General features: G+C 46.3%; 6 protein-coding genes and 1 long non-coding RNA gene across 8 annotated transcripts; 4 read left to right on the top strand and 3 right to left on the bottom strand.

The window, feature by feature from the left end:
• Positions 1–16,938: 16,938 nt before the first annotated feature.
• Positions 16,939–53,285, bottom strand: LOC119406928 (uncharacterized). Of its 2 annotated transcripts, XM_037673720.2 has the most exons (5): positions 53,076–53,284; positions 21,541–21,614; positions 18,113–18,300; positions 17,711–17,763; positions 16,939–17,208 (listed from the first exon to the last, which is right to left on the bottom strand). In XM_037673720.2, the coding sequence occupies exons 1-5, from the start codon at positions 53,146–53,148 to the stop codon at positions 17,060–17,062; spliced, it is 537 nt and encodes a 178-aa protein (XP_037529648.1). In that variant the 5' UTR covers positions 53,149–53,284; the 3' UTR covers positions 16,939–17,059. The 2 variants fall into 2 exon arrangements, with proteins under 2 accessions (XP_037529648.1, XP_037529647.1); XM_037673719.2 differs by lacking the exon at positions 17,711–17,763 and having other exon boundaries at positions 53,076–53,285.
• Positions 34,600–38,432, top strand: LOC119406930 (uncharacterized). Its single transcript, XR_007417873.1, has 4 exons — positions 34,600–34,793; positions 34,871–35,070; positions 35,425–35,620; positions 37,681–38,432. It is a non-coding gene; the product is annotated as an uncharacterized LOC119406930 (long non-coding RNA).
• Positions 38,775–47,463, top strand: LOC125760331 (uncharacterized). Its single transcript, XM_049420255.1, has 6 exons — positions 38,775–39,028; positions 39,644–39,733; positions 40,455–40,634; positions 41,175–41,264; positions 41,535–42,344; positions 46,194–47,463. The coding sequence occupies exons 3-6, from the start codon at positions 40,543–40,545 to the stop codon at positions 46,219–46,221; spliced, it is 1,020 nt and encodes a 339-aa protein (XP_049276212.1). The 5' UTR covers positions 38,775–39,028; positions 39,644–39,733; positions 40,455–40,542; the 3' UTR covers positions 46,222–47,463.
• A 19,105-nt stretch (positions 53,286–72,390) lies between the features above and the next one.
• Positions 72,391–92,138, bottom strand: LOC119406925 (RING1 and YY1-binding protein A). The gene is made up of 4 exons (XM_037673717.2): positions 91,804–92,138; positions 86,418–86,546; positions 84,055–84,353; positions 72,391–74,640 (listed from the first exon to the last, which is right to left on the bottom strand). The coding sequence occupies exons 1-3, from the start codon at positions 91,827–91,829 to the stop codon at positions 84,062–84,064; spliced, it is 447 nt and encodes a 148-aa protein (XP_037529645.1). The 5' UTR covers positions 91,830–92,138; the 3' UTR covers positions 72,391–74,640; positions 84,055–84,061.
• Positions 92,139–94,606: 2,468 nt separating this feature from the next.
• On the top strand, positions 94,607–116,461 carry LOC119406924 (phenylalanine dehydrogenase). The gene is made up of 10 exons (XM_037673715.2): positions 94,607–95,169; positions 99,399–99,505; positions 101,192–101,313; positions 105,243–105,368; positions 107,301–107,393; positions 108,273–108,379; positions 110,956–111,051; positions 113,972–114,115; positions 114,800–114,889; positions 116,168–116,461. Exons 1-10 carry the CDS (start codon positions 94,786–94,788, stop codon positions 116,393–116,395), a joined length of 1,497 nt encoding a protein of 498 aa, XP_037529643.1. The 5' UTR covers positions 94,607–94,785; the 3' UTR covers positions 116,396–116,461.
• A 2,471-nt stretch (positions 116,462–118,932) lies between these two features.
• Positions 118,933–135,256, bottom strand: LOC119406923 (probable peroxisomal membrane protein PEX13). The gene is made up of 7 exons (XM_037673714.2): positions 134,948–135,256; positions 128,726–128,872; positions 126,275–126,497; positions 124,425–124,611; positions 122,441–122,617; positions 121,389–121,511; positions 118,933–119,155 (listed from the first exon to the last, which is right to left on the bottom strand). Exons 1-7 carry the CDS (start codon positions 135,031–135,033, stop codon positions 119,007–119,009), a joined length of 1,092 nt encoding a protein of 363 aa, XP_037529642.1. The 5' UTR covers positions 135,034–135,256; the 3' UTR covers positions 118,933–119,006.
• A 267-nt stretch (positions 135,257–135,523) lies between these two features.
• LOC119406922 (uncharacterized) lies at positions 135,524–142,592 on the top strand. The gene is made up of 4 exons (XM_037673713.2): positions 135,524–135,987; positions 136,410–136,679; positions 138,024–138,296; positions 142,334–142,592. Exons 1-4 carry the CDS (start codon positions 135,553–135,555, stop codon positions 142,583–142,585), a joined length of 1,230 nt encoding a protein of 409 aa, XP_037529641.1. The 5' UTR covers positions 135,524–135,552; the 3' UTR covers positions 142,586–142,592.
• The last annotated feature ends 271 nt before the right edge of the window (positions 142,593–142,863 follow it).

Here is a 142,863-nt window from a genome sequence, read left to right as displayed (position 1 = left end):
TTGTCCGTGACCGAAAAATCGAGAAAGATGCAGTTCAAATAAATCATAAAAATATTCGGTTCGAATGACAATCGAACCCAGGCCGTCTGATTGGAAAGTAGGTGTTCAACCACAGAGTCCCGCCGCTCCTTGAAACTGCGTCAAAAAAAAAACACGGTTGATCCCTCCGTCATAGGAATCGGAATAACACGAAAGTAAAGCGTGCCCTTACAGAAGTAACTGAATGCTTACTGTACATTGATATAAGAGAGCTTGCACAATGTATATTGATGTCTGGCAGCTAATGGCGCCGTTTAAAGTGTATGCACCCACTTTGATGATTGGTGGTACGTCTCCATCCCGACGACTAACGTCCATGTTAAATGATTAAACAAACCCTTGTGGTAGCTGTAGTAGTTAACGGTGAAAGCGTAATCAGAGAACGAGGTGTGATAGCCAGAAGAGCGTCGCATATTGGTCGCAGAACTTGGTCGCCATCCCGCGGCATGTTAAAATGTGATTGAACACCACGGCCGGACTACAGGCAAACGCAAAGCGCGTCGTGCCGCCCCGGTAGCCCGGCCGCGATTTTTCTCGGGGCGAGCGCGTGAGCATGGAACGTGCTGTTACCGCCAGTTGAGGCAGGCGTGCGTCGCAGAGCTATTTTTGGTTTCTATTAGCGTGATGCTGAGCGAGGCCGACGCTTTTACGACGCTTGGCCAAAGGTCGCCACCTCGCGGCGTGTTAAGGCATTGACAAAATTCAACTTTTATTGAAAACGCGCCGAATGGGACGGACGCGTAAACGCGTTGCAGGTGCTAGTCGCGGAGGCCACATCAATGACGAATTACTTTACCTTACCACTCCCAGATGTCAACACCACCCAGCCGATCGGGAGAGTGGTAGATATAAAAGGCGCGTTCGTAAGGCCTCCAGAGTCTGTGACAGTGGCGCAGTGGATAGCGTGCCCGGCATCTGTTGTTGCGGACCTAGCGGTCATGGGTTCGATGCCCGTTGACGGTACCTTTTTTTCTTTGCCATTTGATTGTGTATATTTTTTCGACGTCATTTCCGTGACGGAAATACGTCACTGAAGTCTTGGTGGACCCCGGCATAAAACACTTTCGTGTTAAAAAAAAAAAAAGAACACTATACGAATGTCATGTAGTGGGAGGAGTCTCCATAACGCATGTAATATTGCGTGGCAGAAGCGTAGAATCGCGCCAGGCGTCAGAACGTGTGAATTGCGCAACGAATAGGTGTTTTAAAGGCCCACCCATTAGAAAGCGCTCAGACATATTTAATCAGCGCCATCAGAAAAAGCATCAACAAAGTGAGCAGCTGCGTAGGTTCGCCTGTTGCCTTACGGACGCGTAGTGGGCCCTTCGCTAATTCGCAAAAGGAATAATTATGGCGTAGTGGGCACTAAACAACTGCACTTGCAGTAGGTATTCCAAGATACTTTGAAACGGCCAATGATACGCACACAGACGTTGGTTTTCTTACGGCGCGGTTGAGGGAGGGAAGTGGATTTAAAATAGCAAAAGAAGAGAAAAGAGAGCCCCGCAACTGTCTCTCACATGGGAGTACACCTCGGCAGTAGCTCTCAGGGGAGGGATAAGGTGGGATTAAAAGAATAATAGGAAGGAAAAGGGGTGATCCGGTCATAGAAGTTCAGGGACAGGGCCCCGATCGGCGAGGGGCCGACGACATCACGGAAAGGCGAACCTTAATCGCGGACGACGCAACCGTTGGTCATGAAATCCACGGAGCGAATCCGGCACGGTTGAGGCATCCACCGAGAACCGAAGCGAGGCTAGCAACTGAGAAGGCGATGCGCACGGGGCCCGATTGCGTAATCGCGTTCTACTCTTGAAGGCAAAGCTCAAGCGTCCTCCAAGTTTTTCATTAAGAAATGCATTTTCTCTCAGGCCTATTTCTTACTGCGCCCCCCGTGTGCTCCCCGTTTAAAGGAAACACCTACATACATTGAGAGGTGTTGTACGAGTTAAACTGCAACAAGACAAAAAGTTGGGCTAGTTGGTACAAGTGCATCGTTCAAGCAGCGCGAATAGACGTAGACAAGGTAGGGAAGAACACACAGCACGAGCGATCGTCCTGTGTCTTGGCTTTCTTGTCTACATCTATTCGCGCTGCTTGAACGATGATGTTGTAAGAGTTGTAGAGCAAGACGTATTTAATTTACAATTCCAACTTAAAACAACCTTGTCTTCGTTTCTGCTGCTTGCAGGATTCAGAATGGTTCACCTTTCGCCTGTCATGATGCTTATTCAGCGGACACTTCTTGTCCTCCTGCTGACTGCACCGCTCCTGTGTTACTACGCAATACTACGAACGAGATACATCAGCATGCCTGAGCTGAAGGGTCACTCCTGCCCGCTCCTCAACTCAAGAAACAACAGCAATACTACAAAGCTTATGCCACGGATCCTGCTGTGGACCTCGTACTTCGGTGATTGGTACAGTTCACTTGACGATACGAGGATCGGCGAAGTGCTAGTGGCTAACTGTACATCGAAGTGCGTCGTCACAAACGATCCGTGTCTCGTAGATGCTAGCGACGCCATCGTCTTCCATGTGCGCGACATAGAAATCGACAACCTTCCACAGAAGCGCTTCAACTGGCAGAAATGGGTCTTCTACTTGATGGAATCACCGCCACACACCAACTTCATAGACTTCAACTACACGTACTATATGTTTAGCTGGACCATGACGTACAGGAGAGACTCCGACATTTACGTTCCGTACGGTAGGGTTGTACCTCGCGACACCAATTCTACCCGCCCTAAGAGAGACTTGAAAGCCCTCTCGAAGTCCAAGAACAAGACTGCCGTTTGGATAGTGAGCAACTGCTTCACCGACAGTAGAAGGGAAGACTTCGTTGCTGAATTGAGGAAATACGTGGACGTTGACGTGTACGGTGACTGTGGAAACAACACGTGCCCGAGGAGGCTTGGCGATTCTTGTTACCGTGACTTCGAGCGGACGTATTTCTTCGTACTTGCTTTCGAGAACTCGATATGCGCGGATTACGTCACCGAGAAGTTGTTCGACGCACTTAGGCACTACATCGTACCAGTTGTGTTCGGCGGGGCAAATTACAGCGATATAGCGCCGCCTCATTCCTATATTGACGCGCTTTCCTTCAAGTCCCCCAAGCATCTGGCCGAGTACCTCATAAAGCTGTCGCATAATTATGCAGAGTACGCAGCTTACTTCAACTGGAAAGATAGTCAAGATATTGTCATGTGGGACGAGGGTTACTGCGAGCTTTGTACAAAACTGCACAACCGTGCTGAACTTCAGCGGACTTCGTTGTACGGCGATATAGGGTCGTGGTGGTTTGGCAGCGGAGGTCAATGCCGGAGTTGGAGTCCGGCACAGCTTACTCTTCCGGCCCGTGTAAGCTCGGAGAGGCGAGGGCGGTGGCGGCTTACGTACAGTCGCTGGCTACAGTGGCCAAATACCAGCAATACGACTAATCAAAGTGCTACGACACACCCATGATGGCGTAGAATTGAAGAAAGACATGACAGATGACTGCAGGGACCGTCTCAAATTGCGGTAAAGAGGGACCTCCGTTACATTAGATGTTTGATCGAGTTGATAGGGATTCATACCTGTAAATGAAGCGCACACGTTTACAAGTATGGATGTCCGTTAATCGTGTCGGTGAGAGCTGGTTGTATACATCCATGCATACATCCATACGTCCATGCATACAACCTTGGCATATTTGAATGCAAGTGAAGAGTCTGCAAAAAAAAGAAATTAACATACCAACAAGGCCCCACCGCTACCCTAGTTGAATAATGAGCTTTTCACCAATTGTCTTAGATGCGCAAGCGGGTCTACGCCGACTCAACGAAAAAACTGTTTGTCCGTCCTTGTGTCATGTAAGACGGATCGCTATAAGGAAGTGATGAATAAAACAAAAGAAACCTTCTTTACTGTGCAGGGCTTCGAACCTAGGGCCCCATTTTCCGGATCCGAGTGTCTTACCGATTGCAGCCTTTCCGTCTGGTCACCCGTTTATAGACGTTTTTTGGGGGAGTTTTATATATTTTGTATAAGTCTTCGTCGTTTCTTTGACTTTCCATCTTCTTTCCTCTTTATCTTCTACTTTCCTTTGTTCTATCTCTTCCCTTCACCCGAAAGAGTAGGCAAGCATTGTGCCCATCTAGGTGCCAGTTGTCAGCCTGCTCTTTCCCTCTTTACTCTGTGTCCTTGTGTATTTGTGTATGGAAATAAGAAAAAGTAATATTTCAGTGCAAAGAAGTCAGTTTCGTTTCAAAGGCGACTCAATGAATGAGATAGCAACAAATTGAAATGTCATAAGAAGCAAGGCTACCACGAGCAGCTAAATCCTTAAGCATCCGCCCTGACGTAACTTTACAGTTTTGTAGAGTTACGCCAGGTCGGATCCTTAAGAGTTAACTGCAAGTGCTAGCCTTACTTCGTATAACATTCTAATTCGTTGCTATGTCATTCATTGTAGCTTAAGGGAACATGGCCGCTTGAAAACAACCTGAATAAGAATAAGGCTCCCTGTTTACTGTGAGTGGAGGCCCTCGTCCAGGGCCTCACTGGGAACAGCGCCTCACCGGGCCTGGTCAAGGGTCGCGAATTGGCTTCCCAAGTCCAGCTTGGAGAGTCGCGCCTCCCACGACCAATTTACGAATCTGTCCTGAAATAAAGGCGAGACGGCGTCTTGGTGTACACTGGCATGCATTAAGGTATGAGCCGTCTCTCCATCGAGATTGTACGCGAGAGCGCCCGTTTTAAAAATGTTAGCAGGTCGTGCATGCCCGAACGACGAGGCAGACGAATATTTTCGAAAACTTTACATTCCTGAATTTCATGGTAACAGGTTTATTATTAGGACAAAAGGGAAAAAATAAATTGCGCAGTTTTATGCGCTATAGGAAACGTGCACTGAGCCGGTGGCGCCGAGGTGCAGGAGTGAACGAAAGCGACTGGCGTGCTCCGTGCAGCAGACCACCCATGAGCAGCGGAGCCGTGTGAGGTTGTTAGCGGTGCTTCGCAATGTCGCCGCCTGCTGTGGTAATGTCGCTTCGCAATGTCGCGTGCTGTGTCATAAACTGTACCAATAACTATAAGAACTACGCACCTGGAACAACGTTTTTCAGCTTTCCGCCGTGACCATGCTTCAAAACCCAGCGGGAACGCTAGATTAGTGCACGCCGCGTAAAGCAAGTGATCCCGCGGCCATGTTTATGAAGTAATAAATGCTGTAGCTATAGTTTACTCCACGCAAGTTAACTGATATTTTTACAGGGCTGACGGAACCGAATGGCAGCCGGCAAAGTGATCTCGAGTCTGCAGTCTACATTTCTTTGGCGGAAAGCCATCGACAGATCCAGCAATTCTCCCTCGTACGCTGCTGCTGTTTTTCCGCCGTACCGCGCGGTTCGTCGAGCGGCGCATATCGCAGACTGCGTAGTTCGTAAACAGGAACAGTAAGGAAGAAGCCCCGCATGCCTAGCAAAATGCGAGAATTTTGAAGCTTGATCCCCTTGTACTGCTGTTGGCCTGAATAGCACTGTGCGTGCAAGTGAAGCCGTGCCTCGCCGTTCTATTGTGCTACGTGACAGCTAAGATATGGCGTGCAAAGTTACTCAAACACTCGTGCAGCCCGAGCAACGTCTACAAACGGAGCTGAACTGCAGCACAGAAAACTTCGCGGAACTGCAATGCATTACTAAATGCAACACGTGCAGTTCGGCGATCGTGCGTATTACTTGCGCCCATCGCAAGGTGTTATCTAACACTTCTCAGACACAAATGACATCGTTTACTGAATAATAAGCAGGCAAAATGACCAGAAAGAATGCATACAAACAACAATAATGACGGCCTATGCTTCGAGGTTTACGCTGGCTGGCTACACAAATCACCCTTTCAAAACACTCTGTCGCACGTCCGTGCTTTCTGTGATATCGAAAACATGATGGATTCCGTATAATTTACGTCCTTCCTCTTCGTTTGAGGCCCTAACAGAATCCTGCACTGCTAGCTTTCTGAAAGCCTACCCGTTAAAATCAAATATGTCGCCTTTGCGCACACGCACTTGCCATACAACGCGGGCGTATAGGGAGCTTGCACGAACGGCGGCGACGCTATGCACTCTGGGTAGGCAGCCATTTTTTTGTCAGAGCCGACCGCGGAGTGCAGTGGCGCAGTCGTGTTTGCGAGCGTTGGCGTAGCTAGCAGGTGTGATCAAGAGCGAGCGCGACGCAAATTCAACTCCAAGAAGCGTCGTGCATGATGTCAGCTACACTGGAAGACTACACCCAACGCTGTGCCGAAAAGACCGCGAGCGGTACGAAGAAAAGACGAGACTCTACGGGCTGCACCCATTCACGCTCCGTCGGACGACTGTGTAAGCGATGTGGACTTGTGGCCGCGCGTCGACATCGCCGATATTCACGAATTTCTCGTTTTGATGACGAGGTTTATTACCGGGGAACAGCTGAAGTCGAGAAAGGCCCTCGATGGCCACAGTTACGAGTGACTGGGAGCCGTGGGCGAAGAAAGTCGCCGCCGACACCATGATCGTCGTCACTCAAGTAAGACGTGTTATTTGACTTTTTCGTAGGTGCTGATGTTTATTTCTCTGCGCTGACTTGCGTCGGCTTTACGACAAATCCGCATTAACCCCTACTCACCAAGAGCTTACGGGAAGGTGCCGTAAAATTTACGCTATACTTGGCGTAAATGAGAAAGCTCAGAGGAGCATCGAGGCAAGAACAAGGAAGCAAAACATGTGTGTAAAATGGTACGCTTATTGAACTGGTCGAATCACAGCATTAGCACCTATGAAAAAGTCAAATAATTAACACGTCTTACTTGAGTGACGACGACCACGGTGTCGGCGGCGACTTTCTTCGCCCACGGCTCCCAGCGACTCGTAAAGTGGCCCTCAAGGGCCTTTCTCGACTTCAGCTGTTCCCCGGTAATAAACCTCGTCCTCAAAACGAGAAATTCGTGAACATCGGAGATGTCCACGCGCGGCCACAAGTTCACATCGCTTACACAGTCGTCCGACGGAGCGTGTATGAGTGCAGCCCGCAGAGTCTCGTCTTTTCTTCCTACCGCTCGCGGTCTTTTTGGCACAACGTTGCGGTGTAGTCTTCCAGTGTAGCTGGCATCATGCACGACGCTCCTTGGAGTTGAATTAGCGTCGCGCTCGCTCTTGATCACACCTGCAAGCTACGCCAACGCTCGCAAACACGACTGCGCCACTGCACCCTGCGGTCGGCTCTGACAAAAAAAAATTACACCATCTCCCGCTAAAGGGGACCATGAGGCGATGCGAAGCCGGAGCACTTGCACGATCGCGTTCCGTTGGCGTTCGTTGGGCATGCTACCGACCTCGCGTCGTGGAACGCGAAGAGCGACGCTACGCGCGTCGTATCTTCCATCTAGCCTGGCCGTTAATTCTCGCAGGGCGAGCGGGGAACGCGGTCGACAGGCGGGCGAGAGGGGGGCAGCGTGGGAGAGGAGAGAGAAGCGGAGGGGACGCGCATGCGCTCGAGCTCATCGCGGCGTTGCGCAGGAGAGAATTTCGGCATGTCTAGCCCCCGTTTCAGAGGAAGAGTGGAAAGGGGGAGGGGAGAGGGGGATGGAGATGGAATGTGGAGAGGGAATGTGGAGAGGGGAAGGGGAGAAGAAAAGTGGAGAGGGGAAGGGGGAGGGAAAGTGGAGAGGGGATGTGAGAGGGTGAGTGGAGAGGAGGTGTGTGGAGAGGGTATGCGCATGCGCAGTAAGGGTGGTCACGCCGCACACCACCACCACCACCACCACCACCGGATTGAGCTCCGCCTTAAGATACTTCGCATCTAAAAAATGGCTGCCTACCCAGAGTGCATAGCGTCGCCGCCGTTCGTGCAAGCTCCCTATAGCAGACGGAGACGGTTCGTAGCACGCCAGTTGAAATTGAAGTGGCCACCATTGGCCACTCGTGGCGCTGGCGGCGCATTGGTACAGTGGACTGTTGCGCCACCTTGGACTGCTGCGACTGTTGGTGCTGCACATTTCCAGTATTAACGATATAAATACGCGGCACGCGTTAGCGATCCAGGCAGCACGCAACTTCCGACCGATGTATGTTTTACGGCGCCTGTGCGAGGCCCAATCACGGCCCAATGCTGCCAGCAGTGAGCCATTATCGGCAGAGCCTTTGATTTTCGCCGGCAATATTGGGCCAGTTTTGCCGCCCCTCGTCCAATATTGCGTTTTAACCGGCAATATTAGGCCAGGTTTGCCGCCGTCCAGCCGATCTTGGCTGAGCCATTGACTTTCGCCGGCGATGCTGCGCCAAGTTTGCCGCCTTTCAGCCTATATCGACTGAGCCAATGGCTTTCACCGGCAAATATTGGGCCAGTTTTGTCATTCCAAAGCCTATTTCAGCTGGGTCGCAGACGGTCGCTACTGTCTAAAAGCCGAACATCCAACTCAACTATTTAAAGGGCCCCTCAACAGTCCTCCATATGTTTTTTTTTTATTATTTCAAGTAAACACGCGCATCGGGATCAGAGTGCCGTCACGATCAGCAGTGCCACACGCGGCGGCGCTATGCGCCACGGGCGCGCCGCAAATTTCAAAAAATAATCCCGTGCTTCTATCCGTTCCTTTCCGTATCCCCAGAGTTGGTCGTGACGTCACCATAGATAGAGTCTGGTCATGTCACCAGCAGAAAGAACCTGTTTGACTGCACGCATGCAGGTACGTGCGCTCCTCCTCCCCGGAGGACAGACGAGTCAGCGAACGAAGCTTAATAAAACACGTTGATGGGCTAGTTGGTTCATAACAGGCAAAAGGTAATAATGCAACGCAAGGTGAAGAAAAAAAGAGTTACAGGAGCGGAGCTGTTCTCGTCCTCGTTTATTCTCTCTTCATCCGCAGCTTGCGTTGTAACTCTCGTCATTGCGTACTAACAGTCCAAGCCGCCACTCTTCTAAGGAAGGCAGCATAGCGAAGGAAAGAGCGAAATAAACGAGGGCCGCATACCGAGCATCAAACGCGTGTAACTCTGCTATTACTGAGCCATTTCGGAAAATTCTCGAAGCCGAATATTCGTTGTAGACTCGTGCACACGAGCAACACCACAAGTAAATTTCGACCTTTCGGTGGTTGAGGGGCTCTTCAAAAGTGGCCGTTAAAGAAATATATAGGATTAATTTAGAGTAATGATGCACTTGAGTTGCAGTACTTAAGTGTATTTTGCGGTAATAGGTTGCCTACTGTAAAATAACAAAATTAAGGCAGCTTCGCCATAGTGATGCCGAGCCTGAATGAAATGCGAAGATGGGCAGCCTTCGTTGTTTCGCTTAGGTTTTCTTTCTTTCCTCCTCCCTTTCTTTCTTTTTTTCTTTTCCAGTTTTATGCCTTTTTTTCTCTCTTCATATCTGATTCTATTTCCTATTTTTCCCTTTCTCTATTTCTCGCTTGCTTCCTTTCTTTTACGTGGTTTTGCCTGCGACGCCAAGCCACGACAACATACGACAGCCCGCGCCCCGAAAGTTCTCCGCACTTGATATCATCATCAAGGCGCTCGAAGAACAAGAGGACGAAGACTTCTCCTTGGCGCGAGCGCGCTCTCATACGCTACAGGTGGCTATATGCTACACGTGGTTCTGCCAGCGTTACGCCAAGCTACATGAGTCGACGACAGCATACGAAAGCCCGGGCGCCTAAAGTGCTCCGTACTTATAAGAAAGACTGGTGTCCTACAACGTACCCTTAAATAATCAGCGAAAGAACAAAATTAAATGAGTTGAGACCGACGAAATATGCTTTGAAAGTTTTTATAATTGTGAATTTGCGATTATCGGTTACAATAGAAAAAATATTAATAGCCAAATTGCCCACCACATCTTCTTGCAACGAGGCATGGCAGATAAACAGCGAATCAATTGAGATTGATGAAGCATTGTTTCGAAAGCCGTCACCGTCGCCGTCGGCGCCATGTTTCATGTAAAGTCCAAATCGATAATATCGCCACACGATAGTAAAAGCGCGCGGGCGCTGGGGTCGTACGCGGCTGAAGCAGAGGTGAAACGAGACGTCCATCTCCGTCGCACGAATGGTGCATGCGATAACATCGTCCCGCTTGCGAGGTCTGCTTATGATGACTCTTCAAGCAGAGAGAAAACACCCCCCGCCCATCTTTCGTCGGGCGAAGGAGCATGAAGGGGTGCCGGGAGGAAGCTGCGTCGCTCGAGCAGCAACTGCGAACAGGGGCGTAGCCAAGGGGGGGGGGGGGTTCAAACCCCCCCGAAATTTTTCAATTTTGCTTGCGTATATAGGCACGCACACATACAAACGCACGCACGAACATACATAGAGTATGGTTGAACCCCCCCCCCCCCGAAAAAAATTTCTGGCTACGCCCCTGACTGCGAACTTTTATCACGAGGACGCTGGCGCTACCTCGACAGACATCAGCAGACGGCTCGTATACCCATGTACGTGCTGTGCTCTCCCCGCTTAGTTCGCGTTGAGACGACAGTGAGCACGAAAACCGCTTCGCTCCCTGTAGCGGTCGTACTGTCTTACACCAACGTTGTGCAGAGTTGCGCGACATCAGATCCAAGATAGTTAGCTGCGAGCCTTAAGGTGAAGAAACAAGAGGTATACCGGAACGGAGGTGTTCTCTTGTTGTCTTCTTCGACCCCAGTTAGCGCTATAACTCGTCATTACGCATCAAATAGTCCAAGCCGTCCCTTCTCAAAGGAACGGACCGTGGCGAAGGAAAGAGTGAAAGAAACCAGGGCAGCATTTCCATGATCAAACGCGTGTAACTCTGCTATTGCGGCGCAATTTCGGAAAATTCTCGCGGCCGCGTGTTCTAGACTCGAGCACAACTGCAACACCTCAACCAAGTTTATACCTTTCGGTAGTTCAGGGGCCCTTTAAAAATGGCCGCTAACAACAAATAGAGGATAAAATGAGACCGATGATGTACTTGAGTTGCAGTTAGTGTATTTCGCGGTAATAGGTTGACTACCGTGCTCGACTACTTGAGACTCATGAGGTGTTCAATTGTACTGCATTTGAACATCTTGTGTGCGACTGTATAACATTTTGTGCCCTTCTTACAATTATTTTTATTGCATATTTCGTCTGCTAAGCGGGAAGGAGTCGCTGGTGTCGCCATAATGCACCAACCTCTCCTATTCATTATTTCAATAAAAGAAAACAGAAGAAAGGCCCTGTTCCACCGCGTACCGTTAAATGGCTCACAAAAGAACAAAATTAAGTCAATTGAGACGGATAAAATATGCTATCCAACATTTTATATCTGGAAATTTGCTATGATTGATTGGTTACAATAACAAAAATATTAATAGCCAAGTTGTGCACCACATCTTCTTGCAAAGAGACACGAAAGAAAAACAGTGAATCAATTGAGATTGATGAAGCATTGTTTCGAAATATTTCAATTCTGAATCTTCCGGCATCAAGTTGACTAACACATATACCAGAAAAAAAAGGTCAACGTTCTTTTTATTGAGCATCCCCTGAAACCTGTTCGATACTCTGGGATTGCAATGTATATATTTCTATATTTAAAGGTAGCGAATAAACAAAACTTCTTGAAGCTTTCGAAATTCGCACGTCGGGTGTTTCAGCCTAACGTACGGGCTATTTTTGCCGACAGTAAAGAACTGCCCGCCACGACGCCGTTAGATACACGATGTTGCGTTGGGCGAGTTAGAGAACTTGAAGTGAACGTCGCCGGTGGTCTCCCGTTTTCCTTGATTGTTGTCACGAATAGCTAGTTCTACAAGCTCAGACCCCAGCTATCCCCGGAACAAGTTCTTCTAGAGTACCCAACCTTGCCCTTCCCTGCGTTAACCTGCACTGCTCTGCCTTATTTCTCATAGGTTGTCTTCCCTTGCCTTACATAAAAGTGGTTGCTAACCGAGCACTCGAATATTCCATGGCACTGCCTCACGTGTGGTTTTCCCACGGGTCCCAGATGCGAATAGGCCCTCTGGTCATTGGTTAAACTCCAACTCCCCAACCCGAACAAAATATCAGGTTTATTGCACAAAGCTGCAGTCGCGAACGTTAGCGCTGGTACTATGGTTCGTTTCTGAATCCCACACACCCTTTCATATTTTTTGCGATCTTTACTGCCCTCCCTCGTATTACGTCAGCTAACGAAACAATCGCGGGAAGCTGTGCCGCTATCGCTTGACGTCCCCGCTCTTATGGCTTGGCATCACTAGTGCGAAGCTACCTTAATTATTTATTTTAGAGTACTGTTTATAGTAAAGTACTGCTTATAGAGTTACTATAAACAGTAGAGCTACTATAAACAGTAAGCAACTTCTGTGACTACACGTTTAACTTTCGTGTTATACCGATTCCTATGACAGAGGGATCAGCCATCTTTTGTATACTAGGCTTAACCTTTTATTTAACTAAGATCAATTATGCAACACTTTTAATATTCACTTTTGGCAACATTTTTAACAATCACTTTAGGGCCAAGGGCGTTTCGCAAGCTCGTAGAGCGCATTTGAAAATGACCGATCGCATTTTTTGTTGGCAACGTACATCCTGCATATCGATTTTTCGCGGTGTTTAATGGAAGCCCGCGACATATGACCACGTGATTGCCCTCGTGCGCTACCATGCTGCAGCGCTCTCAAACGTTGTTCGAGCGAAACAACTGGCACGTGGACCATGGCGAAATGAGCAGCCGCAGCTGTAGGCATCGGCTTCACAGCGTGTGAACATTTTTGATGGCCGCACACGGCAAGCAAATGTCATCGCCAATGAGAACCGCTGGCTGAAGGTCCGCGCCCCGGTTGTTTCGCTCGAAGCACGGTAGAGAGTGCTGCAGTACGGTAGCGCATCAGCGCAATTTTGCGGGTTTTTTTTTCATATTTCGTGGGCTTTCTTTAAAAGACTGAAAAAGATCCCACGGGGGATGTACTACGTCGCCACAAAAAAAAATTAATCGGTCGTTTTTGAATGTCCTATACGACGTGACGAAATGCACTTGGCCCTAAAGTGAATATTAAAAATGTTCCATAATTGACCTTAGTTAATTAACCCAATAAGCGCAAATAAAAATGCCGTAATGAGTGCCACATGACGGTAAACCCTATGTAGTCGGTTTCATTCAGTCGCGGTTAACCTTTTTTTATGTACCTAGTTCTAGTTACGTGAACCACCTGTATACCTATTCATTGATTGCTTATTCGGAACCGTTTTGTATTTGACTTAGATATATTCGTTTTCCTTTTTTAGGTCACTGTAAAGTTTTTCTTTTACTGTGACGAATAACCAGGTAGTACGAACTATTATTGCCAACAGCAGTGGTATCCAGCATCGTTTTGTGTCACTGCGGCACATCTGAGACGTTTCTGGGCAGCGCAACTTCTCGGAGAAGAAATGGTGAAAGATTTCACGCTATCGCGAATATGTTGCTAACGTTGCTATGCGTCGTGGCAGCTCTACACCTGTCGGGTGATCCGTTATTGCGAAAAAGGTGATGCCCTTACGGACAAGCTAAGACTGCACAGCTGTACTTGCGCCATCGTTCGGATACTTTCTTCTGACGTCCTTGTAAGTAGATGAACACCCGCCAGCTGGTCGGCAAGGAGAGCAGCGGCACCCATCAATTATGAAAGTGTCGAGCAAAAATCACTGACAGCGCAGCGTATAAGGAGCTATCATTTTAAGCAGCCAAACAAATCCCAATGGGTTGTTTGGGAATGAAACATGTATACTTTCAACAAGAAAGACAGGACTTTTGGGATACAATAAGATATGTGATTATAAAATCAATCAAAGCTGCTCGCAGTTAAGAAATTTTCAAGCAGTCATTTTTGCAGATAGGTGTTTGCTGTTTCATTATATAGATATATATTATAAAATTTGCAAATCGAAGTATCTTAAGATACAATTGGTAAATATCGTATCGGATACAATAATTTCTGAAGTATTTTGTATCTGTATCTCAAATACTTCTTGCCCGAGTATCTTGTATCGTATCGCGATACAATTTCAAAGTATCTTTGCCCAGCCCTGGATATTATCAATCCTTTTACATGCGTAGGCATCCGTAGAACTTTCCCACGAAATCTGTTCGTCTAACTTGGCGCCAGGTGTGCAGAGGCTCGAACCCTTTACCGTGCGAGCATGTAGGGCATCGAATCCTCGACCTCCGAAGCATGCAGGGACTCGAGCCTTCCAAGAATTGCCGGGTATCAGAGACGACGGAGGCCAGCAAGTGGCGCAATGCTTAAGCATACATGAGCAACTCCAGTGAAGTTTCCGTAACAACTTTCTTTTATTGCGATACAGGTTCAAGACGGGGTTGGAGATCCGAAACGACACCATACTTCAAAGGAAGACTAAATATAGCAAGATGTATTGATTGCCAATTTACGCTTTCTGTATACAAGTGCAAATTTCGTCCTGGAATGAGAACCAATAAAAAATCACAGGCTTCCCCCTTATGCATCCGCCTCAGTCGAGTCGAAGGTGAAATAAATCTTTTTCTTCTAAGTCGATGCATTCAATCTCCCGCGCCCCCCTCCGACAGCTTTCGGCAATTTGGTTTTGCAATGGCTCCAGGATCGGAGGCATTGTAAGCTTTCTGCACCTCACCTTGTTCTGCACTACCTCCGGGATCGGCCCGAATCTGACCATAGCATGCAATGACGTCATGACTTAATATGGTGACGTCATCACGTGATTATTTTTGGCACCACTCGTGTTGACGCCGCCGACGTGGGACGCCTGTCGACTTCCGCTATAGATAAGGCATCTAAGGCTTTTGCCTTAAAAACTAGTTTCTAGCAGTTGCTAGAGGGGTTCTCACATGCTTTCTCAAATACAACAAACTTTATTCAATCTAGCCCCGCCGTAGTTCAGAGCACAGGACATCTGCAGGCGTAACCTGAACAGTAGAAATCTGAGGCTCCGAATGCAGCTTCAGTTTAAAAAAAAAACGATCAACAAATAGGTGTATTTCTTTTGCATAGCAAAGTTGTGTAGAAGAAAGCACAATATGGCATCCAGTGTGTTGTAAGAAAATATTTTTTTTTTATTACAATACTGCCTGTCTATATTCAGACCTTAGGCAGGAGTGGGTACCAGTAAATACAAAAAGAAATGGTTACAATAAACACATACGAGGCATTGTGGCAATAATAACAAAACCTCTGTTAGCGAATACATGAAGAGAAATGCCACAACTGAACATCAATAAAAACATTCAATTAAAATAGGAAAAATATACACATACAACAAACTCATACAGCAAAGCAGCAACATATTTAAATAACTAGTGAAAACATGGATGCATAAACATATGGAAAAACTGCGTGTCAGGCAAAGACATTTGGAAAAAAGAGCGTCAGGGTTCATGTAAAACGCGTCAGAGCTGTTTCTTATGGATTGAAGGGCCTGTAGATAGGATGATAGCGACTGGCATTCCCCCACAGTTGAGGGGAGGGAATTCCAATTTGTTGCAGTTCTCGGGAAAAAAGAATACTGGAACATGTTGGTGTGACTAGAAAACTTATTTTTAGTATGATGGGACCGAGTAGGCCGCCGGTGAGCATCTTTTAGATATGTATCCTTTTTGATACCTAGCTGTCCATGGTAAAGGAGATAAAAGAGTTTCGTTCGCTCGCGGTATTACCTAATTGCTAATTTCTCGAGCTCATATATATATATATATATATATATATATATATATATATATATATATATATATATATATATATATATGTCTATAGGTGTGTGTGTGTGTGTGTGTGTGTGTGTGTGTTGTGTGTGTGTGTGTGTGTGTGTGTGTGTGTGTGTGTGTGTGTGTGTGTGTGTGTGTGTGTGTGTGTGTGTGTGTGTGTGTGTGTGTTATATATCGCGGGCAATGCATGCATACCGCTGGAATATTTGATTCTGGAAAGTTCCTAAACACACTTAGCTGAGAATCACACACCACATCAAGTCCGGGGGACACAAAAAACAGGAAATATAAAATGTCACGTCATTTATTAAAATCGCCTCGAAAGCTTTCAAGCGGCCATTCGTTCTTGAAGGCTTATTGTTATCACCTAAAAAGAATGCGTAAAACTTGGCGCGAACACCAAAAAGACAGTTTCCTCCGGGAATAAAACTTGAATCCATAGTGCTTTTTTAGAGCAAAAAACGACACCACAAGAAAGAAGACAGAACACAGCGCTGTGTTCTGTCTTCTTTCTTGTGGTGTTTTTTGCGCTAAAAAAGCACTATGAATTCTCACCAACTAGCCCGCCAACGCATTCTGCTGAATAAAACTTGAAAACTCACATTTCCTAGCTCTATTAGTATTATATAGTCATTTCCTATGTCATTTCGCTAAACAGCGCCGAAGGGTATTGGATGTGATAGCGCCTATGCTTTTTTTTTTGGTATGTCCTTGGTTTTATGCAATTATTTTCTTAAAAGCATGCATGCATGCACGCGGAGGATAGGCAAGACCATCATGCCTTGAATAATGGCCACCATGATAGTGGCGTACATGCTTCCCCGCAGAATAAATGTGAAGCGCAGACATTCAGCATACAAAGGGAAAAAACCGCGACGCCTCAGAAAAGCTCGAGAGATATAGAAAGGCTCGAACCAGGGTGCTCGCTGGGTTGCAACCGCCCAGTTCGCAGGCTGCCGGGAGGATTTTGCACGCGAGGTCGGTTTCCCACAGATGCCGATTCCATGCAACCAGTGTACGCGGTAGAGTAGCCAAGTCCCCAACCAACGGGGCCGATCCCGGTTCAAGAATTGCCGTCACCGTTGCCGTTCTCGAGGCCCTAAAGGCGCAGTGGTAGTGTACTCGCGATGTTTACACTTTGTACATGCACAAATAATGCTACGCCTCACCGTAATACACCGCAGCACACACTTCACTAAAATGCAACGTTACGCTGCGGTGAAAGTGCACGTAGTACAAAGGGGAAAGACTGTGTTTATGGCTTAAGTAACCGCGGATCGAGTAAGTGGGACGAAACCATCCTCGAAGCAACGGCTAGTCCACGGATTTCGCTTTCTGAGGCCAAATTGGAAAATGATTTGCCATGTCGGAACACTCTGGCGAGAAGCAGGTAGGTTTGAACAGAAAAGAGAAATCTGGCAGCTTGATTGTCGGTTGCCCGGATGTCCTTGGCGATGTGGTCGCTGTTGCAGGAAGGAACACAAAGGGAACGAATTATTGCAGTGCTTATTTCAGGCACAACTTCGAAGCCACTTGATCAACATTGCCACGCAGTCAGCACCTCCTAAGATAAGATCTGATACGTGCGCATGAGGTTTAGCGATTCACCGAATGCGTGGGGATATACAGCACTTACGAAAAAATACCACCCGATCCCTCTTTCACAGGAATCCTTCATAACGCCTAAGTCAAACAATTTATGCGAGGAATGAAAATGACCGTCATTTCGTCTTCTATTAATCATCCTTTGATGGAGAGATTAATGACAACAGAGTTCTGAAACAATAATTCATCGGTCTAAACTCAGTGAATATTTCGTTTTAGTGTCCCTTTTCCTCCATGTTAAGAGTGCGAAATGTCAGGAAAATAGCATCGGTGCAAAAAGAAGAGAAAAAAAAAAGAGTATGTGTTTGTTTTCTTATCTTCGCTACATAGGCGAATAATCTTAAAGCGGCAACAACTTACTTCCCCTCTGTGTATCTTTTGTCTTCTCTTGAGACCCACCGCCCTGCTCGGCCCTGGAAAAAGCACAGGTGTTAACATTTAATACCATATACTTATAGATTCATAATAATAACAACAACAATAATAATAATTTCGGGATCTTTATGTCCCAAAACCACGATGTGATGCGAGGTGGAGGGCTCCCGAAATTTAGCCAGCTGGTGTTCTTTAACCTGCACCGCAATCTAAGTGGTACACGGGCCTGCAGCATTTCGCCTCCGTCGAAATGCGGCCGCCGCGGCCGGGATTCGACCCCGCGACGTCCGGGTCAGCAGTAGAGCACCATAACCAATAGACCACCACGGCGAGTAACTTAAAGCAGGAAGCATAGGCAACGCGACCTTGTTGTACTCCCCCACTCACTTCTTAGTCGACTTCGTGAACGTGTTTTTCTTGCTTTGTACCCAGTTCCTGCAGGGCTTGCGGTCCCTGGGTGATATCCTCGTAGAGTCATTCCACTCAGGCCCTATGAATCCTGAGGGCGTCGGAGCAGCCTTGCACGCGGCATGCCTGTCTTCAGTCCGGCTGCCCGTAGGTCGGCTGTCTTGAAGCTGCGTAAGCCAGAAGAAAGAAATTAGGAGCCCTTCCCTTATAGGAAAAAGGGGGGCAAACGAAGCGTGGTGTGTACGTTCCTGAGCTTCTATCTATCTATCTATCTATCTATCTATCTATCTATCTATCTATCTATCTATCTATCTATCTATCTATCTATCTATCTATCTATCTATCTATCTATCTATCTATCTATCTATCTATCTATCTATCTATCTATCTATCTATCTATCTATCTATCTATCTATCTATCTATCTATCTATCTATCTATCTATCTATCTATCTATCTATCTATCTATCTATCTATCTGTCTGTCTATCTATCTCTCTCTCTCTCTCTATCATTCGGCAATTAATGCTCCCTCATATATGCCGGGAAATAATCGACCTTCCCCCACGTGCTTAGCAGTGCAACACTTCTGTTGCTACTGGCGACGACTGTCATGCGTGAAACAATGAAATTCAACAATTAAAGGCAACAGTGAGATGTGGCAATGTGAAGTCACAAGTGACCTCAATAAAAGATATTTCCAATCAGAAACGGCTGATCGCCGACAAGCCCACCATCGAGAGAACACGGTTATTGGGAAACGGCGCGTACAACTACGTATTTGATCGGCACAGCTTCGAGGGCCTCTGCTAACACGCGATTCAAATATTTTTTCACCGAGTGCCGCAGAAAACGCATTTCGCGCTAGAAACGGAAAAAAATCCGCTCGCTCTCTTCTCCTCCATGACGTCATCAACTGCGCAGCAAGCAAGCGCCACCGGTATTGGCTGATTTCGTGAACGAAGCTATAGCGGACGATCTCTGAGGGCACGTGCTCTCGTCGTGGGGGTACCGCGGCCGCCCACGGTGGGTCGCCACATGCCGGACCGCGCACGTCTGAGTAAGCAGTAGTGGCCAATGCGGAGCAAGAAATGGGAAGATGCTCAATGTGACGACGCACGGCGGTAACTGCGTGACGCATCAAATCCTTTCTTCCTATGCAGTTGCAGCACGCTCTTGACAAGAAATGTTGAGAACGCGTTCGCTTCGTACGATAACTCCGCTTACACTTGACGGATCTGAAAAAGAATTTTTCGGCAGGTGATTCTTGAGGCCAAAAATTAAGGCAACTTCGCACTAGGGGTGTCAAGCTTGAAGGAAGTGCGGAGCTGGGCAGCCTTCTATGTTTCTCTTCGGTTACCTCTTCATTTCCTACTATCTTTCTTTTTCCGTTTTCTTTCTGTCTTTTTTCTCTTTATTTCTATTTATTTCTTGCTCTTCCTATTTTTTTCCTTTTCTTTCTTTCTATTGCTCGCTTGCTTCCTCTTTTGTCTATTTTTATACGCGCTTTTGCCAGGCCCCTAAAGTCCTCCGCACTTATCAAGGTGCTCGAAGAACAAGAGGAAGAAGACTTCTCCTTGGCGCGAGCGCGCGCTCAGCGTATTACAGATGGCTATACTATTCGCGGTTTCGCCTGCGTTACGCCAAGCTACGACAGCATACGACGACAGCATACGACAGCCCGGCCAGCTAAAGTGCTTCGCACTTTAATAGTAAGTATAACAGTAACGTAACAGTACAGTAACGTAACAGTAACATAATAGTAGTATAACAATACTTTCAATAGTAAGTATAACAGCCTTGAAACGTGTTGTGGGACCCCTTCAAAGGGCCCCTTAACCACCCCGTGTTCAGAGACGTGAGAGCGATCTCTTTCTCGCACTCACTCACTGCCCTTCCTACAGGCGCCATCTCCTCCTCGCCACTTATTTCTTCATAAAACGCGTGGGTAATGCGAGTACTGAGCGTCGAGGATTTCGCAGTTTTGGGCTACACGCTGTTCTCTCCGCTTGCGCAGTCGAAAACGCACAAAGCGAAGTGAAACCAGTTGATCGCGCAGGATAGCCATGCGAGACAAGGCAGCACGGGCGTGCGACTGCATGTCAAAGCAGGTATAGGAGACAATTCACAACTGACCTCCCTCGTATATGGACCAATCGAGAGCTTATATTCTCATGACGACACGTTAACAGACCGCTGGCGTTGCGAATTGCGCCGAAAAGACGGCAAACGCCGAAGAGAATAACATGGTCGTTCGTATTTTCAGAGGTCGCTTGAGGGCCATTTAAGTAAGCAATGCAGAATGTCACAAGGACCCTTGACGACCACTGCTCACTTCAGCGCTCCTTCTCCAACTTTGCAGCATGGTTTTAATTTTCAACGCTTCGATTCAGCTACTAGAGCCACACGAGCATCTTCTGATTCCCGATGAACCTCAGCGCAACTACAGAGACGAGGACGATAAGAAATCTCATTTCCAGAATTGCCGCATAATCGGTAAAAGTTTGGACACACTTGTGAAATAACTGAGGCAGCAGCGATTGACTGCTGGGGGGAGCAACACTAACGGAAAAAAATAGTCATTTGACTACTTTCGGAGAGTCCTGACTTGCCACGTATATTACTCTACTTAAAGAGGCAAGTCAACTCTCTTTGTAGATTATACTACCTTATGAGAGTTGTGTGACCCACAAGAGAGGTAACGTGCCTCTTTAAAGAGAGTCATATACGTGGCAAGTCAGGACACTCCGAAGAGTCACACATGCTCTTTGTTTTCTTAGAGTGGATGCGTAAGCGTGGCATCAATGGCACTCACCAAGACAAGAGTTATAAGGTAACAAATTGGGAGAGTTGTAATGTACTCATGATGGTCAGCGCAAATATGGCGTACAAGAGTGTGTCGTCTTTCCTTTTTTTGTGCTGTGTTCTTCTTACGCTGACCATCATGAAGTAAGAGTTAAAACTATCTTAACAGAGCACGGATCAAATATGGCTTCATTTTGCTGATTTATGGGGTTTTCTGTGGGTTTTTTTTTTCATGTATTTTCGTCGCCGCCGCATAAATATGCGCGTTTCTGAAGAAAATAAACCGGTTACAAGTCAACGCCTAGTTCCTTCTTCCTATCGTCCTCGTCTCGATAGTTCCGCTGCGGTTCATGCGCGTCACCAACTAGCCCAAGTTTTCACGTTACTAATTTTCTGATTCAGCCCATCTTCGCCGACACAACGCCTCGGCTTTTTTTCATGTTTTATTTTTTCATGTCTATCGGTTACTATTCCGTGGTCTATCGGTTACGCCACCGACTGCAACGCCGGCACACGCAGGAACGGGCGCCGAAGAGTTGCGCTCTAAAACATTCATTACACCACTTCCAATATATCTTCCGCAAAAGTGATTGCTTAAACTTACAGTCCTGCAGCAGCTCGTTGTGTTGATTTTTTGCAGAGATAGCTTCCGTTCCATGCGACGGGCACAAGGTTTGCCTGCAAGGTAAAAAAGAAGAAAAAGACACGACTTTATCAACGTGATTTCGAACTTTTAGAAGCAACAGACGTGATGTGAAGTGACCTGGGTTTTACATGAATCAATTTGAGCGCCTCGGATTTTTTTTTTTTTTTCATGTGTGCACGTACCACGATTTTTGCACGAGAACTTTTGATTTCCACCAAGACTTCCACCACTGAAACGCCATCGCCACGTCAACGAAATTTCGGTAGCATATTCGAGATGCATTTTCCCTCCGCAGGTGTCCCCTTTCTTTGCCGGTCAAACAGCCAATTTTCGCGTTTGATGAGGCATCTAAGGCTTTTGCCTTTAAAACCGTCATTCAAAATAAAAACTTTGCCGCCTCTCAAGCGAATCATTATGTGCTGCGAAATAATGAAACGATTGAAAGCTCTTCACGGCCGAGCTTCGGGACCCTTTGCGGTGCACTCGTATCATGTCAGTTCGCACATCAGTGTGTGCATCTGCGCACATTTGTTTGCAGTGTGCAAGGAAAGAATCGACCAACTTTCACATCGTCTTTGAAATTACTTGAGAGGTGTCGCGGTAAAAGGCCTGCATAAATGCGATTGATGAGAAATATTCCATCCCAACGAGCCCCTGAACAAAAAGCGCGAACTTTTGTGCGTTCGCGTCGATCGATCTATTTCACATACATTCTCACACCTTGTGTTTAGGAGACGTGCAGGAGGTGTACGCGATTAGAAATGACGACCTTAAGTGCCTTAAACACAGATGGCCGTTTCGAGAGAAGGCCGGTCGTTGCTTGGCACAAATCCCACCGCACGTCGCAATTATTTTTTGTCAGCTGTCTTTTTGAAGTGCTAAAGCTTCACAGTCTTCTATAGACGGTTACAACCTAAGAATAGATGTAAGCTCCGCCCATAGCCGTCACTGCCCCACCAATCGTATTGGCTCATTTCCGTGACGTCAAGCACCTTTAGCGTACTTTAGGTAGGCGGTTTTCCCCGTACGGACACATGCTCGTGTCGCTGGTCCTAAATCAAATACTTAAACTTCCCGCCCAATTTCAGCAAAGATTTAGGCATCACTGCTCAGCCTAACGCAATGCTTTAGTAGGGACGACGAAAGTCTCTTAGTGTGCGTAGTATGTACACTAGCAGCGAACACACATGTTCGTAGGCGGAGGGGGGGGGGGCTGTTTTATTATTACGTTAGAGTAATGATAGTAATAATCGCTTCGTGGTCGCTGTGGTGGACCGTGATTGGTTCAGCGACCATTTTCAGCAAGACGAATATGTTCCTTTCGTCGAGCATTGTATTCACGCTGTTCTTCTGGTGTCTTTAATTTCCGTGGTCTACCCAGAATGAACAGAATGAGTTGCTAGACGGGTCTCCCTTTTGTGTATGAATGCGGGAAACGCACGCGTGGAGAAGGAAGTGACGTTTGACGTCATTCGAAGCCTTCGTGTGAAGTGCAAAGCAGCTGCAACCTAATCTTTACCGGGAATGCGTGGGAGGGTGTTCCCATTGTTCACAGGCGCCTTATCACCCAACATGCGGTTTTGATGCTTGTGGTTTTCTTTATTGAAACGAATACTGAGCTCTATGCTGTACGCTTGATTGCAAAGGAAGATATTCCGCTTGCCTTCATTAATTAAAGGGCCCCTAAACCACCCACAGGTCGAAATTTAGTTGCGGCATTCCAGTTGTGCAGGAGAGTCTACAGCGACCGCGTTCGTCGGCTCATCTTCCCACCTCTCCGAATGCCCTTCCTCGGCGTCCGAAGTGAAAACACAAGGAGGGCGCGTGTCTGCTAGCCAGTGTTGTAGGAGTTACTGAAAAAAAGTAACTAAATACGTTACTCGTTACACTAAAAAAAAAGGAACGCGTTACCGCCCTACGTTACCTACAAAAAAAAAATCACAGCATATCCACGGAGTGAATGATGATGAGTGGGCGAAGCGGCGGAGGTTCATCGGTAAACCGTGAATCTTTCATGAATTCTGCCCAGTACATCATCACCGACGTGAGATCGGGCGCGTTTATACTAAAGGTTCGATGAGAGTTATGACGACTTGCAGCTCACTTTAATTTTACATGTACGCTGTGAATTTTCATTGTTTAATCATGCACAGGAGAAATCGCACACACGCACTACCTTGGAGGTCAAAATCCAGTGCCTATATATACGGGGTGGTCAGTGAACGGTTGTGCAGCGCGAGCGGTCGATTTTTTCAATCAAGACGCTGCCGCGACGCTGCCTCGTGACGCTGCCTGCGTCGGCGCCGCTGCGCCGCGAGGCAAGATAGGGGGGGGGGGGGACCGTAGGAGAAGAGAAAGAGGGGGAAGCGTAGGAGAGGAGAGGGCGATACATACCACGTACTGTCGCAGCGCATTGTCTTTAGGGAGCCTTCATATGTGCACGCCCCCTCCGTTTTTAAGACTGGTTACACACTACTACGACGGGGACGAACGGGTGCCGCTATAAGGAGCTTCGCCCCTAAAACATCTGGCGTCTTTCGTTAAGCAGCTGGCGTCTTTTCGTTTTGCTTCAGAAACATCCGGCGTCTTTTCGTTTTGCTTTTAGAAAACATCTGGCGTCTTTCGTTGGTTTATTTCATCAATCAACGGCGTTTTGAACAAAATTTTTATTGTTTAATCACGCACATGAGAAATCTCACCAGGCACTACCTTGGAGGTAAACAATGGCTGCTAATGGGAATGAGAGAAGAAGTCGGCTTTTAGCTAACACTTACACTTCTACTTCTACTAACGTTTCCTACTGGAACATGCCAATGGCTGCTAATGGGGAATGAGAGACAGAAGAATTCGGCTTTTAGTTAACGCGCACGCTGCGAATTTTTTATTGTTCAACAACGCACAGGAGAAATCTCCCACCGGCACCACCTTGGAGGCCAAGATCTGGTACTAGCGTTAAGACTGGTTACGCACTACGACGGGGACGAACGGGTGCCGCTTTAAGGAGCTTCGCCCCTAAAAACGTAACGCGTTACCGTTACCGAAAAAAAGTAACGGACGTTACCTCTGCCGTTACTCCGCAATCATAAATTTCAATCGATGTGTGTCTGCTGCAGGAACCCACAATAACAATAATTGAAGTCTGAAATTTATGTTTCACATAAAACTTCTAACCCAAACAACAAATATACCCAAAATGCTGATTTAACGAGTATTACTTGCACAAATGTACCGGACCTTAGCAATGGTATAGCGGCTTAAAGTTGCCTTTAGAGTTACGTGTGATGGCTTCTGACTCTGACACATGGTGAAGCCATTTTTCTCAATGTGACATTATACAGAATATAAGATTCAATCATCAACGCTATTCGCAAAGAAAGCATCAATGAAATCTCAGGAAATTTACAATAATTCTGATGGTGTGCTTCTGCTAGCAAAATAAATGCGCGAATTTAGTAGCAGTAGACAACTCGGAAGGCAAAATAATAATAATAATAATAATAATAATAATAATAATAATAATAATAATAATAATAATAATAATAATAATATCTGGCGTTTAAGGGGAGATTAGGGGTGTGCGAATATTCGAAAGTTTCGAATATTCGTCGAATATTACATTCGAAATATTCGTATTCGATTCGAAAATCGTGTATTCGAAAAGTTTCGAATATTCGATAACTTCGAAAACTCGAAAAATTCGAATATGCGATTCGATTATCATGCATAAAATAACTCGTCTTCCACATTTCTGCTGCGTTCGTATCGCTACAAACGTTGCCGATAGGAGCGATAAACATCGTAAGTACACGGAGGCACGATATCTGCCTGCGACGAGCACCCCAATACGTATGATTTATTGCTGGTGCATCTCCGACGTGCAGCGCTGTTGGCGATCATGTAACCGTACATTTTCAATATTGTGCGGCCATAACGTGCCGCACTACCCCTCGCTCACTATGCGGGACCACTTCTGAAGGAAGACAGTGACCCACGTGACTGGTGGCGGACTGTAGGCACCTTCAGATATCCCAGTCTGGCAAAGCGTTGCCCCATGTAACTCCCTATACCAGCCACTTCTGTTCCAAGCGAGCGTGCCTTTTCAGTGTCAGGGGGGGGGGGGGTTGTCTCTGTTACAAGGGAGCGTCTGCTACCTGATCATGTGGAGCAACTCATATTTCTTCATGATAACATCTAGTCATTACTTTCATTGTGCGTGTTGTGATGTGCATTGTGGTAGTCTGGCCATTGTGTTCTGCATATAGCAGTGTATGTTGTGCTGCCAGTCAGGCTGTTAATGTTTGTTTTTTTTTTCAAATAGCTATATGTTAAATAAAATATCGTTATTGTGAAGGCATTTTTCCTATGATATTCGATATTCGATTCGATATTCGAAGGTGGATATTCGTATTCGATTCGTATTCGAAAAATTTGATATTCGCACACCCCTAGGGGAGATGCTACTCGAAGACACTTTTTCTTTAATATTCACCCTAGAGCAATGAAACTTGAGATGCTTATAGAACTTTTTATGTTGATTTCAAATATATAATTAGTTTTCTTGCAAGTTGCATACTTTTAGTTCTGCAACATGACAAAGTGAAAAACTTAAGCCTTTTGCCCCCCCTCTTTTCAGACCTAAACTTCAATAATTTTTTACAATTGATAGTTCATAATGTTTCAAATAAAGTGTGGAATGCAAGTAACTAATTAGGAAGTCCATACAAAATATGTACTAGACGAGAAAAATTTTAACGTGGGAAGTTCATATTTCTCCTACCCTAGTAAAAGTTTACATAACTTGTTTTTATTATATAATAAGAATATTGAAACTTAAACAAGATAATTGCATTTAACCTACTTTGGAAAAAAATTGGGAAAAATTTCATGCAGATCTGAGCACCAGAAGTACCCGAAAAAGGAGGGGCACATTGACAAAAATGGCAAAATTTGCGTTTTGAGAAAAACGATTTTTAAAGTCAAAATTGCATGTTTATTTATCAAAGATGTCATTGAATGCGACTAAATTTGTACACAAGAAAGAGCAATCCTCCTTGTAGTGGCCACTGCCATTAAAATGTGCCAGCACCATAGGTTTGGCCTTCACGGCTCTTTCGAGCTGACTCCTCGACAAGAGATTTTTTTCTCCAGCGAACGCCGACGAGCCCTTGCTTCTCCTGTTAGTTTTTGAGACATTTTTTTCTGGCGTGTGCTGTCCCGTGATGTGCCAAGAGCAACCAGATCATGAGGCGGGAGCACGCCAAGCTCTTCCAGAACACGTTCAAAACTGGAGTGCCCTCGATTAAACCAACATGTTCAGTGCTGTCATATCAGCAATCAACGAAGACTCGTCGTCCTGTGATTTTTTTTTCGTCTTCGAAGAGTCTAATCTTTTTCTGGGAGGCACTCACATATTCGAATGCCGCGGCAAATTCGTCGGACGCATCGGCGTCACTGCCACTACGCCTTGCGGCAGCAGACGCTCTTTTCGTGGTTTGAGTGTTTGGCTTTGATTTGCGCCGGCGTCCTCGAAATTTGTACGCCGCGTGAAACTTCACAGGCCGGTGACCGCGCTTCCTATGGCTTTCTTCATCCATAACGGATAAGCACTCGAGAAAAGCGTTGTTCAGCTGCGCTGCTCAACGAGACACGGATCCTGCAAGTAGGCTTCACAGCACACACAGGCGCGCAGCGGCCAATGGCGGCTCCCGATCCGTACCACGTGATTTAAAGCCAGTCGCGGCGCTCGAAAAAGGCGGCAAAAGCGTGCGTCTCTTTATTATTTCTTGCGCTGCAGCAGCGCGGGAAACCGTCGTTATTTGAACAGTGAGGCTCGGCTCTTCGCCTCATGCGGTCGACAATAGCGAGCGGCAGCGCATTATCGGCGGCAAGGTGCTCGAAGACGACACACTTTCGGCCTTTTGACAGCCACCTTGTGCTCTTTAGACGCAATTTTAAAGACTTTCCAGTTGAGTCTCGGCATTGATTTTTTTTTTCAGAACAGTAGAGGTACTAATCTTAACAAAACAGGTGAAAACAAAAAATCGATAATTTTTTAGAAAACTCGCGTTTTTCGACCCGCATCTCCCCTTAACGTCCCAAAACCACCATATGATTATGAGAGACGCCGTAGTGGAGGGCTCCGGATATTTCGACCACCTGGGGTTCTTTAACGTGCACCTATATCTAAGCACACGGGCCTCGAACATTTTCGCCTCCATCGAAAATGCAGCCGCCGCGGCCGGGATCCGATCCCGCGACCTTCGGGTCAGCAGTCGAGCGCCGTAACCACTAGGCCAACGCGGCGGGGCAAGGCAAAAGTCATGCGGTGCGGCTATTTTACTGTGTGCTTTATGTAGACGTATAAACGTTCGCTAATAATCTAACTACTTTAACTCCACAAATAATTTTTACTTATTAACTTTCAGTGATTAACTCAGTGGTCATTGAAGAAATCACACGCTTCTTTATTCATTCACCCAAGACGACTCCAAGGCGAAAGCCTTCTTCTAATGTTTTTTTTTTTTTCCTCATTCGATGTAATATGTCCTTCCCCGCCCCCTCTAAAGGCTTTCTGCAACGAACGTGGTTGTGCATTACCTCCAGGATCGGAGACGTTTCAAGCTTTTTGCGCATCACCTGGTCTCACAAGGCCTCCGTGATCGGCCCACCTTTGACTAAGTACCTGCCATGTGATGTCGTCGTTATGTGACGTCGAAGTGACGTCATGAAGGCGTCGTGGGGACGTCGGAAGTTTTGGCTGTGTCGTCATGATGACTTCATATGGTGACGCCATCACGTGATGATGATGACGTTTTTGCATCACTCGTGTTGACGCAGCGGATGCCGACGCTGACAGTCACTTTTCGCCTTTGACGAGGCATCTAAGGCTTTCGCCTTAATCTGCTTTGATTATCATGTTATAAATAACTTTCACGAATCAACTCGCTGCCTACACCTTGCTTTATCACCATATATGCGCGCAGTCGGGCTTTCACTCGCTTGTTATGGCTTTGGATACCCAATAGACGTCATATTTTTTGCTTCAGTTCTTTCACGCCGGTTTTTGCGTTCAAGGCCAAGTTCCATCGCATAAGACTTATAAGGCTTTCTATATAATTACCTTGTCTTCTTCATCGGCTTAATTCACAGTATATTTTAAATTGCTAGCGAAGCCACAGTCCACTAGTGTTTCAACGTGCAGAAGTACGCGAAAAGCTTAAGCCGCGAAGAGATAAAAACGGCCGGGATGCGGATGTATATACTTAATGGACGGCGAGCGCTTGACGCTATGGCACTCAGAAGCAAGACCGCCAAGTGCGCGATGGATGCGACATGCAAAAACGCTAGTGTATACTTGGGTACAGACGGTCAAAAATAATCCGGATGCATCACTTACGGCGAGCCTCATAATAGAGAGTTACAGAATAGGGTACGCAAGGCCTTGCGTTTGTCGCACTGTGCATGCGTCATTGGGTACGCACATAATGTTACGAAATAGCGTGTCGTACCCAACGAACGCTAACGCTACGAACCCTATTCGAAAACTGTCTAATGAGTTCGCAGTTGTCGCACGTAAAACCTCATCGTCTAATTACCTCTAAACGTGCTGCCGCGTCCGCGAGTTGCAAGTCATGCTCGTGGCGTAAGCGGCTGCCATAGCCCGCTGCGAATGCGACCACGGAAACGAGATGTTCCGTTGACGTGTCTTGTGCCGTTAAAACCAAAACGACGGCGACCGCGCTAACGCCATGGTTGACAAAGAACGCGAAATAATCTTCAGAGTTTGAAAGCTGCGCCCGTGTTTCTATTTTTAGACATCATCAGTCGCGCTGATCGCGTTGATAACGGCGTCGTGGCGGCGTGCGAGCGATACGCGCGAATAAAAAACGATGTCCGGCCTATCGATGCGTGCGGCAAGCAGCACGGCTTCCCGGTCAAGGAGCTAACATCCGGGACTCGGGACCGCCATTTTGCACCTTCCGCGGACCTCGCCGCGCGTCGCGTTTATTGAAGGAATTGAACTCTACGTCGTACGAGCAGGAGCCGCATACCTGCTTACGCAATGTCAAGGGGCTGTGTTTTACGGCGTTACAGGCTGCATAGCTAATCTGAAGGTCGTGGGATTGATTCCCGGCAGCGGTGGCCGCATTTCTATGGAAGCAAAATGATAGCGCGCTTTAAAGAATCCCAGGGGGTCGCAATCGCCTGGGCCATCCACTACGGCGTCTCTCATAATCATGTCGTGACTTTGGACGTAAAACACCAACAACTATTATTACGTTACACGCTAAATGGACATTGAAAACTACAATACGCTCCCATTCTTCGCCAGGCCGCAAGCGGGTGCCCTTGTAAAACGCGTTTATGTTTGAATGTTTAGAACGGGGCATCATAAACACACAAGAGTTAATTGAGAGTCAGGTGAAGTACGTCTCCAATATAAACCACGATATTGCAGTTTTATCGCGAAAGCTGCAATCGACGCAGGCCGTGAAAACGCCACGCCATTCGGAATGCAAATGCACGTAATGGACAGCAAGTCCTTGTCACTGGAAGAGTCCGAAGCCACATGGTAAGCCATGTTGAAGACAAGATGTGTTTGTCCGCCTCGGTGATACAGTGGTTACGGTGCTCGGCGGCTTACCTGATGGTCGCGGGCTCGATCCCAACCGCGGTGGTCGCATTTTCATGGAGGCGAAGTGCTATAGAGACCAGTGTACTTCGCGGTGACAGTACACATTAAAAGAACACCAGATGTTCGGAATTTCCGAAGCCATCCACTACGCGGCGTGCCTCATAATCATATTTTGGTTTGGCACCTAAAACCCCATATGTTAATATTACAACGACGTGTTCGCATATGTATATCCCTCCTAACATGTTCAATGGACCACAGAATTAACTTAAAATGTTGGTGTATTTCGGTAGAATGTTGAAATGATCTCGGCGAATTACTGAACTGGAAGAACTGAACACTGCGAGAAGCGTAACTGCGAATTGCTTGCTGGCTGCACAGCGTTGGGGTGATACGTATAGAACAACGCCATCAGCGTAAGATCTGCGTTTCCGAACCACAAAACAAGGAGATGAATGGATCAGCGTGCCGTCACCATCGTTACACCAAAATGAAATCTTGTACCCATATGCAACATGCCACACAACAGCACCATTTTATATTGCCTGTCCCTGTCTCTTTCATGTAGCTCATATATTTCGCCTATCAAAACTACAATGTAATTATGAGGCACGTTGTAGTTATAAGTACTATGGATTAATTCTGACTACCTAGGGTTCCTTGGCGAGCACCTATATCTAAGTACGTACACGAGTGTTCTTGCACTTGGCCCCCATCGAAATGTAGCCGCCGTTGCCGTGAATCGAGCCCGAGTCTAGGAGCTTAGTTACCCCAACTTTGTGTGTGTGTGTGTTTACTTAATTATTTCCTAGATAAGTGTCAACGTGACAACTCAGTAAAACTTGGTTGTTAGTCAACGCCTTGTATGTGACCTCCTGCCTTCGTCTCGGTCTTGGTTACTAGAGCTGTTCTTTTCTCCGAGTTAGCTAGTGTACTTAGATTTACGCTAACAAAACTGATCCGGGCGCAGCCACTTTCGGCGTGCCTCATAAGCGGATTGTAGACACTTAACAGAGCTTATAATTTAATCAATTCGGAATGTGTGGCAACACTCGTGGTCAGAGCGCCACCACGAATCTGAAGGCGGCCTTGCAGCAATACATTCGGCAATATATTCTCTCAGACATCACAAGCAGACCTTTCGCGCCCAAGTACCGAAAATAAAGGTAACGTTCAAATCACGCGTTAATGTATCCGTTTCGCGAATTTTTGAGTTTAATATCGATAAAACGAAGCCGACAGCGCTAACTACGCAGTTCCTGTCGAAGAACACGGGAGTAGCTTCTAGAACACGCCATGTTCGGCCGCAGCACGCAGACACGACTTTTTTTTTCCTTGAGTTTTTTTTTTTTTTTTCTACATCGCCCCAGTCGCGCTGATCGCTGTGATAACAGCGGCGTCGTGGCGGCGTGCGCCAGTGACGTATAGACAAGATTGACCAATGCGCGAATAAAGACAATATTCCAGGCATGTCTACGCATGCGCAAAGCATCATGGCATCGTGATTTTCGCCGACGGGGAGCGTCTTTCCGCGGTTTTGGGCCGCCATTTCGCTCCCTTCTTTCGACTATGGTGGTTGCTTTGTCTGTCTGCTGAGCGCTGCGTCGCATTGCTGTCGTACACGCGCATTGACAGGCTCCTCTTGACGACTTCGCGCCCGTGTTACCGTGCGTCTTCTACACGGACTCCGAAAGAACTGGCTTCAACCTCTGAACATTGAAAATGTGAGGAACATTTCGAAAAACTTCGTGCCTGAGAAGCCTTCTGACACCGCCGCAAGCAGTGTGCTCCGGTTGCTACCAGAGACTGCTCGCTGCTCGACATGTGCAAGAGCTACTGTCAACTTGCCACGGGCGTTTGTTTCGACCCTCAAGTTCCTCCCGCACGACAATTTTCGCCCTTCACGCCAGTTTCTGGAATACATGCGACGCTCGGCGAATACTCCGAACCTCGGCAAGTTCACGACGTTACCGTAGGCCTAACGCTAATTGCTCCCTCTGGGGAAGCCGGAGAAGCGAACTTACAAGTGGCAAGTCATGCCTGCCGTGGACCCATTTTTCGTTGTGCGCGTTCACCAACCGTCGGCGTCACCTGAACAAAGAGCTTTGATTCATGGTCGACACTTCTCTGAGGACCAGTGGAAACGTCCCTCGTCACGGAGTGCCTGGTCATCGGTCAACAAGATAGGGAGTCTCCGAGCTCGCGAGGGTGGTGCGCAGCTTAGGTAGTCTGTCAGTTGAGTTTCTCGAATTGGTACGCGCCAGGCGTCTTGGTTACGCTCGCAAAAAGTTACGTGAGATTAGTTGCGGCGTAAAATTAAGCCCGAATCTTTTCTGGGCGTGCTGCGGCCACGTATCGGGTGTTCGCCGTGACGGAATTTGAGAGGACGGAGCGCGTCGCTCAGTGGCGTAGCCAGGGGGTGGCACACAAGGCCCGTGCACCCTCCCTCCCCCCCTCCCCCCCGAATTTTTTCCCCATGGCTCAAACAGCACAAAATGTCACTTGACCACATGTGCCTGTCCGGCCCGCACTTCAGGTCAAGGCTGTGTCTCCCCGCCCCGAAAAAAAAATTGTGTACGCCCCATGGCGTCGCTGGTGTAGCGATGCATACAGCTTCAGACATAGCTCACATTTAGGCAGGTAGCTGACACTAGGCAGGTTAGCTTGATAGCCGTCCTCTTTCGATTTCGTCAGGGACATTGCCCGTTCCGAATAACTTTGCGACCTCGACCACTATTTCGGGATTAGGTACTTCGCGCGCGGTACGAGTTGAAGTGAGGCGTAGTTTTCTGTTAAGCGAAATGTGGTTTCGAGGAAGCAAACGGCATGCGGAATTAACCTCGTTAGCTCGATAGCTTTGTTAGCGCTGCGAAACTTCTTCGGGCTGCAGGTCAGCGCTTCCTGCTGCAGCCAATGTGAGTGGCCGTCAACCTTATTGCACTTCATGTGCGTGTGCGGGCAGTCTGTTTGCCCATTACTGTGTTACGCACCCCGCACACTTGGTTGGACGCGCCGCTCGCTTTGGTCGAGTTCTTGGAACACGGCCCACGTACGCAGGCGAGCCCTCTCACGGTGAGTATATATATATATACCAGTTGTTCCTACGTCCGTCTTAACTTCTAAAGACTGTTTGTTGAACGTTTCAGATGCCTTGTCACTGCGGGCTGCCATACATCGACATCTGACCACGGCAATCATCCGAGTACCAGCGCGTGAATCCATCGTTGCGGTGAGTTTCGTAGTAATATTGCAAGTGAGATGAGTGATATACCACGCTGGTGTCTAACCAGAGCCCCCAGATTTGGTGGCCGGCTGTTGCAGCCATATCGGGTCTTCTCCGTGACGGAATCGAAGACGACGGGATGTGGGTCGGGGGCGCGCCGCATATAGCTTCAGGCTTAGCGAACACGATAGGCAGGATATGACAGGTGTCTTCTTTCGATTTCGTCAGGGACATTGAACCCGTTCCGAATGAACTTGTGAAGCGACCACTATTTCGTGTCGAGTAGCCCGCGCGCGATAGTGCGCTCGAGCGAAATGTGCTTTCGCGGAAGCAAGCGGCGTCCGGAATTGCCTCGGCAGCTTAGGATTTAGCCGTGCAGGAGAACACACTGTTCACCCTACAGTGCGATTCCATTGCAGTTATTCCTTCTTTTCCTGGTTGCTATGTTTCTCATGATCCCTTTATTCACGATGCTGCTTACTATGCACTTTCGAGGTTTACTTGCAGGATTTTCTTCGAGTCCAGCCGACCTTCCAGGAGTCTATGGAGCGCAGAACACTATTCTCGAAATGGTGTGTAGGCGCGTATTTTTCCTTTCAATTGTTTAACAAGCCGCTTTTGCACCTCTTCAGATACACCAGGGCCTCCAGATGTCCCGTTCCTGAACGAGCTGTGCATCGAAGACTGTCCAGTCCGAGTCCAGTGGGACGTGGCGCTGAACACCACTCATCCTGTGGCCGTGTCCAGCAGCACTTCCACATTCAACCGCCGATACTCCTGTGAGAAGGAACTTCAATAAGCGCCCCACATTCGCACAACTCTTGCTTCAGCTGTGTTTACATGTGCTTAACAATTCCGCAACATGTCGTTGCAGCTTCCCCATGCCTGTCTCCCATTGCTACTCGTGACAAGGACATGTAGCTGGCTCCTGCAGACTGGTTCTAATGTATACGTTTCTGAGGTCCCTTGGGCTTCATACTTCACATGACGGAACTCACTGCCACCTTTGCACTGCTCACTGATGGCGCCATCGTGGGAGGGAGACTACACATTGGTGCTACCCGTGGAATTCTGTTGGTAGGGGTCACATTCGCGCAACTCTTGTTTCAGCAGTGTTTACACTTGCTTAACGATTCCATCACTTATCGTTGCAGCTCCCCGTGCTTGTCTTCCATTGCTACGGTGTGGCAAAGACATGGAGCTGGCTCCTGCAGACTGGTTCGAATGCCTACGTTCCTGAGGGCCCCTGGGCGTCATACGTCACATGACCGAACTCACTGCCACCTTTGCACTGCTTCGCTGATGGCGCCATCGAGGGAGACTGCGCATTGATGCTACTCGTGGAATTCTGTTGTAGGTGTCACATTCGCGCAACTCTTGCTCCAGCTGTGTTTACATGTGCTTAACGATTCCATCACTTGTCGTTCCAGCTCCCCGTGCTTGTCTTCCATTGCTACGGTGTGACAAAGACATGGAGCTGGCTCCTGCAGACTGGTTCGAATGCCTACGCTCCTGAGGGCCCCTGGGCGTCATACGTCACATGACCGAACTCACTGCCACCTTTGCACTGCTTCGCTGATGGCGCCATCGAGGGAGACTGCGCATTGGTGCTACTCGTGGAATTCTGTTGGTAGGGGTCACATTCGCGCAACTCTTGCTTCAGCTGTGTTTACATGTGCTTAACGATTCCATCACTTGTCGTTCCAGCTCCCCGTGCCTGTTTCCATTGCTACAGCGTGACAGACATGGAGCTGGCTCCTGCAGACTGGTTCGAATGCCTACTTTCCTGAGGGCTCCTGGGCGTCATACGTCACGTGACCGAACTCACTGCCACCTTTGCACTGCTTCGCTGATGGCGCCATCGAGGGAGACTGCGCATTGGTGCTACTCGTGGAATTCTGTTGGTAGGGGTCACATTTGCGCAACTCTTTTTTTTTCAGCAGTGTTTACATGTACTTAATCATTCCATCACTTGTCGTTGCAGCTTCCACGTGCCTGTCTTCCATCGCTACCTTTGACAAAGACATGGAGCTGGCTCCTGCAGACTGGTTCGAATGCCTACGTTCCTGAGGTCCCGAGGCATCACTCATCGTATGGCCGAACTTATATTGGCACCTTTGCACTCCTTCGCTGATTGCGTCATCCAGGGAGACGGGACGTTGCTACTACGTTTGCAGAAGGTAGGAAAAGGCTTCATTATTTGTATCGTCCTCCACCCTTGACAATCGAGCAACTTCGCCCTCCTTCTCGCCTTGGAGTCCACACACAGCAATCGATGTCAATGAAATACAAGTGCGAAGACTATCAGCTCCGTTTGTGCATATTTATTGTAAACACCTAGATTCCTCGACCTATGCTCTAATTGTCAAATATTGAACGTTGGTCGGAGTTTTGCGAGGCTGCCGGGCTAAAATTCTTTCATTCCATTTATTTTTCAATGTTAAGCATTCGTACGGAGGATTGTATCCTTAGTCTCAACTAGGTCCATCCGTCATAAACACGGTCCGAACGCAAAACCTGTTTGTGCACACAAATGCGTTGCATTTTTGTGTTTTTTTTCTCAATCTGTTTCGACAGAATTAGCATCACTCAGTACTGCTATTTAGCCATCCCGCCGAACTTCATTCCGTATATCGTTTATTACTTGCCTTTGTTTTGTTAGCGGAATTAAATCTGTGCTGCACTATCTGATTGCGTGTACGAATTTTATCTACAGTCGTGTGCAATATGAACTGGTACACCCAAATTGCTTTTTAAGCGTCATTAAACCACCTTTTGTGTAAGTTGATGCATGTGTTTATATGCGTGCGTGTATGCATAGAGATGCAAAATTTAAAAATTTTGGGTAGGAGTCACGAAAGCACTAAAAAATCTAACTGCAGAAAAAGCGCGAATAAGACACCCCCCACCCCCAAATAAAAAATTAACTGGGCAGCCTAACTAGTGGTACGAAGACTGAGGAAACAGCGGAGTTGGTGCCTATCCCTTCTCAATTCCCTCCTCCCTCAACTTCACTTCGTTTTCCCATCCCTTGGTATACTATATTATACATGGCTATGCTATGTCTCACCCTCTGCTTCTCATTTCTTTCCTCATCACTCATCCTCGCCCTCACTTGCCTTTCCCACCCCTTGCTATGCTTCTATGCTCATTTGCTGACATTGCGTGCCGTGGGATAGCTAGGCTGGGCTCCCCTTCTGTTAACGTGGCTGCTACTCGCTCAACCAGTTCATTCGGGACCACAACGGAGTTTCGCCAAGCTTCATCAGCTCCGCTGTTAAAAAAATAAATAAAACGACCAGATACTATAAAATCCTACGAACGACTCGCTGAAAAAAATCACAGCATATCCACGGAGTGAATGATGATGAGTAGGCGAAGCTGCGGTGGTTCATCGGTAAACCGTGAATTCTGCCCAGTACATCATCACCGACGTGAGACCGGGCGCGTTTATACTAAAGGTTCGATGAGAGTTATGACGACTTGCAGCTCACTTTATTTTTACATGTACGCTGTGAATTTTCATTGTTTAGAAAACCATTGCTTTAGAAAACATCTGGCGTCTTTTCGTTTTGCTTTTAGAAAACATCTGGCGTCTTTCTTTGGTTTATTTCATCAATCAACGGCGTTTTGAAAAATTTTTATTGTTTAATCACGCACAGGAGAAATCTCACCAGGCACTACCTTGGAGGTAAACAATGGCTGCTAATGGGAATGAGAGACAGAAGAAGTCGGCTTTTAGCTAACAGTTACACTTCTACTTCTACTAACATTTCCTACTGGAACATGCCAATGGCTGCTAATGGGGAATGAGAGACAGAAGAATTCGGCTTTTAGTTAACGCGCACGCTGCGAATTTTTTATTGTTCAACAACGCACAGGAGAAATCTCCCACCGGCACCACCTTGGAGGTCAAGATCTGGTACTAGCGTTACGACTGGTTACGCACTACGAGAGACGAACGGGTGCCGCTTTAAGGAGCTTCGCCCCTAAAAAGCCCAAATCCGCCTATTATAAGCGGAACTGGCAACTCTGACAGGAAATGTCGCTGGAGCCGACGTTTCGACAATTGGACCTCGTCTGTTTGCTGCCTTGAACAAGATAAATCCACTCGCAGAAACGGTGTCTACAGCGACATTGCCTGTTAAGACTTTTTTTTATCTGTGTGCAGGAATGATAGTGCGGCCGTGTGTTTTCGCATTCCTCGAATTGCACGAACACACCTCTCATGTCGTTTCAGGCTCCCAGCGTGTTCCGGCGTGTGGCGCGCTACAGAAGATTGATCCAGCCCGCTCATTGACATCTAACATCCGTGGCATCCCTCCAAGAGCGACTACGTCCAGCCTGGTCGTTCTACCGGGGACTCTGGACCGGTCAAGTCTTCGTGCGTTTCTAAGACTTTGTTGCTATCCCGCACTATCTTCGCTGCGTGTGAGCGTTCATCCAAAAGACTGCAGTCGGCGTTGCTGGACCACCTAACGGATCGCTTGCTGCAATTTTTTTTCTTTCAGTAGCCTATGCAAGAAAGGTTATTTCAACAGTTCAGTGTAGCAAGCCAAGCCGTGCTGAGAGCTTCCCTTCGCTCAGCCAACGGCTGGGGCGTCTAGCAGTTACAATAATACAAAGCCAAAGAACTGTAATAAGCACCGATTTCTCACTCACGAGCTGATCTGTAAATGTTTGGCGGTGAGGGTAAGGATACTTGTTTACACTGTGCGCTTTTGCATCAATGCATATATGGTGCCTGTCCATGTGCATTTTTATTTAGCTCCATCGCCTAAGTTTGCAGGTAATCTGTGATGGTCTTGTTGGTCGTGAATAGATCAAACTTGTTTCAATGGGATTCGCTCTTGTCATTGTCGCTGGTAGCGACCATAAGCCGTTGATAGTTCACTGGCGAATCATATCGACGTTTTTTCTCGCCATAATGGCTGTGTATAGGGTGCCGAAGTGATCGCTCGCTATCGTTCATGGACATCCACTTTGGAAACAGTTCAGGCACTGGGCCAGCCTCCCTGTCTTTGTCTACTTCTTCCTCCCCCTTCACATGTTTGTCTGTCTGTCTTCATTCATTGAATTGACTTCTTCAAAATTCTTCATTGAATTGTGTCTGTAAAAGCCCGTTTGGCTTTGTCCCGAAGTTAGACCTTGGGCCTTTCATTCATAGAGCTTACTTGCACAAAATTCGTCGTGTCGCATCGGTAGAAGCCCGTTTGGCTTTGTCCCGAGGTTAGAACTCGGGCTGTTTCATTCATTGAGCTTACTTGCACAGAATTCGTCGTCTCGCATCAGTGGAAGCCCATTTGGCTTTGTGCCGAGGTTAGAACTTCGGCTCTTTCATTAATGAACTTACTTGCCCAGAATTCGTCTTGACGCATCCGTAGAAGCCCATTCGGCTTTGTACCGAAGTTAAAACTTGGGCTATTTTATTCACTGAATTTACTTGCCTAGAGTTCGTCCTCTTGCATCGGTAGAAGTCCGTTTGGGTTTGTCCCGAGGTTAGAACTCTGGTTCTTTCATTCATCGACCTTACTTGCCCAGAGTTCGTCTTGTCGCATCGGTAGAAGCCCATTTGGCTTTGTGCCGAGGTTAGAACTCAGGCTCTTTCATTCATATAGCTTACTTACCTATAATTCGTCATGTAACATCGGTAGAAGCCCGTTTGACTTTGTCCCGAGGTTAGAACTCGGGCTCTTGCATTCATTGAACTTACTTGCACAGAATTCGTCCTGTCGCATCGGTAGAAGCCCGTTTGGCTTTGTACCGAGGTTAGAACTCGGGCTCTTTCATTCATAGAGCTTGCTTGCCCAGAATTCGTCTTGTCGCATCGGTAGAAGCCCCTTTGGCTTTGTCCCGAGGTTAAAACTCGGGCTCTTTCATTCATTGAACTTGCCCAGAATTTGTCTTGTCGCATCGGTAGAAGCCCGTTTGACTTTGTCTCGAGGTTAGAACTCGATCTCTTTCATTCATTGAGCTTACTTGCACAGAATTTGTCTTGTCGCATCGGTATTTCGGCTTTGTCCCGAGGTTAGAACTCGGGCGCTTTCATTCATTGAACTTACTTGCACAGAATTTGTCCTGTCGCATCGGTAGAAGCCCGTTTGACTTTGTCCCGAGGGTAGAACTCGGGCTCTTTCATTCATTGAACTTGCACAGAATTCGTCCTGTCGCATCGGTAGAAGACCATTTGGCTTTGTCCCGAGGTTAGAACTCGGGCTCTTTCATCCATCGAACTTACTTGCCCAGAATTCGTCTTGTCGCATCGGTAGAAGCCCATTTGGCTTTGTGCCGAGGTTAAAACTCGGGCTCTTTCATTCATTGAACTAATTACTTGCAGAGAATTCGTCTTGTCGCATCGGTAGAAGCCCGTTTGGCTTTGTCCCGAGGTTAGAACTCGGGCCCTTTCATTCGCTTAACTTACTTGCACAGAATTCGTCATCTATCATTGGTAGTAGCTCGTTTGACTTCGTCCCGAGGTTAGAACTCGGACTCTTTAATTCATTGAATTTACTTGCCCAGAATTCGTCTTGTCGCATTGGTAGAAGCCCGTTTGGCTTTGTCCCGAGGTTAGAACTCGGGCTCTTTCATTCGTTGAACTTACTTGCACAGAATTTGTTATCTAGCATCGGTAGAAGCCCATTTGGCTTTGTGCCGAGGTTAAAACTCGGGCTCGTTCATTCAATAAATTCACTTCCCCAGAATTCGTCTTGTCGCATCGGTAGAAGCCCATTTGGCTTTGTGCCGAGGTTAAAACTCAGGCTCTTTCATTCATTGAATTTACTTGCCCGGAATTCGTCTTGTCGCATCGGTAGAAGCCCGTTTGGCTTTGTCCCGAGGTTAGAACTTGGGCTCTTTTATTCATCGAACTTACTTGCCCAGAGTTTGTCTTGTCGCATCGGTAGAAGCCCATTTGGCTTTGTGCCGAGGTTAAAACTCGGGCTCTTTCATTCATCGAACTTACTTGCCCAGAATTCGTCGTCGCATCGGTAGAAGCCCATTAGGCTTTGTGCCGAGGTTAATACTCGGGCTCTTTCATTCATTGAATTTACTTGCCCAGAATTCGTCTTGTAGCATCGGTAGAAGCCCGTTTGGCTTTGTCCCGATGTTAGAACTTGGGCTCTTTCATTCGTTGAACTTACCTGCACAGAATTCGTTATCTAGCATCGGTAGAACCCCATTTGGCTTTGTGCCGAGGTCAAAACTCGGGCTCGTTCATTCAATGAATTCACTTGCCCGGAATTCGTCTTGTCGCATCGGTAGAAGCCCATTTGGCTTTGTGCCGAGGTTAAAACTCGGGCTCTTTCATTCATTGAATTTACTTGCCCAGAATTCGTCTTGTAGCATCGGTAGAAGCCCGTTTGGCTTTGTCCCGAGGTTAGAACTTGGGCTCTTTTATTCATCGAACTTACTTGCCCAGAGTTTGTCTTGTCGCATCGGTAGAACCCCATTTGGCTTTGTGCCGAGGTCAAAACTCGGGCTCGTTCATTCATTGAATTCACTTGCCCGGAATTCGTCTTGTCGCATCGGTAGAAGCCCATTTGGCTTTGTGCCGAGGTTAAAACTCGGGCTCTTTCATTCATTGAATTTACTTGCCCAGAATTCGTCTTGTAGCATCGGTAGAAGCCCGTTTGGCTTTGTCCCGATGTTAGAACTTGGGCTTTTTTATTCATCGAACTTACTTGCCCAGAGTTTGTCTTGTCGCATCGGTAGAACCCCATTTGGCTTTGTGCCGAGGTCAAAACTCGGGCTCGTTCATTCATTGAATTCACTTGCCCAGAATTCGTCTTGTCGCATCGGTAGAAGCCCATTTGGCTTTGTGCCGAGGTTAAAACTCGGGCTCTTTCATTCATTGAATTTACTTGCCCAGAATTCGTCTTGTAGCATCGGTAGAAGCCCGTTTGGCTTTGTCCCGAGGTTAGAACTTGGGCTCTTTTATTCATCGAGCTTACTTGCCCAGAATTCATCTTGTCGCATCGGTAGAAGCCCATTTGGCTTTGTGCCGAGGTTAAAACTCGGGCTCTTTCATTCATTGAATTTACTTGTCCAGAATTCGTCTTGTCGCATCGGTAGAAGCCCGTTTGACTTTGTGCCGAGGTTAAAACTCAGGCTCTTTCATTCATTGAATTTACTTGCCCGGAATTCGTCTTGTAGCATCGGTAGAAGCCCGTTTGGCTTTGTCCCGATGTTAGAACTTGGGCTCTTTCATTCGTTGAACTTACCTGCACAGAATTCGTTATCTAGCATCGGTAGAACCCCATTTGGCTTTGTGCCGAGGTCAAAACTCGGGCTCGTTCATTCATTGAATTCACTTGCCCAGAATTCGTCTTGTCGCATCGGTAGAAGCCCATTTGGCTTTGTGCCGAGGTTAAAACTCGGGCTCTTTCATTCATTGAATTTACTTGCCCAGAATTCGTCTTGTAGCATCGGTAGAAGCCCGTTTGGCTTTGTCCCGAGGTTAGAACTTGGGCTCTTTTATTCATCGAGCTTACTTGCCCAGAATTCATCTTGTCGCATCGGTAGAAGCCCATTTGGCTTTGTGCCGAGGTTAAAACTCGGGCTCTTTCATTCATTGAATTTACTTGCCCAGAATTCGTCTTGTAGCATCGGTAGAAGCCCGTTTGGCTTTGTCCCGAGGTTAGAACTTGGGCTCTTTTATTCATCGAGCTTACTTGCCCAGAATTCATCTTGTCGCATCGGTAGAAGCCCATTTGGCTTTGTGCCGAGGTTAAAACTCGGGCTCGTTCATTCAATAAATTCACTTGCCCAGAATTCGTCTTGTCGCATCGGTAGAAGCCCATTTGGCTTTGTGCCGAGGTTAAAACTCAGGCTCTTTCATTCATTGAATTTACTTGCCCGGAATTCGTCTTGTCGCATCGGTAGAAGCCCGTTTGGCTTTGTCCCGAGGTTAGAACTTGGGCTCTTTTATTCATCGAACTTACTTGCCCAGAGTTTGTCTTGTCGCATCGGTAGAAGCCCATTTGGCTTTGTGCCGAGGTTAAAACTCGGGCTCTTTCATTCATCGAACTTACTTGCCCAGAATTCGTCGTCGCATCGGTAGAAGCCCATTAGGCTTTGTGCCGAGGTTAATACTCGGGCTCTTTCATTCATTGAATTTACTTGCCCAGAATTCGTCTTGTAGCATCGGTAGAAGCCCGTTTGGCTTTGTCCCGATGTTAGAACTTGGGCTCTTTTATTCATCGAACTTACTTGCCCAGAGTTTGTCTTGTCGCATCGGTAGAAGCCCATTTGGCTTTGTGCCGAGGTTAAAACTCGGGCTCTTTCATTCATCGAACTTACTTGCCCAGAATTCGTCGTCGCATCGGTAGAAGCCCATTAGGCTTTGTGCCGAGGTTAATACTCGGGCTCTTTCATTCATTGAATTTACTTGCCCAGAATTCGTCTTGTAGCATCGGTAGAAGCCCGTTTGGCTTTGTCCCGATGTTAGAACTTGGGCTCTTTCATTCGTTGAACTTACCTGCACAGAATTCGTTATCTAGCATCGGTAGAACCCCATTTGGCTTTGTGCCGAGGTCAAAACTCGGGCTCGTTCATTCATTGAATTCACTTGCCCAGAATTCGTCTTGTCGCATCGGTAGAAGCCCATTTGGCTTTGTGCCGAGGTTAAAACTCGGGCTCTTTCATTCATTGAATTTACTTGCCCAGAATTCGTCTTGTAGCATCGGTAGAAGCCCGTTTGGCTTTGTCCCGAGGTTAGAACTTGGGCTCTTTTATTCATCGAGCTTACTTGCCCAGAATTCACCTTGTCGCATCGGTAGAAGCCCATTTGGCTTTGTGCCGAGGTTAAAACTCGGGCTCTTTCATTCATTGAATTCACTTGCCCAGAATTCGTCGTCGCATCGGTAGAAGCCCATTAGGCTTTGTCCCGAGGTTAGAACTTGGGCTCTTTTATTCATCGAGCTTACTTGCCCAGAATTCACCTTGTCGCATCGGTAGAACCCCATTTGGCTTTGTGCCGAGGTCAAAACTCGGGCTCTTTCATTCATTGAATTCACTTGCCCAGAATTCGTCGTCGCATCGGTAGAAGCCCATTAGGCTTTGTCCCGAGGTTAGAACTTGGGCTCTTTTATTCATCGAGCTTACTTGCCCAGAATTCACCTTGTCGCATCGGTAGAAGCCCATTTGGCTTTGTGCCGAGGTTAAAACTCGGGCTCTTTCATTCATTGAATTTACTTGCCCAGAATTCGTCTTGTAGCATCGGTAGAAGCCCGTTTGGCTTTGTCCCGAGGTTAGAACTTGGGCTCTTTTATTCATCGAGCTTACTTGCCCAGAATTCACCTTGTCGCATCGGTAGAAGCCCATTTGGCTTTGTGCCGAGGTTAAAACTCGGGCTCTTTCATTCATTGAATTCACTTGCCCAGAATTCGTCGTCGCATCGGTAGAAGCCCATTAGGCTTTGTCCCGAGGTTAGAACTTGGGCTCTTTTATTCATCGAGCTTACTTGCCCAGAATTCACCTTGTCGCATCGGTAGAACCCCATTTGGCTTTGTGCCGAGGTCAAAACTCGGGCTCTTTCATTCATCGAACTTACTTGCCCAGAATTCGTCGTCGCATCGGTAGAAGCCCATTAGGCTTTGTGCCGAGGTTAATACTCGGGCTCTTTCATTCATTGAATTTACTTGCCCAGAATTCGTCTTGTAGCATCGGTAGAAGCCCGTTTGGCTTTGTCCCGAGGTTAGAACTTGGGCTCTTTTATTCATCGAGCTTACTTGCCCAGAATTCACCTTGTCGCATCGGTAGAAGCCCATTTGGCTTTGTGCCGAGGTTAAAACTCGGGCTCGTTCATTCATTGAATTCACTTGCCCAGAATTCGTCTTGTCGCATCGGTAGAAGCCCATTTGGCTTTGTGCCGAGGTTAAAACTCGGGCTCTTTCATTCATTGAATTTACTTGCCCAGAATTCGTCTTGTAGCATCGGTAGAAGCCCGTTTGGCTTTGTCCCGAGGTTAGAACTTGGGCTCTTTTATTCATCGAGCTTACTTGCCCAGAATTCACCTTGTCGCATCGGTAGAACCCCATTTGGCTTTGTGCCGAGGTCAAAACTCGGGCTCTTTCATTCATCGAACTTACTTGCCCAGAATTCGTCGTCGCATCGGTAGAAGCCCATTAGGCTTTGTGCCGAGGTTAATACTCGGGCTCTTTCATTCATTGAATTTACTTGCCCAGAATTCGTCTTGTAGCATCGGTAGAAGCCCGTTTGGCTTTGTCCCGATGTTAGAACTTGGGCTCTTTTATTCATCGAACTTACTTGCCCAGAGTTTGTCTTGTCGCATCGGTAGAAGCCCATTTGGCTTTGTGCCGAGGTTAAAACTCGGGCTCTTTCATTCATCGAACTTACTTGCCCAGAATTCGTCGTCGCATCGGTAGAAGCCCATTAGGCTTTGTGCCGAGGTTAATACTCGGGCTCTTTCATTCATTGAATTTACTTGCCCAGAATTCGTCTTGTAGCATCGGTAGAAGCCCGTTTGGCTTTGTCCCGATGTTAGAACTTGGGCTCTTTCATTCGTTGAACTTACCTGCACAGAATTCGTTATCTAGCATCGGTAGAACCCCATTTGGCTTTGTGCCGAGGTCAAAACTCGGGCTCGTTCATTCATTGAATTCACTTGCCGAGAATTCGTCTTGTCGCATCGGTAGAAGCCCATTTGGCTTTGTGCCGAGGTTAAAACTCGGGCTCTTTCATTCATTGAATTTACTTGCCCAGAATTCGTCTTGTAGCATCGGTAGAAGCCCGTTTGGCTTTGTCCCGAGGTTAGAACTTGGGCTCTTTTATTCATCGAGCTTACTTGCCCAGAATTCACCTTGTCGCATCGGTAGAAGCCCATTTGGCTTTGTGCCGAGGTTAAAACTCGGGCTCTTTCATTCATTGAATTTACTTGCCCAGAATTCGTCTTGTAGCATCGGTAGAAGCCCGTTTGGCTTTGTCCCGAGGTTAGAACTTGGGCTCTTTTATTCATCGAGCTTACTTGCCCAGAATTCACCTTGTCGCATCGGTAGAACCCCATTTGGCTTTGTGCCGAGGTCAAAACTCGGGCTCTTTCATTCATCGAACTTACTTGCCCAGAATTCGTCGTCGCATCGGTAGAAGCCCATTAGGCTTTGTGCCGAGGTTAATACTCGGGCTCTTTCATTCATTGAATTTACTTGCCCAGAATTCGTCTTGTAGCATCGGTAGAAGCCCGTTTGGCTTTGTCCCGAGGTTAGAACTTGGGCTCTTTTATTCATCGAGCTTACTTGCCCAGAATTCACCTTGTCGCATCGGTAGAAGCCCATTTGGCTTTGTGCCGAGGTTAAAACTCGGGCTCGTTCATTCATTGAATTTACTTGCCCAGAATTCGTCTTGTCGCATCGGTAGAAGCCCATTTGGCTTTGTGCCGAGGTTAAAACTCGGGCTCTTTCATTCATTGAATTTACTTGCCCAGAATTCGTCTTGTAGCATCGGTAGAAGCCCGTTTGGCTTTGTCCCGAGGTTAGAACTTGGGCTCTTTTATTCATCGAGCTTACTTGCCCAGAATTCATCTTGTCGCATCGGTAGAAGCCCATTTGGCTTTGTGCCGAGGTTAAAACTCGGGCTCTTTCATTCATTGAATTTACTTGTCCAGAATTCGTCTTGTCGCATCGGTAGAAGCCCGTTTGACTTTGTCCCGAGGTTAGAACTCGGGCTCTTTCATTCATTGAACTTACTTGCCCAGAATTCATCTAGCATCGGTAGAAGCCAGTTTGGCTTTGTCCCGAGGTTAGAACTCGGGCCTTTCGTTTGTTGAACTTATTTGCACAGTAATTGTCGCGTTGCATGGCTAGAAGCCTGTTTGGCTTCCGAGGTTTGATCTCGTGTTGGTTATTGCGACAATTGCACCAATATCTTGTAAAACGTCATTGTGCTTTTACCGTTGGAAGCACCTGCTTGGCTTTGCCTTCAGAGTGTACTGCAGTGCGGTTGTTTCGCGAGTTCAACGAAATTGTTATAAAGCAGTTTTCTTGTCAATAACAAGGGTTTCATACAAGTTATCTGTCCTCGCACATTTCTGAATGCGTCCGCAAACATATTTTATATGGCAGGTCACCATAGCTCTTGTTTGTGAAGCTCCCGCATTTTTGTGTTCGCCAGCACGGCGGTTTAGTGTCCGGAGTGATCGCCACTTTCGGTTGACATCCTCCCTTAGAATCTCTTAGTGCACTTGTTTATTTGGCTTTGACTGGTGGTCTTATCTCGGAGTGATTGCTTGACACATTGAGCGGATTTGTTGTATAATGTGGTGCTGGTGTCCGAAAGTTTGAAGTGCTCGTTTGGTGTTGCCTGTTTATCTCGGACATGTTTCTTTCTTGTATACTCTCTTGTCGGGTGCGAGAGTTTCATACATGGCCTCTGTTTCTTTGCATGTCGCTCATCACAAATTTAGAACCTCAACACGCTGCTGCAAAAGTGCACAATGTGAAGAAGTGGGAAAGGGGTGGGTGCTTACCCTCACCAACAAACACTCTGGCCAATGCAAGGGTTTCCATTTTTTGAGACTCGCAATAAAGCTGGTTCGCGGTGCTAGCCCACCGTGCTCGTAATTTATCCCGTGTGAATCATTTCGCTTCGATGGATGTGCACAAGCATCCGCTTTGAAGTGTCGTGCTCCTCAATCTGCATACTCCCTCCTGTTTGTTACAGGTAAATACGCACGCTAGAATATCTAAGTTCGTTGGACCATGGAACCTTACCGAATTTGTTGTATCGTAGACACCACACACACCATCAGGCATCTGGTCAGCATATTTTGTCGAAGTGGGCCGTGTGGAATATTTGTCGTGTGCAACTCTTATGTCAGCTGTTTGTACATTGGACTGTTCCTCAGCTGTGACTGTTCGTTACTCGCCACCTGGCCCTCGTGCCGCAATAACCCACGAGGCATAATCGGTGATGTTCAATTATTGCATAGATTGTATTAGCCGATAAGTTTCCATGACCATATGCTCGAATGACTCTTTGCACATTGCTTGAAAAGTCAATAAATATGTGAACACTGTCTTTGGTGAATCGTAACAAAAGGTCTGCACTTTTCTGCGTTCGACTTTCCTTCGCCTTTCACGGTGTGATTTGAAGCCGAAACTACAGGCACGATGGTAAGCGTTTTCTTTGTTCTTACGTTCTTAACATGGCCACGGAGGTATGCTTATGTAAAAAAGATTTCGCTCTAAGTTAACAGACCGATTCAGATCGATATGTATCTAAGGAGCAGATATGGTGATAGGTTTCCTGGAGGTAATGTGCATAGCCAGATAGAAATAAACACGTACAGATATCATTGAGATCAACATAAAGATGGTAACATGCATACCAGTCTGCGTAAGAAATTTAGGAAACCTGTCTTTTATAGAAAGTATTCTACAAGGCTCGGGTTTCTATCTCTGCCCGGGCCATTAACTGATTGTACTGCAGATATGCAGCGTCGGCTACGTAGGAAAGAAGCAGGAATAAATACACAATCCGCCACGGATCACGTAAAAGACACGAATGATCGCTTCAAGGTCTTGTTGACAAGGCGCAATAGAGGATTCTACCCGGCACACAGCACCATATCTCGTTAGCTTATGCATGCTGCATTAGTCCGACGTTTTCGCTTTACTATAATAGGTGACATATTTGAGATACTTTTTTTTTGCCTTCGTGTCGTGTTTTAGATTTCAGACAGCTTCATGGATCGTGTAAGTTGAGATCGTCCGCCATATGCGTAGCCAGGGTAGGGTGTGGGGGATGCGTTTGCATGTGCATATATATATAGTGTATATATGAATCAGTGTTGTATGCGTTACCGAAAAAAAGTCACTAAATACGTTACTCGTTACGCTAAAGAAAAAGGAACGCGTTACCGCCCTGCATTACCAATGAAAAAAAGTAACGCGTTACCGTTACCGAAAAAAAGTAACGGACGTTACTTCCGCCGTTACTCCATAGCCAGAAATCTTAATCAGTGCACCTTTGCCTCAAGAACCTACAATAGATACTTTATAAAACTCATATTTATATATCATGTTAAAGTTGCCGCCCAAACAAAAATATAACCCCAAATACTGATTAAACGAGAATAATAGCCACAAATGTGCCGTATCTTCGTAGTACTACAGTGGCCTAAAGTTGCCTGTAAGTTGCTTGTGATGGCTTTAACTCTGCGGCACAAGGAGAAGCTGTTTTTCGGAATGGGTAATCGGTTTCATCATCAACGCTCTCCGAAATGAAAACATCACTGAACAAACTTGCACCAATTATGACAGCGGGCTTCTGCTACCAAAATCAATGCGCAAATTTTGTAAAGGAATGCTTAAATGGAATAAATCTGGAGAAAAGTATTTGCGCACATAAACAAGTTTTTTTTTATTTTTCTTTTACAATTGCCGCAAATATTGCGATTGCGTACATGAAAGTATTCAAGGTCAGCCTCGCTTGCTCAGGAGTTCAATAACCAGAAACGTAGGCGCAGTTGCAAATATCAAGAAGCAAAACTAATTTTGAATAAGAAGTTTATGGACAGTGCTACAGTTTTCTAATGTAACTACAAATTGCTGAATAAAAGCAACAGCTGCCTTTCAAAGCTTTAATCGGACTGCTTGACTTGTTTATTAGCGAATACCTCCGCACATACGCTAAATAGGAGCTCGACGGACGCACTATGTGGTACTCCTCTATTCACTTTGCAGGGGCGTAGCCAAGGAAGGGGGGGGGGGTTCAAACACCCCCGAAAATTTTCAATTTTGCTTGCGTATATATACACGTTACACGTAAAACGCACGCACAAATATACATAAAGTATGGTTGAATTCTAGCTACGCCCCTGACTTTCAGGAAGAGCTGGTGAAGGCGCGGAGAGTTTTCTTTGAGCCCGCTCATGGCGATGCCATGCGGCACCAAAGGCAGACAGTCGCTCATCCTCATTTGGCGATTATGTTCAGAAAGGATTTGTGAAGGAAGACATCCTCGGTTGTGCTGGAGCTCACACCGAGTCTTGCGTGTCCGCAAGCCGAGCAGATCTCGACAGCTCGCTTTTGACGGTTACAAGGACCGCATACACTTCGCTTCATCGACAATCAACGACAACTTGAACCTCGATAACAAGGTAGCCGAAATTATAGCAAATCCGTTTATGAAATTTCGGCGATTCGCTCCCCCTTGAGATTACCCCCGCGCAAAAAAGGACACGCCCATGCGATGCCGCTTTGTCAATGCTTGGCAGACCGACAGCAGTCCGCCGCAGGGCCGCAGCGCCAAATAACGCCGGACGAGCTCTGAGAAAGGCACTCCTACAAGACGAGTGAATTTTGTGTAAGACGGCGAGTATAATTGGAATTGAAAGTAACGAGTAACGTGACACCTCACGTTACCGAAAAATTGTAACGAAAGTATGTTACCCGTTACAGTTCCGAAATAGTAACGAGTACGTTACTTAGTTACTGAAAAAAGTAACGCGTTACCGGTAACGCCGTTACTTGTAACGCGTTACCGTCAACACTGCTGCTAGCAGAGGAGCACGCGAGCGTCTGTTGGTAGTTTAGGGGCCTGGCGCTTTGTGTTTACGCCACGAAATTTTCCGACCAAGGAGAGGTGCACAGCTTCGCTGTAAAAAATAAAATGAGATTACGGTACTTTAATTCGTATCAGTGCTTTATGAAGAACCGATTTACTGACGCCTTCCGTGCACGAGCCGGTACCATTCAATAATTTTGTTTCCACCGGCAATTAGTGGCGAATGGTTCACCTCTAATGTTTTTGATCAATAACACTGTACACTGTCGATTGGCCCACAGTGCACGAATCTGTTTCGATATGATGGCTTTGCACGCACTTCTTTTTGACAAAATGAAAAGCACAGATAACAGCACAGCAACATTCAGCGGCAGCTATAGGCCAAGCTGGCCGATCAAAGCTTCAGTATACTGTTGACGCGGGTTTGTTCTATCGCGATGCTAAGCTCCCATGAACATAATCCACAGTTAACACGCTAAGCTTCTTCAAAGGAAGCTTAGCGTGAACAAGGTCGGGGAGGGGTGTGTTGGCTGCACAACATTGCCCCCTTCCCCAACCTTGTTTTTCTGAAAGCATCCATTTATTACGTAACAATATTCGTTTACTTGCGACGGTTAATATGGCACCGGGAAAGGGGGATGTGCAAAGTACCTGAGCTCGTACATATTCAAGTAATTGATGCGTGTACCAACTGTAAATTCTTTAAGTTCGCAGACATATTACGTGCATATTTCCACGTTCTTTATACTTGAGTTTGCGTGCGCCTGAATACGACTTATTCCATGCGTAAAGTGAAGTACTGTACTTGTTCGCAATCTGTCACGAGTGTTGGTGTCACAAGAGCTGCGCGGCACATCGACTTGTTCGCCGTGCGAGAGGAACAAGCGCGCAAGGCTCACTCTGCGTGTTTCGTAGGAAAGCTATACGCAAGGCCCCGCTGCTCTGTGCCGGATGCAAATCCCGCGCGCTTCGGAAAAGTACCGGATGTCACTTTTCATGCTTACGCGCATTCGCCATATTCTTGATGAGTCGTCGTTGATTTGGTTATCTGCATGCAAAACTTTTCGGCTTGCACTCTGTTCTGACGCTGTGCGGCAGGTCAGAACACACCCGAAAACTTTCTTTTTTCGTGTATATATATGACGTGCAGAACACGCACCGAAGGTATCATATCGTACGTGCTTAGCGAGGCTGTGACCATGTTCACAAGGCATACACACTCTGTACGTGGGAAATACCCTCTCTCCCAGAACCGACGTCAAGAAGACGAACATAGCATGTTTTTTCCAAGCATTCAAACGTTCTTTAGGCCAAATTCTCGACGGTTATGCCGTTTCTATTTCAAGATGACACGAAGGTAGCATACAACATATGCCGTGTAAAAGAGCTGCAAGTAAAACATGGTGAAAAATAAACCGTTCCTTGTCGCATGGACATGCGGGAGATAAGGCTGAAATGGAGCACGAAGCTAATGCGCGCGTCATTCGTATTTCTCAGTGGTTACAGTAAAAAATACCTCCAAGTGACGAACACGCAGCATAACCATCTACTGAACGGTACTATGCAGTCACCGCGAAGTACAATTTTGCACCGTCTGATGGGCGCCACGAGAAAAAAATGCACTGCCACAGCAAATATGGCCTAAAAATACCGATGGCAAGGCCTTTAATTTTACTAAAGCGCGGAAGAAATTCCGGCTCTCTCGCACGATCGTGCGATAGCATGCATGCGGTGGCGATGCCAAGCATGGGCGTCGGCAGGCTTGGGGTGGGGAGAGTGGAAGGGTCGAGCATTGCGCCCACCTGCCGGTGCCCATGATGGCGAGGAACATTTCGAAACAGGGAGGGCACGCACAATTGAAATGGTGTTGGAGCGGGCGGACGACTCCCCTGGCTAACGGCGACGCGAGTGCCGCGTGCATCCGTATACAGCTATCTGATGAGGGAAAACCGCGGTACCTGCTGCCGCATGGAACTGATCACATAGTTGCGTGCAGCACGTCGCCTGCCCACGCCCTCACTGCCGGGACGCTTGCTGCAGCGTGCGCGTTTTCTGTCTGAGTTTTCTTCGTATCCGCTCTGCTTCTGACTGTGCGGCGAGTATTGCGTCAGGTCAGCGTTAGGTTAGACGAGCGGCTTTTGTTTCGGCAACCGACGCGCACTCTCCACGGCACGCTCCGCGGTCCCGCACAAGGAACGAGAGGTTCGTCGCTTATTAAAACCATGCAGTGCGCTTACGACAGCGCTGTGTTACACGCGCGGCCGAGCAGATAGATTGAAGGCGCCATGGCACCCGATTTTAGATCATAATCTCTGTTAAATCCTCAAGCGCTCAAAAACAGGCTGGCGAAATTTTGGCGCATTTGGTCGGGCTTGTAACTGCATATATGAACACGGCCTGAGAGTCGTTCACTCTTACACGCACTCGCGAGCCGTGACGTCACAAGCAGCTTGCCTTGCGAGCGTGTGCATTCCGGCGAACGATTTTGTTGCGTGGTCAGCTGCGCGTGCAATCCAGCTGCCTTGTTCTGTTTGGTACTGAAACTGAACGATTTGCAGCGGCTGTAACTTTGGTAGAAAACGACGGGTCCGCTCCATGCAGAACATGACGCCAAAGGCGCCATGGTCGCAATTACGTTTGAACCACAGTAGGCTTAATGCGTGTGCATTTTAGCGCTGTTCTGCTGCAAAAATAAGGATGCGTAACACTTGTAAGTCGTTATCGTTCGAATAGATAAATTTTCCCGTTTTTCTCGAATATTCGCATCTTTAGGCACATATGCGGCAGTGGGTGAGTATTCGGGAAATCCGAATATGCATTTTCCCAATCCAATATGCTTCGAACAAAAAATATTCTATTCGTATTCGAAATTTCGATCATTGGCACACATCTACATTCTTGCATTTTGCTTCCAGACGGCCACTGCGCGGGACCTCGTGCTCGGCAGCAGAATTAAGTTACGCAACGCCGTTAGCCCTGACGCACCACGACGGTTAAAAGCTATAATAGGCCTGCAAGCTCTGACACAGTATAGCACAAGCGGCAACACTCCATATCAAAATTGCGAAACGACGTGGGAAACAAAAAAAAAAAAGAAAACAAGCCGCCACTTACCGTCTTTGTCAGTTGCAGTAGTACTGCGGGCCAATTTGCTGGATGAAGTCGCTTTGGTACCACGCCTGTTCATCCTGGCTGTCCGGTTCTGCGGGCGGTGTGCCTGTCGTGAAATCGAGCTTGTTATTTTCAGGGCACTCGGGAACTGCGACGAAGCAGCAGCGAGATGCCAGACACAACGGCTGTCGACACACGAACTGTGTCGGATCAAGCAGGCTAGAAGCGATCCGCAGTGGCACACACCCACTTTCAGGATCAACAGGCGCGTGAGCTAACTTCAAATCGCCGCTGCCCACTGATCAAAGGCAAGCGATAACAACAGTAGCTAAACTCTGCAAAAAGAAAGGTATCTACTTTTTATGATCTATAACCTAAAGTTGTCGCGTCACCTGTAGGTAAGCAAATTCAACCACACTTAAGCTGAGTCCTGCAGAGTTACGCGCTTATCCACTGCATATAGTTCTGTTGTGGGGGCGCTTCAATAGCACGCTATCACGTAGACGAGGATATAAGATGTTATTCCTTTATGCTATTCACGCAATTACAGACTAAGAAAAGCTCCGTGGCGAAAACCTTTGTACAACCAACGTCCTAGAAATTGGAGGGATTATAAATATGCGCCTGCGATTTTTAAGAGAACAGTCGCCATTGCGAAGGACGGTTATGATAGCCAGCCGTTCTGAGTTCTTTTCAAAACCTGGCAACAGGAAACCCCTTTTTAACTTCATGAGTACCAAAAAGGTCATTCCTTCACCCATAAACACCGAATCGGTGGTTTCAACGCCATGTGAATTGTCTAGTTTTCTTGAAAATATTGCTAAAGGACTTGGAAGGCCCTTCACGACTGCCTCCTCATATCACTCACGGTCTCTTCTTAAAAGTGACGACTTTCAAGAGGTCACAGCTTCGGCACAAGTAGTGAAAATCTTGCCCAATTCCACGCCAGGTCCTGATGACATTCCTACATCGGTAATAAAAACTATACATAAAGTTCTACCCTGGGACCTACTTGCAATCGTTAACCACTCTATTAGAAATTCATGGATTCCACCTGATTGGATAATTGCGAAAATAATTCCTTTATTAAAAAATCAAGGCGCTGGATTTACTTTATATAACATTAGGCCTATATCGCGCACATCTAATCTGGTAAAACTAATCGAAAGAATCTTACACATTCGGATAGATAATCGCTTGAATGAAAACATGATCTTGAGCCCATGTCGAATTGGATTCAGGCGTGGCTGCTCAATTTGGTGTGCCCATGTAGACTTGAAAAGCAGAATACAGCTGGTTCGTTATAAGAAACAATTTGCCGCTTTAGTAACTCTGGATATTGCAAATGCTTACGACAGCGTGGAATATGTCGAACTAATAAATTCGCATAAGCACGTATAGTTTACCTCATTACATCCCTGCATATATGGGTACATTCATTCTTAAACGACAAAGAATTTGGTTGCTCACAATCGGGCTTATCTTTTTGAGGTATTAGAAAACTAGAGGTCTCCCCCAAGGGTCACTATTGCCACTATTACTATTTAATATTTTACTATGTACTATTCCTACACAACAAGGCGTGCAGCTGTATGTATACGTCGGCGACATCGCATTCTTTGCTACAGCTGTAGATATATATACATACACTGTATCAAAGTCTACAGACATATATGAATACACTAGAAACATGGTTGGAACACATTAATTTATCGCTGAATATCAGAAAAAGCGCAATCATAGTTTTCCCTGTAAGCGTTCCTGCTCAAATGTCGTTGCTTTATCGGCAAAACAGTATCCGGCAGGTGGAATCTGTTAGGTATTTAGGGGTCACTTATGCCGAAGAACTTAATTGGAGTCCGCATATAGAAAATATGGCAGCTAGAGGAGCGCCTGCGGTAGGGATGATTCGTAGCCTCAGCAGTAAGCCTTCAGGTTTACGACGTGATGCGCTCATTATGGTTTATTGCATGTACAGTGCCGTCCACTCTTAGGATGAACACGGCTCAGCGTGGCCGCGCTCTGCGGAGCGCCAGTGCATCCAGCCAACGCCGGTGCTGGCACGCCCGTGATCGCTTCCCTGTAGTACAGCAAGAGGAGCACGTTCCCAAGCGTCTGCGCCGTTTCGTTTCGATGCGCAGGGCGCGGCCATGCTGATCCGTGTTCACCCTAAGAGTGGACGACACTGTACATTCGCCCGATATTAGAGTTCGGCTGCGTCTAGTTTTCTGGTGCACCTGCCTACAAACTTCGACCACTGGTTCTTCTAGAACGCGAATCATTACGTTTATGTCTTGGACTTCCTAAATTTGTCGCAAATAATATTTTATACAAAGAAGCGCGCCTACCTGCTCTTCTTATACGGTTTCACATCCCAACAGTACGAACTTTCCTAAAGATATATGCATCACCACTGAGAATATCGCAGTATGTTTTTATTAATCAGCCGACGGTATTTTTAACCATCTGTGGTCTAGATTACGGTGTCCACAAGTCATTTTAGCACAGAAACTCTTGGAAATATTACAAGTGAACCTCCGTGAAGTACTTATATTAAACAGATCTGTACAAACAATTAGGATAGAATTTGATGATATATTCCTCAAGAAATGCAAACATTTGCCCAAAAAATACTTCAATGACATTTTGGAAGACCATTTGTCAAATTTAGAAACAAACATCGTGATAGCGACTGATGCTTCAGTTTGTGAAGAAGAGGCAGAAGTGGGAATAGCATCATTACCTCGGGAGCAAGGGCGTAGCCAGGGGGGGGGGGGGGGGGTTGGGGGGGTTCGAACCTCCCCCCGAACTTTTTCAGTTTTGCTTGCGTATATATACACGCGCACATACAAACGCACGCACGAACACATAAAAAGTATGGTTGAACCCCCCTAAAAAAAAATTTCTGACTACGCCCCTGCTCGGGAGTGGTCTTTTGCAATTCGTTTGCCTGACCTTACGCCTATTTTTCAAGCGGGATCACTTGCATAGCTTTACACAAATTACCCCTATATCTATAACAGAAGCAGTCATTCTGACAGACTGTCTGCCTGTTCTTCATTAACTGCTCCTAATTTGTCAAATAGGCTAGAAGTATTTTATTTTCTTGTCCCAAGACATTTACGTCTTGGTGTGGGCACCAGGTCACAAAGGTTTAACCCTCAATGAATACGCGGATGCTCTAGCAGCCGCATCACACGATTGTCCCATAATTTCTATATTGCCGACGTTGGCGTTTATCTCTGCGGCGCGATTTGAAAGCTTGCCACGTCGGATGACTTCGCTAAACCTCCTTTGTCAACGCCTGAGCTTCCTTATCTTAATTAGCCTTGGAAAAGTCGATGGTGCCCCACATAGAAGGGCAGAAATATCAATTACGAGAATACGATGCCGAGTCCCCCCACTGAACTTTTACCTACACAGGCCTGGCCTGGTGCAGTCACCTTTATGCCTACATAGCGATGAGAGTGAATCTCTGCATCATTTCTTCTTAACACGCAGTTTGTTCACATATCAAAGAAAAAGATTTCTAGATGAACCCGTCCGAAGGATGGGCTTAAGTTTATCACTTCCAGTGGTTCTTTCCTTTGGTGCTACCGAACTGGGCTTTAGCCACAGCGACGTTTGCGATGCAGTATGTGATTTCCTACGTGAGACAAAACGAATTGAATGTTAAGTTTATCTCATTTCTGCTTATTAGATGCGAAGTATCTTATGGCAGAGTTCAATCCGGTGGTGGTGGTGGTGGTGTGCGGCGTGACCACCCTTACTGCGCATGCGCATACCCTCTCCACTCACCCTCTGCGCCCTCTCCACTTTCCCTCCTCACTTCCCCTATCCCCTCCCCTCCCCACTTTCCCTCTCCACTTCCCCTCTCCCCTCCCCCTTTCCACTCTTCCTCTGAAACGCGGGCTAGACATGCCGATATTACTGCGCAACGCCGCGATGAGCACCAGCGCATGCGCGTCCCCTCCCCCTCTCTCTCCTCTCCTATGCTGCCTCCCTCTCGCACGCCTGCCGACCGCGTTGCCCGCTCGCCCTGTGAGAATTAACAGCCAGGCTAGAGGGAAGACAAGACGCGCGTAGCGTTCCTCTTCGCGTTCCACGACGCGAGGTCGGTAGCATGCCCAAAGAACGCCAACGGAACGCGATCGTGCAAGTGTTCCGGCTTCGCATCGCCTCATGATCCCGTTTACCGGGAAATGGTGTAATTTTTTTCCAACTATATTGGCTTGTCATTATTTTTCCCTTTTGATTATATCAATGAGTTATTTCGTAAACTATTTATTTCTAAACATGCTTAGATTATAAAACACTTTCATCTCTAAAACAATTAAGGTACCGCCCGTACGTACCATGGCCGATACCCAGCGGTGGGTTGCACCAGGTTACTAAGGAACAACCAACTAACCAACCTGCTTCATAATTACCAAAATCACTGCCAATCCTTCGCAGTGGGTGTAGGACCAAACTCTTACGCAATCGATTCCATGTATGACTGATTACTTGCAATCAGTTACGTCTTGGTAATTAACCGATTATTTCTTAGTCTGTAACGATAATTCTATTACTTTATTCCTGCAATCGATCCCGTGCAACTGTTACTTCATTCGCAATATAAGCTAGTGAGAAGATTTCTGGCGTTTGTACTTTGGCGCGAACGTACACTGTATGCCTGCAGCCGTCCAACACGGCACCATCCTGGATGCACATGTTTCGACAGTCAAAAATCGGGGCGCTCTGTCGGCATCGCATGTCGCTATGGCTTCCGGTTTCATTAAGTAGCTCCCAATATTTGGTTTACGCATCAGCCGTCCATACCTCAGACAACACAATTTCGCTGCGTGAAGGACGTGCCGAAGCAACGCATGGAGGAACAAGTCTCGGCAAGTCAACCTTCTCTAATGCCGCGCCTCCCTACACGTGCCTCCTCTGAAGGCGCCCGCTGCAGCGAAACCAAAGCGAGCCGACCAATGGTACGTTGCGCTTGTTTATCACGTAACCAGAGCCTATTTCGCCCTTAAAGGGGCCCTGCAACACTTTTTCAGCATTGTAAGAAAACGCTGCCGATCGGTAGTCGAGGCTCCTGAGAACACATCAGTCAAACATTATAGCGCAGCACGCAGCCTTGAATTTACAATTAATTCTCAAAGTCAGCTAAAAATCGCTCCCTCTTCTCTCCACAAATGATGACCGCTGAGTAGCACTGATAACTGGGCGAGTTCGTACGGATACATGGATTTAGAACGCCGCAACAATTGGCAGACGAAAAGACAAATGATTACACGAACACAAGTGTTCGTGTGATAATTCGCCTTTTCGTCTGTTTTGTTGCGCCGTTCTAAATCAAATGACCGCGCCACATACCCAAATTCACGGCCATTGGCTTGTTAGCTTGTTGGCTGCATAGTTACTACGCCAGCCGCGGGAGGCCGCCACGTGCCTGCACGCGCGCTCGCGATCTCATTGGAGGTTAGCCGCGCGTTCAAGGAAACAAAAAAAAGGTGCTCAAGGTCATGACGCGCGCGTGACGTGACTTCTTTTCCCCGTGCCATCCCTCCCTGCTTACCTTCCAGCGCGGTCGTCGGGACGAGAGAAGAGGGCAAGCAATTGCAACGTGCGACAAATCTTTTAGGGGCGAAGCTCCTTTGGGTGTGGGTCTGTCCCTCCTCTGTAGTATGTGGTAGTAGTAGTAGGTAGCCACCTCAAGTTCTTGGAGTGTTCACTAGATAGCGCTGTCGTAGCCACCTCTAGTTCTCAGAAACATCCCTAGATGGCGCGCTCGCTGCGTTGCAGAGGCGTGCTCTAGTCCCCCCCCCCACCCTCTCTCGCCTCGCGACGGCGAGGCTCCGCGCTCGCTGCGTTGCAGATGCATGCTCTTTCACAAACAAAAGCACAAACCCAATGCACAAACAAAAGCAGCACACTCAGCTAACCAACTAGCCTAATTGCTGACATGAAGGTACCCGTGATCAGAATGACGCTTCGCTTATTACTCTGAATGTGCTGCACTGAATAGGAGCCACAATGCTTCGTCCATAAAAAAGCTCTTCTTTGCGTGTGAATCCAACAAGCCAGTGACATTATAGACACAAAGGAACGTTAAAATGTGCATATGCCACAAAAATGTCGGATATTCATGCACCATACACGCGCAATAATATGCTCTATTCCAACGATCTCTAGACTTGAAGGGATCCCAGAAAGTGGTTGACTAATAGCGTAAGAGTTTTGGTGATCGACGATAAATATTTACCGTCGCAGTTGTTGAACTGACGCTTATAAAACACCCAAAAAATAAATAATCGCGATATTATGACAAAAAAAAAACGGCCAATGGCGGCCGGTGCGGACCGGCAACCGGTCCGCACCGGCCGGTTTTGTGTGTGTGTGGGGGGGGGGGGGGGTTGCGTGCGTGCGTGCGTGTTTTTTATAGCTTATCAAGCGTCTTCTCGCGGCAAGAGTGGCGATTGTAGTTTGTTAAGAGATTACAGTACGAAAAAAATCGTTTTTTCTCTTTAACGTCCCATCAATAAACTCGGCTCTTAGGCGCGAGTTCTCTAGTAGGAAACGCGGCGTTACAAAACTGCGGCATTCTCCAAGTGTGAGCCGTTTCATTCAGAGAAGGAAGCTGGAAGAAGAGACTATTTCTGCAACCCTCGTTGGTAGCAGTCAGAAAGTTTAATCATGCACGGATCGGGGGAGGGGAGCTCCTTGACTGCCCCTTTGCGCCAGCAACGTGAAAAACTCATGAAGACCTTTCCAGCTCTTACTGCCTCCTTAAAGCGCTCGCTGGCCCTCCAATAAATTTATTATTTAAATTTAAAGCGCACACTCGATCATCATCTCAAAGGCGGACCCCCCTCGTTCAAAAAAATATAAAAAAATTAAGGCAGCTTTGCACTAGTGGTGCCAAGCCTGAAGGAAGTACGGAGCTGGGCGGCCTTTCTTGTTTCTCTTTCTTCCTTTTTCTCTCTACTCCCTATTTCTTCTATTTCTTTTATGTCTCTGTTTATTTCTATTTCTTTATTTCTTTGTTTACCTATTTCTTTCTCTTTCTATCTATTTTTCTTCCCTTTCTGTCTATTTCTCGCCGCACTCTTGTGCTTTTTAGAAGAGCACGGGCTTGCGCGAACGTCTGGCTTGCAGTGCAGTCCCGCACGCTGCAGTGAATTAACTGCCTCTTTTTTTTTTCTTTTTTCTTCTTCTTCTCTTCCCTCCTCCCATCTTTCTACTACCCTTATCTAGTCCCCCAGTGTAGGGTAGCCAACCGGAAGTTTTTCTGGTTAACACCCCTGCCTTAATTCTCCTCTCCCTTTTATGTGCGGAGCACTTCAGGGGACCGGCTTGTCGTCAATCAATCTCATGCATGGATCTCATGTGGCGTGATCACGCTCACAGTAAAGTGCTCAATACGGGCCCTAACAAGGCTAGCAAATGCTCAAACCCGGGTTAAAATGAACGAACAAGGTCTAAAATAATATAATTAACAGAAATAGCCACGAAGTAATCGCATTAATTAACTTAAAACCGCTAAAACGTTTCGGAAACATGGGGCTGATTCCGGCGGGGCGCAAGAGAGCTAGGGCGCCACCGCTTCTCCTAGCAAGCGAATGACCCTCGCCTGCGCCGCCTCTGCGTCGGCGCTGTATCGCTACGTTGACTACATCTTATGGGAAAAACAACCTGACGGAACCACGGCCGGACTGGAAAGTCGCGCGAGCGTTCCGGAACGCTCGCGCGCCTTTCCAGTCCGGTCGTGACGGAACTCTCTGCAGACGACGTGTATCTCAACTGCCGTAACAAGCAGGAAGTCGATAAAGTGCAGCAAAATGTAGCTCACGTCGCACACCGAGTTTGTGAATATCTGCCTAACAAGATTCTACTCGTGCCAGGGAAACCCTACATGCTTACCTTAAAGGACCCCTGACAGCAAAATTTTTGTTGGTGACTTTTTTACTGTAATTTGTAGCTTTGGGTCTGGTAATCCCTAAGTTAAATCGTAAATGCTCTAGCGTATCGTATAACTAATTCTAGCGTAGTTAATTGTGACCATTTTAGCGTCACTTCAAAACGCCCGCCTAAAAACCGCAAGAAACTAGCGACCCATGCGGGAGCGTCAAAGACCACGTGCACTCAAGCTGTGGTGACGTAGAAAGCGCGGTTTTCAAATCGGGGCCCCGCGCGCGGTAGAGATTGAAAGTATGTGGGTGCCTCGGTATGGGTTAAACCTGTTAAGCGCGTGACCCCTCACGAAAACTACCTCGACAGCAGCCCGACAACAAAGCGAGAGGGGTGCGGAACAATAGGCCTCGCCGGGTGCCAGTCGTCGTATTGTGCACGTGCGCCCCGCAAACCTTCTGTGACGTCCACAATACTAGCTTTACTCGTGGAACGTCACGCAAGCCTCTATCTACGTCATACCAGGATGTCGCAAGGTGCAGCCAACTCAAGTGAGCACTCATGCTTACTTTAAAACCAAATTAAGATATCTTAAAGGCAACGAGGAGAGCGCGTGCCGGTTCATTATGATAATTTTTGCCTGCGACTGGATCTGCGCTGGTTCCATTGTGGCAAGAACGTGTCGTGAACTTCGGGTACGAGTAGACAATGAAATGCGTGCCACGAAATTGGCAGTAACGCAACAGCGCAGACGATTACCGTTTAACAATTTATCAGTTATTTTTGTGGGGCGGTGCTGAAGTTCCATTTTTCTGCTGGTGTAATCGGTTCCCGAGTACCGTGCACGAGCCTGTTGTGAACCACTGTTTAGATCAACAGCAGCGTTAGAATTTCGTTCTTGAACCGCTCAATGCTGACCACTTCAGATTCCATATTTCTGCTGTTTTCAGGCATGAACATTTACCAATGCTGCCAGGTAGCCCATTTGCTTACTTTCCCTCTTTCAGCGTGACCCGAAGGTCGCGGGATGGAATCACGGCCGCAGCGGCTGCATTTTCGATGGAGGCGAGAATGCTTGAGGCCCGCGTACTTAGATTTACGTGCACGTACGTTAAAGAACCCCAGGTGGTCGTATTTCCGGAGCCCTCCACTACGGCGTCCCTCATCATCATATCATGGTTTTGGGACGTTAAACCACAACAATTATTATTATCTTTCAGCGTGGTTGCTCTTGCCAACTTACAATTCACGAGTAGATTGTCAAAATTTGAATCGCGCAGAGCTTCTGCAGCAAGTTTAATGTGACACCGCTTCTGAAATACCAAGCATATATTCACGACACCAGATTGCAGACGTACACCCGGCGACAAAAGTTTGCGGGACGTAAACTCCACTGCTAATACAAATTTCTGCGCTGTTAGCGCTTGATGCTTCTTGTCTGGAGGGCTACTATACAGGTCGCAAGTACTACGGGCTGGAGCATTTAGTTAGAGGCTATGCTCTCAGACAAAGCTGGAATATAGCTTTCTAGACAACTTTGCGTCCCGTAAACTTTTGCTGGAAGGTGTACGTGCAGACGTACTCTATTTTGATATCTGACTTGCGCTTACTCTCATATGTTCGTACTCAGCCTCCCGCGCCCACTCACATCCATACTTCTTGTGTCTGTTTTTTTTTCTCTTTCTCTCTTTGTTTATTTCTCTCTTTCCCTTCCCTTTCTTTCTCTCTGTACGCATTAGCTCACCCATCAGGGTTATTGCATCCCACGCCGGACAATTCGGCGCACCTAACGCGCAAGAATGGACAGATTGCGTACACGTAAGTGAGAAGGCAAACCCAGGATTGCCAGAGGGAAATCTACTAATCTAGCTTACGGGGGGTCGTGAACTAAAGCCCATGAAACTTCGTAAAGTAGCGACACTCTCCTCCTCCACTCTCGTTCCTCATTGGTCTCCTCTCCTTCGCGCCCTCTTTTCGAATGTGGCGCCACCTACCTTGCTCGTGCATAGCCGTCGCCCTTTCGTGGAGATAACGCTTGCTTGCCAGGCAGCGCCCTGTAAGCATTCGCACCAGCCGTGTAGCTCTTAATATCTTCCTTTTTAGTCCCTGAAGTCACCGCGCGCGCAAGATCAACTTGTCCTGGACATCAGGCGCTGTTTAAGCAAAATTCACAGGGTCCCTTATACATTCGCCTAAGACGACACGAAGGCGAAAGCCATCTTCTTGTTCGTCTTCACTTGACGTATTAATCCTACCCCGCAGCCCTCCGGAAGCTTTCTGCACCTCACCTGGTTCTGCATTGCCTCCGTGATCGGCCCAACAATCACGGAGGCAATGCAAAGCGACGATGTCATCTGATGTCATCGTGTGACGTCACGTTATGTGACGCCTTGATGACGTCATAGTGACGTTGTCATGACGTCACCAGTTTAGGCTATCTGTGACGTCATGATGACGTCATTTGGTGAGGTAATCACGGGATATTTTGGATCACTCGTGTTGACGCCGTCGACGCGGGACGCCGACGGTCAGTTTTAGCGTTTGATGAGGAATCCAAAGCTTTCGCATTATTAATGCGCCAGAAGGCGTACATCAATTATAGTTGATATATTTGGACGGCGTTGGTTGCTCGTTAAAGGGACACTAAAGGCCAATAGTAAGTCGACGTTGGTTGTTGCAAGAGCGTTGCAGAAACCTCGTAGTGCTTGTTTATTCGTTCCAAAGAAATGCTTAATTTGAAAGAAAATCACGTTTTAGTGGTCCGCACGGCGTTAGCGCACTTCAAATCACCCGCCCGAACGGACCTTCTGACGTAGCAGCTGCCGTGCCCAACGTTGCCCGCCTTTACTGCCGAGCCGCCGAAACTACGGTTTCTTGCGCAACAGCGGCCATCAACCTTGCCAAGACGCAGCCACGGGCCACTCTGAAAAGCTTAGCTTGGCCAGCAGCAGCAGAAGTAGAGTATCGACAGAGCGAAAATAGCGAGAGCCAAGCACACGCAGCAGTACGCGATACCGAAACTACCACTGAGACGCGCTGCTCGGCGAAAACGGAACTTTTGAACCACTCGCGCCGTTCCCCGTGGTAGCGCCAAGAGGTTTTTTCTATGAATCAAACAGAATTCAACAAGCAGCATTTTATTACGTCTTGTGATGCACGGAAGGTTCTTCCTTTATTGCAACTAGTTTGATTAGTAGTGGTTAATTGTACTCGCGACTCTTTGACGTCATCGGGATCATTTCGAAAATGTCCCACTCGTGGCACACATCGTCGTACATTTACCTTAATTTCTCGATTACTAGAGCACTGTTGTTGTACATTGACCTTCCACTCTGACATAAATTATTTGCCTTTAGTGTTCCTTTAAAGGGGTCATGAACCACTTTTCCAAGTAATTATCTAATGACTTCAGTATCGGAGTTTACTGCCTCCCGAATCGATTGCCGCAAAAATTTCTCGAATCCGTCAAGAATGAGCGGAGTTACGGGAGTTTGGCGCACGCTTTCAGCGCTTTCTCTCTTTTCTCTTGCCGACGAGCGCACTGGAAGCTACAGAGGGAGGGATGGCACGGGGGAAAGAAGTTACGTCAGCGCGCGTCATGAAACGCGATCGCTCTCCCGCTGTGATTCGCGTGCGCGAGTGCGGCTACTGAGTGCGGCGCCGGCAAGTGGCGGCACCCCGTGGCAAGAAGCGCACCTGATCCAAACGCCGCTCTCGATTTACGTCGGCTATCGTCCAATAGGCATGCTATGTCTCTTGCGACGTAAACAGGCAGATCTGCGACGTCAACATGCAGACGCTCCGCCCACCGACGAGAGTGAGAACCGGCCTCTGTTTGAAAAGAGGGCGCCTGAGGAAACGGCAACTTCGCGCTCCGCTTGTGGCCTTTACGCGGCGCGCACGACTGTAATATTTGGCAGAGCAGCTCATAGCCGTGTCAGTTTTCCACAGGATGTGTTTTTTCAACACGCCCAAGGGGTGCTTCATGACCCCTTGAAGTGATTAAACGCACCTACCGTATTGCGCAAGTGCGCCTTGTAGAAGCATCTGACATACGAACGAGCAAGCGAATGTAAAAACTAGAGTGTCACCGTAAACGTCTCCTTCGCGAGACCTCCACTCGCGCATATAAACCTTTACACGAAATAGTACGTAAACCTACGCGCAACGCACCCTGCGACTCGGTTGGACACGCACGCTTTGCATAACGCATCGCAAGTCCACCGGCTGATCGGTCAACGTAAAAGAGCCAGATAAAGCTATTTCCTCTGAATTAAACGAGCACGCAACAAAAACAAACGGAGAGTTGGTTACCTAATGTGAGTTTTCGCACTGCACCTTTTATTCAAAAGAGCTGCGCCGAATCTCTGAAGTTTCGCAATCATATTGTTGATCATCAGTACGCGTGCATGATGCTAGCTGCGCACAAACCAATACCGCGAACTCGAAGCTGTCGGAGCATCAAGTCGAGCAGAAAACGTAACCACGTATTGTTGACCAAAAAACAAAAACAAAATAAAGTCCCCGCAGAAGCAGTAAAACGTGCGTGAGAGATGGTGACGTACGTCTGCAATGCGATGCCCACTCTACTACGGCGTTAGAACAGGCATCGAACTTCGCGAACCTCCACGCATACTTATGAGAGGTTCGCACATTACCTAGCATAGACGAGTCGAAAATGTCGGCCTGAAGCTCTCCCTTCCGATTATGTGCAACTAACCAAGTCTTTCGTCGCAACTCGTTCCGCTTACCGGACGGTATCATGAGGAGCTTTTTGCCTTCGCTAGACTTGTTGTGACATCAGAAGGCGCAGCAGCCGCCCATGGCAACCAACAGCGTCGTCGATCCTGTGTGAAAAGTAAGTAGTTCACAGCACAACGCGCACGGAATGACAAGTGCGTATCCATAATACGCATGCGCTGAGCACCAGCGAGTCCACGTTAGCCTAGATGGCAGTCCAGAGCGACTGTAAGACTGTAAACAAATCAACGCTGCGCGCGCTCCCACGTGACGGCAGCTCACCAATACCGACGCGGCGTCAGCCTCGGAGAGGGCGGAGGAAGGAGAAAGGAGAGGAGGCGCGCTTTTAACCGCGTATGTCGCTACTTTACGAAGTTTCAGGGGCTTTATCGTGAACCACTTTGCCAAGTAATCATCGAATGACCTCAGTATTCGTTTTTGTTGCCTCACGAACCGATTGCCGCAAAAATTTCTCGAATCCGTCAATAACGAGCGAAGTTACAGGGGTTTGCCGCGCGTTTCAAGCGTTTCCTCTCATCCCGACGAGCGCGTTTGAAGCTACGCAGGGAGGGATGGAACGGGGGAAATAAATTACGTAAGCGCGTGATGAAACGCAATTGCGCTCTCCCGTTACGATTCCTTCTCGCGAATGTGGCTCACTGTGTAGTGTTAGCGCAGGCCTATGGTGCCTCGATGACCGCTCTCCCCCTCCAGGCCGCGCACATCGAAGCACCCTACGCAGGGCCGGCACCCCGTGGCAAGAAGTGCATCTGATCCAAACGCCGCTCTTGATTTATGCCGGCTATTGGCTAATAGCATGCTATCCGCTGTTCTACGTCGCACAGCGGGCGCCGGCAGTTCCGCAGCGAGTGAGAAAGGGTCTCCGTACGAAAAGAGGGCGCCTGAGAAAATAGCAACTTCAGCCTCCGCTTGCGAGCTTCCATTCCACACATGAGAGCAAGATTTGGCCGAGATGTTCATTGCAATGTCTGCTATCCGCAGGGTGCGTTTTCTCACCACGCCCGATGGCTGGTTCATGACCCCCTTAACATACTATTTCCTTCTGTAGTACGAGTCAGGCAGGCAGTCCCAGGGGCCCAGAGCAGCCAACACGATGCCGAAATGTGAGGCAGCATGGCAGGCAGTGTAAAAAAATTTTATTTGCTCCACTTCTAAAACTCTAGTCTCACATGATCCGAAGGGTCCATAGCGGAGCAAGCTCACACACCAGATGTGCGAGATAGAAGGTCTCTCCCGGTGCAATAAATAAGATCCCGCACTAGGACGAGGCCCTCGACAGGGCATCCAAGCAAGCGAGAAAAATTTTCTTTCCTCATGACCAGAAAAAGGGCACTGCAGGGTCATGCATTTTTTATTTCCCCTGCAATGTGCCATCTTGAGCGGATCGCAGTCGATGCACTGCGAGAAAGTGGCATACGGCGACTCGCACATTTTGGCAAAACAACTTTAAGAAACTGTTGTTATTCGTCAACTTTAATCTAGGCACTCAAATCTTGCATCGAGATCACATTTCAATGTCCACTTGTATACAAGACATGTTCCACTGGCAACCACAGCCACAATAACTTAACAATTGTACCCCATAATTCAACTCCACAATACTGGACGAATCATTCAGGCGGCACTCGGCCAAAACGATGGACAGTAAGGAAAGAGCAAAACTGAGCTAAAGGAATCCTTACAATATACAGAACAAAGTGGGTCATAAGCCATTGCTACTTGATAATCAAGAATCTTATAGAGTAGGTGCAGATATGAAGTGCTTCATATACCTTTGAGAACTCTAATGTGTATAGCCTTAATTTTTATAATATCGCTATTCCCATTTGTTTTAACCCTTGCCAATGCCTTGGAAGCTGCTGCTCTCAGCCACTGTTTGGTACGGAATGAAAAAGTATGGTAAAATTAAAACCAAGAATGACAAAACATGACTCCACAACTACCCTCTACACAAGTTTTGTAGGTGGACAGCCTCCACTTGCTCGGCCATATGCCAGCTGACCAGAAGGAAACAATTTTTTTTTCCACTACTGCTACCGATCGATGCAAACAAGCCCTGAATGCTGAATACATAACTGGACAAAAAAAAAAGAACCAAGACCAAAATGTGATCTCACTGCAAGGTCTGAACGCAAACGAGCCAGCAGCAAACAAAATTTCTTAATGTCAATAGCCAAAATCTGCCAGCTATAGTGTAATATCAAGTGTTATATGGTGCCTCTTTTATTATGAGGCTACTGTACAGCACAGACAGCAACACAAATGTGCACCAATGTCTCTACAGTTCCTTTTGTAAGGTGTGCACGATCCATACAACCAATCTTCTTGCCCCCATCCAGTGCAACCTCAATCTAGACTGTGCTGAAGTATGAACTAGCGTAACCTCAACGATTTCCTACGGCAGCTTTGTACATTATTCACAAATGTGAAAGAGAACACTGAACTTGTGGTTTCTTTGCCTTTTTTTTTTTCTTTGCCTGCTTCTAATAAAAAATCCAAGAGTAGGATTCTAGCTTTACCAGACCTGTCTCGCAAAAAAGCAGGCAGCGATGTTATATTTTAGGAAATTGCAAGACCCACCCTTTAAACACAGGTTAACTGTTCCTTTTCTTACTGATATCGAGTGCATGTCTGCTCGAACACTTTCGGCACATTAAAGCACTGGGAAAAATAAAATATATATATATATGTGTGAGGAAAAATTTTATGCCATCACAGCTCAAGAATACGTGTGGCCTGAGATGATGATAACTGCAAGCTGCATGTAGCGCGCCATCGGCATCAAAAGATTGCAGGGTAGGGAATCAAGAAAGGAAGAGCCTAATGTTTCCACACTGTGGCCACAAGTGGTGCTCAGATTTCCAGCTGAAAGAAACACAATACATGCTAGCCGAACAAGACAATGCTGTACGTCTTCACTCCCAGCAGCACAACCAAATTGTTTGGAAATTCAACTTCTGTGATTGTGGAACCTGCACTCCACAATCTTTCGACGCTGACTGTATCTCTCCCATTTCCAGGTCCTACTTTTTAAGGCCAACTTCAAGAAAATTACGCTTTCGCTAACCTGGTTACGTGTTGCATGCTATTGAAGCACTGCTAGCAAAGCTACGGAGTTGCTAGTTGTTTAGCTTTCCTATTAAGGGGTTTTAGAGTGCACCTTAGCACATTAACAAATATGACGCAAATTCCAGACCATGGCCTACAAAGGCTTTCGGTGAATCACAGGTGCCAATCTTATTTTTGAGGTCAGGAAAAAGAGCTTACACTAGTCCTCGATGTGCTGGGTTCTGTGTTGATTCTTGCAAGTAATGTCAACATTTTTTTAATGCGAAGCATTTTGTAGGCAGTGGACTGGTATTTCTTTGATCCTCATTTGAGTCAGCTTTAACACTAACTGAAAAGGTTTTCAGAGCTAAAATTGGGAAAATGCTCTATTTAGGCATGTGAAGTAGGACAAACACTTTCATAGAAAACTACGATCAAGACAAAATATACCAAGAGTAACAAAAGCACGCAAGTTTGATGCCTGCTCTGTGAAGCACACTATATTTGTCAGCGAAATGCCAGCACTCAATATTAACTAGGGTTGACTTGCTGCTCTTACAACAATGTAATTAAATAATATGTTAACCTACCATGCCTCTGCCTCGACTATTAATATGCTTCGCATGCAATAGAACTCCTTGGAACAATTTCTCACCAACTTTTTTTTACCAAGTATTGGTACGGAAAATGTGAACTCCAGCATGATTTAAACCTAAATAGTTGTGCAAAGAGTGCTCCCATTCTATAATATATCAGCAACTTGGCTTTATGTGATCCATAATTTCATTGAAAGTGGCCTTTAACCTGCGAAAAATGTTCACCACTTTTTGCACTGGTATGGCTCCCAGATTCCAAACACTCCTAAAGCAACCCGTGCAAGTGCACTTTTCTTTTTTTTTTTTACTGTCACAAGTTTAATCGCTGCCCTTAGTCCTGAAGTGCTTGCACTAGTCGAACCCCTAGCGAAATGGCGCTCCACAAACACAAAGCAGCCCAAGCCAAGCTGTAGTCCCAACACTCGAAGACAAAGGTATAGTTGGGGCATCTTTCTGCCATGTAGCAACTACCGTCATCTATTTCGCATGTTTTTCTTATGTCATCGCAGTGCACCCGGCACTCTGCAGTCACAAATGGCCTGTGGCTATCAGCATGACATAGCACTCTTGACAGGAAAGTAGCGAGCACACAGTTTTCAAGCAAGGAAACTTAAGCAAGCCAGATACTCTCGTTATGCTTACAGTGAACACAGCCTCAGAGTATGGCTTGAACATTTTAACGGGACACTGAAGCAAAACACCAAATTGGTTCTTAAAGATATAAACTATTCACTGAAAACTCTTAACTTCAGCATTCATACATCTCTTATAAAACGAGAAAATGAAGATCATTTCATCTCCGAATGTTGCGTCAGAACTCCAGCACCAACCAGATTGTCAGTATGAAGCGGATTTCAGTCTTTTTTTTTTTCAGTATCTGGCCACACTGGCTCAATTTAAAATTTCCGAAACTTCCACTGTTAAGCCTCTGGCTCTATTGGACCACAATGTAATTTACCTTTATCAGTAAACAGTCATGGAGGCACTGGCAAAAGCCACAAAAATCTATGACATCGTGGCAAGCATGTGTGGCGTCAAGGCATCGTCGCTGCCTGTATTTTCATCTGGTACGTTTTCTCACTGCAAGGGTGACGCTTTGAGTACTGCGGAAGGGCAATTGACTAATTACAAGTGAAATCGGTTACTCTCTAGCGTCCCTTTAAACACTACTGGACCTTCATAAAAAATAAACGTCACTGGAGGGGGCAAGTCGGTTGGTGAGAGGGATACAAGTTCAAGTGGCTCCGATGAAATTTGCCATAAGCCCTACCATTGGCAGGGGAAATAACACAAAAGTACACGGGCAGTGCAAGGAATGCGGCGGGAGCTGCTTTAGCAACATGAACACAGAAATATTGCCTGCCAAACGCAGAGCCGGGCACATACTTCCCAAAGCCACCAAAACTTTGGCAGTGCTAGTTAGCTCGTTAAAGGAGTAAGGCCTCATTCAAACAGCCATCAAACTCCTCACTACACCAGAACAACGTGCCACAGACTCAACGGAGCAGTATACAAAGAGGCAATGGAAATGTCAGCAGCAGCATGTTTCCGTAGTGTTGGCACACCAGTTCCGCTGCCAAAGCACATCAACCCATCTTCAACTTGCTGTGAAATGCAAGCGTGAATAAAAACGGCGGATCCAGATTAAATTGACATCTGCATGGCCCCTCAGTTAGCTGTGACACTTGCCAGCTGCTGCTCAGTAAAATGGGTATTTTTTAGGCTTGTGCGAATATTCGAGCATTTCAATTATTCGAACGAATAATACAGTATTCGAATTCGCTTCGATTCGAATTTAAATTACTGAAAATTTCGGAGTATTCGAAATGAACGAATAGATGTATATTAGTCCGCTTATAACACCCCTGTAAAGGTGGTTTCACTGCAGTAGAAGGGTGCTATGCCGTGAATACACCTTTCCAGGAGAAATTTGCACTGTCCGCTTGTAACCTTTTATAAAGGTAATTTCGCTGCAGTGAAGGGGTGCTATACCATGAATACACGTTTTCAGAAAAAATCCGCACTGCCGCGAAGCCCCACTTTAAGGTTAAATGAACATATTCCCTCACATCGATTCACTATTTTTTAAGTTTAAAAACTTGTTATACCGGCTTATGTGCTCCAAGTATACTAAATTTTAAAACGTAACATATTTTACAGGTTATCATTTGCATTCTACTGAAAGCCAAATCCTGCTACTATTAAAAGTTGCTTACACTTCCTTTGAACCAAAAAGAATGACATTTGAACATGCCTTGTTACAATTTTAAAAAAAAAGACGTTGCGCAGGTTGGTTGGGTGATGACAAATATGCTCATTTTTCTTTACAATATGTGATATATATGTACTATTCGAATTCGATTCGAAATTATTCGACCAAAATCAGTATTCGCTTCAAACCTAAAATTTACTATTCGCACAAGCCTAGTATTTTTGACAACTGCTTTGTAACTTCCAATTGCTTGATTTTGTTACTCAATTGCTGGATACATATCACTCAATGTTCGCGTCGGCTTGACGAAAACCTGACCCGTGTCACTGCATTTGACGGCTGTGTGAACGAAGCCTAAGGGAATGACATGATTGCGTAACGGGGTTGAACTAAACGAATACTTCCAAACCAAGGAGGATTGCTGCGCAGTGGCACTTGTTTGAGAAGCAAAAGCTGATGCTGCCATCTCTAAACCACAGTGGGAATGACGGGAAGCACAGTGCTTGACCACCTGTTGACTCCCGCGCTCAACTCGGGATTCTCTTCAATAGTCAGTTTTTTTTTCTCTACGTTTCTAGTACAACTTGCTATTTCTCACACTAGTAATGCCAAGTTGCACAACACATCCTAAACTGTGACATTTCGTAAACTTTTTCCATAAAAAAACAGATGCAGTGGTGTACTGATGGGTGTTGTCACCAGCAGGAATACTTGCAACTTCATACACTTTGAAAGGTGTGCGCCTTTCCAAATGAGAATTTTTGCTACCGAAGTGCGATAGAGAACACATCAGCAATGCGCTGCAGTGGTTTTATTGCCAGGGAGGGTATTTACAGAGCTGTAGTTGCACGAGGTGACAAGCCAAAAGTCAAGCCAGGCCAGTTATTGTACTTCCCATCGTTCTCACTACGGCTTAAGTGTGGCTAGACAAGCCCACTAGCATCTCACTTCCTTCTAGCGTAAGTTCTGGAAACCTCGCACACTGCAGTGAAGCCCCACGCCATTGTTAAAATACTGTAGCTTGAGATTTCTTTTCTCTGCTCAGATTTCCTCATCTGGTCGTGACGGGGAATTAAAACTGTGGCTGCAACTCCTGTTGCTAATATATATTACAGTGTGCCACTCAAGGAAATAAAAATAAAACAATGATGTGTATCTGCTAAGTGAACATTTCATTAAAGGCCAACTACAACGAAACTTCATATTGATTTTTAGAGGACAGCAGGATGTGGCTGTTGAAGCAGCCTCTGCAGTTTCAGGGCTTGTAAACGACGAGCTATAAATTGCACCTAATCAGATAATGTGTGCAGTTGGCTTCTGCTGCCTGCTAGACTTCTGGTTAGCGCGCATGGTAGAGCGACTTCCCCTGAAAGGCGTTGATTTGATATTCGAATTCCATAACAGGTCAGTTTTTTTTTGTGTGTGTGGACTTTCCAATTAATCCGTACTGATTTACTCCAACGCTTGGTGCTATAAAAAGGTGCATGCCAATTCTTTCCTTTGTAAATCGCAAAACCAGGACCTCCAATACTTCTGCTGCAGCACGGCACCATCCAACGCAAAAGGTCATGGCAAGGTACAGTGCTTGCTGGTTTTTCAAAGATTCCGAGCTCTACGTCATTCTCTCAAGGGAATGTTGGCATCTCTAAAGACTTTGGTTCCAGAAACCTACATTATTACAAGCTTTATTATTCCAATGAAACTCAGATTTAAAACTTACAACCTTGGCCGAATGATGCTTTATACCTACACCATTTCACTAGGGTTTCTACACAGTTCAAAATTTCGTTGAAGTGGACCTTTAAACAGAAAGGTTCTCCATGCACATAATTCTTTTCACATGATGGCAGATGCAAAGAACAATGTGTGAAATTACAGGTTCTATAGATATCTGGATGAATCCAATCAGAAGGGCTGCACAGCACAGCCAGCTTCATACATCGCCACAGCAAAAGCTTTCTACACTGCAGTCAAATCAAGTCAGTGGGACTAAAATGATGCTTAATGACGGACTAACCTCAAAGAATTTTGTTCAGTATTTAACTTGTCTATGTGTATAAAAAGAAAAGATGCAAGAAAGATGAGAAGCACAAGCCGATTTCCCATCGGTCTTGCCAAAAAAATATTACACGTCACAACAACACCAGCACTTGTGTAACTCAATTTCACAACTTAGCTTCGTCCTGTGCAGAACCCATTTCCCATCGCCGACATCGAGCATGCACGGCAGAGGCCGCAGAAGTTGGAACGGCGACGAATCAATTTTTGCCAGGACACACTCCGGAGAATTGTACACGGCAGCACAGGCCGCAGAATCCGTGCCGCAAACGGAAGAGTCACAATGTTTTGTTCCGTCCGTCAAGGCAATCCTGGCATTTTCCTCTTCGCATCAGAGAGCCCAACATGGCCCCCAACTTGGAATCTGCCGGAACACATCTTGGACTCGCTCACACTAACCAACACACACACATCTGAGACAAAAACCACACCAGTTGGGGTCAGGCAAGTGATCTGGTACTTGGAATAGAGACCGCCACACATAAACACGCACCACCTACATTGCAGTTCAAACTGTGAATACTAATTTGCACTATAGTCCTTTTCAGCGGCTTGAATTGGCAACACTATATGAGCACTTCTCTTACGAACACCGTTGTCTGTCCGACACCCCGCTGTTGTCACAAAACCACCCAGTGTAGCTTTACTACACGCTTAGTGCCTCCAGTGGTGGCAAGCTGGGTGTTATATATGCGTGCTGTTAACAGGGCAGCTCAGTGCAGAACTCGGGCCGCCCTGGCATTTAAGAAAGGTCACGGTGCCAATAACATGGCAGGCAACGGACGTGTCACGATGCTGCAGCACTGTACACTGAATGGGCCGGAAAGGATCTGACGATGCGGAATGCTTGACTTCACACCTCAACAGCCTTGGCAACGGGGCTAAGCAGCGTCTCTGGCACCAAAACTTCAGGACTGACGGAGGGTGGGCAGGAGAACACAAGAGTGGTGCAAAGGTGGCTGGCAGGGTCAAGCCATTACATCAGGTGGACCTGCATGCAAGCAGAATGTAGTCACAATTTCAATTTTTTCAACAACCCTTCAGAGCAATGAGCCTGTTAAAATTTGTTGCAACAAAGACGCACAATACAGTAACGTATGTATTTGTTAACTGCAAATACCTGTGAAAGGTGAAAAACACCTCAGAATGCAACCTTTGTTGTAACGAAGATGCACCAGACAATAACGTATTTGAAGGGCCCCTAAACCACCCAGAGGTCGAAATTTAGTTGTGGTGTGACAGTTCTGCACGAGTCTACAACACGTAGCCGTGAGAATTTTTCGAAACGATGTCGTAATAGCGGAGTTAAACGCGTTTGATGATCGAAACGTTGCGATCGCTCGTTGCACTCTTTCCTTCACTACCCTCCGCTCGTCGGCTGGTCTCCTCTCCAAAAGCCGCTTTGCCCTCCTCGCCGAGTGCCCCTCCCAATCGCATGTGACACACTGCCATCGCTGATGCACTTTGAAACAGCGTGCACTTCCAGTTGCCGCGACTCCGTGAACTTCGTGGTTCTCGGCTAACCGCTCTTGTTGCCGTGACGGCCCATGCTACAACGAATCTCGCTGGTATGGACCCTGTGTTGCGCGCATGCCTTCAAAGGATCGTCAACATGATGGACCCGTGCGGTGACACGTGTCACATCTTTTCGTTTTTCCAGTCGGCACTTTTTCAGCCAAGCACCGCACACTGATGCATGAAAGCCATTGCAATACACTGTCGGACTCAGTCCACACAGCTTATAATAATAATATCTGGGGTTTAACGTCCCAAAACCACCATATGATTATGAGAGACGCCGTAGTGGAGGGCTTCGGATATTTCGACCACCTGGGGTTCTTTAACGTGCACCTAAATTTAAGTACATGGGCCTCAAACATTTTCGCCTCCATCGAAAATGCAGCCGCCACGGCCGGGATCACGCAGCTTATCAGACCGCTAGGCGTGACTGTGCTGGTTCGCTAGCGATTTGGCAGTTGCCTTACGGGCCACAGTTGCAGATCCACAAGCGCGCACATGCAGGCAACACGACAAAGAACAGCAAGGAGCACGGGCAGATGCTTGCAGACTAACCGAAAGTCGTAGGTTCTTGTTCGACCAATTGCAGCATCACCTGCATACTGCATCACAGATTCAACATGTTCACATCACACACGTCACTAGGGAGGCCGGAAAGGGCCGGAGAGGAGAAGGGATTGTTTCTTGGAATTTGTGGCGCGCCCACAGCTTGTAGCTCTGCCACGTGTGGCATCGTTAATCGTGACAACATTCTGCACACGATGCACGTGTTTACTTGAAATGTTTGAAAAAAATATCGGAGGTAATTTAGGGGCCCTTTAAGTGTTAATATTGTTGTTAGGTTGATAAACACTTCACATTGTACATGAGTATAGCTAACAGTTACACAGTCGAACCCCTCAATAACGAAATCACCAGGGAAGCGAGTTTTGTTCTTTATATAGTGAGAATTTCGTTGTCGCAAAAATAGAAAAATATGCCCACCAATTACTTCACACATCCAAATTTATTTGAAGAAGTCGTTTATGTTACTCAATTTCACTTTGCTTTGAAGAAGCTTGATGGCTCGAGCCTCACAGTTTAATAAGCTTTGCATAGCTTCATCATCCTGGGCGCCGAGGAAAATGCGAATGATGTCAAAAGCATCAAGAACTTCACACAAACTTGCTTGCCTTTCATGCGTTCTGTTGCTTTGTTCACTCTCGTCGTCACTCTCATATTCTTTGTGCACACTTTCGACGATAGTGTCGTCGCTGAACACAGTCTAGTCGGCGTCAGCCCACAAAAAGTCATGCAGTTCAACAGCGTCTTGTTGAACTTGTGGCCATCACAATCATTCTCATCAGTCTTATTGTTATCATCATCACTTAGCTGAATGTAAATAGCAATGGTTGCACCGATGATTTTTAGCGGAAACACGTGTGCCCGACTTATCAAATGAGCGATGCTGCAATTTTCGAGCTTCTGGGTTCCCAACTAGCTCATGGGTCGAAAAAAAAGATGTTGTGGATCACTACCTGAAACTTTGGTTATTTCGCAAGTGCATTTTAATATCTCTTCGCTGTAGAGAGGGGGCAAATGCATTGAACTCTATGGACGTTCGCCGGGGATGCCAGATTTCTTCGTTATCGCGAGAATTTCGTTGTTGAGGGCCTTCGTTATTGAGGGGTTCAACTGCATTGCCATTCAATATCAATTTACGTGCACATATTGGTGAAAAACACTTTAAATTGTGCTTCACTGTACCTAATAATTAGTTAAATTTGCATTCAATATCAAGAGACAAATGCAGAAATGTAATATAATTTCAACCACCTGGTGTTCTTTAACGTGCACTGACTTTGCACAGTACACGAGACTCTAGCATTTCACCTCCATTGAAATGTGACCGCCGTGGTCAGGATCGAATCCCCGTCTTTCAGGTAGGCAGCCGAGCACCGTAATTACTGTACCACCACGGTGCCCGAAAAAACAAAGCTGAAGTATCTAGGCAGTGTTTACTGAAGACATGTTGCAACAACCAAGAATCCTGCTAAGCAGCAGCAACTCATTAGCCATGCGATCATGTCCTGGACACAGTCACAGAACATTCCAGTTGAGGAAGGATACGAAGCCACTCACGTGATGTATGTCGAATAGCACCACATAGCAGAAAATTTGTGTCCTAAGCCACGCTATTTGACACAGCCCACGAAGTAAAATGCCATCCATTAGACAAACCTCATTGTAACAATATCAATTACAGTAGAATCTCATTCAACAGGACCTCAAGGGACTGGAAAAATGCGTTCCAGTTAACAGGAGTTCTGTTTACCGAAAAGATGTGTAGAGGCATAGCACTCATACATTGTTCGGTATGTTAAGCAAAAGAAAAGGGTACCAACTAACTTTGTCCCATGGTATGGGGCACGGCTGACAGCTACATGACAAACTAGACTTTGCAAATTTCTGTTTCAAGGAGATGCTGTCAAAGTAATAAGAAAAAAAATCACAGTTTTGCCGCACGGGCAAAGCAATGCGACAGCAAGAAACTGGAATGTTATACGCAGTAAGGCTAGCAGCTGACACTTTTGGATCTGATCTCGCGTAGCTCTACAAAACGCTGCTTTAAGCGAATACGGGCACTCCAGGGAGTGAAGCGGTTTCTGTGCTGTCTGTAAGTGGTGAGAGCACAGCATGTATACAAGCCGTCTGCTGATGTCTGTCGTGATAGTGTGTGCACCAGCTCTCGCGACTGCGCCATTATGACCAATGTTGGCAGTTGCTGCTTATTCATTCATCCTAAACATAGCTTAGGTTTTCAAACTGATCTTTGTGAAGTTAATGTGTAGTTAAATATCTTAACTACCTTCAAATGCAGAACATAGGAGTACATTGCAGACCACAGCCTACGTTATTTTCGGCCTGCTGCAAGAATGACATGATCTCGAAGGTCGTCCCCGCAGTGCGTGATTCTACTGGTTGCGCCATCTTTCGAATCTTTCTAGAAGTACATATTTTTGCCCCTTGCTGTGTTGGCACATGTACTAAAGAGTACGTAGTGACCGCACCCACCCTTTTTTGCTGTTGGGCATGGTTGCTCCATCTGTGCTGCTCTCTCAAGCTGAGCGACCATGTGGCGCGCGTGCGATTACGGGTACAAGGGTTATTCTGCCACCTTCCACGGGTTTGCAGGGCCTTTCTTTTAGATGCGAAGTATCTTAAGGCCGAGCTCAATCCGGTGGTGGTGGTGTGCGGCGTGACCACCCTTACTGCGCATGCGCATACCCTCTCCACACACATCCTCTCCGCTCACCCTCTCCCCTTCCCCTCTCCACTTTCCCGCTCTCCTCCCCCTCTCCCCTACCCCTTTCCACTCTTCCGCTGAAACGCGGGCTAGACATGCCGAAATTCTCTCCTGCGCAACGCCGCGACGAGCTCGAGTGCATGCGCGTCCCCTCCCCTTCTCTCTCCTCTCCTACGCTGCTCCCCTCTTGCCCGCCTGTCGACCGCGTTCCCCGCTCGCCCTGTGAGAATTAACGGCCAGGCTAGATGGAAGATACGACGCGCGTAGCGTCCCTCTTCACGTTCCACGACGCGAGGTCGGTAGCATGCCCAACGAACACCAACGGAACGCGATCGTGCAAGTGCTCCAGCTTCGCATCGCCTCATGGTCCCCTTTAGCGGGAGATGGTGTAATTTTTTTTCTTTTAAATTGTGTTGGCCTGTCTGCTGCGACGCACCAAGTTCAGAAATGCGCGCCGTTGCCTCCCCACCGAAACATGACTCGATCACTGCTTTCGCTTGCTCGCCGCGGCCTCGCTTGCTCCTATCAGCAGCCAACGAGGTTGTTGTATCTCCTTTTCATCCCTTTCTGTCATCTTTGACTTCACAACATGCCATTTTTCTGTGTTTCAAGCTTCCCTAATACACCCGAAACCAAGCCAACACTGGGGATGCATCACAGCCAAAGACACCCGACAGTGAAAGGGTTAAAGGGCCCGTAAACAAGCTCTAAATTTTTTTAAGGCTTCCAAACAAGCTCGGTAATTCATACAGAAGGCCGTGACAATCACATTTTGCGCATATCGCAGCTGCATGCTGTGCAGACTTTCCATTTGAAAAACAATTCCCATGCCCTTCTTCAGCACCTGTCCAGTCCTCTTCGTCCGTGAAGTGATGTAACATTGCCCATAGACGAGGCTGCATAACGCAGACTTTGTTTATTTATCCACTACACTAAGAAACAGCGCTTTGGCCTTACAGTGATGCAGTTTTGGCCAAGCGGTTGCGCACGTGTCACATATTGACCTCGCCAATGCTTTGCACCACGCTTCTTCCACGTGCTGCTCTGACACAAGCAACACGTGGAGGAAGCCTTGCTCGGTAATGGGTTGCACACCCATGAAGTAATTGCTGACGTCGTGTTACATATCCAATGTGGTCACAGCTACGATGACGGGCTATGCCCATGGGCGTAGGCAGGGGGGTGCAAAAGGGGCACTTGCCCCCCTCAAGCCACACCGGCTCTTGCCCCGCAATGCCAGCTCTCTCTCTCTCCCCTCCCCCAGCCACAATGCAACACTGGTTTGCACCCCCCAAGGCAAAATTCTGCCGACGCCCATGGCTATGCCTAAACCTCTGCACGGTGGAGAAAGGTGGCGAGGCCAAGCGAGAAACCGAAACCAGCCGAAATGATTGTTTTATCTACTGTAATACCCTATAGTTGGGTACAACTTTAGAAAAAAGCGGCATTTGCACCTCAAAGGCGGATGCACACGCGCTTCCACCAATGGGCGCGCGCTCTAGACTGACGTCACGAACCGGACGGCCGGTGACTCCGCTCAAGGAGAAGATGGCCGCCCGCGCTTCGAACTCGGCCGAGTCGCGTCAGCGGGACTATTTCTTTGCCGCGGAGGCAATCGGCTGCCGCGCTTCGGTCATATGGGCGGGGCCTCTCCTTTTTTCTAAAGTTGTACCCGACTATAGTTACACGGGCACGCTAACCTCAGTTACGACGGACCTCAGTTAACCGGAATAAACTGTAGTTAGCGCCAACTGCGGTTGGCACATGTTACACGCCAAAAGTTGTCCTTAGTTTGGGTCGCTGAAGCAGGTCACGTGACACTAATTTTCCTGATTAAAATATAAACGTTTAGCTGGTTTTTATAAAAGATACTGACATATACAATGTATTTCAGTTAAAATAAACTATTTCTCCTTGAATGTGCAGTCCCCAAGCGTATTCCATCAAGTGTTTTGACAATGTTTGGCTAAAATAAGAGCCAGTCTCGCAACTATGGGCTAAGTCAACTTATGGTCGATGCGAAAGCCAAGACAATCCGTCCCTTCATATGTTTGGTATCACTGTGTTTGGTGCGTGGTTTGTTTTGACGAACTGTTTCGCGTGTCAGCGCTTCTGTTCTTGAGAAAGGCAAGTTTACTTGCTTTCGGGAAGACGTTTCAGCCTCCAGTGGAGCCACGCTGCCTTCGACCACCGACTTGTGTGCCGCCATTTTGTTAGTTAGCGTCCTTAACTGAGGTGGTCAACCTCAGTTCGGAGCAACCACGGTTAGTGGAATACCGTATTTACTCGCATAATAGGCGCACTTTTTTTTCAGAAAATCCGGCTCGAAGTTAGGGGTGCGCCAATTATGCGGGGTAAAATTTTCGAAAATTTTTTCGACTCTGTTCTCGCGCTTTAAATCTGCACATTTGTCAAGTAAAAGGCAGACTTTATCATTTACCAATTAATTCAGCATAAAACAAACATACCTACGTACCTTTTAATGAACAAGTGAGAGCCGTCAACTGCACACACACACGTAAAATTTATTTACACAAAAGTCGTAGGTGTTCCTCCTTTTCCCTATTCGGAGTCCGAGTCGGAGATCACACATTCATCCTCACCGAGCAGGGATTCGTTTTCGGTGTCCGAATCATCCGCACCCCACAACATGTCATCCTCACTCGCATCCAGTGCGTTCGAGATACCCGTCTTCTTGAAGCTTTTCCTGACGACTTCGTCGGAGATCGCCTGCCACGCTTCCACGATCCAAGCGCACAGCATTTCCACAGGCGGCCCCTTAATCTTACCACCTGGAGTCAGCTGATGTTGTCCTCCAGCCATCCAGGTGGTGTACAGCCTTCGAACATTGTCCTTGAAAGGTTTATTCAAGGACACGTCCAAAGGCTGCAGTACCGATGTGAGGCCGCCCGGAATCACTGCCAGATCTGTGCGCAGCTCCTTTAGCTCATCTCGTACGCGGTCTACTAGGTGCCCACGAAAACTGTCCAGGACAAGCATGGACGGCAACAACAGACCACCCGGCCGCCGACCCCAGACTGTTTTCACCCAATCCACCATGAGTTCCGCGCTCATCCAGCCTTTTTCCTGGACTCTGACGTAGATGCCTTGAGGGAATTTTGCCTTTGGGAGCGTCTTACGTTTAAAAATAACGTAAGGCGGTAGCTTGCGCCCATCCGCTGTCACCGCCAGCATTACGGTGCATCGTTGTTTATCAGCGCCAGACGTTCTGACGATGACGCTCCGTGCACCTTTCTCATCCACTGTCGTGTTCCGCGGCATATCAAAGCAAAGGGGGGTCTGATCAGCGTTGCCGATCTGGGACAAAATGAAGTCTTTCTGCTGTCGGAGCTTTATAACAAAACGGTGGAAGTCCACCACTTTGTCCTCATATGCTGCGGGCAAGCGCTGGCACAAGGTGGTCCGCCTTCGCAGTGCGAGGCCATGGCGCCGCATGAAACGAGTTGTCCATCCGGAGCTTCGATGCTTCGATGCCCTGCGCTCGGGCTATTCTGCGCGCCTCAGTCTGCACAATATCCAATGAAACAGCACAGCCGTCTTGTCGTAGCTCCCGTATATGCCGGACCAGTTGCTCTTCGACGTTCGGATACCTGCCGGTCTTGGGCACCGCGGAAAGCCCGTCGTGTCTTCTTCGTCGCCTTAAGTTTTTCTTCTTGATCCCTCCAGTACCGAATACTGGTTTCTCCGACGCCGAAATGCCTGCTTGCAGCCCGGTTGCCGTGCTCCAGCGCGTACTGCACTGCCTTCAGTTTAAACCCAGCCGTGTAGCTCGCGTACTTCCCCATGGTGGAACCAAAGTTGAATACACGACCACAACATACGCACACCGCTTGCAAAATGGCGTTTCTTTCTTTTTCTCTGATGGTGGTGATGGCGATCGAGCCCCCGGCGTTGTACACGTGACCTCCAAAAAGCGCGGCGATTTGGGGGTATCAGTAATTGATGGAACAGCCGTTTTTTTTTTTCGCTCATGGACGCTTTTTTTTTCAAGTTTTATTTCGACAAACACGTTGGTTAGGTCGTTGCACTTCGAATTTTTTTTATTTGCTCGTCGATTTGCCTTCTTTTCTTCAGGGTACGGGGACCGCATTCCAACTGTACCGCTGGGGGGTAGAATCGTTTCTGATCACGGCCAAGTTCGGGGTGCGCCTATTATGCGCGGAATTAAAAAAAAAACGAATTTTTCGCGACCAAACTAGGGGTGCGCCTATTATGCGAGTGCGCCGATTATGCGAGTAAATACGGTAACTGCGGTTAGGCTTTCCGTCTAACTGGATGTAACTGTGGTTTAAGGGAACTGAGGTTTGCCGTAACTGAGGTTAGCGTGCCCGTGTAACAAGGGTATAACTTCACTATTCTACAGTAAAGGCTTGTTAATTAGACACCTGTTAATTTGGAAAATCGGATTATTCGGACGCGTTTTCTGGTCCCGGCAAGCATATCTATTGTTCAATCGCATCAAACTCCCGTTAATTCGGGCATATTTGGCCGCAAACCGATCAATTCGGCTGATTTTCAGAGTGCGCCAAGCACAAATCACAGCAAGTGTGCGACACAAGGAAAGAGAAACGGTGTTCGCGAACAACCGAACTATAGCTGGTGCAGTCTGCACCGCCATCGTCATCAGCACGAACCGTGTAGTAAGATGGTAACGCCACTTCGGGTTAGCATGTTTCGGGTTATTTAAGACAGTGAGGTCTTGAGCCACGGTCACATTGTGAACAAAGTCACGAGTGGCGAGAATTGCAGCTTTTACACCGCTCTTATGCAAAGTAAAAGCAGGATTTACGTATTCATCAAGAAAATGAAAGTGTATTGACGTAATAGAGATTTGTTTGTTGTCTTTTTGATACTTTCGATAATTCGGAATTCAGTTAATTTGGACATTTTTTCCAGTACCGTGAAATCCAAAGTAACGAGCTTTTACTGTACCACTTTTTCGCAATATTCTTGTGGCGGCATGCTCACGTAGTACAAGTGCACAGTTATCGCTTCATCACAAAATTTGGACCGCGGTATCGTTTACTGATCCTTTAAAGGGCCCCTAAACCACCCAGCGGTTGAAATTTAGTTGCGGTGTTGCAGTTGTATATGGATCTACAGCAAACGCGTAGCTGTGAGAATTTTTCGAAACGATGCCGTAATAGCAGAGTACACAGGTTTGATGATCCAAAAGAGGCCCGCGCTCGTTTTGCTCTTTCCTTCGATAAGCTCCGTTCATCATCTCAACTCTCCTCCTGGCTGAGTGCCCCTCCTCGACATGCAAGGAGGAAGAGCGGCGACCACGTACCTGCGTGCAGACGAACAGGTTCTTATTGTGGATGACATGAGCACACAACGATGTTGACGTCGCAGAAAACGCTGAGGGGCTGAGGATTGCGAAAGGTTCGAAAAGAAGAAGGGATTGTTTCTTAGAATTTGTGGGGTGCCCGTGGCTCGTAGCGCTGCCACATCTGGCACTGCTGATCACCGCGGCATTTTAAACTTGGTGCACGCATTTATTTGAAATGTTAAAAAAAAATTATCGGAGGTCGTTTAGGGGCCCTTTGAACCACATATAGCTACGCACATTTCACTGACCTGAGGCCTAGCGCGCTTCTGCGTGTCCGTCCGAGTGAGCCCCGTCGGTTGAAGACGAGGCATCGGAAAGCCGCTTGGGTTGGAATTCGGTGATGATAACCGTGACGTTGTTGACTGTGACAGCACGCTGCTGGCCCGACGACCGATCCACGTTCTTAAGGCGGGGCCGGGTGGTGCCGCGTGAGCTGTTGCTGGAGTCCCCACCGGGACCCCCACTCCCACGCCGGCTGCTCGAGCCCCTGCGACCGCTGCTCGGGCCCAGCTGCTGTGCCACCAGCTGCGCATTCAAGCGCGGCTTCCTGCATGGCACATGGGGTTACCTATTAAAGTGACACTAAAGACTAAAGAGACAAATGATTTTAACAGCGGAGCCGTTTAAGCTTAACCTTTGCAAACCCCTGGTTAACCTGGACAAGAAACTATCATCATTATGAACTGCACGAGCTTTTTTTCATCTTCTGCTTCGCTCCCCGAACACGTGCACACAGCGTGCGCTCTTTCGCTGCACTGATTTGTCCAGCATGGGATGCAATAACTCGGATGGGCAAGACAGAGGAAGAGTACAGAGAGAGAGAAAAAAGAAAGAAAGAGAGAGAGACAGAGAGAAAGAAAGAGAAGAAAAAAAGAGACAGAGAAACCAACAGACAGTGAGAGAAAGGGACAGAAAGAAACAGACGCAAAAAAAAAAAGAAAGAACAGAGAGGAAGACAAAAAGAGAAAGATAAAAAGAGAGAGAAAGAAAGGGAAGAAAAAATAGAGAACGAGCGAGATAGAGAAAAATAATGAGAAACAAAGAAGGCCAGCCAGCACCACTGTTGGTTCCAGCGTTGCACCCACTTGTGCAAGCTGCACTAATATATTTTTTTGTATTAGCAAATTACCCTTTCACAATTCTAAAACCACCACACTGGCCACGAGTAGACGCTTGGTAAGCGAGAAAACGTGCAAAAAGAAATGCGGGTGGCAAAGCCATCTTGAAATTCCCGCAGCGAATGCCGTGACATCATAGATTTTTGTGGCGTCTACTAGGCCCTACATAGTTCCTAATCAGTAAAAATGAAGTACATTTACTTGACATACCAAGTTTCAGGAATCGTGTTGTGCTGATGTTGGCAAAATACGAAATACAAGACTTCAAATCCGCGACGTCACACGCATAGATTTCGGTGCAAAATTTAAAAATGACACTTTGACGTTGATTTTCTCCTCTGTTAATAAAATTATGATGGCGAGATTAATGAAGTTAGACAATTAAGAACATGTAAACCAATTCATTGTTTCACTTTAGTGCCCCCTTAGGTGAAAGCCTTATATGGCTCACAAGTAAAAATATTCAGCATCCGGCACTGCAAATACAAATGGTACCAAGAGCCACGTGTGGCGCATACCCGCATGGCCTGGGTGAGAATTAGAGTTAATTAAAGGTGAATAAAATGTGACTTGAAGCAGCAAGTGCATGCAAGGTGACTAGAAGTGATTATTAAGTGCATAAGGTGCATCAAATCAAACAGTTATCAGTTTCAACAAAGAAAAAAGTTGTTATTGGTAGCTACTGCCAATCAAGTAACAGTTATTTTTCTGTTAATGTTTAAACAGCAACTAAGCGTTACTAGCAAAAAGTAAAAGTATCGTAGTTACACGGAGCAGAAAAGTAATCTTACACATACAGTTGTAGGTTGCTACATGAGGACCTTCCTACAGTTAAAACCAAAAAAGCAATGCAATTTTTCCAATACTGTTAGAACAACAATTACAATGTCACAAACAGAGACAATAAGTTTTACTTCGATTTAGATTCATGGTGTTGGCTTTCTGTGATGAATATACGCATCAGCGTTATCCACCTGTTTTCCTTTCACATTTTGTTATTTGAAATCATGTGCCTTTCAACAATTGTAATAAAGTACAGTTGAACCTGGATATAGTGAATCTCAAAGATATCAAAAGAAGTTCTCTACATAAGTAATTCTATATACAAGTAATTCTATATACAAGATACTTTATATAGCGAAAATATATTCAAAGGAATTTTACAACTGTTCGATATACGAAGTAATTCTTTATATGTGGGTTTGACCGTAGTGTTGCCGTTACCTTGGAAAAAGAAACACTGTCAGAGTTACAAGTTACTCAAATGACAAAATAGCAAATTACAGTTCAGAGTTACCTGTGAAAGTAACTGGTTACTTGTAACGCACTGTTTATAACTAGTTACCGCTCAAGACTGGTAATATCCTATGTGAATGCCTGTGCAGAGCCTTGTTTTCCTCCTGTTGTACTAAGCAGTCAATCGAAGCCTCAGCTGACAGAACAGTGAGACGTGAAGTAGGAAGACCCTCGACAGGGAAGGAGCAGCCACTCACCTGGTAGACGTTCCTTTGCGTACGTCGCACATGAGGCACTTGAAGGCCTCCGCCGTGTTGCGATACGTACAAACGCTGCAGTCCCAGACTTGTTCCTCCTTGGATGGCGGCGCCTGCCGCTTCGGACGTCTGCGAACACAATGCAACTGGTTAAGCCTTAGTCTGTTATGTGGTACTGATTTATCTTCATTTCTTTTATGCACTTATTAGAAACGCAAGACACGGACACAGAAGATCGAAAAGGAAAAGAAATAAGGACCACTTGTTCTGTATTCAAAAGCAATAATGAGCACGAAGTGTTGCTTTAAATGTATGGTGCATGCTAAACTGGTGTCAGTCTCATCAGAATGATCAACATGGAAACCCTGTTTCACAGTCATAATAAAGCTACGTGTCATGATGCGTTGATAAAACTGCTGACCCACATTACACACTTTGCCAGAAATAGCAGCCATACAAGCTAGCAACGGTATAAATGTTGTCAGGAGTAGGACAACATTTTGGTAAAAGAGGTTGCAAGGACACCTCTGATACGACCAGTGAAGTCTGAGTCTCCCAGCTCTACCAAGAGGTGTGGCAATTTTAGTTCCTGTACACCAGATAACTGGCATGACGGACTTATTGCTGGCAAGACTGCAGAAATGCTGCAAAAGCACCAATGCTGCTCGAAATAGGAAGTACCATGCATGGATGTCTAAGTTTTAGGGTTTTATGTGCCAAAGCCACAATGAGATTACGACGAACACCATAGTGGGGGTCAGTGGGTTGATTTTGACCACCTGGGGTTCTTCAAAGCCCACCTAATTAAAGTACATGGGTGTTTTTTGCTTTTCATCCCCATCAAAATCTGGCCGCCATGGCAGGAAATTAAATGTCATTCTTCTTAGCATCAGAACACCATAGCCAGCATGCCACCATGGCTGTTAGAGGAATGTTTGAGAGCTCTACTGTAGCCTAGTTCCGTTGCCTAGGAGGATTGCTTGCCTAAAGAATTGGTCACGCGCCAGTTTTTATAGGAGCCCAGCTCCTTTCACAGTGAACTGGCTAGTAGCATAGCACGGGAAGACACACGGACAAATAAGAAGTACGAGACGAACACAAGCGCTACAAATATGCAGCAGTGCATATACAAAACGATGAGACAGCAAAAAATTTAAAAAAGCAAAAAAAATCCATGCTTTAAAGGGGCCCTGCAACACTTTTTCAGCATGGTCAGAAAACGCTGCCGATCAGTAGTCGAGGCTCACGAGAACACGCAAGCCACACATTATAGCGCAGCACGCGACCTGGGACTTACAATAAATTCGCAGTCAGCTTAAATTAAAAGCACTTCCTCTTCTCTCGACGCAAAATAATGCTTACGGCATCACAGGCAGGTTCCACACCATTGGCTGATTTGAACATGGTGCACTCGGTAGTTACTGCGGCCGCCGCGAGAGGCCACCACTCTCCTGCGATCGCACTGAAAGTATGCCATGCGTTCGAAGAAAAAAAAAAGAAAATGTGCTCACCACGGTCAGGAGGCGCACATGACGTACCTTTTCGCCCCCACCCCCCCGCTTAGCTTCCAACGCTTTCATCAGGGCGAGAGATGAGAGAAAGCAATTACAGCGTGCGACAAATCTTTGTAACTCTGCTTGTACTGGATGGATTCTAAAAATTTTTGCGGCTTTTATTCGTGAGGCAATAGTTTCCTTTAGTGAAGCCATTCCATGGCTACTTCGAAAAGTGTTGCAGGGCTCCTTTAAGTTTCTAACGTAACTACAAGAGTTTATCCTTGTGCTCTACAGCTGTTCTCTAAACATGTTGCACACACTGGCATGTCACTGGGCATGAGCAGCTGCTTTCTAGTATGTAGTAAGTAATATGGGCCATTTCTGGCATATCAACAGCACATACTCTCTCCATACATGTTCACATAAGAATGCGGCCCTGTACACTACTTGGTTTGCATGTTGTTCCTAGGCAAGTGGAAGAGTCAAAATGATTATTACTTTGACAGCTGTGTTAATCTGGTTCCTGAGCAGAATCAGCCATTTCAAGTAAGCTCTGCATACCGGTTGTTCAATGTTCCACTTGTGGTACGAAGTTAGAGGTTACACAACATACTGGTTACACAACCACTGTTTCCAGTTAACGCTTTCCTGACGTGGCTAGAAGTTCCGCATAGTGCGGCAGCTACTAGAACGCTATGTCACAAGACAAGCTAAAATGTGCAATTACTGCCTTTCCATTCATCAATATTGCTTGACAGACATTCAAAAATGGCTCCCTGTGTGAGCCACCTAGCTAGTACTTTCATAAATTCAGAGGAAGAGTGGGAAAACATGCTTGAAATGAAAACATGTTAATGTTTTCATTTCAGCTACGTCCACGACGTCACTTCTGAAAGCAACTGGGACTTCACGATGGTGGATTTGATGACAAAAGTTGCGTCATGTGAAAACGACGCAGCAGGAACGTCTCTGTGCGTGAATAATGAAAGAACCTGCATGTGATGTTTTGATAACAATGTGACATCGGAAACGTCGCATCCCCACATGCTGGTGCTCCAAGACGGCACTTTCAGTGACGTCAGTGCAAGCCATCTATATCACAGTGCTACATCAGCCAATCATCAACTAAACGTCCGAATAAAGGCTGTGGCTAGGGTTACATCTAGACGCAACTGTAGTCACCGCTATCGTTACGTCCAGATTAAAGTCCCTAGGGAAAAATCTAGGGACTTTTGGTTTTCCACAAACGTGAGTACATTATTTTCCTGTTGCTTAATGAAGGCCCTCTGCACCCGGAAAACTAATCGTGGCTTCGCCCTCGCTTCGCGAGTGCGGCCATTTCGCTAACGCTCAATGGCCGGTTGGCAGGGTCTCAGTCGCGCTACTGGGGCCGCTGTCGCGGCCACGCACTGTTTCGCCCGCACGCCTACCCCTTCGGAGCAGGCGCCCGTCCGTGCCAGCGTCCGTGGTGTGCCCGTGTCACTGGGGCGCACGAGCCGCTTCGCACTTCTCAGTCTGGTAACAGACTAATGCAACACCAAACAATACCCTGCCGGGAAAAAAAAAGAAAAAAAAAGGAAGAGACAGCAGCGAGGTTCGAACCAACGTCCTCGCAGTTTCGAGCACGACACGTTAACCGCTGCGCCACTAGGGCCAATCGGTTCAGTAAGTTTAACGGGCTGCATTTGTATTGTCACGCTGGACGTAACTTTAAAGACTCATTCTTCTGTCCAGACGTAACTGCAACGGCTCCTATCGTTACGTCTAGACGTAACGCTAGACACTGCCCTGAATAAAACATGAGAGCAGAAACCATGTCACGTGCAACCATGGCATGCACGCATACAAGACACAGGCTTTGCATTCCATAAACAACGGAAATGCAAGAGTTTCATTTAGCACTTTCATTAAGAACTAATGAAATTATCTCAATGGTGTACCTGGTCAAAATAATAAACAAAGAGGTGGCATCACTGTTCGCTGTCATGATTTAACACTCATTCCATGAGAAATCAGCAGGAAGACAAGGAAAGGGTCACACTTATGCATGTGCCAGGCTGACGAATTCATGAGAACTCGTCCAAAACGAAGAGTACTACTGCAGGAGAAGCAGTGTGTTGCTTGAAGGTTCAAACTGGAATTACATGACACCGATTTACAGGCATGTGCACTATGGTATAGAGCCCTTTAGAGGCATGCTGCAATAGAACAAAAACAAGGCTTTTACATTTGCTTAAGCTATGTTGTTGAGAAATAGGAGCTGCCCGGATATAGGCTCTGTTCAGCGTCGTATGTCAGATCAATCAACTTATGTGACATCGCTTCTGTTAAAGGGGTAGCAGCGAGCCAAGATGAAAAATGATTAAACTTGACAATAAAGCGCTCGCAGGTGAGACATGTTTATGGATGTTCAGCATACAATGTGTTTACCGTGAACAAGGCTCCCATGCAGATGAGAAAACTATTTTTCTAATGCATTCATTGTCACTTTGCAATTGAGTGGTATTTGTTCCCTTCCTTTTCGACAAGGCAATATTTCACAAGACTCAACTTCATTGCGTCACTGTTTAGTGCACAGCTAATAATAATAATAATAATATCTGGGGTTTAACGTCCCAAAACCACGATATGATTATGAGAGACGCCGTAGTGGAGGGCTCCGGAAATTTCGACCACCTGGGGTTCTTTAACGTGCACCTAAATCTAAGTACACGGGCCTCAAACATTTTCGCCTCCATCGAAAATGCAGCCGCCGTGGCCGGTTAGTGCACAGCTGAAAGCTCGAAATGGAAAAGTCTACGTGTGAAACACCAGGTGTGAACTGTGGCAAAGGCTGAACCTCCACGACACCAAACAAATTAGAATATTGCTTGAGAAAGCAGGCCTTAAGACAAATGCTTACGACCTTCTGGGAAGCTGCGTCGGCGACTGGGCTGTAAAAGCAAGGGTATCACCACAGAATATCGGTTAAGACTTAAGATAACTGTAGAACGGTTTTCATGATACACTACTAGAGACGCAGATGCACCTCATGCAAGTATTGCTCTCTTCTGCAGCTAGTAAAGAACATAAATAGGTATGACAGCAGCCTCTTCATTAGAGACCTCCAGCACTAGAGCCACAAACAAGCTGGTTAGCGCTCGTCTAGCCTGTTTTATCGTGACAAGGGCCGACTCCACTGATAGTAATTGTGCACCTATCTAGCAGCGTACGTTTTGATACCTTGCCAATTCTATAACGCCGGCGGGGGGGAGCCTTGCGTAATCTGTGGCCTCCTCCAGTGATTTCTCGCGAAGCGCTTAACGACAACTGTGCCAACAGTGTAATACGTCTTGTCACACTATAAACGATGACGAGTAGCCGGGCAAATTACCGGTGTACCGCGGGTATGTTATGTCTGCCCTCATCACCGACTGGCGATTTGACTGGGTGACGCAGCTCGTAGCGAAAAATGACGACGCGGCTGAAAAACGACGACTACGGAATCAACAACACGCCAGCGCGCGGAAAATCTGGCAGTTTCCTTTCCCGGCGGCCGGTGACTTATGCGTCGTTCATCCCAGATAACGCGCTTTTCGGTCGCGGGCAAATCAACAGTCGAAGAGTTGAAAGGCAAGGCTGACACCGCAATACGATCCCGCCAATTTCCAAAACGGTACGCGCGGGCCTAAGATGGATGAAAGCAAACACAAGGACCAGGAAAGAGCGTATATCAGACTCAAACAAGAGGATATTCGAGTCTTGCGTGCAAACAGGCTTTCTTTTTCTTTTTTCTTTTCATTCGTCAAAGCGAGGGATGGCCTCCAATGAAGCCGCGCCGCCGGCAGTTAACTCGCAGTTGTGTTAGAACCGACTTCGTAGGTGTAAGGCTACGAGACGGAAATACTCACCGATTGGGACTCTTCTTGGAGTCCATGGCCTAAAAGCAGTACGAAAGGAGAGCCGCGTTTCTTTGCATTGCAGGGCAGTGCTGGTGGCTACGGAGATATTGGTGTGCTAGAGGCAGCGAACGTAGAACCGACATCAAGTGTGCCATGACTGCCGACGACAAACTTGTGACACGGCGAGTCTTTGGGGTTGTCCACAATCGACGCCGCACGGGCACAACACCAACAACACCACTGGCACTATGCGCGCTGGGTCTTGCACTGGGCGCGCAAGCCTCCGGACGCGGCGTCGTAGTCATGAAAAGACGCTCAAGATGGCTGGCACTTTTAGTCACGTGACCATGTTTTGATCTTGTTAGGCTTAGCGTTGTCTCCGCAAATGTTGGCCGTCCTCTGCGCCTAGCGCTAGTGGGTTGTTGAATAAAAAGCAGTCTTAAATAACTGCAGTTACTAAAGACGCAATAACGGACGCAATTATTGTGGAATACTAACGTGAAAAGTTGTACCAAAAGCCAATGCACAGACGATTATAGATTTCAAAACGGGCGCGAGATTTGAATGCTCGTGCATGATATGTGATTAATAAACAGCAGCAGCCGATTCTCCAACCATTACAACACGTTCTCACCTAGTGACTCCAACGCTTAGAGAAATCTAAACTCGCAGATAACGTGTGGAGTGGTTGTGTGTTCTATCCCTGCTGCAGTGGCCACATTTCGATAGGGTGCACATGCATAAGAACTTCAAGTGGGCCGGCCACGACACCACGGCGTTGTGTCGTGACCTCTTTCTCGTGTCCGTGTTTGCATGCCCTGTCTTTTTAGAATGAATAGGTGGATAGCAAAATCGTGGCTCTCGCAAAGGATTGTGGGCTATGGCGCCCGTCCGCGTCGACTTCTGGTTCGAGACGTCGTCAACGTCGTGCCGCCGCCATATAGCAGTCGCAGTCCAGGCCTTTTCTCACAAATTACTGCATAATACTTTGGACTGCTGTGCAGCTTAGTTGTATAACAAATTCAATCACTAAGAGATTGTTGTAAAGGCGCGAACGGTCATTTCTTCATTGGCATGCAACTCCGGACACATGCGTGTTGTTTCGCAGCGAAGGGTGTTCTGGCGCATGTTTTGTGACCTGTAAAGACTTAATTGTTGCACATCATAGCGTCGTGAAATATCCGCCCAATCTGTTTTCATGTTGCGAACTCGTGTAAAATTATTTACTTACTTTTGTGTGGCAAAGATACCATCTCGGGTTCGATATAGTGAATAGCAATAGTGAAATGTTTCTTACGTATACTCTAAAAGTAAACAATTAACTCCCGCAGTTCTCTGGTTTTTCTTTTGGGCCTCTGAATCTTCCTTTACGTGAGATGTCGTTCCCTCGCGCACTCGGGCATTGTGTTCCAATGCATGTGAAATTCTGCACACATCAACATACAATGTCTCTCAAGTTTCACTAAAAGGTATTGGCACTTCCCGCTTGGAAGTCTCTGAAATACTAGAGACGTCATACCACATTCACCTCGTTACTTCGAAAGCCACTTCGATCGTTTTACGTCCTACGATACAATTAAGTAACTGAGAGGCCGCGGTTTTGTTCCGTTGGCCTCTTACGCTCTCAGCAGTATTTATAAATTTGACAAAAAGTAGGCAGTGCAGTATATATGCAATGCAAGTGTACTGTATGTGTTCATATGTGTAAGCGACTCTGAGGTAGCCACCGTTTGCGCTCGAAAATACTAAATCAAGCTAATTCTTGAAAATATAACTGCGTATTTTAAAGTATACTCGCATGCTGCGCATTTCATCGTTACATCGTGTTTGCCTATTTCTACTTTTCGCTTCGTTCTCTAAACTGCGAAATATCTTCTAACCATTCACAAAATAATTCAAAAACACAATTACTGGACAACCGGTAACAAACGAGTCCCAGAAGTGCACGTGTTTCCTTCCCGATTACACTGAACCGCAGGCACCTTGAATCAGCGAAGGAAGTACCGTAGCAGACGACGCGCCGATTCCAGAATTTCCCCGTACAACGTGCCTCATGGGTTATGCATGATTGCAATGTACATTTAAAAAAAAAACGCAGATTTTATTTCAATAAAATAAATCTCACACATATCTATCGATATGTGTGAGAAGTCGGTCGTTCGGTTGGATTACACCGTAAATACTTGACGCGGAAAATGACCCAATGTTTCTCCGATCAGTATCTGAAGGTTCGGACGCATCCATTGCAACAAGAAAAAAATAAATAAAATAAAACCTGTCTTACAAAGATTGTCGAAATGAATTAATTACAACGGTCGGAGGTGCAGCGTACTAACGTGCTATAAACGTGCTCAGCGTACGTTACGACGTTACGTAGCGCCTATGGCAAGCAAAACAACTGCAGCGAGCAAGGACGAATTACAAATTTCAATAGCGAAAATAAATCTCCATGCAGCGCGCTAATTCATATCGCTCAGAACGTCGTTTGCTTCTCATGTGACAAAATTTCACACATGTTTCTTTGCATCGGCTGAATGGTTCACGTTATACGTAATGAGTTTTCAGCAACGCGAATTGAACAACTGGTTAAGAAATGCAGCTTTGGTCAAAATAATGTTCTCAGGACGCTGCGTACCACACCAACCACACTTCCGCCGATTTCTGTACAGTCAAGTTTCGGTTTCGCTTAAAGTGCGAGCGGCCGTGGCACAGTTTCTTAAGTGAAACCGAAACTTGATTGACCACTACCAACGTCAGGGAAAACACCCACCAATGCGACCAATCGTAGCGCAGCGCTACCCTCTCCGCAGCGGAGCCTCGTTAAATCGCCCCGCTAGCCTTTGCGACAGATACGCAGCGATAAAAGCCAGCGAGCGTAAATTGTAAACAAGTCGCCGCCGAGCGAAGTTTCAGAAAGCGCGCACTAGCGCACTGGTGAGGGTCAAGGCACCAGAGTTGGCTCCGAGGTATGTGAAGAGGCCACGAGAATTCATGTTGCGAGGCCCGCAGCTGCTTCGGCGCTTGCTGCGGCCGCCGCCGCCGCTGCCACCTCGGCACCAGCGTGGCTGGTGCAGTGGTTCGACACCAACGGGAAACCCGGCGCCAGCGTCCAAGGGTCGCGGCGATTTGCTCTCTCTTCGACCTTCGGAGCTGGTGGACTACCTGCGCTGCCGAGGCATCCAGCGCTGCTACGCGGTGTGCGACGATGGCGGCACCGTGCGCGTGTCGCACCCCGAACTTCAGGACCTGGCCGACTGGCTCAACTCGGGGTCCGAGCAGCAGTTCCGTTCCCACGAGGCCATCCTCATGCAACTGGGTCTGCGAACGGGCTGCCTGATGACCGCCTTCCTCTGGCGCACCGACCGTGGACAAGCCGTGCGATCATATATACACACTTCACCGGGGTTTCGGGGCTCACTGTGTTTCAGAAGTTCGCGTTGCTTTGTATAGCCAGTACGCAGTCCGAGTGCCGTGCATTTAGTCTCTGAAAAACAATCTGAGCCAGCTACCTTGCTTGTTTCTGTTTGGGCACCTAGGATCGCTCACCATCGGTTCTGGAAACCGATCGCGTGTAGTACTCTGGCGTCGTCCAAATCCGAGGTTTTTCATGGTCTAAGCAGCCTTATTGCCGTAGCATTGCATTGCTAGTTAACGTGCTGATTTCTAGTTAACACGCTCAGTAGTTTTTATTATAGTGGCTTTTGTGCTAGCCAAGATTCCTGCGTGACTCATGAATTCCTCATGAGGAGCAGCTGCAGACAGCGCTAACAATATGGGCTCACCCTGCTAGTTTGCTAGTTAACGCGACAGTCCAATTGAAGCTTGCCTGGGGCGCATTTCTGTAGACAGCTGTAACAGCCAGTCTAGTACCGAATGACTGCAGTCTCTGTCTGAGCAATATGAGTACTTCGTTAACCACACGTAGGTGCGACAGGAACACACATTCAACAACTGGCATTAATGCTGCTCGCGAATTTGCAGACAAGATGTAACACTGTTTCTAATCTTAGCCACAGATGATTGCATCACACTAATGGAAAAAAAAAAGGTATGTGGGTCGCGAGCAGATTTGTTGAGTAGCTACTTAACCATTTCGAGCATTTATGCTTGTGGATCGATATCGTGGCTTTCCTTCTTATTCTGCATTTTGAACAAGTTAAATTGCAACAGCCAACTCCTAGCATGGCCAAGTACGATGCAGGCTAAGTGGCAGATCTGCTCGCACACATTACGTGACATTATTTACTACGCAGCCCTCCAGTTATTAATAGACCTGTTTGGGGAAGTTGGGCTGTCGTACGAAGAGCTTCATTAGTAAATCACGTTAGTCATTCCGTAATGATCTTGCATACAAAAAATGCAGAAAAAAAAGGACTTGTTTTCCTACTTTCATGAGCGGGCCATACCGTGATGTGGCTAGCATTTTATTTTTGTGTGGAAGCTCCGCCCACTTTTGTGCGCATCTCCCTTCCAAACTGCTGACATTTAGTGTGCATGGAAAAAGGTCTCGGAATAGTCGCAATTTCCACAGCAGCTGAGAACTGCTCTGGAACCTTGCGTGCAGATGTTAACATGTGGTACGCTTAGGTCAAGGATGAGAGAGCAACACCTGCCGTGTGTTTACCTCATAGTCTCTTTTTTTTCCTCGAAAAAAAAAAAAAAGCCATCTGTATTGAGGTACATGTAGTGCCTGATCTGTACTGTCTCGTGTATGAAGAGCCTAAAATTTGTTTAAAAAAAAGCTTGGAGAGCTATAGCGTATGTTGGCTGCTAAGTTTCCTGTTTGTTAGTCAATCTGAATGCTATTGTTGCAGGGTGCACAGAATAAAGTGGAGGTCTTTTCCTGTTTAGGTATTTTGCAGTGTAACGACAGTAAGTTGTTAACTCGATGAGTTGTGCCTGCGATTTTTTGTTATAACAATGAAAATATTTAGTGCCATTGTATTACTGTAACTATATATGAGCATGTAAACAATCAAAATATTGGTGCTTTGAAAGGAGCATTATGCGAGGCATTTTTCCAACAATACAAGTGAAGCTGCAATTGTGGGGTCATTGTCTTGCATAAATGTGCCGACTTTCAGAGGAACAAATTTAAAATGGGATGGAATGTGTACCACAAAGAGCGCAGATCGAGTGGCTTTAATATTTAAAACAAATCTGGGGGGGGGGGGGGGGGAGCAATGATTTGGTCAAGGTGGTTATGCAAAACAATATGATTATGAGGATATGCCAGGTATTTGTGAAACTATATTGTATCAAGATTATCACATGGTGTAGATCTGGTAAACAAGTTTGATATTGGCAATTCCTTTTTTAAAAGTGCACCCAAAGCTGAAAGTGTCAGAATTCTATGTCGGTGGTCATTTTTGACCATGTTTCTTTTTTTATTCCAAACTTTGTACCATCGCCTTCTGCTTATTGCTAAATCTAACATGGTATTCTTTGCTACCCTAAAGTGGAAGTGCAATTTCCATTGTGAATACTAAATACTGAAAAACCTTGCAAGATGGGCATTTTTTTACTTTTGGATAATTAATTATTTAATTTTAGTTTGCTTCAATAATATTGAGTGATAGTGGTAACTTTTTTAGTGGTTGGCTCAGTATCTCAATTAATTTGTGACTGCTAACTTATTTTAGTTAAACTCAGTGCTTGTGCAATGGCACTTTTGTTCTGTGAATTTACAATCTACAGTAATGTCAGTGTATGTCCACTAGTTCAGCTGTGTTTCAAAACTTCATATTTAAAATTCCCGAAAATTGCATTAACCTGTCAGCTACCTGTTCCTAAGCTGTATATCGGAGATGTAAGGATACTACTTTGGTTGGTGACAGTATGAATATATCCGAGAAAAATTTGATTGAAAGCATTCTATATTTCACTGAGTTGCTCTGCATTTCCTTGATTTAAGGTCGAGATGAAATTCAACCAACAATTTGGCAACTTTTCTTGACACCGTTATCTGTGGTTGTGTTTTTTAAGTGTCTAGTAGTCACGATGAGCCTTTCTTTTGAAAAGCACATGGCCATATAAATTCATGATATGCAATCCTACTGAGGTTTGTCTGTTTATGTTTATCCGTAGTTGCCACCTCTTCCCCCAAGGTGTTTCATCTTCCAAACAGAGTAGTTCAATTATTTGGCATAAAATGATTCCAGCACAAGGAAAACATAAGCTATCTGTAAAGGGGCCCCACAACACTTTGATTGTAGTCTGAAAATGTTGCTGATCTTTAGTCACGGCTCCTGTGAACACGTGAGTCATATTATTACACTGCATGCTGCAGGGAACTAACAATTTTCTGTAAAAAGCAGTAGAAAATCGCTCGCTTTTTCTTTCACAATGTTGTCACCACCTATGCTGCGAGTGGGCCCGACTACGCAGCAAGTGCGCCTGACAGGTATTTGTTTATTTCATGAACGCAAACATGAGCCGTCTTGTGTAGATACCATGGTTGCTACAAGGTCTGCAAGTCTGGACTAGAAGTAGTGATCAATACGTTCAAAGAAAAACATAGAGAAAAGTTCAAGGCCACAACACACAGTGACGTAACTTTGGGCACTGCATTACCCCCTTGCCGTCTTCCCACATGTAGCTTCCAGTGCCTTTGTAGCAATGAAAGGAGAGTGACAGCACGTAACTCATACAATAACACCATTTATACTTGACGGATTCGAAAAGTTATTGTGGCAGGAGATTTGTGAGGCAAAAGAGCCCAATAGTAAAGACATTCTTTTACAATTTCGAAGGGTGTTTCGGGGCCCCTTTAAATGGTTATAGCCACTTGCCATGACCTTGTGAAAAAAAAAAAAAATTAAAGGTGTTCGATTATAAAATGAGAGTAAACTTAATTCCGTCAGCATATGCAGTTGTATGGGGACAACACGCTGACATTTCGCCAGTCCTTGTTAGTAAAACAATGCTTTTAAAAAATGTTTTCGGTGAGCCTTGACCACTCCAAATATAATTTCGCTACTGCGCAAATTAGTGGTTACAAAGTGTAGCATTGTGTGTAGTACAGACTGCTTCTGTAGTATCCAAGACATTGGTTTCCCAAGTCACATGTACAGAACATGCACATACCTCAGAGGAACACCTTAATTAGTATTCAAGCAAACTAAACTTAAACTTATCAAGTGCACAGTGATGAAAATACATAGATTGATGTGCTCAGTGGACTAAGCTTGGCATGAAAAAACCTATTTTCAAGATTCTGTGTCAGTGCTGGAATACAGATTTGGCGTTTCCATTAACAGTGGACACTACTGCAATACTGACAAGATAAAATCGCTAGTTGACAGTATAAAATCACTGTTTCACACTTCAGGCCTGTCATCTGCTTCCTTGTCACCACTGTTACACTGGAACAGAGTGCAATATGAAATTGTTTCTGAAAATTCCCTATGTGGAAGATAAGTTAGTACAAGTGGTAGTGTTCTTTATTCATAATATGGAGTTCAAGCTTGCCATAAGGAATTTCATGGCAATACTAAAATGCCAGGATAGCATACAGGAATGTGAGCCGCGCTCTACACCCATGAAGATGTGCTCTTTTTGAAATGTCGAATGACATCTTTGAATTGCACGCTTTGTGGTTTCAGTATGGAGGCATTCGGTTGCAACCATATTCAAGTGTGGAACAGCTTTTGCGGGATGGCCTGCGCCAGTCGACCCTCTTGGGAATCAAGGCAGCTTTGGCTGGCGTCTGGTATGTTTTTTTTTTAATACTCAAACCACTGTGGTAGATTAGTGGCTTAGTAGTTCGACTGCTAAGCTCAAGGATGCAGGTTTGGTTCCCGGTCACATTGGCTGCATTGCGACAGGGGTAAAATGCAAGAACACGCCCGTGTACTTAGATTTAGGTGCACGCTGAAGAAGCCCAAGTGGTCAAGATTAATCTGCAGTCTTCCACTAAGGCGCGCTTCATTATCAGATCGTGGGTTTGGCATGTGAAACCGTGGACATTAATAATTCATTTTTTTCCCTTCTGAGATTTCTCAATGAGTGCTTGCAAAACAATACAAAGGGGAAAAAAAAAGAAGAAAGATTGGATGCTGAATTCAAGATTATGCTTAAGCCAAGCTTCAAGTTGTAATCTAGGGATTACAAAAAAGGGGCTTAAATTCATTGCAGATTAACATACATGACAGATCGCGCAGTTAAGTGAACTAAGAGGTCAGAAATATTAGAAAACCTTTGTTACACATTTTTTTGTTCTCGCCACAACAGTATCTCTGTGTCGGCATCCCACTCTATGAGCTGCGTTTACCATAGTGTAGTTGTTTTCTTCGCTTCAAGGCTGTTAGCTTGGTTTTCTGTTGTCTTACTTGAATCTCTACCCGCTACGGTGGTCTAGTGGTTATGGTGCTCGACTGCCAACTTGAAGGTCGCAGGATCGAATCTCGGCTGTGGCGGCCGCATTTTCGATGGGGGCGAAAATGCTTGAGGCCCGTGTACTTAAATTTAGGTACATGTTAAAGAACCCCAGGTTGTCGAAATTTCCAGAGCCCTCCACTACGACGTTCCTCATAATCATATCATGTTTTTGGGATGTTAAACCCCAAACAGTTATTATTATTAGATTACTTGAATTTATATTTTTCTCCATCAATCATGCATGGAGGGTCCTGGTACGATCTCCTTACTGTGGGACCTTCATCTGCATGTTCTTTTTAACCCTTTGAGACGCTATGTACACACTTGTGTACGCCACTTGTTTTTGCCAGTTGTATCAACTAGGGGCTAAGAAAGGGCAAGATATTTTGAGCTTTAGATGAATTGAACCTCCTGCATAATAAATCTGTCTTCATTTAACTTCATTTTGCAGCTTACTGTTGCATATGATCACTTTGCTGAAGGCACTACTATATTCGACGAGTCGTGCGACATGCCGCTTCCCGCGACCCACGTCAAAAGGATAATTTTTTTTGCTCAGCATGGACATAACCGAAAACAAATTTGCACTGTATTTCTAGCCTGAGATTTCATTCTATTTGTGCAGAAACAGAGCATGAATGGCTTCAGAATAAATGGATATTTAATTACAAAGTAATTATGAATGTTTACTATAACACACATAAATTAACATATTACAACATTATTTTGTTGCAATATAATATCGAGTGCCTTGAAATAACATTTTATCAATTTGACGCATTTACAGACAGTTCTTCATAGGTGGCGCCTGAAAGGGTTAAGAAACACGTTTTGCAAACTCAAGTCGAACTTCCACTGTGGAAGCCTGCTCAGCTGAAGCATTTGTTGCTTGTGAGCCTGGATTAACTGAGTGTGAAGTGCTACTTAAGAGTTGCTAGAAAGCACAATGTAAGCTTGTAGAAGCACTGGTGCTGTTATCCAGAAGTGTTCTGTGCTGACTCGAGTGCATCCTCTGCAGGCTGGGTGGTGGCAAGGGCATCATTCCACAGCCTGAGAACCGGCAGCACGTGCAACCGGAATTCCGGCAAGCACTTTTCTTCGATTACGGAGACTTTCTCTCATCTCTCAATGGCTGCTATGGTTAGTGCTTTATGCCATGCTTTTTACGAGTGTTGCATGCCGCAGTCACAAATGTAGTGCGTTGCCCTCAACTGTAAACATAGCTAACTGCAGGACATCAAAGGTCACATACACATACACACACAAAAATTATAATACTATACAGATTCGCCAAAGCAAAACATTAACGGTACTTGTGATGGAACCTGCAAAAAACACAAGGAGATTGCATTAGAACCAGGGAACAAAACGCAACACAGGATGATGTGCACGATAGATGGGAGTTCTCATTATGTTACATCTTTCTGCTGGTTTGCAGTTATAACTAGGTACCAGGGGCGTAGCCAGGGGGGGGGGGGGCTTATGGGGCTTCAGCCCCCCCCCCCCCCCCCGAAATTTTTCGTGCTCTCATACACGGATTCCTTATATTTTGCCCGTATTCGAGGTGTACTTTCCCATTCTTGCTTTTCCCTGGCCGCATCATTTGTGCAAAAAGATGAACATTTTGCGTAAACAATCTGCATTAAAATCCTGGTTATTTCGTGGACTTCATTTTTTTGTTATCAGGCACCTCTTCAGTTCAAAGCTGATGCAGTTCCGAAGTTTACGTGATATTTGCCGTACCTGTTACACACACACACAAACACAAATATTGAAAAGATTGAAGACAGTTATTCCTGGAAAGATTTTGCGGGCATGCCAACATAATATTTTTACGAAAAAACACATTTCTTACTCGTTCTTAACAGAGGGCAGCATTCAAGAAGTGATTCGCAGCATCTAATACAAATTGTCACTGGTAATACATATTAATGGTAATACCAGTGACAATGTATGTACATGGTAATACATGTACATACCACGCCGCTTTTGGAAAATTATGAAACCGGACGACAAAACCACAGTCTCTCTTTGTGACACTTCTGGATCCCCCGTTGCCGACTGCGACGTTCCATCCGTCAACTCTGCATTTTGTTCAGTCTTTACTAACGAACCTAACAACGAACTTCCTGATTTTCCGCATTTCGCTTATCCGCCAATGCCAAAGATTGTATTCAATTCAGAGGGAATTGTAAAAGTTATTAACCAATTAAAGAACTCTTCGTCATGCGGTATAGATGGCATAAACGCCAAAATTCTGAAAAATACTAAACATGTATGCAGTTCCATATTGTCAATCATTTTTCAGCAGTCACCCGACACAGGTGAAGTCCCATTAGACTGGAGAGTTGGGAAGGTCTTTCCGGTCTTCAAGAAAGGTGACCGCTCATTTGCAGGTTACTACCAACCAATCTCGCTCACTAGTGTTTGTTCAAAGATCACGGAACACGTCATCATTTCTCATGTTGCTACATTTTTATCATCCGTAAACTTCTTTCACCCAAACCAACATGGCTTTCGTAAAGATCACTCATGCGAGACCCAACTAACATTATTCCTGCACGACATTCACCTTCATATGGACCGTAACATCCCAATTGACACACTGTTCTTAGATTTTGAAAAAGCCTTCGATAAGGTACCCCACTCCCGTCTCCTTCAAAAAACCTCGCGTCTAAACCTTCATCGGCATGTTTTTAACTGGATTAAAGCATTCCTAACAAACCGTAAACAATTCGTGCATGTTAATGATCACTCCTCCGACCTCTCGCATGTCTTGTCCAGCGTGCCCCAGGGTATTGTCCTAGGGCCTCTTTTATTCCTAATATACATTAACGATATTCCGCTTTCCGTTGAATCTAACATCCGTCTTTTTGCTGATGATTGTGTCCTCTACCGCCCTATAAATAACCCCACCGATGTCTCCTCTCTACAGCATGACCTCTCACGCATTCAGCAGTGGTGTACCACCTGGTTGATGTCCCTTAATGCGAAAAAAACATTACTAATTTTTTTCCATCGTCGCCGAAACCACACGCCGGCTACTTACACAATCAACAACTGTCATATAGCTGCTACTGACTCGATTAAATACCTGCGTGTCCATCTTTCGAGTAACCTATCTTGGGGCGACCATATAAATCACATAATTCACTCCGATAACCGCGCTCTCGGGTACATACGCCGTAACATTTCCATGGCACCACCTTCCGTTAAACTACTCGCTTATAACACCATTGTCAGACCAAAACTTGAGTATGCAGCTGCTGTCTTTGACCCCCACCAAACTAATCATATCGAAATACTTGAGTCAGTACAGAACCGAGCAACCAGATTCATTGTTTCAGATTATTCCCGCTACTCGAGCGTCTCCGCCCTCAAATCCCAGTTAAATCTTTCTACCCTCGCTCTTCGTCGTCGTATTGCACGTCTCTGCCTTTTTCACAGATTCTTTTATTCAACCCCCCGTGACAACCACCTCATCCAGCCGGTCCATCGAGGTCATCGCACAAGTCATCCAAATGCTGTGATTCCGCCATGTGCCCACACCACCTCATTTCAGCAGCCCTTCTTTTTGCGCACCACCCGAGACTGGAATGACCTTCCGAACGAAGCAGCAGTCATCCGCGATTTTGCGCGCTTCAAAAATGCCATCCAGGAAGCAGACTCAACCACATCCTAACATACACCTTCATCGATACCGCCATTTTATGACGCCCACCCCTCATGTAAAGTCCCATATGGGACCTTTGAGGATATAATAAATAAATAAATAAACAAACAAACAAACAAACAAACAAACAAATAAATAAATAAATAAATAAATAAATAAACAAACAAACAATCAAACAAATAAATGTTATTCATATACTTAGTCGTTCTAAAAATTCAATGAGGAGGTCGCGCTGCAACGTGAGCCCCCCCCCCCCCCCCCCCGAACAAAATTCCTGGCTACGCCACTGCTAGGTACATATACCAGCCCAACCAGCAGGCAACTCTTATGGCTTCGGTGCTGTTAAAGAACTCTTAAACTGCTCTGCGCTCAGAAGTTTTATATACAGAGGCAACTACATGCCATTCTGCAGATGAACACAGAGCCAAAGAATTTCTCGAATTAATATAGTACTAATAGCAAAGTTTCAGGCATTTGATGAACAACTACGTAGCCGCTATAGTTTCTATCCTGCCTTGGCTGCCTTCCTAACAGCATTCTCTCCTCATCTCACATACTCTTGCCAAAGTCATGCAATGCAGAGCAAACTATGGATTGCGTCAGCTGACCATAAATATGGCTCCTCTATCGTGTATCTCGTATTGCACATAGTACATTACTGACCGAATGAAAGCTCGATTGAGTAACTACTAGTAGTAGACAATTGGGTAGCTTGCCTTCCTTCTCAAAATGCATGGCCTGCTCTTTACATGTTGGTGCTCTTGTCCTTCGCAGAGTGACATTGCAAAACTTTTTACTCTGATGACTTCATGCTTATATGTAACTATGCTCTCATTGCGAAGTGACGGGAAAGCCTCGAAGGTTACGAGAAATGCATATTAACTGAGTATAAACGTAATGAACTTTCTTTACACGAAACTACAAATACCTACTACTGGACACAGCGAGAAAAAGACGTGCACGGAACACCAGCACAACAGTGTGCACCACCAGTGCACCAGCACACCACCAAAACCACCTGAACGCCAGAACACCAGGACTGAACACTGTACACCAAACTGAACACCAGAACACAAGTGCACCAGTGTGCACGTCTTCTTCTCACTGTGTCCAGTAATACCGTATTTTCTCGCATATAACCCACACCAAAAAACGGAAAAATGTGCTTGAAAAGTGGGGGTGCAGGTCATATGCAGAGGTTATATGCATATATATTTTTCTTTTTGTAGAGTTAAAGTTAGGGGTGTGGGTTATATGCAGGGGCGGGTTATGTGCGAGAAAATATGGTATTTGTAGTTTTGTACACAGAGAGCAGATCGTGTTTACTAACTAGTCCATTGCTAGGATTTTCTTATAAACATAAAAAAGAATGCATTTTGTGGGTGTGTCCGCGCAGTGGCAGGCCTGGATGTTGGCGTGAATAGCCAGGACATGGCCAATGTTCACGTGCGCACCCACTGGGCTGTCAATGTACCGGGAGACATGGGTGGCTCTGCTAACGCTGCCCCACTGCTTGCTCGAGGTAAGGGGCCGATATTAATTGGCTAACTGTTGAGTTGGATAGTAGCAAGGAGAAACCGCGATGCGTACAGAACGACAGAAAGCCAAACTAGTTGGTAAGTATTCATCGCGCAAGAGGGTGGGCATGCAAACACAAATACAGGATAAGAGAACCAGGTAACACAAATGCCGACTATCAAATGAGAGGGTGCACAGTAGCGGAAAAGAAAGTACCTAGACACAAAACTTGCCTGTGCATGCTCAGGTATGGTGTCCTCATCTGTCAATCAGGCACATGTGCAGGTTGTACGTGAAAGATAACTGCTTGGATTTGTTCTCTAAGGAGGTAATCTAAGGCTGGCTCTCGCATGTATTTCCTCTCCTACTGATATGCCAAGCCTAGATCATCAGATGCGTTTCTTTGTTTCTATATCTGTATAAAATGCTGCATTCATGGAATTTGGGCATGCATTTAAAATCTTGACAGGGCAAAGAAAGATTTGATGGCGGTCTTGCGGTTAACAACCTTTTATGACCCATTAATCTGTGATTAACGTAATGGCTCATCTGCCCTGCATATGTGTTGTCTGGCTCTCTTCTCCTGTACCTGTGTTTACATGCCCACCCTCTCGCATGCTGTGATTTGTTGTAGTGCCATAGGCTCAGTGAAAATATTCACTTATCATTACAAATATCTGCATGTCTGCTTAGTGAACCTTCCCTTTTTATTTTATTTTGTGTCATACGCAAATACTTGCCATTGCTTTGAGCACTGTCCTGATATCGTTTACATTCGGTTGGTCAAAATCGAGTACTAAGAGTATATTCACCTCATTTATTCGGGGTACAGTGCTCCTGCTGAGCACTGTACCCCGAGCACTGTACTCCTGCATTTGGATGTGCTCGGGCCCTTGAGCTCAGAGCATGACTGAGATCTGATGATTCTGAACGTTCAGTGTTAACGTTGGGTATGCTATATCAGGTGTGAACATCAAGAGGCTTCAACATCAGATGAAACCACGTTAAAATGGCAGGCTTGTGCGAATATTTGAACGAATATTACAGTATTCGAATTCGCTTCGAAACGAATTTAAATTATTCTAAATTTCAAAGTATACAAATAGACATATATAAAGTGCATGTAACTCCGGTAAAGGTGGTTTCACTGCAGTGGAGGGGTGCTATACCATGAATACACCTATCCAGGGGAAATCTGCACTGCTCCGGAGCCCCACTTCCAGATTAAAGAAACAAATTACCCTCACATCGATTCATCATTTTTTAAGTTTAGAAGTTGTTATACCGGCTTATATGCTCCAAGTATCATAAATTTTAAAACGTAATGCATTTTACTGGTTATCACTTGCATTCTACCAAAAGTCAACTCCAGCTACTATTCTAAGTTGCTTCCACTTCCCTTTGAACCAAAAAGAATGACCTTTGTACATGCCTTGTTTCAATTTTTAAAAATATTGTGCTGGTTAGTTGGGTCATGACGAGTATGCTCGTTCTTCTTTTATAATATGTGATATATATACTATTCGAATTCGATTCTAAGTTATTTGACCAAATCACTATTCACTTTGATTTCGCTTCGAACCTAAAATTTACTGTTCGCACAAGCCTATAAAATGGTGAATTTTGGGAAGATTTCAAGCTGGCTTTGTTACAGAATACATTGCCAAATATGCAGTTGCTCATGGTTTGCCAAAATGATGGTTACAATACAGCTATGGAATGTTGTTCTCACTTTTGTGCATTCCTTCCTTCTGTATGTGCCATTTATCGTGTGTACTTACACATATTTATTAATACCTGATTTATTTATTTATTTATTTATTTATTTGTTTATTGATTGATTGATTGATTGATTGATTGATTGATTGATTGATTGATTGATTGATTGATTGATTGATTGATTGATTGATTGATTGATTGATTGATTTGCTCACAGGTGTTGTGTGTGCACTGGAGGCCATGTTGGAGCACAGCCAAATGGACAGCCTGCGAGGCAAGAGGATCTGTGTCCAAGGCGCTGGAAGCATTGGCAAGTTCTTGGCTCTGGACAGCATGCAATTGCTGTTTCTCACATCTTGAGTGTGTGCACATGCGCTTGGCTGCAATGATACACTATTGGTGCTTGTATGTAATTTACACGTAATGTGTCACTGCATAACTTTGATGTCAGTATATTTAATACCTTAAAGAGCTAGTTACATATCAAGGATGTAGCTGCCTGTAACATAAGTGTGCTAATCATTGCACGATAGGCCTGAAGCTCACATGCCCATATATATACTATAGTGTTGCTAATTGCCTGCATCGTTGAATGACCTTTCTGAGGGATTATCTTCCTGTGTACTATTGCTGAGCAGGTCTTCAAAAGACGCTAAACCACAATGTGCAAAGGTCAGGGGCATAGCCAGAAATTTTTTCGGGGGGGTTTCAACCAACCTTTATGTATCTTTATGCGTGTTAGTATGTGTGCATGTATATAGTATTCACATGCAAAATTAAAAAAAACCCTTGGCTATGCCGATGGTGAAGGTTTTGACATTTACAGCCGGACTGTTCATCAATTTAACTTTACATTATCATAAATTTATAGTCTCTATATTGAAATGCAAAACTATGAAAGCTTCAATTGCAGTTAACCACAGGTTTACCAGACATGTATGTGTGTGTACTCATACTATATTCGCTGCCATCCTCTCCACTTACTTATTAGCCCTCTTCTTCCTTAGATCAGAATACCATGCTAGGAGCATGACCTTTGTGTCTATTTCTCTGCTTTTTCTCGAACGAATTTTGTCTTCCTCTGCCATAGCGTGAAGTGGCTCTTGAGTGTTAAGACTCTAATGTTGTCTGGTGGAGGCTTCGACGTTTTTGGAAGGGCTGATATTTTGTTGCTGTGCCTGTGATGCAGGACGGGAGGTGGCACTCAGCTTGGCCGACCACGGCCTGGCACAGCTGCACGTCACGGACGTCCATCAAAAGCGCTGCGACGACATTGCCGACCTGCTTTCTCCTAGGGTGAGTGCAGTCAAGTGCTGCACCTAACTGTTGCTCTAAGGATGTCACTGTGCCCTTTTCTTGCAATGCAGACTTATTGGTGATAAAGTGAGAGAACTCTAATGGCCCCTGCTACATAGCCAGCTGCAGTTAGGTGCAGTACGTGAATGGGAGTCTCTCATGCCTTTCTCTCTCATGTAGTCTTTTTCATGCATAGTAGGCAATGCAGCAAAGTTCATAGAGAGCCGTCTTACTGCTTGCATTCATGCCCAAGAAATACAAGTGCATCATGAAAAAAAGATATAGGTATGAGAAATGCTACACAATAAAACATTGCCTCAATCTTTATCACATTTCGTAGTGCACTTTTCATGTGGGAGGCATTGCAGATCTGAACACATTTAGCACAAAACGAATGAAGAGACGTGTTTCTGTGACCAACGACTTCAGCACATTTCAGCAACCGAAACGTAATGCAATCTAGTACTAGAAGCACGAGGTTGAACACTTAATGTCGAGCAACGACTTCAGCACATTTCAGCAACCGAAACGTAATGCAATCTAGTACTAGAAGCACGAGGTTGAACACTTAATGTCGAGTTTGATACGCCCTTACAGTGTCAGGTTGTAGTTCATATACAGAGTATAAAGCAATTGTGATGTTCCTTGGGGATCACGGAAAAGAATGCTTGACCGTGGAAAACGTAAAGTTTGTAGTGAAGAGAGGACGATGAAGAAACACACGAGCAAGCTAGCAAGCAAGCAAGCCGCAGTGTCAAGAGTAGCAGGGGACTCCAGCTCGCGCTTGCCCGGATTTTGGCTGCTTGACGCCGCCGCTCTCCGACGCCCTACTCGAGACGCTTGTTGATATTCCCTGAAGACGCGTCAATAAACCACGTCACATTTGGTGGAGGTGCGGGGTATAGATGGTGGTAGGTGCTCAGCAATTTGGTTCCGAATGACGTGTTGAAGGTCAGGGGCCAAAGTCTGCACCGGCTCGTTCGTGAGAGGTAGTAATAAAAGCTGACGCGCTACCTCTTCGCGGATAAACTCCTTGATGGTGGATAGCAGTGGCTGCTGATCGGCAGGGCGAGCAGTAACGTGCAAGCTCGATAGCGTGTCGGTCGTTGTGAGGGCTTGGCGCGCGATCGAGCGCTGCCGACGCAACTCGTCAAAGCTCTGACACAAGGAGACGAGTGCAGCGACTGTGGTGGGATTCCTTGCGAGGAGCATCTGAAAAGCATCGTCCTCGATGCCCTTCAGGATGTGCTTGATCTTATCCTCTTCGGTCATGGTAGAGTTCACGCGGTTGCAGAGGTTCAGCACATCCTCAATGTAGCCCGTGAAGTTCTCGCCGGGTTGCTGCGCGCGTTGACGCAAGCGCTGCTCTGTCCGAAGCTTGCGAGCCGAAGGCCGACCGAAAACGTCCGTAATGGAAGTCTTAAAGACGGACCAAGTGGGAATGTCGCTGTCGTGGTTGTTATACCACAGCTGGGCGATGTCCACAAGGTAGAACTGGACGTAACCAAGCTCCATTTGGTCGTCCCATTTGTTGCTGGCACTCACACGTTCGTATTTCGAGAGCCATTCTTCCACGTCCGAGTCACCTGAGCCGGTAAAGATGGGTGGATCTCGCTGGCGATACACGGCGCCGCAGGTGACGTGGACTGCCAAAGGTCCCGACTGGAGAGGGGTCTCCTCGGCCATGGTGGCGATGTGGTCACGAACCGGGGGGAGTTTCCGGGAGCGAAGGTCCAGGTTGGTACTGGGAATCCACGTACCTCCGTGGTTTATTGTGACGTGGTTTATTGACGCGTCTTCAGGGAATATCAACAAGCGTCTCGAGTAGGGCGTCGGAGAGCGGCGGGCGTCAAGCAGCCAAAATCCGGGCAAGCGCGAGCTGGAGTCCCCTGCTACTCTTGACACTGCGGCTTGCTTGCTTGCTAGCTTGCTCGTGTGTTTCTTCGTCGTCCTCTCTTCACTACAAGTTAAATATTTCATCATACAGGGGAAATTTTTTTAGCATTTGAAACTGTGAGGAAAATAAACCAACATGACAGGGAGCTTGTTATAATGATTATTTGGTTTATTGGGCAGATGGAAAGACTTACGTGACAAAAAGATGAAGGCAATATTGCTGCTCTTTGTAAGGGTAGCACAACGCTGCAGGTGCTGTGACTGCTTTTGATGGCAACATGTGGCATTCAACAGGGGTGCAATTACAAATTTAAAGTTTAACCGCCAGGAAAGAAAACATAAAAAATGGGAGAATGATACATATGACCCTGTGGGAATTAATGGAAGTGGTAGAACATTAAGAGCCAAGAAAACGTAATAAGTGAGAACGTCTTCAATGAGAGTGTGCTGTATATAGAGAAGTTTTTGTGTGCGGCACTCTCTGGATCAAGAGCTAGTTCTCCGGAAAAAAACAAGCGGAGGAATACATTCCTGTGACTGCTTTGCATGCGTAGCTTTTGCCGCATTGCCCGTTGCTTGTGAAACCGAGTTCACATCTGTTCTCAGCTTGTTTCATTCTTGCTTGATTTTCCTTTTCTTGCGCGTCATATGCCGTTGGCCTACTTTATTTCTATGCGCAGCTGGGTAGCCGGCTGCGGGTGTCACGCGTTCCCCACGGTGATCTGAGCCTGCTGGCCGAACCGTGCGACATCTTCGTGCCCTGCGCCATGTCCCATGTACGTACATCACATGCTTATTTCAACGCACCGTTTAAAAGGTAACGAGCATTCTGTGCTGTGAAGCAACAGTGCAAAGTTTTAACTTGACTTTAAAGGGGCCCCGCAACACTTTTTGAGCATGGTCCAGAAACGCTGGCGATCGGTAGTCGAGGCTCCTGAGAACATGCGAACCAAACGTTATAGCGCAGCACGCGGCCTGGAATTTACACTTAATTCAAATTAATTCGCACAGTCAACTAGAAATCGCTCGTTCTTCTCTCAACAAATGATGCCATAAACCCAAAGGACAGTGCCTTAAACCCAAAGTCCACTGCCATTGGCCAATTTGAACATCGTGAGCTGCATATTTACTGCGGCCGCCGTGGGATGCCGTGACGTGCCCACTGTGTTTGCGCACACTCGCACTGAAAGTAAGGTGTGCATTCAAAGACAAAAAGGAAAAGAAAGTGCTCAAGGTCATGACGCGCGCTGACGAACGGACATAGCTTCTTGTCCCCGTGTCGTCCCACACTCCACCCCTGCATAGCTTTCAGTGCACTCACTGGTACGAAAGGAGAGAGAAAGCGCTTAAAGCGTGCGACAAATCCCTGTAACTCCGCTCGTATTTGACGGATTCTAAAAATTTTTGCGTCAGTCGATTTGTGAGGCAATACACTCCTATAATGAAATCATTCAATGATTACATGAAAAAGTGTTGCGGGGCCCTTTTAAATATATCGGCATTTACGGATTACTGGAGTACTAGTGTTAAGCAGCAACAGCACAGGTAGCGACATCTCGTGATGCAGAGTTTGGTAACCAAGGAGTACATGAAGCTAATGCTGCCATATACCATATGCCGGTGCACAGCATTGTTAATGATCTACCAATTATTAACGTGCTGTCCTGCACATCCACGGCACTGATAACTCAGTGAGCCATAAACAGTAACAAGTTTATGGACAAGCCTGGATATGTATTGTGTACCACGATATATGCGTTGTAATTCTGTTTATCTTAAAGGAGCACTGACATCAAATTTACGCATGTCAAGATTTTTGCATACACGAGTAGTTATCTACCCCCTAGTAGCGATTCACGACCGAAAACGCAACTGAGGGACGAATAACTATCTGTTTTATTTATTTATATAACCGGTATCTAGCACGATTCAAAACAGCCGGCAAGCCCGCCATTTCTTAGCGCTGGCAGCGCTCCCTCGCGGTCAATTCCAGACCGCGCCCAGTTTACCACTTGTCCACAGAAAGGAGTGACGTGAGGATCAGCTGCTCAGCTAACATTTCGTCTGCTAGGCGCGCGCGTTCAGTCATGCCTTGTCACCAGCATCGCCGTCGTCGCCGTCAAAAGTGTCGACTAGCGTTGAAGGAGGCATTCTGGAACTTAAAATCACCGCGATACGCGACGTCGCGAATCATTTTCGCTTCGACGCTTTGCAAAACGATTCGCTGTTCCAAGCAGCAACGAGGAGGTGCCCGGGGACGCACGCTTGGGCCATACTCGCTGGTGTGTCTCAATTAGCTATATCAGAGAATTTTAGCGTGCACAACATTCCGGTATACGCAAAGGGGCCTATGGAATATCGGCATAGCGAATGCACAGCAGCGGACAAATAGAATATGATAGGTTTCTACAATAACAATTCTGCGCCACCAGATGGCCCCACCTATCTGGACTCTCGCGGTTACGGCTGCAGTAACGCGGTATTACGCTAGCGTAAGGAAGTCCACGGACGAACTAACATTCACTAATAACGCTACATACGTGTTACTTGTTAGCGATGATATTTATCTATAGGCTGCTCCACTTCGATAACGTGTGGTCGTGTTGGCGTGTGCCGTACGTGTAATGAAACGCCACGCACTTTCCGCTTTTTCCACGCCTCGACGAGCAGGTCCGTACTACGCGGCGGTTCCCCAACATGCTGGCACGTAGTCGCTCCGATTGATCGCACTCGCGCTGAGGATCACACGGCAAATCAGTCGATACGACACGATGAATCGCAGGCACGGATCGGGACAGCGAGGAGAGCCACTGGCTGGGAGTGAGAGCCGTCGCCTGGCGTCGGCGGCACAATAAATACACTCAGATCGTCGACGTCATTGTTACTAGCGTATCGTCACTCAGGATGGTATGGTCGGAATGTATCACACTTGTTACGTAGCACGAGTGTCGATGTCGCAGCGTGATCAATCTTCCGTTCAGCTTTCGTACGCTGTTTGCCCTCGAAATAAAATTACTTCCGCGCGACGGACGCCATTCAAATTTGGCCAAGGAGACCTATGCATACCAAGCAATCGAATGAAGGGCACATCTCGACTTTGAAATTTGATGTCAGTGCTCCTTTAATAAACTTAATTTCAGGCTAAATCTCTATACGGTAGAGACTCTCAGTAAATGGAAATCTCTTAAACGGAAAAACTGCCTCTGATGTTACTGGTTTTACACTTGTATTCTGCAGCCTTGTTCATCTCTACATCTCTCAATAAACAGAACTCCTATTCCGTTTACTGAGTCGGAGCACATTTTCCTGGCCCCTTCAGGTTCCGTTTAATGAGCGTCTACTGTATATTCAAGATCACATGTCATTGTCTTGTTCACAAGTTCACTGGCTTTATAGCTAAATCATTCTCTTTTTGAAGTATATAGTGGACTATCGTTAAACAAAACCTGAGAGGGCCACGAAAATGTGTTCCGTTTAACAGGAGTTCCATTTACTGAGAGATGAACAGGGGCGTGGAATTGAAGTACGAAACCAATCACATCAGAGGCAGCTGTTCCATTTAAGCAGCAATTCCGTTTTAAGAGATTTCCGCTTACTGGGCATCTACTGTATTTCCTTTTTTATAGTGCCTGGTACTTGGGAAAGTCTTTGCATCTAAGGAATACATAAAGTCATATAATCAAGTTGATGTTCTAGGTCCTGACTCCAGACACCATTCCAAGCATGGAGGCCAAGATTGTGTGTGGTCCAGTGAATGAGCAACGGCTCTCGGACTCCGACTGTGACCTACTGAATGAGCACGGTGTCCTATACGTGCCGGAATACATCTTCAATCGCATGGTGCGTAGCCTGGCATCGGTTGCTTGTTTGTGAATTCCTCCGCTGACTGCATAACTTGAGCTTACCTTCTTGCGTCTTGTGTACGGCATCGAGATTTTTAAGAGATTGCTTGAAATGTGGCAAACCAACTTCTCACAGCAATTCTGATGGAACGGCAATGTACATTTGTGAAGAAACCTTCACAGAATATTGCGATTTAAAAGTGCAGTAACCTTTTGAATTGCAAATAAGTTATTTGCCCCACACATTATGTGTTTTGCCAAACTGTCCATTTCTTTGTTTTAACAACTAGAATATCAGAGAATACCACTTGCTGTTCACTTCAATGTGTTAGTGTAGCCCGCAAAAAAAATCGAACTGAAGGGCAAAACCTAGTGCAAAGCAAAAATATTGTCTCGTTGTGTAACTTGCATTAATTACATGAAGTGAGTTGCTTTGAAGTCACACTGAATTTGAACAAAGGAGCAGCAGAGGTTTTGGTTAATAACACTGCTCCATGAGCTCTTCTTTGTGCCAATTATTCTACAATGCTGCTTTTGTAGGGTTTTTCACAGTTATTTCTTCTTTCCAGATGTTGTAGACGGTGCTTATGGGCTATGTGTGAGAAATTGTGGTATGTTAAGATTCGGTACTTGTGGGTGTGTTGCTGGCATGCGTGAAGTGGTGCTGTTTTAATTTTTGCAGGCAGTGGTGAGCTCGGCATACGAGATGTATGGACGCATGCAGAATGACCCTGAGATGGAAAAACACTTTGGCCGTGATTGGGAACACTCGGTGAGTTTATGGATCAGTATTTGGCTGCTAGCACTAAGTCTATGAACCGGCTAGCGTAATGCAGCATTGCAACATTTTTCTTCAGACGTCTTGAAAACTGTATTTTTTTGCGTAAGAGCAGCACCGGGCTGTATCAACTAGTGGTGGCTATTTTATAACAGTGGAACCAACAATGCATTTCTTATTGGAATTCAGACTTGCCCTTAAAGCATAATGGTTGATAGTGTGTATGTGTGTCATATTTTCTCAGGTATAATTCACAGAAAAACACATTATAAAAGAAAATATCCACGTGTTACCATGAAGCCGTGCCGCCTCCCTTACATTACCGTGAAGCCAACTTTCGCACCGACATTCGCGTATAGTTAGCACCCCGACTTCAACTCCAAATTTTCTGTATTTTTGTGCAGGTTATACACGAGGAAGTACAGTATGCCTCTGTGTCACTCCATTAAAAGTTTTGCACACAACTGCTCCCCTTAGGAAAATTTGCTGCCAATTTTTTTTTTCTTGTGCACAGATAAGGCAACACAGGTCGCATGGTGACGAATACAAACATTGTCCTGTCCTAATCAATATGTGCTATCCAAAGTAGATCTAACGCCATACAATCCACAATGTAAATTCTGTCCCAAGACAGCCATGCTATACCACATTGTTGAGGCGTGCCAGTAGAATCCTAATATATCAGCCAAACATAATCCGACGATAGTTGTGTGGGAGGTGGCCCTGTCCAGCTTGGACCCAGAACAGCAACAAGCTCTTGTTATCCAAGCCTGGACAGCGGCAAAAGCCGATGGTCTTCCACTTTAGGAGATCCAACTACAAGAATGACTTTTAATTTTTTACTATTTACATACTAAGAAAAAAATGTCAGCTCCGCCCACGCTCTTCTTCCCACAGAGAATATGCATAAGTGCTCCGTCCTACAGAGCTTACTCATTTTCATGACACCAAGCGCTCCTTGGGCGTTTTTTTTTTTTTTAAAGATAGCCGACTTTCCCATACAGACCCATGTTTGTGTCGCTGGTTTTAAGTCGGAAACTTGGACATTCTGGTAAATTTCGTCAGGGACTCTGATATGCTGCTTAGCCAAACGTATTGTTTAAGGTTTAGTAACAATGACCCTTTTAACTCTTGTGTAGTATTTATATTAGCCAAGAAAAAGTATTTACGGTTTGAGTAAAAACCAGCTAGCACGACTGTAGGCGGAGCTTCCATTTTTTCTTGTGTTTTAACTTAGTACAATAAATGCTTTATTCTCTCTCTCATGCACAGATCGGTTCCCTGGTGCGCTATGTCCTGAGCGAATCTTCGGAGCGCGGCTGCAGCACCGTGGCCGTGACCGACGAACTGGCCGAGCGTTGGTCGCGTAAGCCACATCCGCTATGGCCCGGCCGTGCGAGGGCACTGCTCGGCGCCTTGTTGGAAAACGGATGGCATCGAGGTCGAGACTTCTGGCGGCAGAGGCACAACTTTCCTAACACACACGGATATGCGGGATAATGACGACCATCGGTCGTCTCACTTAACGGATGAAATGGTATACAATAAAGGCACCATTTTTGTGCATCTCAGTGCATTTTGACTCTTGAATATGCAGTACCATGCATTGCGTCATACTTGGGTATGACATAAGTTACTGTGTTTTTACTTTACAGCGAAAGCCGTTATGAGATAGCAACAATGGCAAATTCTGGTGGCGTGGTTGTGCGCCGCCACCGCCGGCGTTGATAACAGCTATCGCGCACAATGAGGAAAAACAGCTGGATTTGAACCCAGGCACTCTGCGTGGAAGTCAAGTGTTGCACCACAGAACCACTCCGGTGCTTGGAACTCCTTGGCAAAAAGACCCTATGCAGGCATCATGTTGGGCAAAAAATAAATTTAACTGACATAATAAAGCATGGTAGAAGAGTAAAATAACAACAGGAGTCACAATGCGAATTGCATAATGAATGGGTAGTTTAAAGCTTCGCACCCATTACGAAGGCCCCATCCATAATTCATCATTATCAGCCACAGCATCAACAATGTGCACACAATGCCTCACAGTTGCATAGTGAGTACCTCTCTTCTCTGCAGAATGATGAAGGATGGCACAGTGGGTACTTCCCCACCTAGCAAAATTATGATGATTTACGGCATAGTGGGTACCCTGCAACTGTGCTTGCAGAAGTCGCCCCAAGAGAGTTTACAACGGGCTCTAGAAAGGCCGCTCCTCCTGCTTTCGCTGTGACTGTGCTGCGTATTCCACGTAGGCTTAGCGTTTTTTTTATCTGCAATACCTCAGGAACCCTGTAGACAGGGGTTCTGCATGAGGTGTGGGTTTGAGCACACGGCAACTTACGACAGCTCCAAAGTGAGGACTGACATGAATGATTGCATCTGCGGACTGGCGGTTCTATTCAATGATTGTTATAGAAAGAAAAAAAATTTGTGCAGAACCTACCAGATGTTGAGTACGATAAGTGAATACTTGTTTCCGGAATCTGCTGAATTATACATGAAGGCTATTGGTGGCATAGTTTCCTACAATATTTACTAGAGGGGAATCTGGCGCTGCGATCGTTCAGCCACCATGGGAATGATGGGTTGTACACGGATTTGGCTGATCTTTGTGCTTCCGGCTTCAAACGCACTTGTGGCTTTGTTCATTGCTGTGTTTTGGCGTTCGTTTCGGACAATAGAATGGACCGTTGTGAACTTTGTGACCCGATTTGAATTGGTGAGCCTAAAAAGATCAAGATGGTGAAGTGGAACTGCTGAACGTCTGCTGAACTTCGTCTTGCAACAGAGCGGCTGCAGGACATGTGGAGCCAAACGGAGCTGAAAGAACGAAGCTTAGGCAGATCCAGGTACTACCCATTATTCCCGCGCTGGCTGAATCGCCGTGTGTTGCAGCTCCCATAGACACTAGTGCCAGAGTTCCCTCTAGTGTGTTATTATAAACTCTATAATTGGTGTGATGCTTCTCTCAGTTACTTTTCTGCAGTAGAAGTAGGTAACTTTTTCTTCTACGACAGTCATCCTTTTGCACATTGCAAAAACCCGAGGTTAAAATTGAACTTGAGGCTTTATTTCCAGGCTTCAATGCAAATCCCGCATCCCGTAGAAAAGCGTGTCAGTTATTATTGCACATCTGCCCGACTAAGCAACAGCAGTGGTCATGGTTCAAAAGAAGACTGTGCTACCACGTTCTGTGTCCTCTCTCATGCGGTTTCATAACAAATGACAAACAATCGAACAGCGCTTCCAAGTGTCTGTAGCAATAACTTAGTGGCTCTGGTGAGCTTGAATTCGTGGGTTCTATCCTAGCCGTAGTGGCTCTATTTTAACAAGGCTTGTGAAATGTAAAAACAGTTGTGTACTTAAGGTTGAAACAAACGTTAAAAAACACCTAGGTCATCAAAGTTAATCCGTAGTCCCAAGCCTCAATCAGATTTTGGTTTCAACATATAAAAAATCCCACAGTTTATTATTTCACCTTGGATCTCGCAGGAGAAAGCTAACTTTACATTTGTGAAAAGGTTCTAATGACCTGAACCCGAAAACTTTTCTTTGAAAGGGGTACTGACACGAATTTTCGAAGCGAATTTACTGTGCCATACAAATCTCCCGTGTACAGAGACGGCTCTGTGGAAGTGTGAAGCTCAGTAAATAATGATATTTTATTTTGACATTAAAGTCCATTTTCGCATGGCACACCTACTAACATCAACACTAGCGTGGTGTCAGGCTACAGTGTCTATTCTGGGGACCATGCATCCGTATGGCTGGTTGTGATGATGTCAGGCACCAAAACATTCAAAATGGCCACTCGTGCGTCACCAACAGAGCAGTCGTAGAAACGCCACGATATCTTGCGGGAGCACGTGACGAGAAGCTCGTTACATGTTGTGACAAGGGGGTACAGTAGGAACTGAAACTAGCATTTCAAAACATACCGTAATTACTTTTTCAGGGAGTACTCACACTTACCAAACATTTTCTAGGCTCTTGAGGGCTTGGCCTTACATTTGACACAAAAAAACAACTGAAAATTTTCATGTCAGTACCCCTTTAATGTTACAGCATCCACGCACTATGTACAAATACAATAAGGCTAAGCAGGGAGTCAGGGTGGTGCCGGTGCGGCTTCCGCCGTTGCACCCTTGTTGGGTTGCCTCACTCCGAGCACCTTGACGTAGTTTGCCGGCACCAGTCCCACTTGGCGACCGTCGTCCAAGCTGGCCAGCAGCCAACCGCGCACTTTAGGCTGCAGCTCTGTGGGGCGTGGAAAATAAGCAATACGGTCAGAATAACAGTGAAGCGATGACTGACGCTAGTTGGTTCATGTTGAAGTCTTGATTACGTGCTGAATGGGAGAATCACAACAAAGAAGACAGACGGACAGAGTTTAATGGGGCAAAACGTATTGTCCCTTAACCTCTGTCCATCTGTCTTCTTCGTCGTGATTCAATCAGCGCATAATGGAAACTTTACAATCACAACCTCCTCACAACTCTTTAACTCTTCTATAACCGGACACAACCAGAGAGACTCCGCCCAGACGGCCGAGGCACGTCAGCCAATTACCTCTGCGACTAAATAAACAGCCCCACTCATGCGTTCGGCACTCTGAAGGAGGGGTAGGTCACCAACCGTCGGCTCATGCCATCTGGAGTGCACGCCCATTGGTGCAGGCTTGTGTGCATTCACCTTTGAGAACTGTAGGGCTCCTCGCAGTCCGTCAACAACTCCCCCCGCATCATGTCAGCAGGCGCTTTTGTACGCGACCTGTGGGATGCGCGTACCCCTACTGCGCAGCCCGTGTAATTATCAGGTGGCGATGCGCGCAATTCCCACAGAAGGAAATGCCACAAATTTCTAAAGTTGTATCCGACTATAAAATCACAACTCTTCACTCCTGCAGAGTCACTACTCTTTAACCCCTCTAGACGAGCTCTGCTCGTACACAAGCTGAACTAGCTGAAGTCGTCCATGGAAAAATCAACCAATTTATCTAACCAAAGGTAATCCGAGCAAGTCCATGTGTCTACTTAATTTCTGTGCACAAATGGCACTGCAATACCATTTTACACTACAATACTGCAACTAAAACCGAGTGCAAGCCATATGGTGATGTGAAGCTAATATTCCCTTGCACTCATTTTTTTTTTTCTGTAAGTTAGCAAAAATATTGTTTCAACAAATGCATTTCTTGAGTTTCATTAGTGCACTAACTCCATGGTTTTTTGAAAATAATTCAGGAGGTGAAGGCACCTAAAGCGGATTCAGCTCCAAAATTTTTTATATAAAGGGAGCAGTGTACCAGTCAACAGTGAGCCTATGGCTGCAAGAATTTTTCGGAAGACTGGTTACAGGCATTTAATGAACAATTGGCTACTGTGGTTTCTTTCTCACTTTTGCTCTTCAGAAAAAAAAATCCTCTGTAATAAAACTGGACAGCTTACTTGAATGAGTAACGCAATGATTCTTAAAAGACATAGTACTACAACATACAACACAACATCCACAATTAAAGCACCTTTTTTGCAGACAAGTTTCTACATCCTGCACCATCTTGGTGCAGGATGTATCGGCAGCACTATGCTCTTGCGGACAACACTTCGTGGCAATGAAGAGAAAGCTACACTGGCAAAGCATGCCTGAAAAGTTCAGCAATCCAAGGGAAAAAAAAAACCCACATTCTAATCCATGTCTGAGCAGGAAAATAGACGACAAACACTATTTTACAACAGAGTAAGAAGAAACTGAAGATCCAATTTGGCTCATCATTCTGGTCTTGCCTCGCACGTATGGCAAATTCACCGATTCAATATCTGTCCCAAGTGACCAAAGCCACAGTCAAACTCTAGCAGACTACTTAGAGCAGTGATGCAGGGACAGAGGATCTGGTCCTATAACTTTCCCTTCAGCACCACCGAAAGTTGCTCACGAGTATATCCCTTTCAGAAGCGGTGTGTACAACTGTACACATAAACTATGGAAGCGCGTCGCACACTGTGTGTTTCTTCAAATGGCTTGAAACGCAATGCACACATTTGTACAGGCTTCCCGAGTAGATAACCAGCGGTCATTTAACTTCACCGTGCTGTGTATTGCTGTAGAGCATCACTTTTCTGGAGACACTACCATGCTCGGCGTGCCACGTTCCAGGACCGACATCAAGAGTTACTTTTCTTTGCTCGAAACGAATACAACCAAAAAACAAACTGGACATGCACTTTGAGCCTAATATTTCATTCTTTTTGTGCAAGAATTGAAGCTGACTGATTGCAGAGTAATTAGTTATTTAATTACATGCTAATTAACATTAATTACTGAAAGTTGCGCAGAACAATGCATTGCCTCATTTTATTTCTTGGGATGTAATATCGAGTGCCTTATAATTATGTTGCGCGAATTTGACGTATTTTTAGGAAGTCCATCATTATTCACGCCTGAAGGGGATATATGGTCCAAATAAATGTCATGTTCACTCGACATGACTGACCTTTTGGTGCAAGGCGCAGCTCTTGGCCGGCCTTCATTGCAATCTCACTAAGTGCCTCGGGCTGGAAGTCGTACAGTGCAACGGCCACGTGGTGTTCTTCCTCCCCCGATGCCCACCGTGCCTCTGCAATGAACAGCAGAGATGACAATTGCCTACTGTACCTTATTGATGGCCACGGTTGTCGTGGCAACAAGGAAGCATGGCCAAAATGATGTTCGTAGTGAAACTGATTGCTTTTTTTTATTTTGCAAGCTGCTGGCACTGCTCAAGCGTACAAAGAATACACAAGACATAAACAGCACCTCTGGGGAAGTTTGCGCCTTTGAAAAAGTGAAGCAGAGAGTGCACACTGATTCATTGGGACCAAAAAGTGCAATATTACATTTAAAAGGCTGGAAGAGTGAAACCCTTACGTCATGATATAATGGCCTTACTAACAAAATGTCTCACGAATTTCCTGCCACAAAGACAGGACACAATATTTGGCTCAGATTTCTGCGGGGGCTGCAACTAAAGATGGGCAGTGTTTTCTGACTATGTTCAAGAAGTTTTGCATGGCCCCTTATCGCATTATAGAAAAACAAACTTAAAGGAAATAAGGTACAAAATAAAAGGTAAGTTGGCAGATGATTTTTCGAAGAGCAAAACAAAAAGAAAAACAAACAAGAAAAAACAGCGACAATTAGTGTTGAATGCTGCAGAGACTGCTGTCACCTTTAAAACAATCCTCAGACAGGCAAGAAAGTTCTAACTTAACAACTACTCACTTCGTCAGATTCTACTTGCCCCTACCATTGCCAAAAGGCAATGAAAGGCAATTGTGGCAATTGTGGCAATTGTGGCAGTGCCAAAAAGCACTGCCACAATTTCTTGAGGACACCCAACTGATTCACCGTCTGTGATGTCAAGCGTGAAATGTTGCATCGGCATCAACAGTGGCCTTTCTCTCCTCCTCTCTAGCTTTTCCTTCTCTTCCCCAGAGCAGGGTAGCCTGCCGGGATCAGCCCTGGTTAACCTTCCTGTAGTTCTTTCCTCTGCCTCCTCTTACTCACCCCTATGGGCAGCTGCACTGAAGATCCTCCACAAGAGCCAGGGTGCACCTACAACAAAGCCAAAGAAAGCCACAAGAGGCCAGGAAGAGCCGTCCGGTCGAGGTGGGCCTGCAGAGGGTACTGCTGGCCCTGCCCTGGTTGCTTGGCTCCAGGCAGCCTCAGTCACACCACTGCGGCCTGCACAGACACATGAATGCAAGCGTGAACTAGATTGGTTAAATTTCAAAGGGCACCGTTTACACTGTCCGCTATAAACTGCACTACCGGCAAAAACCTGTCCTCTGGCTTCATCGTATGATGCCAGAGGAGGTGGTACAGGAGAGGGGACAATGGCAGGTGTCACCGAACCCTCCTCCTGTGTACAGACAATTTTCCGCAGTTGGTATGCGCAATTAAAATCAGATGGCGCCATTGGCACCTGGCCTTTCATTCCCTGGAACGTTCCATTTGGCAGCAGCTGCTTAATATGTCTCCATCCACGCCACGTCGTCTGCTCGGCATCCCCATAGTGTCTGCGCGCACACGATGGGCAAGTAAAAGTGAGCAGACGGCAGCGGCGGAAAAAAAGTCAACAAGATGGCACCTATGTATCCAGGTTCCTTCCGGCTCGCTGCTTAGGTACAGAAGACTGAGGCGCGAAATACATTTCTTGAAAAAGAGAGAAGCAGAAGAGAAGACAGAGGCACCTGCTTGTGCTTCTCTCTTTTTCAAGAAATGTATTTCGCGCCTCAGTCTTCTGTACCTAAGCAACATACGCACCAACTAGCCCAGAAGCAAGTCCTTTTGGAATACCTTTCCGGCTCGCATTCATCACGTCCTCGACGTGCAATGTGTAGCCCGTAAGTTCAAAACCTACGCTTTTATTATGCTTTATATTGCGTCCTCAAGCTTCAAGAGCAATGTATTTGTCGGTATACTGCCGTGTTTCCAAAATCTATTCTCAAATCCTTGGAGACAAGGCTTAGCAGATGTGGCTAAATAAAAACACCTGATCTCAATAATAAAGACAAAACATACCTGACGCTTTGTCCCCAGTGTGAGATGACACAAAGCAATAGCCGATTTTGTCATTTATTTAATTTTATTGCCGTCAGGACAGTGCGCAAATAGCAAGCGCAAGTTTGGATCGAAGCGAGCGGTCGCGTCTGCATGGGTGCTGCCATATTGGCTTGTAAACACAGCCACTGGTGGTTGCTAATACAACAATTGAAGGCATACGCCAATAATTCAAAGTAGTATAAACGTATCACATAACGCTGTGGCGTAATACGCGCCAAAGAAACGCAAATGTCTCAACCTTGTCAACTTTTAGGCAATTAAATATTGAACTATGTTTTGCTGTGCAAGCATGCGACTTGGTTACACCATGCTGCAACCAGCTTGTGGGGTACGGCCATGGCCAGTTCGCTGGCCAAAGGCCAGTTGCAATCATGTGATCAAATATGGCCACGCCTGTGCGCCACTGTAGAAAATCGTCTTAATTTGTCACTTCACAATAAAGTTAAGTTAATAGCACCGGTCTCTGCCCTTGCCCTTGTTTATTCTTCGTGCTGTGACCGTCCAGCATTGTGGAGTACCAGCTGCCCCAAACCACCACCTTTTTAAGTCAGCCTGACCTTCATCTCACAGTCAGGGCAAAGCATTCACTATGTATCCTTGCTGCTATTTACATCAGTTGTTTGTTTCGACTGTTAGGCATAACGCCACAGAGAGCCACAAACTGTTTTGATTTCTGCCTACCAGATGGCACCACCGCAGTCCACACTGTCATCATGGAACACATTTTTACTGGCAATTCGGGAATATAAAATAAACAATGGGTAAATATGTCAGCATTACGGCTGTTCGCAACTTTTTTTACAGGTGTGCAATTGTAGTTATTCAGACAGCATCAAAAAGTCGTCGCTACCCATATGCGTGCACATTGTGCCAGGACCCATATATTCCCCGGCGAGTGTAATGCATAATGGGTCGATGCACTTGCCTCGCAGCATGTACCATGCCCGCAGAAAGAGCCATCGAAGAGAGCGCACCAGGGCCAGCGCCGACAGCGTTTGTGCCAGGTGCAGCTTCAGTCGCCCAAACTGATCCGCGACGCCAACCACAGCGCGGAACGAGCTGTACAGAGCCTGGTACGTCGACTCCAGCAGCATGCTCACTGAGGCAAATGCCTGCCAAGCGTTTCCAAAACATGAGAATGATTCATTTTTCTCATCTATCAAGAGCTCTAAATATCTGAAAATTATTCCTTATTTTCGTCTGTCAAAAGTGTAGGAAACACTAATGTTTCGAACTAAGAAAAAAAAACAGGTTGACCTTATTATTAGGTCTGGCGGTCCCATGCCGCCCATTTCCAACAGGATGGGTGCCCTCCCAAGCGACTATGTACTTCGTTATGCCGAGCACCAGGCCAGAGGTGCTCTTGTACCTATTTCACCAGTAGGTACCCGACGGCAGCAATTCTCTGCCTCCCACAGCAGCGGCGAATGCTCAACTATTTCACCAAGGCTATGGTGGGTTAAGGGTGCACTCAGGGGCCTTTACAAAACCATATGGGGCCACCTTTCAAGATGAGTAACTGTGTACAAGCGAGCGCCAGGTCGGTGTACCCCTCTACTCCTTAGGAAACACCAGTGGGTTTCTGGAATTGAACCCGGTACCTACTACACTGGAAGCGGATGCTCAACCATATAGCCATCCACTCTGACACTAAAGCCCAGCAAGGACACCAAAGCCTAGCGCACTCAGTACAAGAACAAAGAGGCAGAACAGCTTCTAACAGCTCAATGTAAGTGAAACCTAGCCTATTCTATTCTAACTAAACCTGACCCAACCTAACCTAAAATATTGTCTATTGGTCAATGTCCTTTTATACAACAATGCACATTGCACATTAAATCTTCATGAAAATTATGAGAGATTAAAGGAGTCCTGACACAAAAATTTTCGCCCCGCGTTTTTTTGCTGCAATGTGTTGCTGGGGGCCTGTTAGTCATAACACGGCACATTGTTTGCTGCAGCGCGCGACAGATAATTAATTACAAGCTCCTCATTACCGACACAGCCTCAGTTTCGGTTTGACAGAGCTCCAAAAACGACAAGCCGCCGGTAGCAACTATCACCACCTAGCGAGTGAAACGCTCGGTCACGTGAGCACACAGAACAGTGACGCATTTCCGCGCGGTCTGTCGTCGTCGGCCTCATCGTCGTCTGATGGCGACGATTTTCTTGCGGCGGGGATCGAAGGAATTTCCGACGGGGCGAATCACTTCAGGTTTGACCCGCTGGCGAGGAGCGATTCGTCGGGAAGCGCGTCAAAACAGAAATGGCGGCTACGACGTCATCGTAACTTGTACCGGCTGCAACGGTTACGTAGGGGAAGTAGGGGGGTCACCTCGGGTCACCTCCGAGGGTGTCAATGCACTAGGTGCGGCCTATAATGCTGGATCGCGCTCGCGAACTTCAAAATTCATATAAAATACCCTCCAAGCTTTATTCGCTGTCGATATTTTGCAGATGGTACACGCACGTACACGGGAATCGATCCAGCAGGCTATCTCGGCTGCGAAATTTTGTGTCAGTACCCCTTTAATAGGCTCATAAAGATACTGAAAAAAAAGAAGCCTCAGAAATCCTGAGCCAGCAACTAATTATGCCTTGCAATAGTTATAAGATGATGAAGGATTTTAGGTTTTACTCTGCATAAATGTACCAGTTCATGCGGGCTCACAAAGGTGAGCGCACCGCACAAGCTATCTTGTGTTTTCCATAAAGTATTATGATTAACTCGCCAATATTCAGTTAAAGTATGAAAGGCTGGTCATGTTGCCTCACCTGGACCACTGCCTCAACTGAGTGAAATGCGCCTCGGGTGCTTTCGTCAGCCAACTGTTGCAAGGGTCCCGAACCGTAAGAACCACCCGCTCCATACATTCCACCTGTCCCATACAAGCCGCCGGTGCCATACAGGCCGCTGGTCCCATACAGGCCGCCGGTCCCATATAGGCTGCTACCGTATCCATAGGCACCAGCTCCATAGCCATATCGAGGGTAATATCTGCAATAGCAAAACATATGCACAGAAATGTTCATCACAGAACTTAAATCTGAAGCCCTAGAAAGAAAGTAATGAGGAACATGGTGGTAGAGAGCTCCAGAATAATTTGGACTGCCTGGGAACCTCTAGAAGGCACCCGATGCAGCAGGAGTTCTGGATTAGGGGCTGAACCACAAGAGGATTTATAAAACCCGACTTCTGAACAAATAAATGCTTATTAAAGACTATAGTCTTTCTTGGGATACTTGAACGCAGAAATTTTGGTCTGTCTGTGACATGATTCAGCCACCCAGCCAAAGTTTAAGCACTTGCTGAATGCCCAGCCATCTTGAACTGGTAGCTGCGTTCATACTTGTGAACATTGTCGATCAAAAAGCAAATATTACGCATGTCTGAGGCACAACATCAATACGTAAGTATTAGGTGGTGTGTTGCTTTACTAGAAAATACATAAATACGTAATTCTAAAGACCCTAGTGTTTCTTAGGCTGCGCTGAAAATGTGACGCTATGCACGAAAAAACGCCAGGCCTGCGCAGAAAGCGCAGCACAATCACAGCGAAAGCTGGAAGAGCGGCATTTCTAGAGCCCGTTATAAACTCGATTGTGGCTACTAATACAAGTACACTAGCAACGTACCCACTACGCCAGAAATCATAATTTTTGTGAAGTTGGGAAGCACCCACCACGACATTATTCGTCATTTTGTGGAGAAGCGAGGTACCATCTGTAAGGCATTATGTGCACTTTGTTGATGCGACGGTTGATGACGACAAAGAATTATGGATGAGCCTTTTATAATGGGTTGGAAGCTTTAAACGACCCACTAGTTATGTAATTCGCATTGTGTGATGCCCGGTCGTTATTTAACTCCCCCACCACGCTTTATAACATACGTTAACGAGAGAACGAGAGAGAGAGGAATTAACTTTATTGAGACATTGAGGAAATGGATCATGGGAGCCTTATGGGCTTCCTTGGCAACCAATAGAAGTGCACTTGCGAGGAACCCACTACGCTATAAATCATTGTAATTTTTGAGAAGTAGGGCAGCAGGCACTGTGCCATTTTTCGTCAATCTGAAGAGAACCGTGGTACCCGCTAATACCTGTAAGGCATTATGTGCACTTTGTTGATGCTGTGGCTGATGATGATGAATAATTATGGCAGAGCCCTTTGTAATGGGTTGGAAGCATTCAACAGCCCACTCATTGCGCAATTCGCATTGTGTGATGCCTGGCTGCAGAATTCGCGTTGCTTGACGCCTGGTTGTTATTTTACTCTTCTACCACACTACATTACGTATGTTAATGTGGTTCCTTCCCGATATAAAGCCTGTATAGGGTCTTTTTGCAAAGCAGTTTCAAGCACCGACATGGCTCTGAGGTAGAATACTGGGCTCCCACAGAGAGGGCCCAGGTTCGAACCTCGTTCCATCTTTCATATTTTTTCTTATTTCATTTTTTTTTTCTTATTTCGCGTGATAGTGGTTACAGACACTGGCGGTCACGGACAACTACAGCGCCAAAAATGTTCCTTGTTGTGATCTCATAACAGCTTTTGCTGTAAAAGCCCTCTGCCAATGATATGGTGCTGCCACCTGGCAGTGGCCCTGGGTTCTGCACAAGCTCATGTTTCCCAACGCCACTGCCAGATGGCGTCGATATCTCACGCAGCGCCTCCTCTATTTTATCAATGCCAGCCAGATGTGGCCGATTCAACATAGAGGAGGCACTGTCTGAGGCAAGGCAAAACATAAATGGCCGCTTGATGAAATACAACCCACTCTACAAGACATGCCCAGACAACGCAGGGAGAACAGCATCACGGGTGGCCGTGGATGAGACCAGGACTCATGTAGTACGGCCAGCAGAAGACTATCGTCTTGACGACATTTGCAGCAAAGCACACAGACACGCGGCCAATATTTTCTCTCTTCTCCTCTTCGAAATTAACACAAAAAGATGGGTTCAGCTCTATTAGTAAACTTAATGGTTTAGCATAATATGAAACAATTAAGACAATCTAACTAGTAATTAAGAAAGGAAGTTCAAACAGCGGTATCCAAAACAGCTGTTAAACATTTATGCGTCACTGCTATTTCGCTTTTGCAATTACAAACCCCATCCTCCACTTCTGGAGAGAAATAAAACTGTGTGAACTTATAAAAGGAATGGGTAAATGACCAGCTGAAAAAAATGGTAAATAAGTTTTGCCAGAGAGACTCACGGGGAGATTGACGATCCATAGCCGTAGCCATAACCCATGGTAGGCTGTTGGCTCGGCCTTGGAGGTACAGCTGGGGGCTGGTGGGTTGCATGGGGCTGACCCACGAGTCCATTTGGCAGACCACTGCTACTTGCAAGGTTGTCGTCCCTGCAAGAAATATAGGCAACATGCTACAGAGTCCCACTCCTTTTTTTTTTATTTCTCGTTGCACCTTTAAAGGGGCCCTGCAACACTTTTTCAGCATGGTCAGAAAATGCTGCCGATCAGTAGTCGAGGCTCCCAAGAACACGTGAGCCAAACATAGTGCAGCACGTGGCCTGGGATTTACAATAAATTTGCTAAGTCAGCTAAAAAGCGCTCCCTCTGGTCTTGACAAAAAATGATGCTTACGACATCACAGGCAGTTTCCACACCATTGGCTGATTTGAACAGGGCGCGCTCGGTGGTTACTGCGGCCGCCACGAAAGGCCGCCACTCTACTGCAAGCACGCGATCGCACTGAAATACGCCATGCATTCGAAGAAAAAAAAAGAAAGTGTGCTCAAGGTCAGGAGGCACGCATGATGTACCTTCTTCCCCCATGCCACTCCCCCTTCTTAGGTTCCAGCGCTTTCATCGGGGCGAGAGGAGAGAGAAAGCAGTTACAGTGTGCGACAAATCTTTGTTACTCCTCATAATGGACGGATTCTAAACATTTTTGCGGCGTTCGATTCGTGAGGCAATAAGTTCATTTAGTGATGCCAATCCGTAGAACTTGAAAAAGTGTTGCAGGGCCCCTTTAATAACAAAATGCAGCACAAACGAGCCCACTTATCCACTTGCGAAGAGAAGACAGGTGCTCACTGTGTTTTCAAGAACCATATCTCATTTAGGTGTCCATTACAGCCCAATTGCAATGAACTTTTGGAACATAGAGAAAGCCTAGTTTCAGATATATCGTTGACATAGAGCACACTGCATGCAATAATCTTGCATTTGGAATACAAGTGGTTGTGCCACTAAAACTGTGCAAGTATACATTTTTAATATTGAAACTGGGAAAACAAAAACGATTACATTACTGCTCATTGGAATGAATATGACTCAGAAGCATGTATGATTCGAGATGGGGTGTCACCCATGGCATGCTGAAAAATCTAAGCCATGGCCTACTTCATATTTGACAACCACCAGGCGCACATGTATGCTTAAGGCACTATTTAAATGCTGCTAATGAGCAAATTAGATAATTATGAGCTCTGTAGAATTGCCAAGATTGCTTAAATAGGATTTGCAACTCTGTTATAAATATAAGTGGTGCAGCTGTAGAATAGATCAGGGATTTCTCATTTTTCGGCAAGTTCTGTCAAGGTTAAAAAATGTGGACTCCACAGGTGAACTCCTGATATGACCAGCCAACTCTGAAACCCGGGATCCAGTCACTTAAACAATATGCCTACTTTAAAACATTGTCATAAACAATATGGTCAAGCTATTACACTGTACCATATGAGCAGCTGATAACAACCCCCCCCCCTGTCCCCTCCCGCCATTTTCACTGGGGCTCTTCGATTTTCGAACTTCTGGCAGTTCTCTGGCTGCCAGAGATAGCCAGAGGGTCAGTCAGCAAGTTCCGGTCGGGACAGGAAGCAGCGTCTTGGTCACGTGTGTGGGAAGCCCGAGACAACCCAAAGCTGCCCCAAGATTACAAAATCGAACGCTGGGACAGCCAGCGTAAACGTAAACAAACGCTGCCGCCGTGGCAGCAAACGAAACTTTGCTCCGCGTGCGCGTTGGTTTTTCTGCATTGCCCGCTTGAAAATATGTGGCTAGGTTTGCTGAAGAGCTGAAGTGATATTCTCGAGCATACGGATTTGGGATACGATCACGTACGTTCGCAAAATCGTGCGCAACTCGCCCCGTCCGCGAACAAAACAGCCAGCTGGCGCGCGGCGCCACGAAAGCGATGCAAGGTGAGCTACCGCGCCGCTAACGGCTTAACCAGCTCACGTCTGCTTAGTACGTGTAACAGTCGCTGCACAACACGACGCGAAAGTGATCGTGTCCCCAAAAGAGCTCGAGGATCTATCGCGTACTACGTCGCACACACGCGTTGACCAGCTTGCGTTTTGTCATAACTTGAGACATGCGGCGGCATGGGTACCACGAGTGCGCGTTATATCTAAAATAAACTTCTGTGTGACGCGTCTTCGACTCGTTTTGGCAGATGTTGCCTGAGCCTCTTTTCCAATCCTAAGAGTGGCACTCCAAAAATCTCATGTACTAGCTCAGCTTTTATTTGAGCTACTAGGTGATAACCGCGTACATACTGCATGGAATTATTACTAAGAAGTGGAAAAAGACAAAGCCGACGATGAAATAAGCAACAAAAGGATGTATACATTTCTGAATTCATCTTCGTTTTTTTTTCACATCGACGCGTCGTAGCATAACATAATACCATACCTCATATACTGGCCCGTAGATCGAAGTATGCTCGCACGCCGTTCGCGACCAACGAGGATCACACAAAAAACAATGTCGCGATCGCTTTTATTCGATCAGTGCATTTTATCAACATCGAAGACCTAGTTAAAATAGTTAAGTTCTTACGGGGTTCACGCACGCAAACATACGACGGAGCGAAATAGGTAGTTCGATCACAATCGTCTCAGCTAAATGAACATAAAGCACACACGACACCCCCCCCACAATCGAACGCGTTGTTCACGGAAGAAAACTTCACGGGGCACATAAGAAAAGCAATAAACATTAGCTACAAATGCTCGCCGCCACTCGTAATCGCGCCATCTCGCACGGCGGAACGGCGCCGAGCGTAAGCACAAGCGAAGGTGCGTAGTCCCCAAGCGCTCGCATTGCAATCCGTCGAGTCCTCACTAAGATGGCGGCGAGCGCGTATCGTCTCTTTTCGGCGTCTGCTAGCCCGAAACCTTCCAGAGAGCTTCCACAACTAAATTGTCCTGGAAGGTTCTGGCGACCCTCGGGCTCCCCGCGGGTCGCCAGAACCGTCCAACCCGAGAAAAACGAACGCGAACCGGAAGTGCACCGCGGGGGGGTCGGAGCAACCCGAGAAAAACGAGCGCGCTCTGGCTGGCTCTGGCAGCCCGCGGGTAGCCAGAAGTGGAAAATCGAAGAGCCCCACTGTTGCATTCGCTCTTTTTATTTACCCAATGAGGTGAATAAAAACAGTGAATGCATGCGTGTTCAATAATTCATTTCATTAGAAGCATGGGTGATCCTTCTTTATGCAGAGCGGCTCTTCCGCCGCCATCTTGAATTTTAATCCACGACCAGTGCCTCCTCTAGAGGAGGCACTGTCAGTGTTTATTCTTCACGCACGACCAAGGTTGCCTGCCGAACCTGGCGAGGTCATGAAACTAGGCTAGGCAGGGCGCCACACGCTCGTTACAAAAATACTTAAAAAGCCAATGCAACAGGACAGTATAGTAAACTGTGAAACTCATTAATAGATTGTGCTACTGGATGTATCACTGAAGGTGGACCATGGACAGAGAAAAAAACACAGAAAATGACTGCCTTCTTTGTCCACCTCTAGCTGACATCCTCAGGGTGAATAATGGCCCATTGTTTAACGATGACAACTAGCTTTGAAACGCGCACAATGGCTATAGAGGTTGGTGGCTCTCTCACTCCACTGCTTACTAAGTGTCATTATGTTGCCAAGCAATACCAGCAGTAGGTCCAGTCAATGATTCTGTTCACCTGGACTAGTTCCTTAATGTCTGTAACACGACCTACTATACTCCTGACCTGCCCAGATGTCCCCTCTCCAGCGCCCACGTTCTAGTTCATACCTCCTGCCGCTAGGGATGTAACCTACGAGCGTTGTGGCGCTAGTCAGCACCTGTTCGCTGACGTCAGCTTTAACGCTCGTGATGATGTTTCGCCAGCGCAGAGTGCTCATATCATGTAATTATTATTCATAAATGCAAAATACTTTGGAAATAAAAATACGGAAAGTGAATTAGAACTTTTTTTGCATTTAAAAGGACACAGCCGTCCTACACTATGCAAGTCTACGGCTTCTCACGTTAGTCAACCAGTGCGCAGTAAATACTTAACCGCACAGAATAGCTTACTTGACCCTCGGTCTAAGTTTGCAGAAACAGTCACATAATGCCGGCAGTTCGTCACATAATACAGGCGTTCTTACTCCAGCGCCGTCCAAACGGTCGCAGAGTAGCAGACGAACAGGTTATAGGAAGCGCCACCTACGGCAAGCAGTTGAACGAGAGCGGGGACGCGCGCTCCCATAGGACCCCCGATATCTGGGCAGGTCAGGAGTACAGTAGGTCGTGGTCTGTAACCTGCCATTCGTTTCAGCAATGGGGCTTTTTGAACGGTGCCATTCAATTTAAGAGGTACAAAAAGTGCAAGGCCTGTTAAAATTTTGTTGAAGCCTCTCTACTAGGAGTAACAATTCAGTGTAGACGTAGAGATGCTAAGCGGCCGTGCACCAGACAGCACACTACTTGTGCATAACCACTGCACAAACTCCGCTTATACACATTTGCTCTGTCTATACTGTGCACCACGCTTCGTAATGCTCGTGTACTCAAGCATACTGGACATTTGAACAGCCACAATTCAGCTGTCCATGCTGATCAAACAAATGTTACTTGATGTTAAACGACCTGCATCTGTCTAAGTGTCAGTGCTGGTATTTTGTTCTCGTTTTATGTGTCTCTCAGCAAAATCAATGGAAGGGAAACTAGAAAAATAAAAGATGCTCACACGTTTGTCAGCAAGGGCACAATAATGTTTTCAAGTTCAGACTACTTTTAGAGATAGGCTGCCTCAATGCCTAATGCATAAGAATGGTTATCCATAAACTGAACAACAATACAGCATGTATCTGCAGCAACTCCAGTCACTGACAGAACCAACAATGCAGTTCCAAGCTTTTATGCCTTATTTTATGCTTACAGCTAAAATTGCTTGCTTTGTGGTGTATTAAAAAACGAACACATCAGAAGCCAAGGTAAGGTAACGCCTCTTTGGCCGTATTCTTTTGAACAATCTCTGTCAAATGGTGCGAGATGATCCCAAATTCGGCTCATTGAATACTTTGCTACAGAGAATACTATTGAGCGGGGCTAGAGGAAAGCCAGTGCTAGCCAGTACCTAGCATACAACTACGCTTGATTGCAGTGACGAGAACAACCATGCGGTGAGTATAGTACAGTTTGCTATAAATGGCCACAACCTAAAAATACAGTGGCATAGATGTGCTTGCTCGTATAGTGACAAGTGTTTTCCGTTTTCCGGTATGTTTCAAGATACTTCAGCCTTAAAACCAGTAAAACCATTGTGCCACTGGCTTTAGGGTGAAACCCGAACGTCTTAGCAAGATTTATAGGGGGTCATATATCAGAATGCAGCCAAAAATAATATTTTATCACTTCTATCAGGTGCAACTATGGAGGGTAGGTCCACTGTGGTTCTATGAGTGAACTTATTGTACTTAGTCGTTATGCTTTCACCGAGTAGAGACATTATAGTTCTGGCCTTCAGCGATCTCCGAACGCCGTAGGCGACAGCAGACTGTGACGCAACACAAAATGGCTCAGCGGGCAATAAGACCGATGTGTGCACAAAGGTCTACCCGGAAAGTGCGCGGCCTCCTTCGTTGCGTAGGGGCACACACGCAAGACGGCACGCACTCTCTCTCTCTCCACCTCTTGCCTATTTCCTCCAAGCGGTAACGCGCACCTCAACTTTTAGACCACCGAGCGGCCAAAACAAAACACTGGCAAAACGCTTACTGGGCTTTTACCACGCGCGATTTAGACCGTCGAGGAGGCAGCAAACAGTTACTAAACATAGCCAAATTTCATCGAACGTAACCGAGTCTACACAGGTACAGGTTCGAAGCAGGAAATCGTGCTCCATTAGCTTGCGTAGCTTACCCTGTGGGTTGCTAAAGTACTTACGTGGAACGCAACTTTAGACAGTGCTACGCATGTTTCATGTTCAGAAACTTCAGCACTAAACACGAAGCAGATATTACCGAGAACACAACCTTCTTTCTGCCAAATCACTGACGCTGCGCAGCCTTGCACCTTGAAAGCTCATTACCATCAACAGCGCTACTTTCCGCTTACGTTGGAACGTAAGTCAGACCAAACAAGAACGTCTCATAGGAACCTCTGATGTCTCTCTGTATGCTTCGAGAAGAGTGGCAGCTGTCAGGTCACTCACCATGAAGAATTGTTTACATGCCCGGCGGTTGGTATAGGCGGGCGACCTGTAGGGCATGTTTCCCAAGGTTTCGCCGGGGCCGTCATTTTTGCAGGCGACAAGCTCCGAATGAGGTCGTGCCCGAGCCTCGCGAAGAATCGCGCTAAACTTCAAAGTGCGCTGAACAGAATAATCGGGAGTGACCCGCAAGTTCTTGACGACGCAGTAAACCGCAGGCGCTGCGGGCTGTACGACTTTATCACGTCCCCATATGCAGATCGTAGATCACCTCTTCCGCGTCTTCTGCGCGGCAGCCATCGCAGAGAACATCTACCACATTGCCATCGTATTTACAACGGGATACTCTACTCAGTCACGCCGCCGCAGCACCGTAGTACTGGTCATGCCTAAAAACTAAAAAAAAAACAAGTAATGTAACAAAAACTAAAGGATTGTAACTTGGAAACTCGTGGGTTTGACCACTGTTGTAGAATATCTTACACTCAAGTCTAATAAGGCAACGAGTGCCAAATTTTGGGAGCTCATGTGACAGCGCTGCTGATTTGACACTTAAAAAATCCAATCGCATCCAATCCACACCAGCGTGATAGCCGCAAACCGCAAACATGGCGGCGTGCGGGAATGTTTGGTTTCGCTTACTTGTTGTGGGGCGTCGTTGCATGCATCAGATCCCGGCTTCGTTACCGGCGAAACGCTTGCTGAACTCAGTGACAGTCAGTGCTTTGCAACGGTGCTGCACGCACGAAGCCTGCATGGCCAGTCGTCACTTGAGGCTTGCGCCGCTATGCACTCAAGCGGCGGCGCAAGAGGAGCGTCAGGATTTGTGTTCACTACTGGACTTCGACAGCGAGTCCGAGTACCGGGCATGGAGGCACGATCACAAGGATCTTCTCCTCGGTGTATCGGATGACAGGCTGACCAGTGCGTGCCGCTGGCTGCTCAGCAAGAACTTGGAGCTCAAGGCGCTCAGAAGGCACCCCGCTATCCTGAAGGTCTCCGTCATCACCTTGCAACGTCGCATGGCCGTCATTCAGAGTGAGGTAATAATGGTATTAATAATCAGGCAATAAGTTCTTCGTCAGAATGCAGTGACGGGCAAGTTGCTGTGCCGTTGACGAGTTGCGCTCGTGCTTGGCTATTTTTACCAGCAACGTGTGGACGAATTCATGACTGTTCGCGCTGCCAGGAACTTGACGAAAAGACAATTGTCCCTGGCAGCACAGACAGTTATGAAGTCGTAACAACTAGCCCCCATAGCAGCTTTGCTTGTGTGGACGAACCCAACTCATCCAATGTGGCATGGGAGGAGTTCATTATTCGTACGGTGTTGTTTAAAGGAGGACATCAATGTTATTGTCACGGTGGTAGATGATTGTAACAGAGAAACAAGAGGATACGGAAACGTGGGATTGAATATAACTCCGGCGTATCTTTCCTCACTCCTCCCATCTCGTTGGTGCAGAAGAAAAGTGCCGAGCTGAGCTCCGACGCTGTGCTGACGCTGCTCTCCTGTCCCGAGTCCCTGCTAGCTACTGTCTCGGACAATGGGGGCGCCTGCGTAACCTTGCGGGCACGAGTGCAACTGCTGCGCCAGGAACTGCTCCTGTCTAAGCGGGAGTGCTTGGCCATGATAAGCCGGGCGCCATGCTTGCTGAGCCACGAGCCTGAGCTTGCCCAGCGCAAGCTGGCGATTCTTAAGGAGAGCGGCATTTCCAAAGACGCCTTGCTCAAGGTAATATAAGTTTCAGCTGTGGCATCTTGCACTAGCATCAAGTTATTATTTTTTTGCTTTTTGCTTTTGGGCATGACATTATGGACGTTCACCATAGATGGGCAGACTCACTGAGACCAGTCTCTCGAGTCTGGCTGAGTAAAATGTTTGGTGAGATTGATCCCGGTTGAACATGCTTGAGACGAACTGGTGGGATAGTTGGTTTATGATAGCTTATGACAGCAGGCATCAAAAACACAACAAAACAGACAAACGAAGGTAGACAAATGTAAGCGCTGAGGGCTTATATCAATGTCTATCTTTATATGTCAGTTTTGTCATGTTTTTTGATGGCGCTGCCATAAGCTACTGGTTGAGCAGGACTGTGGTGAATGTGAGTACAAGTGAGCCCAAGTGGGCAAAATTTCGGTGAGTCTGAGTGAGTTTCGTTTATTCTGCCGACTTAAGGTTACGACTACATTACACTCTTGTGGAGTCACCCGTAAAAGTTTTTTCTGGCAAAATACACATGCTCTTACCCCACCAACTGTCTGCTTCTACAGCTTTAGAAGGCAGTGGCATTTCCTTCTCAAAGGCACATAAGTACTCTTGAGTGACTTCATCAGCCGTTATGGCTGGAGACTCTTATGTTTTCATCTTTATTGTTAGTTGGCATTGCTTGTTATACAATGTTTTCTTTCCCATTTTCTTGCCTAACATCTGTTGTAGTTCACGTATTTTATTCCGTTCCTTGCTTTCTAATTTTGAAGTTGTTTGTTAGATTACTGTAACCACTGGTTGATGTAGTTTGTCTTCTATTACATTTTGTGTACAGAAATCCCCCTGGCACTTCCTATCTTCGGAGCTCCCTTCATATTAACGATATTGCATGTTGTCACGTAGTTGTAATGGTGAAGAACCAAGCGGTAAAAGTGGTAAAGATTCAGCTATTTACTGGGTGAACTTGTGCCTAGCAAAGAGAACAGTAGAGGTATAAGTGAGGAATACTCGCAATACAATGATAGCGGAAAGCACGTTCATCAAAAATGTGATCGTCAGTGAAACTCTTCAGCTTTTGTCCATGCGTGATCGAGCATTCCAACATCATTGCTGAGACTCACGTTACTTCCAGAAAAAAAGTCAACTGCTCGCATCCTGCGTGCAGTATTATCAGAGCATTCCGAAACAATCGTGGAGGTTCCCATACATTCCGGCGTGGCCTGCACCAAACGATAGCGCTTGTTTGGCCAACGATTCGCCTTCACGATGACAATAAAGCAACCACACGTAACAATCCACAATGTGCGTTTTGTAATATGCTGATATTGTTCATGAATAAACTTGTCTCGACATTATCTATGGCAGGACCCGTGGGTGTTCCGTTACAGCGAGACGCTGATGGCAAAGCGGGTGGAGCTGTGCCGAAAACAGGGCGTCCCAGTTCGCACGTGGCTGCTACGCTGCCCCGACAGTGTTCTTCAGCGTCACCTGCAGCTGTGCCGAGCATCCAGGAGGGCACTCGGTACGCACCCAAACACACCCGACTATCTTGCTGAGAGGCTACACTGCACACGCTTGGAAGAACTGGTGCGGCGCCATCCACGCCTGCTCAGCATACGGCCACCCAAGCTCAAGGAGGTAAGGTGTATCGAATGAAACGAGCTGTATAAAGCATTTTCTCTAAGACTATTTAAAATTCCTTAAAGGGACACTAAAAGGAAGCAATGGATCAGTATGGAGTGATAAATTGTCCTTTGAAAACTTTTATAACCTTAATTTCACCATCATAGCTTTATTAATGGAGGAGAAAATCAAGGTCAAAGTTTCATTTTTAAATTTTGGGCCAAATCTCCGTACGTGATGCCACGAATTTGAAAGTGTATTTTTCATATTTTGCCGACATTGGCTCAACGAAATTTCCTGAAGCTTGGAATGTTAAGTCTCTGGCCCCACTCGGTGGTCAGTGTGCTTCATCTTTACTGATTCATAGGCGCTAGTGGACGCCGCGAAAATCTACGTCACTGCGATTGGTGCGGTGATTTCATGGTGGTATTGCCACCTGCATTTTCTTTTCGCGCATTTTCTCGCTTACCAAGCATGTTCTCTCAGCAAGCATGGCGATTTTGGTATTATGAAAGAGTAGTTCACTAGTATGTGGAAAATATTTCTTCTATTTAGTGTCCATTTAAGATAGGGAAGAAGCTTTTCCTTCGGAGAAATGCGTATGGATTTCCTTGTAGCTTTGCGTTACAAACGGATGGATGGTAATTTTTCCTTTCATGACTCTATTCTTTTTATACTCATTTGTACAAGCAGGAGATATGAATACAAAACTGGGTTTCAAAGCTGTGACAACATACAGTTTTTTCTCGCATGAAATGACGTGTTGTTCACATCATGTATAGATGCTTAAACCATTTTATGACGCAGGGCAAACATTGAATAAATAAGAAAAGTCAGGTCCACTTTTCCTGTTAAGCCCTCGAACTCATCGTTAAGAACTGAGTCTCCCAAAGTACGTTGCCTTTTGCTGTGGCCTCAGAAGTGTTGCTGAGCATTCAGGTGCTTCTACTGAATTGTCAGGTGAGTGACACTTGCGCGCGATCTGTGACCATGGCCCAAGTGGCAAATTCCAGGGCAGATACTGTGTAGACTTACGTAAGGGCCACATGTTCTTTTTTCACATTTTTGATTAAAGCAACTCTTGCGTGGGCCATTTGATCTCATTTTTCTGACTATGAGCACGAAATCTGACGTAATCCTACGGTGTTTTCCCCCGCCACAGAAGCAAATGCTGTCTTTATCATAATTATTCTATTCATTCGCTCATGCGTTCTGTAAAATTGACCATTGGTCTTGGTTATTGCTGCTATTGCTGCTTACGCACGGTTTGAAGTTTTAAGTTTCGTGTATTCAGACATGTATATACAGAATATATACAGAATGTATCGTGCCGACGAAATGTGGGAAAAGGAAACATGTAAAGCGAACTTCCTGATGAGGCCTACATTCCGAGTTCTGAAAAACTGGACATTAGTGGGCTTGCCGAGACAATCATGAAAGACAGCACAACACAAATACTAAATCACGTAAGAATAGTCCGTCAACCATGTAAAAATAGCGTGCTGCTAAACTTTGTTATGGAAACTAACACACTAGGTTATAACTGGAATCTAATGAGGTATATGTAACAAAATAAAGGAAACAGTACGGGCAATGGGTTCCAAATATATGCAAATGAATGAACAAAACATATCAAGCAATATGTTACAAACGCATACAGAGAGCAGTTTGCCAGCATATTCATAGAACAAAGGAGTATGTACTGACATGATTTTGAGGCATCACAGAAGAGACATTTTTCATTTCCTTTGTATGCAGTGTTAATGCTCTCCACACACCGGAGTCAGACAACGCGTATAAAATATTTTGATTTGATTTTAATGTTTTCGTCACTGAGCATCTGCAAGCCAGCCCCCCCGCAATAGACATTATCCCGACAAGTCAACACAGTTCCACTGAGTTTCCGAACTCTGCATCCCGCATGCAGCCTAAATCCCAGAAATCACTGTTGCAGTTGCTGGACGAGAATTTACTCATCATTCTTTACATGCACCACCAGCAGATGATGGATCTGCCACTAATACGTCGCAAGTTGCTGTCTCCCTGTGACATCACACTGCGACGGAACATCACTAAGAAGCCGCCCCATCGATATTAAAACCGAAAGTGTTTTTTTAAGGTAGCAGTATTAAAAATATATTCGATACATTCCCAGGCACCACAATACTCTTTTTAGGGTTCTCGACACAAGTGTTTTATTGTGATAGCACTTATATGGACACTCACGCATACAGAAAAATTCAAACGCACACCTATTCCCACATAAAAAGGGCCCATCAAAAAAATCCCACATTACATGGCGGCACTTGTCCATGGTGTGGTGCACGGCCGTCACTGCAACGTGTTATGTGGGAATGCACAGCAAGACCACAGCAGGCAAACTCGCCAATGTTACGTATTTACTCTAGGGAGCCGTGGGAGATCCTCCTCGCTCGGCCAGGAGATCCAGAGAGGCCTCTTGGACCAGGCAGAGCGTGTAGCCAGGATCACTGGAGTCCCGGAATAGGGACTCATCTAATCGCTCTTTCTCATTCTACCCCTTCCCCTGAACAATCAAGTTTTTCCACCTCTCGGCGGGTCTTTGCCGTCGCCGTCATGTCCCGGATGTGTATATGTATGTATATATAATTTCCGAAGTGCGCCACCGGGATTCGAACCTGCGACCCCTCGATCCGCAGCGCGCCGGTTTAGACAACTCGTCTGTTGTTTAGAATACTAACGGCGAGCTAGTATTTATATGCACCACCCGAAGGGCACGCTTTAAAGCAATGCTTCTAGGTTTTGCGTCAGTTTGAAAACTGCCCATGAGACGCGCACTGAAAAGTGGCCCATTTCTGTACTCACTTGCGATGTGTAACGCCGGGTAAACGCCTCGAACGCCACCGCGTGGCAGGAGACGCGGCACCTGCAACGCGCTGCTCAAACACAAAGAAGTAAGAACTGTGGCAGTTGTTAGTTCGCGCTCGTCCTGCGTGTGTTCTTTTCGTGCGTCCTTTGCGCTTGAGCGGCGCGCGGGAAGTATCGAGTTGCTTGCCGATCTTCGTGTGCCATTCTAATATGTTGCTACCACATTCATTACTTCGCCCTTGCGGTGAAAAATTTTTCAGCGCAAAATAACACAGGGACGAGAAGGGAGGACACAACACGTGCGCTAACTTTCAACAAAATGGTTTATTTCAACCGAAGCACGAATATATACAGCGGTGATGCTCAAACGCTACAGCCAGATGTCATGCGCAGAGAAGCACTGATGCCATGCGCAGAGAAGTATTCTGATTTTAACAGGAGACGTGCAGACAAGTGCAATTTCTTATCATAGCCTTTTACAGAAGATATGCGCACGAACAACAAAATTAATGCATGTTCAAAAAATACAATTCTTTTTCTGACAGGGACAGGGACGGCGTGCTTACACAATCGCTACCAAACTTTGCGATTTCGGCGGCTTCTACTATTAGTCTTGTTAGTTCATCACGGTTAGTCAATAACACCTTGGTGCTCTCAAAAACAGGGGCACACCCACAAGCTCTGCAATGCATCTGCGCATGACATCTGGCTGTAGCGTTTGAGCATCACCGCTGTATATATTCGTGCTTCGGTTGAAATAAACCATTTTGTTGAAAGTTAGCGCACGTGTTGTGTCCTCCCTTCTCGTCCCTGTGTTATTTTGCGCTGAAAAATTTTTCCTAATGTCTTACCAACAAGGCCGAATTTCTCCCCTTGCGGTGAAACTCGGACTTTTTTATTTCGAGCAACAATCCTCAAATATTCAAAATTCGTGTCAGTACTCTTAAGTAATCCGTGGCCTCTGAGATTCCTGCTATTTTAAAGCTTATAACAGTTACTTGAAATTCGGCATTTTGAATATGTCAGTTGGAATTTCTTTTTCGCAATTTTTGTTCTTGGTTTTGTTCTTGGTTAGAATTTCTTTTTTCTCCAGATTTTGGGGCTGCCAAGTTGGGTGCGCGGCCTTTACTTTTGTGATAAAAACTGTCGTGCACGTCCACGGCACTTGGACACACGCTGAGCGTGCATCGAAACTGCTTGCGCAGGTGCTGGATCTTCTGTTCAAGAGTGGCTACACCGCCGAGCAGGTGTGCCAGTACCCACGCGTGCTGAGTGCGAGCGCCAGCAGGTTGCGGCTGCGGCTGCAGCGGATATCAACGCGCGAGGCGCCGCTGCCGTCACTCTACACGCTCCTGCTGCCCGAGAAGGTCTTCGAGCGCACCTGTGGAAGATTCTTCGACGACTACCCCCACAAGACTGCCCCATCGCGACCGCCCGAATGCCAAATGGAAGAATAAACACTGAGTTGTATTTTTGAGTGTCTGTGGTAAGGCCTTAGATGCCTCATCAAACGCTAAACTTGACCGGTCAGCGTCAACAAGAGTGATATGCAAGAAAAGCATCGTCACATGATGACGTCACAGATCACCAACATTTGTGATGTCGTCATGGCGTCACATCACGTGACGACGTCGCATGTTCAAAAGTGGGCCGATCACGGAAACAGTGCAAAACCACTTTAGGTGCAGAAAGCTTTCGGAGGGGTGTGGGGGAGAATCAATACGTCTACTTAGAA

The sequence above is a fragment of the Rhipicephalus sanguineus genome, chromosome 10 (assembly GCF_013339695.2).
Source record: "Rhipicephalus sanguineus isolate Rsan-2018 chromosome 10, BIME_Rsan_1.4, whole genome shotgun sequence".
NCBI lineage: Eukaryota > Metazoa > Arthropoda > Arachnida > Ixodida > Ixodidae > Rhipicephalus > Rhipicephalus sanguineus.
This window is presented reverse-complemented; position numbering and strand designations above follow the sequence as displayed.

What these genes read in the sequence shown, in the direction of transcription:
- LOC119406925 (XM_037673717.2), bottom strand. Translation starts at nt 91,829, where the DNA reads ATGGACTCCAAGAAGAGTCCCAATCG. An exon ending in TCCAAGAAGAGTCCCAATCG is followed by an intron (nt 86,547 to 91,803) that starts GTGAGTATTTCC and finishes TTGTGTTCGCAG; the next exon opens with ACGTCCGAAGCGGCAGGCGC. An exon ending in CGCAAAGGAACGTCTACCAG is followed by an intron (nt 84,354 to 86,417) that starts GTGAGTGGCTGC and finishes TGTGCCATGCAG; the next exon opens with GAAGCCGCGCTTGAATGCGC.
- LOC125760331 (XM_049420255.1), top strand. Translation starts at nt 40,543, where the DNA reads ATGTTAGAACTTGGGCTCTTTCATTCGTTGAACTTACCTGCACAGAAT. An exon ending in CCATTTGGCTTTGTGCCGAG is followed by an intron (nt 41,265 to 41,534) that starts GTTAAAACTCGG and finishes CTTTGTGCCGAG; the next exon opens with GTTAAAACTCAGGCTCTTTC. An exon ending in CCGTTTGGCTTTGTCCCGAG is followed by an intron (nt 42,345 to 46,193) that starts GTTAGAACTTGG and finishes CTTTGTCCCGAG; the next exon opens with GTTAGAACTCGGGCCTTTCG.
- LOC119406924 (XM_037673715.2), top strand. Translation starts at nt 94,786, where the DNA reads ATGTTGCGAGGCCCGCAGCTGCTTCGGCGCTTGCTGCGGCCGCCGCCG. An exon ending in GCACCGACCGTGGACAAGCC is followed by an intron (nt 95,170 to 99,398) that starts GTGCGATCATAT and finishes TTGTGGTTTCAG; the next exon opens with TATGGAGGCATTCGGTTGCA. An exon ending in CCAAGGCGCTGGAAGCATTG is followed by an intron (nt 107,394 to 108,272) that starts GCAAGTTCTTGG and finishes CCTGTGATGCAG; the next exon opens with GACGGGAGGTGGCACTCAGC.
- LOC119406923 (XM_037673714.2), bottom strand. Translation starts at nt 135,033, where the DNA reads ATGACGGCCCCGGCGAAACCTTGGGAAACATGCCCTACAGGTCGCCCG. An exon ending in CATGTAAACAATTCTTCATG is followed by an intron (nt 128,873 to 134,947) that starts GTGAGTGACCTG and finishes TATTTCTTGCAG; the next exon opens with GGACGACAACCTTGCAAGTA. An exon ending in GCTGCGCCTTGCACCAAAAG is followed by an intron (nt 119,156 to 121,388) that starts GTCAGTCATGTC and finishes CACGCCCCACAG; the next exon opens with AGCTGCAGCCTAAAGTGCGC.
- LOC119406922 (XM_037673713.2), top strand. Translation starts at nt 135,553, where the DNA reads ATGGCGGCGTGCGGGAATGTTTGGTTTCGCTTACTTGTTGTGGGGCGT. An exon ending in CCAAAGACGCCTTGCTCAAG is followed by an intron (nt 136,680 to 138,023) that starts GTAATATAAGTT and finishes TATCTATGGCAG; the next exon opens with GACCCGTGGGTGTTCCGTTA. An exon ending in GGCCACCCAAGCTCAAGGAG is followed by an intron (nt 138,297 to 142,333) that starts GTAAGGTGTATC and finishes CTGCTTGCGCAG; the next exon opens with GTGCTGGATCTTCTGTTCAA.
- LOC119406928 (XM_037673719.2), bottom strand. Translation starts at nt 53,148, where the DNA reads ATGAACAGGCGTGGTACCAAAGCGACTTCATCCAGCAAATTGGCCCGC. An exon ending in TACTGCAACTGACAAAGACG is followed by an intron (nt 21,615 to 53,075) that starts GTAAGTGGCGGC and finishes TTTACCTTGCAG; the next exon opens with GCAAACCTTGTGCCCGTCGC. An exon ending in TTCACGAAGTCGACTAAGAA is followed by an intron (nt 17,209 to 18,112) that starts GTGAGTGGGGGA and finishes TTCCTGCAACAG; the next exon opens with CGACCACATCGCCAAGGACA.